This window comes from Phocoena sinus, chromosome 12 (genome assembly GCF_008692025.1).
Source record: "Phocoena sinus isolate mPhoSin1 chromosome 12, mPhoSin1.pri, whole genome shotgun sequence".
NCBI lineage: Eukaryota > Metazoa > Chordata > Mammalia > Artiodactyla > Phocoenidae > Phocoena > Phocoena sinus.
In genome coordinates, this window is record NC_045774.1 from 30,507,337 (window position 1) to 30,651,515 (window position 144,179).

Consider the following 144,179-nt stretch of genomic DNA (forward strand, 5'->3'; position numbering starts at 1 on the left):
GTGGGTACGTTTGGCCATGCTTACAGAGATTCATTTAAATCTTAGCATTGGTAGATTAGAAAACTTATTTTAAGTGGTTTATAATTTTGGGGATATTTGTTGGTATTATTTTCTTAAATATATGTATGTTTAAAAAGTAAGCTTATATAGGATAAATGGAATAAGCTTGACACAGAATTAATACATATTTTAGTTTCACATGTAATAACATGCTTTTTCTCTAAAGCAGAACCCCAAACATTAAATGATGTGCTTATTTATTCCTAGTAAAAACACCCTCAGAATTATATCGTTTTTTTAATTTTGTAGGCCACATTATTTGATATCTAATTTGATTCAGTTGATGATGTGTAAAGAAGAGATTTCACAGGAAAAAAAATCAGTTAACTAGTCCAAGAAATAATATATCTAAATATTGAAACGCGTACTTTAAACCAATAAATGACAGAGTTGAGACGTTTAACCTTTAAAGAAGAATAGAAATAATAAGATATTTTTTGTTTGCAGCCTTAGATTTTGTTTAAAATAATATTGTACAGTGTTGATTACTACACCATTTGGCTCCATTTGAAGAAAGAACATGATTGTAAGAGCAACTTTTGACATTTGAAAACCAACATTGTTTACATTTGAGAAAATCACTATAGGTTGTTTTTAATACATTTAAAGAGATTTACAAACACTCATATAAACTTTATTCTATGTTCATATTACTTCAGTTATATTTTTCATAAAGTTTAATAACTGTAAACACTCTAAATGAAGCCATATGTCCAGAACAGGCACTGATTATAATTCTTTTATATTATACTTGAGTTCAAGACATTTCCCCGGTTACAAATGATTTAAAAGCGAACAGGGCTTCCCTGGTGGCGCAGAGGTTGAGAATCTGCCTGCCAGTGCAGGGGACACGGGTTCGTGCCCTGGTCTGGGAAGATCCCACATGCCGCAGAGCAACTAGGCCTGTGAGCCACAATTACTGACCCTGTGCTCCACAACAAGAGAGGCCGCGATAGTGAGAGGCCCGCGCACCGCGATTAAGAGTGGACCCCGCTCGCCGCAACTGGAGAAAGCCCTCGCACAGCAACGAAGACCCAACACAGCCAAAAATCAATCAATCAATAAATAAATTTAAAAGCTAACAGGTGAGGGCTTCCCTGGTGGCGCAGTGGTTGAGAGTCCGCCTGCCGATGCAGGGGACACGGGTTCGTGCCCCGGTCTGGGAGGATCCCGCATGCCGCGGAGCGGCTGGGCCCGTGAGCCATGGCCGCTGAGCCTGCGCGTCCGGAGCCTGTCCTCCGCAACGGGAGAGGCCACAACAGTGAGAGGCCCGCGTAACGCATAAAAAAAAAAAAAAAAAAAAAAAGCTAACAGGTGAAAGAGTTGGTAGGTTCATAATTGGAAAACAAGTTATGAATAGAGAAACTAATGATTGTGAATTTGTATCCAGAGCATACAAAAAGAAAGAAACACAAAAAAAAGTTTACCCAGTTATCTGTTGGCTTTCTGATACAGAATATGGTATTAAATCCTGTACACAACAGCATACATTATGGATATAGATGTTTTACCAGTCAAAAACATTTGGAATTTTAAAAATTCCAAACAGAATGAGTTTGTTCAGTTAGGGATTGAGTTTCATGTTTGTATTTTTATCCTTCACCCTTTACTCTTCATCCCCAAAACATTTATTGAGTGACCAGTATGTAGTCAGTTGATACATATTTATCATTTTCAGGTTGAAGATAGCAGCTGAGTGAGTATAATTAGCAAAGAAGGGTTTTCAACGGGCACTCATGTTCTAGGACTCCCAGTTTAAAAGGGGAGACAGAGCTAGGAGAAAGATTTGTTGGACGCAAATATGAGTAGGAGTAAGGGACTCTACCCCTTGGATCAGGAAATTAACCCCTTTCTCTTGTGTGTCAAAAGATACCCTAAGAGGGCTTCCCTGGTGGCGCAGTGGTTGAGAGTCCGCCTGCCGATGCAGGGGACACGGGACGATCCCACATGCCATGGAGCGGCTAGGCCTGTGAGCCATGGCCGCTGAGCCTGTGCGTCCGGAGCCTGTGCTCCGCAATGGAAGAGGCCACAACAGTGAGAGGCCCGCGTACCGCAAAAAAAAAAAAAAAAAAAAGATACCCTAAGAAAAAAACATCTTGCGATGCCCTCAGGCTTATGATTGGTGGAGGCAGGAGCCCAGGGACCTAAGTGTTCAGATATCTCAGTAAAAGGGTTTACAGTCCTATTGTATCCCTGGCCTTGTCTTATGACCTTTTTCCCTTTTCAGCTGCAATAATCCATTCCTTCAATAACCTTGCTATCTCTCATTATATACTATACGTACATATGTATAGTATATATAAAATGAATAAGTAAAGAAAACCAACCCAAGTTCATCTTCCTCCTTCAAGTTTAGGGATTCTCTAAAGATCAACACAGACTTTCCCTCCTCAACTTCCACTGAGACCTGGAAGTCTCTGTCTTCTCAGTGGCTGTTGACCCTACTGGCCCGCAAAACATTGCTGATTGCTCTAGTTTCTGTATAAGTCTTACATTAGCTCATCTAAAATTAATTTAGTTCATATTTCCTGGAGGACAGTAGCCTGAAAACCTACTGGAATGGCATCTGCAGGCACAGGTACACTGGGGAACTTTCCTCCAGGAAAATTACATGCACTTAGGTTTTGTACCAACTTAGTGAAAGCTCTTCCATGTGCTGAAAAGATACACGCATGACAGCTTGATCTCTGGGCAGCAGGTAGACGGAGGAATGAAAGGTGTGCTGATCTACTCTCCCTTCCTCCCCCTTCCCTCCATGTATGTTTACATACCTGTTTCCATTTGCCCCTGTGTGTACCTGAAAAATCTCTCTAGTGAACTGAAAACTGTTTAAACTCATTTCAGAAGAGGTGAGTTGGTTTTAATAAAACAACGTATGACTATCTCCAGGAAAGGAGAATTTTGGATATTTTATATGTAATTATGAATTATATTAACTGTTCAACTGAAAGTGACAATAACAATAATAGTATCCTCATCATTAGAATATACTGTGGGCAGTGGGTTCATATTTTCTTTTTATATTTTCTGTATTATGAAAAAAAACCCTGGAGAACTAAACATTTATTCTATTTTGGTAGGCATACTGTTGATTCTAAGTGACTTTTGATTCTCTGTTGTATCTCTCCACCACCCTGACAGCTGAATTAATCTAAAACCGGCAAACATTTTCTAGTGCAATTGGCTTGGTGCATTTGTCATGTGGAGATCTGACTTTAGTCAGCCAAATAGCAGTCTCATGACATATTTAAAACATCCCTATGCTCCAGGGATAGAAATAACCTTCTTCTCCATACTCTGTTCAAGTAAATATTTCCTGGTAGCATTTCTCAGGGCAATATTGCTTACGTGAAAAGCCAACTGTTCCTTGCATTCTTTTTTTTTTTTTTTTTTTTTTTTTTTATGCGTTACGCGGGCCTCTCACCGCTGTGGCCTCCCCCGCTGCGGAGGACAGGCTCCGGACGCGCAGGCCCAGCGGCCATGGCCCACGGGCCCAGCCGCTCCGCGGCATGTGGGATCCTCCCAGACCGGGGCACGAACCCGTGTCCCCTGCATCGGCAGGCGGACTCTCAACCACTGCGCCACCAGGGAAGCCCCTCCTTGCATTCTTTTTAATACAATAAATGGACATGCTTTAATTGGTGTTCTCTGGCACAACAAAAATCTGTAAGACGAAAGCAAGGAATAAGTCTAATTAGGTCACATTCTTGCTTTTGGAAATGAGCATTCTTCACTTTAATACTTAAAATAAAAAACACAACTTTTTTTTAATGAAGAATAGCCAAATAAACATAATCTTTTTGTGGAACTTTAACATTAAAAGACCATTTTGGCTAAATATGCAAGGAGGAATAAAACTTTTAAAGCCTTGTATTTAGTTTTCTTTTTGGAGTTTTCTAATGTTACTAGGTGTAGGAGTCTGTATTTTCAAATTTAACTTTATAAGGAACAGGGTTTACAATGCCTAAGTTTAAAAATTAGGTGAGGTGATGGAGGAGATGCTGAGCCCAAATAAATGGGTGAAGTGAAATTTATACCCCTTTTCTGGTTTCAGAGACCTGAAAAGTGTTAGTTCCAATATGGAGGATTTTTTTCTATCAAAATAAGATTTAAGAAGTAAATAAGAGATCAAACTTGGGCCAAAACAAACTATTTCTAGAAAAATGGGAAACTCAGGGAATTTCACTAGCCAAAAATTTTAATGATAAAGAGTTAGAATAGTGCTATAGACGTTAAGAAGAATAGAAATGAACTGGAGGGAGAGCATGGCACACTTCACCTCCAAATATGGAGAACTGAGGCTTCATACTACTGGGAATTACGAAAGCTTTGGGGAGATAGAGTGTAACAGAGGAAGATCTTATCAAGATAATGTGACTGAAACTCAGGCTAAAATTTCATCTACTCCGTTATGAATTCTACAAATATTTCTTGGACATTAAGTGTTTGCCAGGACATGAACTGCTGTCTTTGGGTCACAGCAGTGAGCTAGTCAGAACAAATTCCTAGCTCTTAGTAGAATATATGTTCTAGTTGGAATATAGACAGTTTTTTAAACTGAGGGCTTCCCTGGTGGCGCAGTGGTTGAGAGTCCGCCTGCCGATGCAGGGGACACGGGTTCGTGCCCCGGTCCGCGAAGATCCCACATGCCGCGGAGCGGCTGGGCCCGTATGCCATGGCCGCTGAGCCTGTGCGTCCGGAGCCTGTGCTCCGCAACGGGAGAGGCCACAACAGTGAGAGGCAAGCGTACCGCAAAAAAAAAAAAAAAAAAAATCCTCTCCCTAAAAGCAACCATAAACCTGGACAAAACACCATATGGTCATTTCAATAGTTACAGAAAAAATATTTGGCAAAATTAATACCATTTATGAAAAAAATATCTCAACAAATTAGAAATAGAAGGAAACTTCCTTAACTTGATAAAGGGCATCTGTGAAAAACCTATAGCTAACATGGTACTTAATGATGAAAGACTGAATGTTCCTTCCTTGTGATCAGGAACAAGGGCAAGGATATCCACTCTTATTACTTCTATTCAACATTGCATTGGAGGTTCTAGCAAGAAAATGAAAGGCATCCAGTTTGAAAAGAAAGAAGTAAAATTTTATTTATTCAGGTGACATGACTCTGTATTCAGAAAACCCAAGGATTCCATTAGAACTAATAAGCATGTCCAGCAATGTTGGATACAACATCAATACATAAAAATTGATTTTATTTTTATATACTACCAACAATTTGCAAATAAAATTAAGAACACAATTTCATTCATAATTTCATTAAAAAGAATTAAATACTTAGGAATAAACTTAATGAAAGAAGAGCAAGATAGGTAGAAGAAAAAATATAAAACTTGGCTGAGAAAATTTACAAAAGATCTAAATAAATGGAAAGACATTTCATGTTTATGGATTGAAAGACTTAATATTAAGATGGCAATTCTCTCCCAATTCTCCCTAGCAGAAGATTTGCAAAAATTGATGAACCAATCCTAAAATATATATGGAAATGCAAAAGACCAGGATAGCTAGAACAATTTAGAAAAAGAAAAGAAAGTTGGAGAATTTAGAATTCTTGATTTCAAAAGGTAGTATCAGCCTGCAGTAATCAAGATAATGTAGTATCCTTTACACATATGGTGAATTGATTTTCAACAAAGGTGCCAAGGCAATTCTTTGGGGAGAAAGGCTAGGCCTTTCAATAAACAATACTGGGACAATTGAATATCTATCTGCATGCAAGAAGAGGAGTTTTAGGACTTCCCTGGTGGTCCAGTGGTAAAGAATCTGCCTTCCAGTGCAGGGGACACAGTTTCGATCCCTGGTTAGGGAAATAAGATCCCACATGCCTCAGGGCAACTAAGCCCACGCACCACAACTACTAAGCCCGGGCGCCTCAACTAGAGAGGCTGCGTGCAGCAAACTACAGAGCCCACTCTCTCTGGAGCCCGTGCGCCACAACAACATAAAAAAAAAGATCCCACATGCCTCACAGACGATCCCGCGTGCCGCAACTAAGACCCAACACAGCCAAAACACTAAAAATAAATAATTTTAAAAAAGAATTTAGATCCTAATCTCACACCATACACAAAAATTAATTCAGATCAATCACAGACCTAACTGTAAAAGCTAAAATTCTTAACTTTTGCTTTATGTGTGTTATTTGTTTAGTTTTCTATGTGTGCGGCACATATCTACCTTTAAACTCTCAGAAGTCTAAATTTTCTCTCAAAACCTCCAACACAACAGGTACCGCATCAGTTTCAGAGTTTTGGAAGTTCTCCTGGAGTCTTCTGTTCCATGCCCATGTGGACTGATTCCTTTCTATGACAGAGTCATCATCTCTGAATCTCTCCCCATCCAACTCTTGGAGGGCTCTCCCTTTGTCTCTCCCATATCTGAGACCCTGATTCATGGCTCTTGCTTTATTTCCTCCAGAATATTTTTGAGAAAAGATGCATAGGAGATAAGGTTTTGAGATTTTGCAAATCTGGAAATTCTTTATTGGTCACCTTATCCTTAATTGGTCATTTGGCTGGGTATAAATTTTTTGGTTGGAAATAATTTTCCTTAAGAAATTTGATGGCTTTGCTCTAATGACTTCATGCCAGTGAGCTACTGGGAAATTTGACTCAATCCAATTCTCACTTTTTTTACACAATTTTTTCCCTTCTCAGGCAATTTTCAGATTGTTTTCATCCCATGTTTTAGTGATTTCATGATGATGTTCTTTGGTATAATTTTATTTTCATCCTGGACCCAGTGGACCCATTTCTACAGTTCTGGGAGATTTTCTTGGATAATTTGATAACTCTCCCCTCCTCTCCAGTCAAGTTACTCTGCTTTCTTTTTCTGGAACTTCTGTTATTTGGATAGAAGCTTCTTTGCTAATTTGGTGTTATTAAAAATAGTTATTTTGCATCTTATTTTCATCTCTCTTTTTTTTGCTTTGCTTTCTTGTGTGTTTTTTGTTGTTTTTTGTTTTGGGTTTTTTTTTTAACATTATTCTCTATGCCTTCTTTTGAGCTTTTCATTTACTGTATTTTATTCTTAATCTCTCAGCTTCCTTTTATTATCTGATTGTTTCTTATGGCATCTTGCCAGTTTTCACAGATGCTATATTATTTCTTAGCTCTCTGAGGATATTAAAGACAAATTTTTATTTTATTTTGTTTTCTGAGGATAGCTTCCATTTCCTCAAGTTGCATTTTTTTGATGATTTGTTTTCTTTTTTTCTCCCTCTCTGACTTTCATTTTAGAACAGTAGAGAATTTCCTCAAATACCTTGTGATCTTTTGCAGTTCATTCATACTGAAAGTTGGGGAGTGAATGGGAAGTTCTAGGGTCTAGTGGGACATGTATACTGTGGGGTGACCTGACTCGGCAGTTTTATTGGGAAGCGCCCAACATCAACATCCACATCCTTAGGCTGAGTAGATTCTCCAGTGAATGATCTTCTGTCTGGTGAGTTTAAGTCAGCTCTCAGGGTTCTAGAAGCTAGTGGAGACAAAACTGTAATCTGACAGTCTGTACTTTATGTATTCCCCCTCTTCTCTTCCAGGGCTGTTGCCCTCAGTGCTGCCTGGTCCCCTCACCTCCTTCCCCGATTCGAGTTGCTCTGTTACCCTTTCTGGAGGATAAGCCTTCAGTTTGGGGCTGCAACAGATGAGGGTCATTGATGCAGGTGAGTAGAAGAGAGGGGATTTTTTTATCCAACTACTTCCTAAATTTTCAGAATCTTGCTATTTTCACTGTACTCCCCAGCCCATCACCTTCACTTTCAGAGGTATATGGAATTCACTGTGCTTGGTCATTTGGAGATGCTTGGATTTAAGTCACTTTTCTCCTTTCAATAGAGAAATAGACTTTCTCTATTGCCAGGTTAAGATTTAGTTTTCTCAGATTTGCTAAGTTGGTTACCATCGATCCATATGCTTTATGGTTTCCAAAAGTATGCTGTTCTTTTCTCTTTTTCTTTGTACGTTTAAGGCTTTGAAAAACCATGTTAGTGCATTTCAGGAGAGAGAGAGGCCAGGCAAATCAAGTGTTCAGTTAACCATCTTTACTTAAATGTGTTATATTATTCTTTATGTCTTTTTGTGCCAGAAAGTTTTCATAATTTAAATTAATTAGAAGGATTTTCTGCTCTGAAATAGGTACATTCAGAATAAAGCTGGTGGTTGATTATAGCTAAGGGGATTGATCCCAAGAATGCCAGGCACTGTATTGTCAGCAGAACCTATGGAACCAGCTTTCTCCACGACACAGAGAAATTAGATTTCTCCTGACCTCAAAGGAAATTGCTTTCCCTTTCTTGGTAAATGTAAATAAAAAAAATACTTCTGGCTTGTTTCTTGCTACACATTGTCCTTTTTTTTTTTTTAGCATAGATTTGAATAGTGATTTAGTAAATTGGGAATTAAGGAACAATAAAAATATAACCCCCAAAACTCACATTTAAAATTTCCAGAATTAATGACTGGTTCAAAACGATTTCCTAGGCCCACAGATTTGTATTTTAACTTTCCTACAAATGAATAGCTATCTCAGAACACTTTCAGGCACTAGATCTTTCCATCAGGTCAGAGGGCAACATGACACAGCTCATAGAAAGCGAGTGCTTGTGGGGTGATGTCAAAAGCCTCAGGGGGAGTCTGCAAGTCTGAGAGGGGCTTTATTCATCCCAGTCAAACTCAAGGGTCCCAAGCAGTCACCACTCAAGAGACAAGGGAATGCAAGGTCTAATTTCAGTGTGCTCCTTGATCTTCAAGAGTAACTGCCGGTAACTCCGCTTAGAGGCTTATCTGCCAGAGTTGGTGAAAATTTGCACTTAACGGTCAAAGCTGCTGGTTTGGTTAGTCTGCTGGACGACGTTAAACCCAGCCCGTCCTGGGAGGTTGGGTGGGGCCCCTTCGCACCAGCTCATTCCCTTTGCCTTTGATGTGATTTGCCCTGGAGCTCTTCACCTCTGTATTTATGGTTAAGAGCAGACCACTTCTCTTGGAACCGTGTTTTTGGAGTCAGCCAAGGGCAACAGGACTCTTTGCATGCTTTTAATTATAGGCTTTTTTAAATGTTTTCTTCTGCACTCCTATATTTCACTGTTAGTCAGTTTTGCTATACTTTTCTCTCTTTCCCCTCTGCTGCTCTAAAGTCATTTAATTTCAGAAGGAATCCTGCCTTATATTAATGACCAGTGGAGTGAAAACAATAACTTCTGGAGTTTTTATTTACAAATGTGAATTAAATGGACAAGAAGGAATCAATTTCAGTTGCTTGAAATAGAATATATTTGTTGGGCAAGGTTGGTGCGATGGAGGAGGTAAACAAAAACTGGGTGGCTTGACTAACTTTCCATAGTTTTCTTCTAGAGAAGTTACTTCTAAGTGAAGAGCAGTTTTGTCTTTAGGCTTATTTATTTTATTTAACATGTACTTAAATAAGACCTCCTAGTGCCAAGCTTTAAGGAATTTATAAGTATGAGCTCATTTAATCCTAACAATCTTATGAGATAACTTTAATTTTATCCACATTTTATAAAGGATAAAAAATGAGGCACAGAGAAGTTAACTAACTTCCTTAAGGTTGCACAGCTGGCAAGTGGCAGGGCTGAGATTTAGCTCCAGGTGGTCCTCTGCTCCAAAGTCTATGCTCCTCTTTTTCTAAAATACTGAAACCATACCTTGTTACCTACGGGTGTGTTCTGCTTGTAGAAATTAAACAAGGAAGGAAGAAAGGAAGGGAGAGAGAGAGGGGGAGACAAAAGGTGTGGAGAAGGAGGAAGGACAGAGTGAAAAAGAATCATAAATGACAATGATTAGTCACTTTCATCACTACATCACAAGCTGGGTTTATTTAATTCAGTACCATACATTTAGAGTACATGCCATTTGAAAATGCTTCCAAGGTAATCTTCTATATGCTGTGAAGCCAAGTGTACCTGTACTTGAAAACACTGAAATAGTGCATTCAAATCTGAATCTGCTTTAAATCAAACGTTTCAATTTTCTAAGTAGACAAGCTTTGTAGGGGAATAAAGAGATTATTTCATCATACTTTTCAGAGTATTCAGAAGATTCACAATAACTGGCTAGGGAGAATATGGGTATCAAAAGGAAGATTTCAATTTCTACTGTGCCTAAAAATTGTATTTTCAAATGTAGATTCAATAACAGTTTTAACTTTTGCATAAATTGATTAGATAGATATTAGAAAGATGTATGTTTTCTGGGCAAATACAGCTCTCCCACGGCATACAGATATTCTTAAACATGTAGTTATGAAATATATGACGAAATTGGAGATTATTTTAATTGCGCGTGTGTGTGTGCGTGTGTGTTGCAGGGGCAGAAGTCTAGAGGGTGATGTCAGGACATAGAGGAAATAAGACTTCAGAAGTGAGCTGAAAGAGTGGGATCCAAAGAGTGATTGTGTGTCAAGCAGTTTGAGGAAATATAAGACAGGAGGAGATAAAAATATTTACATCACACAGTTAATGATTCAAAATGTCATACCTAAACATTCATTTGGTTGACTGAATTTGCTTCCTAATAAATTAATTTGATGAGTTGAAACAGCTCTGCTTTGGAGCATCACATAATGAAATGCATTGGCATTTCACCCTCTCTCTGCTCTAGTCCTGCTCAGAATGGCACATCTCCATTTGTTTCTTTAGAGCCTGGATGCATTATTTCTTTACGGTGGTTTAAACTTTGTGTCTTGGCTCCACTAAGAGTATCTTGATGCAGTTCTCTCTTATATAAATACTCTTCCCCCCAATTTTTGCTTTGTTTTAGTTACTCTCCATGTTCCGATAATTCTTACCACATGGAGCAAAACATTTCAACACTATTTATTCAGAATGGAGGCCCTCATTTTGTTCTTTCTGTTGTTGGAGCTCAAAATAAGAAAGTGACAATATTTCAAAAATGGTTTTATATTAAAGAAAAATGTGTGCTGTATCCAGCTCAAAAGAGGAAATCTTGTCAGGTTTTTGACTAACTGTAATTTGATTCTTCTTCTAATGCTCCCTGAGTTACTTAAATCACTAAAATGCAAGCTCCATGAGGGAATGGATTTTTTTTTTTTAAATGGGGCTTTTTCAGCAATATCTCCAGCATCTAGAAGTATAGGCACACAATAGGTTCTCAAAAGTATAATGAATAAATGAATAAAATAACATCCTGGAATGCAATCTAAATAAAAAATTCACAAATTTCAAATAAAAAAATATATTTAAAGGGATTAATCCCAACAAACTAAGGACATATTCTTTCATAGGGTTGTGTAACCATGATGATTTCTTAGAAAGGTTTTGTTTCACAATACATGTGAAAACTTTATGTGTGCTTGTTTAGAAGTTCTCATGAACACCAGCTGCTCTGATAATTTTTAACCATTGGTAAAAATCCAGAAACTTGTAAATTCTAGTGGCTATTGACAAAAGGCTGAGTAAAAAAAAAACAAACTTCTCCATTAGAGAATGTATGCTGTGAACATTTCTCTCTATTAAATATTTGAGTAGCATTTCTTAATTTTAAAATGCTCCTTCCGTAAAAATCACAATATTCTTTTTTTTTTTTTTTTTTTTTGCGGTACGCGGGCCTCTCACTGTTGTGGCCTCTCCCGTTGCAGAGCACAGGCTCCGGATGCGCAGGCTCAGCAGCCATGGCTCACGGGCCTAGCCGCTCCGCAGCATGTTAGGTTCTTTTTTTTTTTTTTTAAATCACAATATTCTTAAATGTTCTGATTTTTCTGGTGCTCCCCAACCTAAAATTTCTCCTATAGATGGAAATCTTTCTTCTAACCAAAACTTCATAGAAGACTCTTCACAAGTCTGATGTCATATATCATATATACCTTAAATTTTGTCTTAATCTTTAACTTTCCTTTTCAGGCCGGGTCTTTAAATAAACTCAACTCCTACAATCATCTCTTTGCACCAGCTCATGTTAGCTGGGCAGAGCTGTCTTGGATCATCTAGTTAAGTTTCTGTTTTCTGTTGGAACATTCCAAGCTTCGGCTCTCCTGGTTTAGAAGCTCTGTTGTGAAATACCGCCAACTAGCAAAGTCGGGGAAATGGCTCTAATTGATGGAGAGTTACCTTAAAATGGGTGATCCAACAGAGGTGGCGATCATGTGGGCTGAAGCCATGAGACTGATGTTGGCAGGACTCTGGTATGCCCCTTGTCCCCCTTGTCCTTTTTTACACATTTCTCACTCTTCTGACTCACTCAGTGGGATTCGGTCTGTTGCTTTTTCTAATCTTTTTGCATTCTTGGCCACCAAAGAAACATACAGCATTCACACCACCTTAGACAAACACTTTTCAGGTAATTCCTTCATATAAAAGGTAATTCAGAATTGGCAATAAATATGCTTTAAGTAGTGGCTACCGTATAGTTTAACAGTTTGCCTAACTTTGCACCCCTCAGATAACATGCATTTTATCACATGGTGTTTGCTGTTGTTCACAGTGAATCAAAGAATTAAAATTAATGTTCTTTACTTGGGAGTACTTATTATTTCCTTGGGGAATATATTGTTACAGGAATATCTGCAAGACTGAATTAAAACATCATTTTTAAAGAGGAATGGGAACTTCCCTGGTGGTCCAGTGGTTAAGACTTTGCCTTCCAATGCAGGGGGTGCGGGTTCGATCCCTGGTCGGGGAGTTAAGATCCCACATGCCTCACGGCCAAAAAACCAAAACATAAAACAGAAGCAGTATTGTGACAAATTCAATAAAAACTTTAAAAATGGTCCACATCAAAAAAAAAAACTTAAAAAAAAAAAAAGAGGAAGAGGAAGGAAGAATAGAGCAGGAGATGGTCTGTCTGGATGATATTTGGCCTCTTCTCTGTAGGAGGCGGATCAAATTGATCCCACAGGTCAGGTTAAACCCCTTTCCGGGAATATTTAGGCCTCCTAAATATTCTTCACACAAATAAACCTACCTTACAAAGGTATATTTTAAAAATATTTTCAAATTAAAACATTGGTTATGCTAGTCAAAAAAGATTTTTAACAATATTGGAGGTATAGAAATGACACTTTGATTTCTCTGGTTTATATCCCAAATCATGATTTTTTAAAAACTCCCTTAGGTTTTTTTCCCCTGACTTAACAGTCCTACAGTATAAGTAGCAATAATAAAACATTATTTGTCAGTTCTTCTTTAAAAAGAAAATAAATTTTCTTTTTAAAATTAGATTTTCAAACTATTTTACACCCACTAACTGGTTAGTTTGTATCATGGTCTAAATTACCTAAAAGCCTTCACTCCCTAATGTCACTAGGGGTCATAGAATTAACCTACAATTTGAAAAACAAAATGTGATCATGGCAATTTTCTCTATAACTTTTTGCTGCTGTGAATTCTAAACACTGATTATATACTTGAGGAAGAGAGCAGATTACTCATTTTTTTCTAAGTTATTCCTTACAAGACACCAACTCTCATTTTATATCACATGAAGTTTAAATTTTCAACATGTTTAGTTTTCCTCTCCTAACATCTGAAAAGTGGAGGAAAAAATGGATTGACAATTACCATTCTGCCTAACAAGATTAACTGAGCGACTTTAAGTTGTGTCTGAGTGTACGTGTGGAGAGAGAGAGAGGAGAGAGTATAAAAGAGAAATACTATTTTAAAAAGATGACTTACTTTCTTCAATTTCATTCAGAATTTCACTTCCCCTTTTCACCCTCACCGTGACTTTTTAACATTAAATTTTTATATGTTCCATTGCCATTGAACCAATCTTAGTATATAGACACTCCTCAAGGAATTCAGTAACCACATACAGTTTTAGAAACTTGTGTCAAGAAAAGCTCCAAAAATTTGTAGGAAATTGATTTCCTGTGGGTTTTTGTTTATTTTATTTATATTCAATAAAAGTACTACCAGTAGAGTTGTTTGATAAGAGATGTAAAAAAAATACATACCTGGCAGGGGAGGTACCATGATCTCGAAGGTAGTTTTCCCAGGGGGAGGTTTATCCATTGCCCTTTGGATGTGTTGACCCATGCGATTTCCCCAAGTGTGGGAAACTTGACTGCATAATTTGTAGCATTTGGGGGACTGTGTTTATGGTTTCCCCAGAAAAACAAAGAGGTGTAAAGAAGTTTCTAAGACATGTAACAGTTTATGGTTATTAATAAATATTTAATATTATAAGAAATTTCTTCCTTTACAGTTGAGAGAAGGTCCTGTTGTCTTTGCTTTTATAGAGGTTGAAAAACGTTTTTCCCCCAGTTTCCTTCAAATAGGGAGAAAAAAAACACTGACTTCATAAAGTTACTCTAAAGATTAAATGTGACATTCATGTAACACGCCTGCGTCACTTTAATAAACGTATTGGTATTATTGTGATGATCGTTATCATTATTATGATTTTACTTCTAAGGCTATCAATACTTGGCTCTCCCCATATCCTCATTTTAACAGTTATTCTTTATTCTTTTGGTGTCTCAAGCTCACTGTTGGCATTAGTTTTACCAAATATTAACTTCCATAAACACATGGGAAGGTGAAGAGTAGAGATGAAGAGGTCGTGAATACAGGGAAATTCACCTCAAGTGTAGGGCTCCCTAGAAATTACCCTCTGGTCATGCTCCTGTGTTCTCATTATTATTAATGGTTTTACTCCTAAGGCTAATTTTGTAATGGCCTGGGGTTTTGATAAACTCTTTTTGGGCAAACTCTGCTGTAAGTGAGGTGATTGACCAGCAGTTATCTAGTCAATTAACAGTGACAGTCAACCTGATTATTTGTTTTATTTGTTTAATTACCTAAAGAAAAAAAAAGCTGCCTTTTGAAGACCAAATTGTGTTTATGTAAGGCTAAGTCGATTAATCTTTAATTTCTAAGTTAATTAATCTTTAATTTCTTTAACTTCTAATTTGGATACTTAAATGTGGAAATTTCCAAAGAACTGAGACTAGAGCTTAGATTTAAAAATGAAAAGAAATAAAATCTTGCAGCATAGGAAATAAACACACACATTTTTCCTTTTTTATTCAAGAATTGATTAGAGAGCTTCAAAACCTAGTTTAACACTCATTCCCAGACTATGTCTTATATTTGCCAGTTTCCACATGGAAAAATAATTGCTAATTATTCCAGTTTTGCATTTAAGGGAACCTCTTTTCATTATTTATTATGCTTAGTAATGATTGTAATGACTTTCATTATTTTTTTATTTATTGTGTTTTAGGCTGCTTTGGGTCTTATTTGCAGCACGCGGGGTCCTCATTGAGGCATGCAGGATCTTTCGTTGCGGTGGCACCCAGGCTTCTCTTTAGCTGTGGCTTGCGGGCTCCAGGGCACGTGAGCTCAGTAGTTGTGGTGCGGGGCTTGGGATCTTAGTTCCCCTACCAGGGATGGAACCCGAGTCCCCTGCATTGGAAGGTGGATTCTTTACCACTGGACCACCAGGGAAGTCCCCCAATATGTTTTTTAATAATTACATTTTTATATTTCTAGTCTTTATGTTTTTTCATTCTAGTATAGATTTCTTTAATTTTTTCCAAAAACCTCATATGGAGTTTTGGAATCAAGTAGTACTGAATCATCTCATTCATATTCAGTTTTTGAACTTGATGCTGGTTGCTCATTTCGACTAAGTACGTAGACTTTTCTTGAAATTGATGGTTATAGAAGCATAAACCCATAGAAGCACAAGCATTTAAAATACCAAATCTACTGTACAACCAGAAGGGTAATATCTAAGGAGAATATTACTGTACTCACAATGACTTCTTTCTCCCAGCATGTTCACAGAAGTTAAAATTTGGTAAACCAATACCAGTGGTGGGCATGAGACATCCAAAAGAGTAACTGTTAAGACCAGGATGTGGGAAGAGCCAAACATTGTTAATTTTGTCAGGCAACCACCTTTCCTGCTTGTATCTATTTTTAAAAATGTAACTTTGAATAACAATTCACTTCTCTCTAGGACTTGCTAGCTTTGGCTGCAAGATGAGAGTATGGACTGCAGGGTCCTTGAGGTTCCTTTCAAGGCAAGTCCTAGGATATTCCTAGGACTAACTCAGCACATTTTATCACCCCTCACTTCTCCTCCCATAATCACTGACAGCTTCAGTTGCTTCACTGCCATAGAAACTAAATTTAGAGAACATGGTTATTTTTCTTCATCTAAAGATCACTCTGATAAAGAGCACAATTCCTGGGTCTATTGCTCTCATCAACGCCCAAACAACGTTTTAAAAAGGCTTTACAATGCTATAGGCTGAGTGCTGGTATAAATCAATTTCTTCCCTACCACGGTATTGATACACATCATAGTTACTTGTAAATGGAAATTCTAACAGATGGTCACTAGTGATAAAAAAAAAAAAACAGTGTTATTATTTTTTTCCTCTAAGAAAATTTTATTACTTTTTCTAGTTGAAACAGTTTGATTACAGAGCGTGGTTTATAGATAACACCGAAGTGCAGGTTTTGCACAGAGAAAGTGGTTTGCTTGTTGTTATCTTCATATGGAGGGATTTTCAAGGCCAACTAGCACATATTTTCAAAGTAACCTCAAGAACTCAGTTAAGCCCATTTCAGTTTTTTAATAATAAAAATAAATGCACTTCTTCGTCCGTGCCACCATCATCATTGGTATCATCCATTATTAAAATAAGGAGTATAATATTGGGCTAATAGCGGATCACGGCATCTGGCTCGTGTGAAAAATAACAGCCCAGCTGAAAGTTTCATGATGATGACCTGGTAGCTTTAAAAATTACTTTTTTTGTTTTAGTGGATATGAGGTGAGAGCTAAGGAAAGTATGTAGTAAAAAAAAAAAAAAAAAAAAAAAGAAAGAAACCAAAGTTCTATTTTTGGCTTTTTCTGCCACTGACTCACAGTATTAACTTGAACCAGTGGCCAACTTTCGTCTACTAACTAAGCCTATCCACACAAGAGGCTTAGTTAACAGATGAAATGAGAAATGCTTCAGCTTCCCTCTTTGAATGCTGGAGAACTGCTGAGATAACTTATATAAATATTTTTCTTTGAGCTCCCTAGAAGACAGGAACTTTATAAATATTTAGTTTTATTGTTGCACCTCAGGTACAAGTAGACGGGAAATTATACTCCCATACTTAAGTAAGAAATAACCTATTTCAGATAATCCTGGTTCATACCAAGGACTTTGCATTGGCTTGTTAGGGTCTCTTGAGCTTTCTTTTTTTCCATCCTCCTCCGCCCTTGCAGTTGACAAACGTGGAAATATAAATAAACCTTCCACAGCAGCGAGGGTTCCAAGGTAAGGAAGCCCAGCATGGATGCAGACACGCTGGCTGATGGCAAGCTGTGTATCAGAATGGGTAAGGATTCAAAATACACATCACATTTAGAATTCCTGATTGAAAAGTGTGAAAAAATGATTCATTTTTAAAGAATGAGTAATTTGGTTGAATGTTCTGAACTCAAGAAGGACCTCACTGAATCTCTAGTTTTGTATTTTGTTTCTTTTTTAGATACATGTGTAGAGAAGAAACCTAAAAAATGTGATTGTAACCACCAGGTTTAGAGTCACCCTGTTTATTTCAAGAGGAGTTTTACAAAAGTAATTCGCCTGTTTCTTTGCAAATTCTTATTCAACAGGCTCTTCCTTCAAGGTTTTAATGGCACTAGGTTCTGGAATGATGTTCTCGGAATTCATACAAGTGTTATTTTTGGATGGTGGGATTTCAGGTGATTTTTTCAGTTTACTTTCTTATTCATATTTTTTGCATTTCCTGACCTTTTGCTTTAAATAAGGAGCAACTATCATTTTTACAAAAACAATAGTTAAGAAAGTAAATTTGAAAGCTCTTGCCACTGATTTCATTCTCTTCTCGGCTCTGTACCCTGAGTTTTTAATGGACCTGTGATTTCTTCCTGCTTTCCTTACAGATTTAAGACGAGCAGTTGTACAGTAATTAATTTCCCAGCTGGGAAACTGTGACTTTATGCAACTGAGCGGGGAGATGGTATTGATCTAGGGAGCTCAGGCAGCTTATAAAGCACACTTAGATAAAATTGTCTCTTTTGTCTTCATTTACTGGGGTAATTCAAGCCAAGGCAGAATGGGTCTCTTGAGGATGAATTATGCTAATGGTGTTCTGTTTGTTGACCTAATCTCAACACGATTAAATTAGTTTTAATAGTTCTTAAGGGGCTTCCCTGGTGGTGCAGTGGTTGAGAGTCCGCCTGCCGATGCAGGGGACACTGGTTCGTGCCCCACTCCGGGAGGATCCCATATGCCACGGAGCGGCTGGGCCCGTGGGCCATGGCCACTGGGCCTGCGCGTCCGTACGCGGCGGAGGAGGCCACAACAGTGAGAGGCCCGCGTACCACAAAAAAAAAAAAAAAAACCAAACAAACAAAAAAAAATAGTTCTTAAGCACTCAGGGTGTTTTGGATGCAATGTCAGTTACAGACAAGCAAAGGGCAGTAACTTCACCCTCAACATTCTGACTTTATGAAAGAATAAAGACCATTTAAGACTTTCTCTTTTGTGTATTCATATATGGTCTCCTTTTCTATTTTTGCCTCAATACCAGGGCAGAGCAGAACATTCAATCATATCTGGGGGCCAAGCTTTCCCTCCACAGCCCATCTTTGTTAAGAGGATGCTTCCGGGAGGATCTGAAAATGCATCTGTTTATTCTTCCTACAAGTATTTATTAAGCACTATTGCATGTTCATCCATATTCTAGGCAATGTGCTAGAACAAGGAACCAGAATCTGTTCCTGACTTAAAAGGCTCCTGGAGGAAAACAAGCATATGGACGGACACTGAAATGTTAGGGGTGCCATCATGAGGTCTGGACAGAACATTCCATGGGCATGGGTACCACTGTGGAGGGGTCAATGCAATCTGATGGACATGTGGGAAGAAGGTTCAGAAAATACTTCGAAGAATGGAGGGAAGAAAAGGCAAGTGTGGCAGAGTGTGAGCAATCTGAAAAGGCACAGTGATGGGAAACAGCAGGGCTCTCTTTTGAGGATTCTAGAGGCAGCTTTTATGTGTCCGGTTGGAAGTGGGTGAGTGACATGGCAGTGATGGAAGGTAAAGCTAGAACAGTAAACAGGGGTCAGATTCCAGATGTGAATTTGGGATTTATATAACAAACCCCAGGAAGCAGATGTAACCATGTATTCCAGGCTCCTCTATGCTAGGGATAAAAGTGGGGTCACAAAACAGGAAGTTTGCCTTTGAACACGCTGCAGTAATATAACTCCCCTGAAATGCCTGTGCCTCACATGGTACCAAGACCCACTCTTCTTGGCCTCCATGTCCACCATTTTGTTCCTCTCTCTCCACATTCCCTTTCTCTTCCTGGCCAGAGCAACAGCAGTAGCCATGCCCCTGTGCTTGTATAAATGCAGTTCTAAGGATGCGATTCTTAGTTTGCTGAAGTTGATGTCTGCCCAGGGAGCCCTGTGGCAGCTGGTAGTTCATACTCTCAATGCCTCAGTTCTTTAAAGGCTTCACAGGCTCTTTTATTTCTTGTCTTATCCCAAGGTTTCAACATTGCTCTACTCTGATGGTGGTCTGTTGTCATTGACTAAACCTGTAGACTTCAGTCCCCTCTCTGCTTGGGATGAGTCCCTTCTCAAGCAACTCCCTGAACTCCCTGGTAAACAGATCCGGTGGAAGGTTGCTTTCCAGAATTAGTCAGATATGCCCGAATCTTTGGGAGAGCACAGTTTTGATGCATGGTGGCAACTCTGGAAAAGTTATGGGGAAAGGAATGGCAAGAGAAAATAGGAGCAGGAAAAAACAGGCTGAAACATGACTCGAAGAGAGAGAATTAATATAAGCAGCTTGTGTGGAGCCTCCGAATCCAAAGTAAATAGTACATATTTGTAGTATTCTTCTTACCCATATTTTTTAAATCTGATATCTTATTTTTAAATTTTGTATTATTTGTATTTTATAAGCCACCTTAGAACTTTTTTGAAACATGACAGAATATAAATAAATGAATAAATAAAGAAGGTAATTTGCAGTTGCCACACGGAGTAATTAGCATTCTGAAGACAGGAGTGATGTGGTCAAAGGTAGAGACAAAAACACTTTTTGATAAACATGACTATGGCCAGAACTTGAAAGAGCAGGAAACGAGGATATCAAATTAAAATCTAACTCCCAAATGATGCTTCAACCCTGACCTATTTGCTGATGGCAGAGTGGTTTGGCAGAATTTTGTCCCCTCAAGACCAAACCAAATCAAACAAAAACCAGGCAGAAGGAGGCAAGCCTGAAGGTGCTGACTCCTGACGTCAGGAACCAGATCTCCCCAGACTCGATGAAAGGGTGAGAGAGATGCGCTGGACGAGGTGAACCGTGTTCCCAGCGGGGTAGAGGTATCGCTGTGTACAATGGTTTCGGAAAATCGACAGCAGCGAATACCGAAATATTAAGCGGTTAACCCTGGACGGGACTTTCTCTTACTTGCCCTCCAGCAAACCCAGTATTATCCCTTTGATTACTCGGGTCCTCCCCTCCTCGGTTAAGCTAAATTTACCCTCTCTCGGCAATTCCTTATTCTTTCCCCTGGGATCCCCACCCCCTGGTCCCCAAGACGTGCTCACCCTCCCCGCTCCTTTTCCCTCTGCCCCCGACCCCCTTGTCTCGGCTTCCACCTCCTCCTTTCTCCTTCCAGGACGTCCGTCGCTCCGCTCCCCACTGAATCCCACCTCGGGGACCAAAGCAGGGGCGCGGGGTGGCAGATGGATGGGCGGCAAGGGCGGGACGCCGCTGGAATCGGCGGGACCCGGGCCGACGGGCTGGCGGGCCGCCCGGGCCTGGGAGGGAGAGCGGGACGGTCCGGCCCCTCCCGGCGGGCGGGACGGGGGGCGGTGCCCAGCCGCCGGCTCTCGGCCGCCGCTCCGCGTGCGCCCACCGCGTTCCAGGCGGCGGGAGCCCAGGTGCCGCCAGGCGGGACGCGCCCGAGGATGTGCCGCTGGCCGCTGCTCCTACTGTGCGGCCTGCTGCCCGGCGCGGCGGCGGGGGGCTCGGGCCGCCCCTTGCCGCACCGCACCCTCCTCGACTCGGAGGGCAAGTACTGGCTGAGCTGGGGCCCGCGGGGCGGCCGGCTAGCCTTCCGCCTCGAGGTGCGCACCGCCGGCTACGTGGGCTTCGGCTTCTCGCCCACCGGGACCATGGCCGCGGCCGACATCGTCGTGGGCGGCGTGCTCCGCGGGCGGCCCTACCTCCAGGTAAGCGCGTCCCCTCTCGGAGCCGCCCCGCCGCGCCCCGGCCGGTCCCGACCCCGGACCACCCGGCTTTCCCTCCGGCCGAGACTGGAAGCCGTCGCGCCCCGCCGCCCCGCCGCCCCTGCCCGGCACCCGTTTGCCTTCTCCGTCCGCTTCTGTAGCCTCCGGCGCCCAGGTTTCACGCTGAGCACGGTGACCCCAGGCAGCTTTTCGTCTCTGAGCACTTTCCTGTCCCCAGCGCCCCATTTAATACATCCCCCAGGTACACACCTGCCACGCACCCCCCCTTCATCCCTCACAGGAAAGGAGAGGGACCCCGGCTTTGGGGGCCTAACGAGACAGCTCTCAGGGTTGAAGGGACCAGAGAGCTGTAGCATTTGCTGTCTTGCTATCGAGGGTCGGGGATCTCAGAACTTCCCACATCTCGGCTATTCTGAAGCCTCCTGGCTCGCGGGCTGGGTCAGCCACCTTACCCGAGAGATGAATGAAAGGTCCCCAAGAATCGCTAGGAGCTTGCTATTCTGAGAGACGTTTAGGAAGCCGCAAAACCTACAAAACCTGGAGTACCCAGGCAAAACCCCCTATTAAGTGGCAAAACTTTTCACTTACTTTAATAGCAAACAAAATCAATTCGACAGCTACAGTTTTGCTTTGAAGGAGCCCGAGTAGAGTCGTTGCCTGTTCACAGATGTTTTTATGAATAGGAAAAAAATTTTTTTTAAATTATGAGATGACCAGAATGATTAGGTAGGTAGGTTTTCTGGACATCTTTGTTCGATCTTGACCGACATTTGGACACTTCTCCACGACGACATAACATCGTGGTAAATATAGTGTTGCTTATCAAAGTTCATCCAAAAATGCTGACCATTGCCGAAAGTCTCTTGATGCAGATGAAAACTAGTTGCTCTGGCATTGTGTTAAGGCTTTGATGATGTTAAAATCGATGTGCACGATGGATTTCAAAGAGCATTTCTCAATAATTTTATTTCTGACTTCTAAGTTTGATTTCCACAACATTCTGCAATTGATTTTTAACGCTAATTTTGGCATTGGCCTTTTAACTCCGGCTAGAAATTTAAAAAAATGACAGCAATAAAAACTTTAAAACCATTCTGTTGTCTATATTTTCATAAATTAGTCCTTTCTTCCCCAAAATAAGGACAACTCCAAGAAAGTAAAGTTATATGAGGATTACACTTTGTTGAAGTCATTGATGTATAAATTTTCTCCTGCTGGAGCATCTCAGACATTAAATTTGTAAACCAAGAATTTGACCCCAAACACTGGCCTCACTAGCTGAATAACTTAGCTCTCTTCTGATATGAAGTAGACAATACCTTATTTAAACACCTGTTGAGCCACATCTTTTTGTTCGTTTGTCTGTTTGTTTTTTTAGGGTGGGGAGAGTCAAATGCCCCTTAACTATCCTTGCAAGTTTTGTTGAAGGGCGCAAGTCTTACTATAGTGGTATCATAAAACAGAGCATGTATACTCTAAAAGATAAGTCGATATTGATTTCCCCAGAAGAGTAGCAGTTCTAGAAAGCCCATCCAATTTGATATCAAATGAAAGACTAAGAGTAGAATTCTGTTTCAACATGCCATAATGGGCACACCACAAACACAGGGTTTGTTAAACTACAGTATTTTCACACTGCTGGTGGTTCTTCATAAAGATCACATAAGAATTAATTAAGTGCACTTTAGATGGGTTTTGAAACATAGAACTTTTCTTAAAGTGATTACTGAACACATATCACTATGAAATAAGTCTTGGAAATGGATCCTTTCCCAATATATTTAATGAGCACGAAGTAGGACTTTCCCCTCTGTTTTTATTCCTAAGGAAATGAAATCTTTATTTTCATGTATAAAGGATCACCATTTTCTTAGTTGACTGACATCCTTTACTATTCCATGTTTTTAAGCATCCCATTCATTTTAGGACATATAATATACAATAAAAATTATGCTTATCAGTTGAGAAAGAAAATTTATTAAAAACTTCTTTAATAAAATGAAAGACCCCAGACACTAAAAATAAAAAGAAATGTATCAGTTCCAGCTGGATCATCCAGGGTGGGTGATTCCATTTCCCAACTCTTGAAATTGTATCTTCCCCCTAGAAACTATTGATTTGAGATTCTTCATGCAATGGTGTGATAAGGGTATCCTCAGCAACTGTACCAAAAAGGTAAATAGGGTTGTTAAACATTGTGTATGTGATTCCACTAGTAGACTGAATTTTGTGTAATTTTACTCCCAATAAGAACAAATTTTGGGGCTTCCCTGGTGGCGCAGTGGTTGAGAGTCCGCCTGCCGATGCAGGGGACACGGGTTCGTGCCCCGGTCCGGGAAGATCCCGCATGCCGCAGAGCGGCTGGGCCCGTGAGCCATGGCCGCTGAGCCTGCGCGTCCGGAGCCTGTGCTCTGCAACGGGGGAGGCCACAACAGTGAGAGGCCCGCGTACCCCAAAAAAAAAAAAAAAAAAAAAAAAAGAACAAATTTTGCATGAAACAATACAACAAAAAGCATTGGCTTCTGGGGCACAATGTAGGATGGCATCTGAGTGTATGATAACAACCTAAGTTGACATCCTAGTCACCTCCCCTTGTGGCTATTTTCCATATATTTTATTTCATCCTTTCTTATTTAATTAAAAAAAACTTGACCTTTACATATTTTTTATTCTTTTATTATGACTTTTAATAATGATTATTAAACTCAGTTTATTATTAAACTGATGACCTTAAACTCTTCTTTTCAGTAGAATATTAACTCCTGGATAATTATATAAGAATAAATCCTAACCAGCCAGGCAGAGAATTGTCGTTGAAACAGATGTCATAAACCCAAATTCATGTCGAGGTCAAGCAGCAAATGTAAAAGAGTGGCAAGTCTTGAGTGGAACAGGCAGGATTGTAATGCAGCAGAGTAGAGGGGAGAGAAGAAACCCGAGTTTTTGCATGTGAATTACTGTTATGTAGAAATGCACATCGAGTCTTGCCAGATCTTCCGTTTGTTTTTGTTTTTTTGAGAGAAGAAACTTTTTTTAAAAATGTATTTATTTAACTTATTTATTCTTGGCTGCGGTCTTCATTGCTGCCCGTGGACTTTCTCTAGTTGCGGTGAGCGGGGGCTGCTCTTCCTTGAGGTGCGCAGGCTTCTTATTGCGGTGGCTTCTCTTGTTGCGGAACACGGGCTCTAGGCGCGCGGGCTTCAGTAGTTGTAGCATGCAGGCTCAGTTGTTGTGGCTCACGGGCTCTAGAGCGCAGGCTCAGTAGTTGTGGCGCACGGGCTTAGCTGCTCCGCGGCACGTGGGATCTTCCCGGACCACGGCTCGAACCTGTGTCCCCTGCATTGGCAGGCAGATTCTTAACCCCTGCACCACCAGGGAAGTCCCAAGAGAAGAAAGATTTTTAATTTGTGTGTGTGTGTAAGTAAAACCTTCTGATTAGTAAATAGCAGCCACAATTCAGAGTTGTACAAAGCACCCTGTAGTGCGCACATACATACACAATTTCAGTTGAGATATATCCCACGGACAGCTTCATCTGGGACCAAGAGGAAAAGAAGCTAAAGTTAATAAAGAATCAACCCAAATTATGAAAATCCAGAAAAGACAGAGAGGCAAGTCCCATTTCTCTTCAGGCCAGATTTATTCTGTGTCAAGAAACGTCCAGTGTCAGCGGGGACCTTGCCCCTTCTTTTGGTTGTCTGTCATTGTGTAACGAAGCACCCCGTACCGCAGTGGCTTATTTGGCTCACAAAGCTGCAATCTGAGCAGGACTTGGTGGTGACAGGTCTTCTTTGCTCCACGTGGTGTCAGCCCCAAGGTGAGTGCTTGAGTCACCTGGAGGCTCTCTCACTGGTTTGTCTGACTATTGGCTGGACCTCCGCTGGTACTGTGTCGGGAACGTGGCCTTTCCATGTAGCTGCCTGGCTTCCTCCCAGCAGAGTGGCTGGGTCCCAAGAGTGAACATCTTGAGAGGCCCAGGTGGAAACTGGATGGCCCTTTATAATTTAGCTGTGGAATCACGGACTGTGTCTTCTGCTGTAGTCACAGCCCCACTGGATTGAAGAGAGAATGTAGACGCCACCTCAACATCACGCTGGGAGGAGGTCACACGGGAGGGGAAGATATTAGTGTGGCCATCTTCGGAAAATCCATGCAACCACACCCATCGTCACCAACTTGCCAGTTCCATTCCACCACCGCTTCTGAGTACCTGTCACCATGTAGTCACCCTCTCTTGACACTGCTCGGTTTGGGAGGCAAGTGCTTACTTTTTCACCTCTTTCCTTACCCCCCCCCTTCTCACACACACACACACACACACACACACACACACACACACACGCACCCACGTTACTCACAAGAAGTTAGTGAACAGTTAGCCTCCCAGTCCCCATTCCTTCCACCCCTCCCCCCAGAAAAAGAGTTCTAAACCTCCACAAACCCACATTTTTCAGTGGTTGCCCATCACTAATTCAGGGCTGGACCCAATGAGACTGTCTCTGGAGGGCAGCGCGACATTTGCTTGTAGAGTTGTGGAGTGAAAAATCAGATTTTGATTTCCTTGCCTCAAGGCAGTATACTGGCTTGGACATCCTTAAAACCACACCCAGAGATGAGGTATTGTGGAAATTTGCCCTGCCCGTTTTGTAACCCTCCGACCCCGTCTGGAGGTATTTCTTCAAATGGTGTATAACCAGGTACCATCAAAATGGTAAAGAAAAGAGAGAAACGCGGTTGTGAAGTAAAGCCCGTCCCAGTGTGCCCTGTTGGGTAAGTTGCTCTGGATCGGGTTACACTTGGGGACACGTTACCCCTCGGATGCTGCTGAGGTCAGTTTTGAGACGGTGCGTTTCACAGAACAGCCAGGGGTGGGGGTGGGAAGCGGTCTTTCCTCTTGCCTCGGCTTTGTCTCAATGAATTAACTCAACTCTCACTTCCCTGATGCACTCAGATTCATGTCCTTTCCTTGTACTTTGCCCCTTTTTGACACAGAGTGATCCCACCCCGACCCAAGCCACTTAGCAACTGTGAGTCCCCATTTGGGGGAAGTAATCCGGGTTGATGAATGCCTAGCTTGTGTGAGTTGGAGAAGAGGGCAGCATTGTCAGATGTGCCTGTTGAATTTGCACAAAAATGGATTCACTCTTCCTTTGGGGGTGTAAATCGCTGGGGAATGGAGGCTGAAACCTATGTCATCATTTGCTACAGCCTTGCTGGTTGGCCGTCGCTAGGACTGAAACTTTTCTGTGATGAGAAGGAAGTCTTCAGCAGCGGGGTAATTGCTGCAGGGCTTCTCCCTGAGGAAATGCTCGGAAATTATGCTGTGATTTGAAATCACAGAAAACAGTGAGCATTCTTTGTGGTTAACGATGTGCTTCTTTTAAGTGCACCGGGGCCAACGGCAACAAAGAAATGTTTGGAAAGCAAATTGAAAAGCTGTAAGGGAAAGGCGAAGAGAGTGTGCAACCCTGACACAGCTCAGCTGGGGCTTTGTTAAGAGATATTTATAAATCTTCAAATTATGTCCTCTCCCCACCCCCCCCACCATCAATTTCCAGATGATGAAGGGACCTCTCCAAGCTTCATGCTTTGTGCATTAGTAATAAGTACACATGCACCAATGTAAGCTGGAACAGGAACACACCAGGATACTCTTCAGCTGTGTGGTTCTCCCTGGAAGAGCAGATGATTTCATAGCGCCAGCCTGAGGAAAGGGCAGAGTAAGAGCGAAGAGAACCGTGCACCTGAATTGACCATCAAGGTTTAAGACTTCAGGCAACCAACAGCCTATTTCTGGATTCTTGGAAGGAGAGGCAAGAATCCACTTCAAAGAAAGTGAACGGTGGTTTATTAATTCATCATTTGTAATAGAGCCTTATTAAAATAAAGTTGCTGGCAAAAGGAATGAATTCATTATATATCATGTTTCTGGAAATGTTTGATCCATATGTAAAAACAAAAAACAAACAAAAAAACACCTCTGTCTATGGATGCCTCACAATGCTGCTTATTGTAACTTTAAAAAAATAATTAGTACAGAACTTTTTTTGTGTGGTAAATATTTTTTGTTTATTGAACAAATAAACAAATAGTTGATTTACAATATTGTTAGTTTCAGGTGTAAAGGGATGCAGTTATATATACATTCTTTTTTATATTCTTTTCCATTATGGTTTATCACAGAATATTGAATATGGTTCCCTGTGCTCTACAGTAGGACCTTGTTGTTTATCCATCCTGTCTATAATGGTTTACACCTGCTGACCCCAGCCTCCCACTCCATCCCTCCCCGCAACCCCCCCCCACCTTGGCAACCATAAGTCTGTTCTCTGTGTCCATGAGTCTGTTTCTGTTTTGTAGGTAAGTTCATTTGTGTCATATTTTAGATGCCACATAAAAGTGGTATCATATGGTATTTGTCTTTGTCTGACTTACTTTACTTAGTATGATAATCTCTGGGTTCATCCATGTTGCTGCAGATGGCATTATTTCATTCATTTTTAAGGCCGAGTAATATTCCATTGTATCTATATATACCACATTTTCTTTATCCATTCATCTGTCAGTGGATATTTAGGTTGCTTCCATGTCTTGGCTATTGTAAATGGTGCTGCTATGAACACAGGGGCGCATGTATCTTTTCAAGTTATAGTTTTGTCCGGGTATATGCTCAGGAGTGGGATTGCTGGATCATATGGTAGTTCTATTTTTAGTTGTATAAGGATCCTCCGTACTGTTCTCCATAATGGCTGCACCAACTTACATCCCCACCAACAGTGTAGAAGGGTTCCCTTTTCTCCACACCCTCTCCAGCATTTGTTATTTGTAGACGTTTTAACGATGGCCATCCTGACGGGTGTGAGGTGGTAGCTCATTGTAGTTTTGATTTGCATTTCTCTAGGAATTAGTGACGTTGAGCATCTTTTCACGTGCCTGTTGGCCATCTGTATGTCTTCTTTGGAGAAATGTCTATTTAGGTCTTCTGCCCATTTTTTGATTGGGATGTTTGTTTTGTTGTTGGTGGCAGTATGATAAATATTGAGCTGTAACCCAAGTGAACTCTTTGGGGTCCTCAAAAAAATGTTCAGATTGTACAGGGGTCCCGAGATGGAGATGCTGGCATGTCACTGGTGTCTGTCAGTCAGGCAAGGGATGTGTCATGAGTCGAGTGGTTCATCCAGTGAAAGTGCCCCACGCACAGTTCAGTTCAACCTCTTTTTCCCCTATTGTTATTTTTTTCCTTTGTGTGGGTTCCCGGGAGTGGAGTTTCCAGATTAAGAAGCAAAAAGGCTTTGGAAGCTCCCCACTCCAACTTATAATTACATATTTAAACATTTTTAAATTTTATTTTAATTTTTTTCTGGCCATGCTGCAGAGCTTATGGGATCTTAGTTCCCCAATCAGGGATTGAACCCGGGCCCTCAGCAGTGAAAGCACCGAGTCCTAACCACTGGACCGCCAGGGAATTCCCTAAACATTTTTTTTTTAAACTGTGGTAAATTATATGTAACATAAAATTTACTGTCTTAACCATTTTTAATCGTATCTTCCCAAACTGAAACTCTGTCCCCATTAACCACTCAGCCGCCCATCCCCCTCCCCAGCCCCAGGCAACCACGAACCCATGCTCTGTGTCTGTGGATCTGCCAGTTCTGGACGTTTCCCATCAATGGAATCACACACTCTGTGTCTGGCTTCTCTCGCTGAGCATCGTGTTCTCAGGGTCCATCCATGTGGTAGCGAGGGTCAGGGCTTCACCCTTTTCGTGGCTGAGGGACGTCCCCGTGTGTGGAGGGACACGGTGTGTTTCTCCATCATCTGGTGATGGACACTCAGGCTGTTTCCACCTTCTGTGCTGCTGTGCACACACGTACAGGTTCGCTTTGGAAGTTTGTAGGTTTGTGTTGCTAAGCCCCTTCCCCTGCCGGGTCCCCACTGGCATGCTCTTCAGCAAAACTGCCTCATCGGTCCCGGGTCCCGAGGACGATCCGGTTGCTGAACGAGGGGGAAGGGCTGCGTGTGTTTGGGTTCCTGCAGGTTCTCTCCCTTCTGCTCCCGCTGACCATTTACTCTTCCAGGGCCACGGCGGTGAAGACTAGGTCCTCGGCGGGCGCCCCCCGCACGTCTTCCAGGATCTGCTCCACCGTGGGGGGCGCCGGGCGGGTGGGCAGCACCGCCCACTTCTTGGCCTTGGAGCCCATCCCTGGCGGCAAGCCTTCAGCCGCAACCGCGGCCCAGTGGCCACTAGTACAGAACTTCTAAACACAGAATATTTCTCCAGGAAACCTCTTCCCAATCTATGTCTTTTTAACTTGTTAAATTTTAAAATAGACTGGGAAAAAAAAGCTTCACATTAGGACAACATACAGCACACACATAAGCAGAGAATTCTACAAAAATAAAAATAACTTCAAATATATCACTTTTTGTTAACTGTAAAAATGGGATTATATATGAGTGCTGTGCAAATAATGTATAGACCAAATTTAATTTACTACTGAGGTCTTTTGTAGTCATCTAATGTAGCCAAAATTATGAGAAAATCTTTAAACAATGCTTGCTTTTACAAGTTAAACGTTGATGTTTGGGTATTTACTTGCTGCTCGTAAGAGCTCATAGTTCAGTTGATTCCCCTTAAATTTCCTAAACCACCCCCGCCCCAATTTTACGGTTAAGAAACTAGGCCTTAGGTACCTATTAAACGACTTGTTGGAGGCCATACAGATCAGTAGCCTGGATTCATTTCCTCTCAGTCCTGGTTTGGTGGTCTTTCTTCTCCTACAAGCAACTGGTAGCTTACATAAAAACATATTAACAGTTTTCTTCCTCATTAGTGAAAAAACATGTTAATAAAATGCATTTTTAAAAAGTGATAAAATCATAGTATCTCTCTCACTACTTTTGTTGTACTATGAATGTCATAGATATACATTTCTATGATGTGATTTTTCATTCATGGAGTTCTTGGGTTGTTTTTTGGCTGTGTAGGGTCTTAGTTGCGGCATGCGGGGTCTTCGTTGAGGTGTGTGGGATCTTTCGTTGTGGTAGCGGGCTTCTCTCTAGTTGTGACGTGCGGGTTTTCTCTTCTCTAGTTGTGGCGCACAGGCTCCAGGGCGCGTGGGCTCTGTAGTTGGTGGCATGTGGGCTCTAGTTGAGGTGCACGGGCTTAGTTGGCCCGCAGCGTGTGGGATATTACTTCCCTGACCAGGGATGGAACCCTTGCCCCCTGCACTGGAAGGCGGATTCTTTACCACTGGACCACCAGGGAAGTCCCTCGTGGAGTTCTTAATATATGCCATACATTATGATAAGTCCTTAAAGTGTGTTATCTCATGTAATTCTCACAATAGCCCTATAAGTTCAATATCTTATTTCTCCCATTTTGTAGATGTATAAACCTGAGGCTCCAGGCCACACAGCATGAGAATCATTTGGGACTTGCATATGACTGTTTTAGTAAAGTACTCACCGATAGGCAGAGAATGTTAGAATGTCATTCATTCACTTGACCAATATTTATGGAAGGTTTATTGAACAGTTCTAGATGCTGGGGATATAGCATTTAGTGGGAGGAAATCAGTGGTATCAGGGGGCTCACATTTTGATGGGGGATAAACAAATAAACCAGCAACAACAATATCAGAAAGTGGTAGCTGCTGTGCAGAGAATTAAAATAGGGTGATGTGATAAGGAACAGCAGTGTGGCTGTTTTAGACTGGGATGCTTAGAATCAAAACACGAAGGAAAACGAATATCCCAAGTTTCAAGGTTGTCTTTCAAGATTAACCATAATGTTTACAATTCAAAATATCATATACTATGAAGAAGATTATCTGGCACGGGCATCAAAGGACTCAGTAGACCTTGAATATAGGAGACTGCCTACCTGGAGGAAATACAATTAATGTGTCTGAACCGTATGAGCTCTCTTTTCTATTTCTGTGGCATTGTTACACAGATGTTTAGTAAGCTCAACTAGAGTCTTTCAGGCTTTGATCTAGAGACTCGGTGATTTTATTTTATTTTAATTTTTTTTGCGGTACGCAGGCCTCTCACTGCCGTGGCCTCTCCCGTTGCGGAGCACAGGCTCCGGACGCGCAGACTCAGCAGCCATGGCTCACGGGCCCAGCCGCTCCGCGGCATGTGGGATCTTCCCGGACCGGGGCACGAACCCGTGTCCCCTGCATCGGCAGGCGGTCTCTCAACCACTGCGTCACCAGGGAAGCCCAGACTCAGTGATTTTATAGGAGTTTCTTTCTTAATACCAGGTATGAATGTTTTTCTCTTATACTCTGTGTTCTTTCTCATCTTCAATAATATGAGAGAGCTAAAGGACTTTGAGAAGCTACAGCAACAAAACCACATGCATCTGGGGAAGACTTCCATCTTTCAGGCAATTTTTAGACTAAAACTTGGAAGTCTCAGTTTCTTAGCTACAACTAAATTGCTACCATTTTCCCCCTGCAAACTTCATGCACAGAAACCCACTCATACAAGGAAGTTCTTGGTAGATGAAACCATGTAGAAGCAAGGCCTCTGGTACTTTGGACATCCAGATCCCTTTGGGCAGGGCCAAGGTGGATCTGTGCTACGGTGGATTGGAATCCAGTGGTGAGCAGGCAGAGCTAATGGAAGACTGAGAACTGGGAAAGATACTTCCTTCATCAGAAATTCCCAAATTTGCGCATTAGAATCACCAGGGCATCTTTTAAAACTTTCACCGTCCAGGCAACCCCCATCCCTCCTTAATACCCATTAAATCACAATCTCTGGGGGTGGTGGACACAGGCATTAATATATCTTAAAGTTTCTTAATTGACTCTGTGAAGGCAATTCTGAAATGTGCAGACAAGTTCGGGAACTACTGACCTTATGTGGTTAGGCTCTTCAATCAGAATCGGGTGACTCCTGTGTGGTCCACCTACAGAAGCTTGGAAGATTCCAGGCACCGGGCATGGGGACGCATAGCAGGATTCTGGACAAAGCAATTCAGAGTGACCACTTGATGTTTGAAGCAAGGGCAAACATACGCTTAGATATTTAAGATTATTTTGTAAAGTAGAAAAATAAAGTGGGTTTTTCTAAAATTGAAACACTTCTGAAATGTTCAACAGATTTGGTGATACTTCTAAGTATTTTCTCGAAAGTACATGCTGCAACGAGAGCAGCAATGGGAGAACTGTGGGTAGTGGTGTATTTTAAAACATGCTGAGCCAGAAATCTTCCTCCTCCTCATAGCCCTCTACCATTCCTACACACCTTTTGTCAGTCGGTACTAGCAGCTGTATTTCTAAGCAACAGGAATATCTGCCCACACAGAGTCTAAAATTCATAAGTTATATATGGCCACAGGGCATTAAAGGAATATTAATAAATGAAAGTCTTAGATAATTTCTCAGCCTGTTCAAGAGGCGTGTTCTGCTCTAAAATCTTTTTTTAGAATTACCAGTGACAAAATGGACTCCCTTTGTATTTGGAAAAATTCTGAAGTGTCTTTCTAGTTACGTAAATAGATATTCTTTTCCTTCCCTCCTTCATTTTCCAAGGTTGCTAATAAGTGAAATGCCCTAAAGCTATAGTTGCAGTAGGGAGAAGGAGGAAAAGAAGCAGGAGTGGTGGATGATTAGTGTTTTATTAGGGTGGGGATGCAACATTTACAGGTCGATGAGTGTGTCAGTGCTGCCACAGTCTTCCTGAGGGACCAGGAAAGAGTCCATGTGCCTGGCGGGTCCTCAAGAAATACCTGCTGAGCAGCTAAAAGCAGGAAGCCCTGCTCTGAATCCCAGCACTGCTCGCTACTTACTCCTTGTGTGGCCCTTGGCAAACTCCTTAACGTCTCTAAAGTGACAGTTCCCTTTATGAAGAAGGGAATTACATCTAACGCATGGGGCTTTTGTGAGGATTAAATGAAATAGGCGTGTAAAGCTCTTAGCAGAGTATGTGGCACGTTACAAGTACTCAATAAGTACAAGGTATTATAATGAGTCGCTCAGTGAAATATCAGAATTGTCAGATGATTACATGGAGAGAAACGTCCGAGATTTTCAACTTGGGGGAAAATATCTACTGAAGGAGTAGATGGGGGAGATTCATAGTAATTTTTTTTTTTGTGGTACACGGGCCTCTCACTGTTGTGGCCTCTCCCGTTGCGGAGCACAGGCTCTGGACGCGCAGGCTCAACGGCCATGGCTCACGGGCCCAGCCGCTTCGCAGCATGTGGGATCTATCCGGACCGGGACATGAACCCGTGTCCCCTGCATCGGCAGGCGGACTCTCAACCACTGCGTCACCAGGGAAGCCCGATAGTAATTTTTGAGGAAATTCAAGGACAAACTTTAAGCAACTGGTTTGTGAATGCTTGGCCCTAAGCAATTGGTTTGTGACTAGAGGTCAGCATGGTTTCAATAAACACAAGTTATACTCACAAGACTGCATTTGCTTTTGCATTTGATTTGCTGAACCAACCTGTAGTTGTGGTAATAAATCAATGGTGTGTCTGAATGATTCTAAAGTAATTGGCAGGTCTCTTAGGATGTCACAACATGTTGATAACAGACTGCCTACATTAGTCCACAGAATAAGGACTCAAAAGATAGTGATATATGGGGAGGGGGAAGGGTGAGCTGTGACAGGGCGAGAGAGAGGCATGGACATATATACACTAACAAACATAAGGTAGATAGCTAGTGGGAAGCAGCCGCATAACACAGGGAGATCAGCTCCGTTCTTTGTGACCACCTGGAGGGGTGGGATAGGGAGGGTGGGAGGGAGGGAGACGCAAGAGGGAAGAGATATGGGAACATATGTATATGTATAACTGATTCACTTTGTTATAATGCAGAAACTAACACACCATTGTAAAGCAATTATACTCCAATAAAGTTGTAAAAAAAAGGATAGTGGTATATTAAAATAACGGAAGGAAACTAAAAGTTAAAAACTCACTGAGAATACAAATAAAGTTAAATGCTTGGTTTAAAGATTAATTGTGTATGTACAAAATGTGTAAAATTGGACTTAATTGGAATTCATATGAAAAAGGTCTAAATATTAGTTCTTCTTAAGCTCAAAAGATGTGCTTGTTGAACACAAATATGCAATATTAGCCTATAAACTCTACGTTTACATCAAGGGAAGTAATACTGACATTGTAATCTGTACTAGGCTAACCGTAACAGAAGATACCTTCTTGAATAACTTCTTTAAAGGATGTGTGGGTGAACTGGATCATTCTAAAGGAGAATTCCAAGGATGATTGAAATCTCTGGAAATTGGGGTACTTGAGTAATGGGAGACCACTGGCAATGTTTGCTTGGAAAAAGAACAATTAGAAAAAACATGATCATTGCCCGTGAAATAGTGGACAGTCTTCCTCAAGAAATATGGATTAGATGCTACCTATTAGGTTCCAGAAGGAAGAAAAAAGACCCAATTAGTATACTTTATTTTAGGTTAGTATAAGAAATACATTTCTGACCATCAGAGGTGTTAAAATGGAATGAGTTGCCTTGTGAGATTGTAAACTCATGAGCTTTGTCACTGGAGATGTTGAATACTGTGTGATCCTCTCTTAAAAACATTTTTGAGAGAAATCCTCTTGATAGGAGCTAGGATTAGGTATCCTTCAGGCTGTCTTCCAACTTGAGTGTGATGCTGAAAAGAAATTTACTCCACAATCTTGCTTTTAGGTTATTCTAGAAATTAACAGAAGGGAAGACATTAGCAACTATGAAACTGTCTATGTTGTTTTTTAACCTGCCTCAAGAAGGTCTGCTGTCTCTGTGGATAGCTATGCATTGAATCTTTACATTAGTTGTGAGAGTATTTCATTTCTTTCCCTACTATATATTTCAGTATATTTGAATTATATTAGTGAATATATGTTAATCATATATAGTGAATATGTATTAGTTTTGAAACCGAAAAAATGAAAAAAGGAATGTCTTATGACTTGTATATACTCAAAAGAATTTGGAGGGCTTCAGGAGCCTTTATATTCAAGGCTGAATAAAAGTTGGTAAGTTTCAGAAGCTTGGTTGATGCATTATTTTGATCTAAGAGCAGTCTACATATTCTCTGCCTCCTGACCTTCTCACCTGGATGTCTAGGTAGCATCTTAAATCTGCTTCTTCCCCAGCCTTCCCCATCTCAGTAAACGGCACCTCTGGGTACCTCCAGTCAAAAATTAGGGGTCATCTTTGTTTCTTCTCCTTCCTTCTTCCCACATATAAAACCCACCTCTTCAGATTCTATTGATTCTTCCTCCAAACTAAATCTAAAACCTGCCCACATCCCTTCAGTTTTACTACTACCACTCAAGCTTGAACCCCTGGGACCACTGTGTGACTCCTGTCTTCTGATCATGGCTCTTCTTTTTTCTTCTTTTCATTCTCCACACGGTAGACACAGTAATACACACACACACACACACGCGTATATATATATTTTCATATCAATCAGAATATGTCACTTTCTGCTTCAAGCTCAAATAACTTCTATATAAGTTTAGTATTAAATCTGAACTCCCTATACTGACCCATAAGGCGTTCACAGCATCTGGGGCCTCATGTGATCTCTGTTGACCTCATTTTTCTGTTCCGGGCACTACAGTTCAGTCACCCTGGTTTTTATTTGCTTCACCAAACTGGATAAACCTCGCCTTGCCCCCTTCTAGGTCCTTTCCAATAGCTGCCCTCTCTTCCTGGACCTACTTCCTCCTCACTTTCCATGGCTGGCTCCTAGCTGTAGTTTATTTCTCAAAGTAAGTCTCAGTGTCTCAGTGGTGACTTTTCTGATCCCTCAACCCAAAGGCTTTCCAATCTGTGTCTAGAATCTCTGTTTTATTTTCCTATAAGCACTTATCAAAATATTTTTGGTTATATTTTTATTTAAATTTTAAAAATTGTCTGCTTATCCTGCAACTCCACTATCAGTTTGATTATAATAAGGACTTTGTCTTATACTGTCTATACTGTACAATCGTGTGCTCTCAGCCCTACATCAGAGATGAGGAATAGTAGCCATGCAATGAAATATGTGTTGGAAAAAAGGAGAGGAAGAAGGAAGGGAGGATGGGATGGAGGAGTGAAGGCAGGAAGGAAGGGGCCTTCTCTTCAAAATTTATTCCTTTCATAAACCGGTCATGGAAAATTAAGAGAAGTCATCTAAATTTTTTTTTAAATTAAAATGATGGAATACGGTGAAAGTAAAGTAACATCTTATGTCAATGGTAAGATTTGGAATTGTTTTTTCCATTGAAGCCTATTGTTAGAGATCAAGTCAAAGTTTTCATTTTACACTTTATCTGATAATTCTGTAATTATAGCAAAGTCTTAAATGACCTATATGAAAACTAAAATGAGATGATTGGCTGTGGGAGAAAATTCAGGATGTGTATTTCCAGAAGGTGGCACTTAAAGGACAGATTGCTCAGGTGGGCCCCTCATGGAACGCAAGCCAATAGGGCTCGCATTTAGGCGTGCTGGCAGCATTTAACAGATCCCTTCTTAGAGCTAGAGAGCTTCAGTTGTATCTGAAGTGGTTTCTGGAAGGCAAGCCCCTTCTGTTTTGACACTCCTCTCAAATTTCCAAGATTAGCGAAGAAATAACATTAAAATCAGCTTATACTGAAATCTGAAGATTATGTTTATATAGTTTGTTTATATGGTTTTATGGTTTTTTAGGATCAAGGATTCTCTTGAACACAAAAATATCTATTATTATACTATCGGTATTATTAAACTACCATAACACTTATTATAGAAATGGATATTACAAACAGGAATGTTGGAAGTAACAAGGCTTTTGTGATTTAGAAAAAGAAGAAAAACTACAAGCACCTGTTGAAGAAAATGATGACGGATGGTAACATTTTTCTCAAGGGTCCCTCTGCAGCTGTGCTTACATTCAGTTCCCCAGGCTGAACCGGGGTTTATTCATATCTTTTATTACACCCATAAAGAGTTTTCACTTCATCCTGTTTAACACAGCACCGGTCAAAGCTCTTCTCTGTTTACAGAGATTTTATTCAAGAGAGGAAAAAAAAGACTGACAATGAGTGAGAACCAGTTTCACATCTGTGTAATCATGTTTTTTAACGAGAGGTCGTAGCAATCTTGTGGATTATCAAAGCTAGTGTTTTTGGTTTGTTATCTTAGTTTGAAGGTGGCAGTCCGTACTCTGGCTACCATGCGAAATGCTAATGCCAACTTCTGCTGATGCTGTCTTTACTATTGCCACACAGCATTTTGAAACCTCAGTAATACAGTTCATCATTTATTTCAAAGCATAACATGTTCAAAAGGAAAAATATCCTGTGAGAATATGCTTCAGAAGTAATATTTTATTTATTTTGAATTTTATTTAGTTATTTATTTATACAGCAGGTTCTTATTAGTTATCCATTTTATACACATCAGTGTATACATGTCAATCCCAATCTCCCACTTCATCCCACCCCCACCCACCACCCCAACTTTCCCCCCTCGTGTCCATACGTTTGTTCTCTACATCTGTGTCTCTATTTCTGCTTTGCAAACCGGTTCATCTAGAAATAATATTTTTATGACACAACTGCAGGTTAATTTTATTACCAGAGTCTAATTATCAACTCAATTTTCAAAGGTAACAGCTAATATTTTACCTTTAAAAAGTATAAACAGTATAAAAAGTATAAAAGTTAATACATGATTAATATAATAATCCGCAATAAAAACAAAAAATAATACCTCGATGACAATTCGTATTGAAGCTGATATTTATGCAGATATTTGAGTTAGAATATGATTGAAATCCGCATAAAACCATTTATCTAGGGAGATGTTACTTCACATTTCACTTTATAGAACATTAAAAATGAATAAGTACAAAGAAGAATGACTTCTGCATACCAGCTTTTATATTTACACAATTAAAGCATCCACATACTTTTATTCTTAAGTGCTTACAAAACCTCTATAGGATCATGATTCTCTGAATCCTCCTCAACCCTCTTGCCCTCATAAAGTCAACTTTTAATGGTACTTAATCGGAACCTACTTTTATTTATCAGCATTTCATGTTACATTTATAATTTATAAATATATTTAATACATATACAATGAGATTTTTATAATGGCGAGACCATGACAATGAGAGTACACTGTGATCAATATTTCTATTTTTATTTATTTTTATTTTATTATTTTTTTGCTGTATGCGGGCCTCTCACTGTTGTGGCCTCTCCCGTTGCGGGGCACAGGCTCCAGACGCGCAGGCTCAGTGGCCATGGCTGACGGGCCCAGCCGCTCTGCAGCATGTGGGATCTTCCCGGACCGGGACACGAACCCGTGTCCGCTGCATCGGCAGGCGGACTCTCAACCACTGCGCCACCAGGGAAGCCCTCTATTTTTATTTTATAAGTCCTGGAATATCAAACACTACAGCAAGGTGGCTGAGGAATGGCCTTCACCACGGATGTACACTGAAGCTGCATCTGGCCCCACTTGCTAAATGGGATGTGGAGTGGGATAGAGGGGCACCATTTTGTTCGAATTCTAAAGGTGAAAATCTGATAGTAAAACTGATCTGGAAAATTTCCTTAAATAGCCCATAAGTACTATACTGTATGGTTTTGTGAATATAAATTTCTAGGTGATGTTATCAGTATTCAAATTCTTAATTGGTCAATGTTTTGCTGTTAATTTCATTCTCCATTTTTTTTTTTCCCCTGGAAGATGATAGTAACAAAATAAGTATTCCATTTAATTATCCCCTTGTATAACATTTATCTCTTTGTCAGACTGTCAGGAAACCCTTAAACTCGCTAAATATACTTTTTTTTGGTTTGGCCAATCCGCAGGATAAATTCTCAAGATTGTTCTCTGAGTGACTCGCTTTCTTTTCCTCCTTCCTTCTTCCTTTTTTCCTCCCTCCCGTCTCTCCTTCCTCCCAGGGAGAATAATTGAATGATAAGAAATTTGAGACCCAGGTTTTTTTTGCCTTTTTCTTTCCTCTTGCCTCATTTAATTGTGCTTTTAAGGTTTGCCAATATGCCATTTCTTACGGTATAATATTGACACCATCAATCCTGTGTTTGATTATAGTTCATGTATCTTCTTAATACAGGCTGAAGGAAGAAAGTAGGTGCTACTGCGGGATATTTTGCTCCCACCAAGTTAAACTGTTCCTTTACCACAAAGATGTGAATATCGGAGGATAGGTTATGGGTCCTTATCTTTTAGTTTCAAGATTATCCCCGCATTTAGATTTAGCAAAAGGAAAGGCAGGATTCTTCTTTCAAAATTGCACATATTTAATGAGGCTCTGCAATGTGCAAGTCCCTCCATTAGGCACTGAGGATATAAATTAACATCAGAAAACATTCTAAAATAGGGTTTCTCTTTCTCAGATATGTTTTTTAAAAAAATTTCTTTAAAATAGGTAGGGAATACCATCCTAGTGTAAAAGGATTTCAAAGAGCTGTGGCATGTATAAACTCTTTTTCTAAATGTTGATGTCAGTTTCGTAAGATTCATGTCCATTTAGGGGCTAAAAGGTCATAACAGCGTTCCCAAATTTCAGTGCCAGATGTGTCTGCATCACACGTCATGCAGACCCAAACTCATTCTAGCATCTGGTTAAACACCTTCCACACCAGGTCTTAACCATATGTAAATATAATTGAGAGCAAATGGGAAAATAATCTATTGTTCCCTTTTTTGTTCCATTTACAATGTAAACAACTTTTCTAAAGGTATAAATTTATAACTGGATTAACAGGACTTGCTGTCTATTTCTAGGCAATTACCACTGGTTGAGAAGATAATGTTGTGTGTAGAATATATTGCATGCAACACGGGAATGGAAATAGAGGAATAAAAATTCAGAGAGGGAATGATCACTTCCAGTTGGAATGCTCAAAGAAAACTTCGTAGAGGAGATAGAATCATGAGTCTTGGAGAGAAGGAAGCATTTCAGTGGAGTTGTTTCAGTGGGTGGAGGTAGTGGAGTGGATATCTCAGTGGGGTGAAGAGAGTGGGGAGATAAAGAGGAAGAATGAACAAAAGCAAAGGGCTTGAAAAAGGTAGATTATTTGAGGGGAATAATAAATAGATAATAGAGATCACGTGGTGAGATTTTTTTTAAAAGTCTTTATTGAATTTGTTACAATATATCTTCTGTTTTTATGTTTTTGGTTTTTTGGCCACGAGGCATATGGGATCTTAGCTCCCCAACCAGGGATCAAACCTGCATCCCCTGCACTGGAAGGTGAGGTCTTAACCACTGGACCGCCAGGGAAGTCCCATGTGATGAGATTAACGATAGACTGGAAAACCAGGTTAGGCTAAATTCTAGAGAAACTTGAATCTAAATTATAGAACTTTTCACTCTATACTGTTGAATAAAATGTAATGACACATTGAGAGTGATTTTCAAGGAAGACCTTGACAAAAGTATGAGGTGATAGAATCTGAACTGAGATAGGAGAAGCTGAATGGAGCAGAAGTAAAAGCTGGGTTATTTTTTTAAAGGAGGAACTGATAGGAGCAGAGATTATATGTGGAGGTGTGAGTAGTAAAGGAAGAAGTTAATAAAACTGTGGTTTTGAATTTGGATGGTTGGGAGAATGGCAGTACCAGGAAATAAAAATCCTTATAGATAAAGGGTGAATACAATTTTGGATACATTGCACGTGAAAAGACCGTAAGACTTCCAAGTGAAGGTATCCAATGGACTTTTGGGTATGTAATCCTGAATAAAGGTGATGATTGGAAACTCCTGGAGTAGATGAGATTCCCAAAGGATGAAAGATGAAGACAGTGTAGTATAATGTCAAGGACAGAAGTTCCAGGACCATAGTTAGGGAATGGAAATAACAGAGACAAACTGTCACAGGTGGACAACCAACCATGGAACCTTCTGGAAGTGGGGAGTAGGGACATCCTTGCCTTATTCCCAGGACTTACCTGTTCCCAAACAGTGGGGAAGAATTCAGCCTTTCATCGTTAAGTGTGATATTAGCTATAGGTTTTTATAGATTCCTTTTATAAGGTTAAGGAAGTACCTTCTGTTGCTAGTTTACTGACAGATTTTGCCATGAATAAATGTTTTAAATGGATTTTCTACATTTTTGAGATGATTGTATGATTTTTTTCCTTTTTAGACTTTGGTATAATGACTTTGGTATAATTTAGACTTTGGTATAATGAATTGCATTGATTGATTTTCTAACGCATGCATTTCTAATGCATGGTCATAATATCTTTATTTCTTTTTTTTTTTAACATCATTGGGTTCTATTTGCTACTACGTATTTTTAAGAAAATTTGCAGTTAGGCCCAGGAGAGATATTGATCTTTTTTGTAGTGTCTTTGATTTTGGTATCAGATTAATGCTGGCATCAAAAAATGAGTTAGGAAGTATTCCCTCCTCTTTTATCTTCTGGAAGTTTGTGAAGAATTGATATTACCTCTTCCTTAAATATTTGGTGAAATTCCAAGTGAAAACACTTTGACTTAGAATTTTCTTTGTAGGAAGATTTTTACCCGTAGGTAGACTATAGGGCTATTCAAAGTATCTGTTTCACTAAGTTTTGCTGGTTTGTGTCCTTCAGGTATTTTGCCCATTTTTCATCTAATTTATTCAAGCTTTTTACATCAAAGTGTACATAAAATTATTAACCTCTTAATGTTTGTAGGATCTATTGTAATATTTCTTGTTCATTTCAATTACATCTATTTGTTTTCTGCTGGTCCCATTTACTCTTTGTTTTATAGTTCTCTTTTCCTGCCTTATTTTGATTGATTTTTTAATGATTCCATTAAGTAATATTATTTAGACTAGAAAGAAGGCAAGATGTGAGCTCTCATGTATCATAACTGAAATTCTCTCATGTATCAATTTTCTGAACATTGAAGACTCAGTGGTTTACATGAGGCAGATGAGCTCAAGGGATTTTCAGTAAGTCCTGAATGAAGTTTCTCCTGCTTTGTCATAGCTAAGTTATCTGAAAAGCCAGAAAAAGGTGGAATAGCTGAAAGGAATTGGTTTTGGTGAGTGGAAATAAAACAAATGGAAAATTGGCAAGCCAGCTGGATATTTTGTGGGACTAAGGTTTTGGAAACATATTTGCAAGACTAGGATAATTATTCTGCTCTTTGAACTGATTACATTTTGTACTGTATTCCTTTTGTTTGCAGAAACTGTGACTACTTGAATCACGTAATGAAATGTGAGCTTGGTGTAAAGGCACAGTTTATCTAAATCCCTTGTTGTCCACACGCGTTGTTATTTCATTTACATACTGAAATCTATGTGATCAAAAGTGGGAAAACCATAGTATCATAGGAATATTTCATTTGAATTGCTTCCACAATTACAGCTGGTTCTCAGGAAAAAATGTTGGACAAACCCTGACTTCAGCAGTAGAAGAAGTAACATTTTATGTGAAAAAAAACTTGATAAGATGATTTTGTAGCCAGAAAGATAGAAACTAACCCGTCCTTTTCCAGCAGTGGTCACTATGATGCAGAACAGTAAAGAAGGATAACCTAGGATCTGACTGCCTAGGTTTCAATACTGGCTTTACCACTTAACCAGCTGTGTGACCCTGGGCAAGATGCTAACCTCTTTGTGCTTCATTTTATCTCATACACTTGATCTGAAGATTAAATGAGTTAATACGTGTAACATGATTAAACTATAGAATGTACACAGTAAGTTGTAGTTGTTACCAGAGTGAAAGAGGTTAGTTAGGCTCTGTGCATTACCGATAATGTGGGGTCTGAATAGTATCTAGATCTGGTACCCTGGGTATCAAATTTACACACACTTGATAGCTAATTTAAAAAGGTTCTAGGAGGGAATTCTCTGGTGGTCCAGCGGTTAGGATTCTGCGCTTCCACTGCAGGGGGCACGGGTATGATCCCTGGTTGGGGAACTAAGATCCCACATGCCGCACGGCCAAAAAGAAGAAAATAGATGCTAGGAATAGAAATGCCAAATACCATCCATTTGAGTATGACAGTTATAGACAATTTAAAGTTCTTCTCTTGTACACTGTATTTTCTCTGTCAAGCATGCAATCGTTTCTTCAAATGTTAATTTTAGTGTTAGAAAAACTAATTATAATTATGTCTCAACATGTTTATTCTAAATCAAGTCTTTGTGATCATCAAAAATAAAATATCCTTATGTACTGAAAAAACAGTATAATTATGGCAAATTTTGTGTCTTCTGTTAGTGATAAAAATTAACAACGTGATTTTTATAACTCTAAACATAGAAAGCTAATGGTAAAAAGCATGGAGAATATTTTCGGGAAAAGCCAAACTCTAATTGCAGAAGAGGGAAGGAGATTGGCATTGAATGGGCTCTAACCATGGTTGGCAGTTTTTTCCTTCATATACTATTTCACTTATTTATCTTTCAAAATCCACAAAATAAGTATGTGTCATCTCAATTTTATTAATGTTAGAACAGAAGTTCAGAGTTTGACTTCAACAATTCATCAAAGACATTTCAGAGTAGAGCTGTGGGTCAGATCCTAGTCGTTTGATCTCAAAGCCCACGCCCTCTCCATTGCATCTGTCTGCCTCCCAGAAGTGGTCTTACACCACTGAGCAAGCTTATTATGAAAATTATAGCTGAACCACCAAAACAAAACGTCCCTAGCTTTTCAATATCTTGTAATTCAACTAGTGTCATTTCTTTCCATATTTTCCCATTGCATTTCATTTTAATAAACATATGCCATTAAAGCTCCTACTATAACAACCTATAATCTCAGGATGGGTCTCCTTGCTTTTACGAGTGCAGAAGGGAAACACCACAAGGTATAACAATGGAAAAGTGCTGACCCTGGCCCTGGTCCTGGTGTTGCCATGAACTAGTTATTTCATTTGGAGCAAGCCATTTCACAGTGTTGAAGTTCTTTTCACTTGCAGAATGAGGAAAAAGTACTCAGCAATTGTGAATATTCATTCATTCCATCTCTTTCAATGCTCTGTGATACTATAAATCCATTACTGCCTTTTCCTGAAGGGCCAGAAGTTCAAAATATGGACCAGTTTCCTAGGGAACTGTCCCTAGTCCCAACTATGGAGTATCCCATACTCCAGCCCCTTGGAAATTCCCAGGACTTAAAAAATGACTATAAATACAGGGTTTTGTAATAAGCAAACTGAGAATTAAAATTTTAAGGTGATATATGTATACTCTTAATCTAAATTATTTTCACCCTGAATTTAGGACATCCTAATTTTTCTTTTTCATATTTTCCACAGGATTATTTTACAAATGCAAATAGAGAATTGAAAAAAGATGTTCAGCAAGATTACCACCTAGAATATGCCATGGAAAATAGTACACACACAATAATTGAATTTACCAGAGAACTGCATACATGTGACATAAATGACAAGAGCATAACGGTAAGGAGTCTATCAGTGAATGCAGGCATGAATAGAGTGTACATTTACAATTGGGAAACACTTTACAGAATAAAAAGAAACAAATATTTTAAAATAACTGTTAACAACAAAGTCACATAGTCTTCTTTGGAATATTTTTGACTTCTCTTTAGAAGCCACAAAAAAATCTAAGGCTATAAATTTCAATGAAGGCAATTTTTGTGTGAATCTAAAATTTTGAAGAGCTGTTTAAAGTGTGTGAGATTTTTACCTATAAAAGGTTTTAGCTTCTTTATAAAGTTTTAAAATAGGTAATAGATAAAGGTTGGAAAAATTGTATTACACAAGAGAGAATTATGATACTGAATATTAGGCTGTAATTCATCTGAATTGTAACTGATTCGTTTTTGTAAATTTCTAAAGTCAAGATGAATAGTAGACTGTTGAAAATTGCCTGTCAACATATTATACAAGATTTCTTATTGTCAGACATCATGCAAAAATTAACATCTTTGTGCATATGCAAATTAGGTATTTAGAGGATCTAAAATTCATGTGGTACTTTGAAGGTTTCCATGAATTTCTTGAATCAATTTCATTTTGTATAGACCAACAAAATTATCGTTTTTATTTGCTAAGTCAAAGCTTTAAAAATGGGAATGTAAAAATCTGAAGCAAATTTGATTAACATTCAGCATAAAGGGTAAAAGAGGAAGAAAAAAAACACATGCAAAGACATGGGCCACTTTTTTATGTACTATACAGTGCAATTATACTTTAATTGGAGTAACAATTATAGTTGTTTGACTTAAGAAAGAATATAGCTTTTAAAATAAATAGCTTTTGTCTTATTATTTATTTTCAGAGTTCTTATTACAAAGATCTGGCAAAGTCATCTTTATCTGTGGGGGCACTGAACTGTTTATACCCCAGCAAACCCTCCCCACTGCCCCGCTGCCCTTTGGGCAATCTCTCATTTACTAAATGGAAACCGATTTCACTTGACAGTGCTTTCCCTAGTTGGGATACCCCAGTCCCTAGGAAATTCCCAAGATTCATAAAATGACCATAGATAGATTCTAGGATAATAAACAAACCTAAAATCAGAAGTTCCTGCTATATTTCCACTTTCTGTAAACTCATACATGTGAGTGGGCTAGTGTCTGGGAAAAATCTATTGTGAAAATAAAAATCCTGACCTGGGAAGTCATTTTAATTTTCATTTTATTTATTTGTTTTCCCTAAAATGTTCCATTGCATAAAAATAGGTTGTAATTTTCCCAAACCCCTGCTGCTTAACAAGAGTATTTGCTTGGTAACTACTAGTTTGCTAGTTTGGAGGTTTAGTGTGACAATGATTTACCGTTGCCGTAAGCATGAAAGCATAACTACTAAATCAGTTGTCCTTCATTCTGTTTTGGAACACATAATCTTGCATGGGGGAGATGATTTCTTCCAAAAAGGAACTCACCTATTTGGATTGTTAATGACTTAATCAGATTTACACAGTTCCTGTGAGAGACCATATTGATAACTCCAAATGTCATTATTCTCTTTTTTGAGCTTCTATATCCTGCTTTGAATAGAGTTCTTTAAACTCAATTCAATGGTAAGGAAAGTGCTCTCATGAGACATAATCATGCCCCTGTCTGATCACCAGGAGAGCACGGTGAGGGTGATCTGGGCCTACCACCACGAAGATGTGGGAGAAGCAGGTCCTAAGTACCACGAATCCAGTCGTGGTACCAAGAGTCTGCGGTTATTGAATCCTGAGAAAACCAATGTGTTGTCTACAGCCGTACCATACTTTGACCTGGTAAATCAGGACGTAAGTATTTTTTCAGGTTTTTATGGTTCTAGGGGTGGGTTTATTGAAAATGCATAATGGTTTTTAAATTATTGTTTTTAATAGAATGTCAAGAGAATGTGACTTTTGTCCACCTCTCCTTTTTTTTTAAGACAGGTCCCCATCCCAAACAAAGGTACAACATATTGGTGCCAAATGTTTAAGATTCCTATGCTCCAGGAAAAGCATCATGTAGTAAAGGTATGTGACTCACTCACAGGCTAAACTTAGTTTGTATGAACAGAGGAGAAATTGTTGTTCTTAAAACAAAAATAATATCAAATTTATAGAAGTGATTTTCAGTTATTTAAAAGTTACCTAGAGAACAAGGAACTGGCTTATCTGACCCACACACTGCCCTAAAAGTCACTGAATTTAGTGAGAAACTTGGATTGTAGCTAGTATTTTGTGTTTTGTCTCCTAATTTTATATGTTTAAAGGTTAAAGTTTTGGGATGCATTTGTACACCTCTGGTTATTTCGTAGGCAACAATTCAACATTTGGAATTGCAAGTTAAAATAATATATTTATGTATCAATAAATTCTATCTGGGAAGTTCACATTCCCCAATATTGTTTGAGAATATCTGCTTCATTGAAAATACTGGATATTGTCATAAAAATAACTGTTACAGTATATTTTTGAAAACAGGAAAACAAGAAAATTGTAGTGAATTTCTACAGAGTTGTAAAACACAGAATGGGGTAATAAATAAAGCCTAATTTGCCTGTGGCATCTAATTCCCTCCCACCTCCTCTAGGGATAGGTCTCCCAAAACTTTTGCGTCTAGTTAGTGACTGAACAAGTATTTTTAAAAATTTACAAGTCCTTGGCTCTGTGCTAGGAATTGTTTGGGCAGTTCCACGGAGGCTGAATATATGTTTCATACTTTCAAAGAACCTACAGTGAGATTGTAGGAGACGTGACCAAGACACAAGAAAGAATAAGATAGAATTAAATAGTGCACACAAAATACATCGCCGACTTTTTGTCCTCCCCCAGACTATGTAATGAAGTAGTGTGGATGTGAGAAAGGGAGAAACTTCTAGATTCTGAAATCTAGAGGGAAATATGAGGGTTCAAATAGCAAGTTGGCTCTTTAACTATGTGGTCTCAGATAAGTCACTCTGGGGTAGCGCTGCAGGCCCCATTTCCTCATCTGTAAAAGAGGGTTATTTGTCCCACTTTTCCTACCAACCTCAAACCATTCTGGCAAAGATGGAAACACTGAGCACATTCTATAAAGTGATTTAAATTTGTTAATTTCTAATGTATTTCTCCAGTGGCACAGATCTATCTGCCTTTTGTTTACAGAATGATTCATAACTACTTAGAGAAAGCAAAAGGGGTAGGTTGAGGAAATGTTTATTGAATTAATAAGTAGTCCTAAATATTTGTAGGATATTTTTACAATCAGAAGACTTACCAACAGTGTGACTGTGGATGAGTCAATTCACCTCCATGCAATGTTAGTTTCTATTTCTTGCATGTGAAAGGGGAATGCAAATTCTATTCTTACATACTTAATACAGTGCGTGAGTCCTTCCCTTAAACCAATGAAAAGTCTTTCTCAGAAAAGAGAATGGTATATTTATACATACTGTGTGTCATACATTACTATGTGTCATTTGCAGTAAATTTAACTGGAACCTGGCTTAAGGGTCAAATGTAAAACTATAGGTTAAGCAAATGTTTCACAAACCAGGTCCTTGATTCATTTTTCAGCAAATGTTAATTGATAGGATGTAAAGTCCTTAACCACTTACATGAATGCATTTTTATTCTTGTTTTTATTAATGCTAATAATTAAGTTGAATGAAATAAAAACAGTTGTCTACACTTAAGGGATGGCAGTATATGTTCTGACCCTCTATGTAGGGTATTTGCTTAGTACCTCATCCAAGAAGTCTTAGCTAGCCTTCCCGTCACAAGCATATCATAGTAAAACTCAGATATGTGTGCATCTATTATCTAAGGGTGTGCTTGGAATTAAGTACTTTCGGGTTCACATTGCTGTCTTCATAGGTATCAAGAGGGATCTCAGTGACTGGAAAGGCTTTGGAGCAGTTTTTTTTGTTTTGTTTTGCTTTGGGTTTTTTTGCAGTGGTTGGAGATCTGTAAGATGACAAAAATTCTTTACCCTGAACAAGAGGGGATTTGAGGGAGGGGCGGCAGGTTGGAGAGCAAGGCTTATACAGACTTTCGTTGTTGCAGGGCAGAGGGTTGGTAGCTAAAATTTTAAATTCTTATTACTCATGAATACCACTTATAGACTAGATTCCTGAGCTTGTTGGTAATCCCTAAAATATTTTAAGTCATTAAGTATTATGAAACATTTAAGTCGCAAATGAGCTCAAATAGGATAATATACAAAAAACAACAAACACAAAAACGAGAGGGCTCTATTGGGAAAATAAATTGAAAATATTTAGGTTGTATAAATTTTGAGATAGTCTTTCAAAAACGGTTTTAATTTGCAGTTTACAATGAAATTTTAATAAATATTTAAAGTAGAATTCATAGATTTCTAATTTACCTTAAGAAGTTATCTAATTTCCATTCTCTTTTCCTTAGCAGAGATGATTTCTAATAATTTAAGAAAAGTGTATCTTCTTTTCATAGAACCAAAGACTCCTATATTTCAAAAATCCATTGGCTAACTGCTTCTCCTTAGTTCCTTATTTTATATCCCACACATTGGCTGCATGAAAAGCCTCAGTCCTTCTCTGATACAAACAAAAAGTGCTTTCTCAGAAAAAGAACATTGCCTTTATATTGTATTATGTTGTGTGTCATTTGCAATGAGTTATTAAGAACATATTGATTACACTAGTATTATGAGAAATCAGTTGTATTCTCTGGACTCTATTTCAAAGCAAATGTTATAATTGAAGTTTAAACATTGATAGTATTGCCTAGTATACATTAGTAGTTGTAATAACTATAAAACTAAGCAGGTAAATAAAATATATTGGTGATTTGATCAATGAATACATTTAATAGAAATGACTAAAATTCAAAATACTAATTACAGGCTTAAATTTTAATCATATAATGATAAAAATGATTTACTACTAAAGTACAAAATAATAAGGTAAATAATTTCTAAAATTATAACAAAGATAAATAATTTTATTCCATAGGAAAGGGTGGGATTATGATATAAATTATTGGTCGTTCCAATTTACTTGTGACTCCAGTTTATTGATTTGTATTTTGATGCTTGCAAAAAATGTCTAAAATTATGACTTGAAAATGTTGATGTTGTCAGATGACAGATATGGAGATTGTGAAAAAGAAAACTCTTGGTAGATTATATTAAAAACCACACTTCTCATATGGAGATCATCTCTGTGAGTCGCTCTTGAGACCCACCCTCCAGCCCATCTCATATTTAAGCATGACCCTATTTGAGCTTTGCCAAATACGTGATATTACCCCAAATTTAAAATTTTTAGAGAAAGTGATTCTTTCCACTCTCTTTAGTCAATATAATAGCATTATCCCAACTTATAGTAATGCTTGGATATACTCTGCTAGAAGCTGGGGCTGTCAGTTGGTTTAACACACTTTTATTTTTCTTGAGGAGCTTTTAGTGTCAGGGGATTTTCCCCATAGATGAACTAAACTTCTAATTCATCTGTTTAAATCTGATGTGTCTTAATCAATTTAATCAATAGTTGTTGATGGCTTATTATGTTAAAGAGGAGGAAAAAGAAAAACAGCCAGGTTGAATCACCATCCTTAGTCATCTCCCCTTAAAAGAGATGACTCCCTAATAGGGAGGCAGTAGGTGGGTTCTAGGCTTTGATGGGCCAGGGTTGAACCCCTTCTTTCTATTAGTCACTGAACAGCAGGAAAGTTATTAATCACGTACAACTCAGTTTTACATGGGAATGATACTTTCCTGATGGGATTGTTTAGACTAAAGATTAAATAGCAGGTTTAAAAAAAATTTTATTAGCACTTAGTACAGTATCTAACACAGAAGAGTCTTAATAAATTCAGCTACTCTTATCAGTCCATTTATTTTCAGTTTTGCTCTCTGAATGACTTTTCACCGAAAACTACTATTTTGTGTGAAGGCCCAGAAAAGGGCAAACATCTTGCTAGAAGGTTGACTATTGCTGAGTTTTAAGAGAGGATTACTTTTACTAGTTGTGTGATCATGGGCAAAGAATTTACTGTCCTGTACTTCAGTTTCCTCATCTGGAAAAATGGGTGTAATAGTTCTCACCTAATAGGGTTGTTATGACCATTAATGAATCAAAGCATTTAATATTTGTAATTTAGAACAGGGCCTGGCACATAGTATTTGTTAAATAAAGTAACTAAATAAATTATGTTGATCACTAGTGATACACAGTTGCTAATCTGTTAAACATCTTGTAGGTTTCTGGGTTTCTGAGGGATTCCAAAACAGCCAACCCTTTCTACACAGTCAGAGTTCCAAATAAAACAGAGATTGTTGCTCATTTCATTTAGGAAGGCCACCTTGAGAACTCTCTGCTCAGGAGAAAGGTGAAGTTGCGTGAAAAAAACACTCATTGTTCTCCTCTTCAGCAATCTACACAAGAAGTGAAATGCTGTGCTTTATACTTGTTACTGGACAGAACATCTTTCTTGCCATGAAATTAGATGCCGCTGTTCTTTTCCATTGCTGGCATTCATAAATCTGAGTGATTTAATTTGGGGAATGTTTCCTAGAATAAGAAAATCTAAGCACAATTGACACTGAATAACCATGAAATGTCCTTGAAGCCAGAGTACTGTATAGCCATGAAATAGTCACTCAAAAATTGATTTTCCTATGCTAGACACACGGCATGAACCTTTGACTTTAGATACTAAATTAAATGAACACTGCCGTCCAGTTTCCCCATTATGTTCATTCCTTCTTCTTTTTGAAATAGAAAGACGCCATCAACTGGAGAAATTTAGCATTAACACATTCTGACACGTCAAGTGTGATAGTGGGTTTCTATTTCTGAAAATGTGTAAGACTTCAGGATTAAATTTAGTAAAACTTGGAAATTCTCAGTGTCAAACTACATGATTTGACAACTATTAGAATGATCTCTTCTCAGTCAGTGTATCTTCCTTTTTTCCCTGAAATGATATTTCAAAATATATTTTCGTTCATGTGATCTTTTGCCCCCTGATGGAAATAGCATTTTGGTTTGTCATCACGATGCATTTTCACAGACTCCATGCTTTAGTTCTCATTCTTTCATTGTGTGTTTCACTTTACTCTGTGGCAGACTAGTAGGTGTTTGTTATTGACTGTTGACTGAACAGTTGTTTGTACTTTCACCCATTTTCAGTCCAACTCTATAGTACTTTTTTGGGTTTCCTGATTTCCCTTTTATCTTTTCCTAATTCAACCATATTTCCTAAAGGCAAACTTTAGCTCTTCAGATAGATCTATTTAGTATGTTGAAAGAAATTAGCTTTCAAAGTATGCTTCACGTTAAAATACTTTCCATTCCTTTTAAATACTTTGCAACACTATATGTGGTTATTAAATTCTTAATACCAATGCATGACCACTGGCACCTGTGGATTTCATCACTGATTGACAAAACAGATGATTTTTGACCTTCTAGAAAAAAATCATGCTGTAAAAACATAAGAATCTTCTTCTTTGGGAATTTGTCATCCAAAATTTGTAAATACCAAAATACCAAAATAATTTTACCCTTATGTCCAAGTATATCTAAGAATATCTGAAATGTTGTACAGCTTTTATCTACCAGAGAAGAGACGAAATTACTTGGGCGTTTACTGTGGCTAAAACTATAACTTTGAACAGAAGAGAAGTTGGTAAGAGCACCGCCCCTAGCAATAATGAGTTGACTCAAATTAGCACATTTAAAAAATTGCTGACTTAGATTGTTCAGTACTGCCAAGTTCTTTCTAGATCCTCGTGGGTTATACTGACTTCACGGAAACATTGGAGATTGTCGAGCTACATGGGTGTTCTTAATAGCCACTTGAAAGTGGAGGTAATTGAATTCACTTTGAAAGCATGTCTTTTCATGGAAGTGATTTATTGCTAACTCTGTCTCTAATTAGCTTTCTGACCCTAGAGAAAGTGCTTAACCTCACCATGATCCTCAAATTCCTTGTCTGTAAGATAAATGGATTGGACCAGATGATTTCAATTGCTGAAAACTAAAAGTGAAATCTGTGCTGGGGTTTGGATGCCCTGTGGTGTGACTTCCTGATACACTTCATTCTCACTATCCCTGGGCATGCCAGGGTGACAGTGCTTAGGACCCCACTGCCTCCCTTAAAGTTAAAAGCCCTCCTTCTTGAAGTTAAAAGTCTCCTTCAGTCCCTCGGTCATAGGCTCTCTTAGCATACATTCTGAGGCTTAGGTTTCCATCTGTAAATGGGGATAATAATAGTACTCGTCTCAAATGGTAACTGTCGTTATCAAATGAGATAATATCTGTAGAGTTCTTATATGTTTGGCATATATTAGATAGCTCAATAAGTACTAGCTATATTCCCAATTTACATTGGTTTTCAGGTACCTCTAAATCTTGGATATAATCCAAATAAAATAACTCTAAATAAACAAACAACTAAATAACTCTAAATCTTGGGAATAATGTCCTTTTAAAATAAGGATAGAATCAAGAGTGCCAGGGTGAGGAAGGCTTATAGGTTGGCACAGCGTACAGGATGGACTCTAGAGACAGGTAGGGGTTGTGTTCTAATTCTGCTTTTCATTAGCTGGATGACCCTGGGCAAACTAAACTCTCAGTGTGCATCTTCCCTTGTGAGGTAGGGAAAACAATTTCCAGTGAAGATGAACTGGTTACAAGTGAAGACACCTGTTGCATGATTGGCTCATAATTGCTTGTTTTCTTCTCTTGATGGGAATTATAGAGATGGATGACTATAAATTCATCTAGTATTTTCTCATACTTAAAGTCAGGACCGCACTGAAACCACGGTAGGCAGTAAGTCTCTATTTTATTTTGACAAAAAGATTCCCTGGGAATTAGATTTCATAGCTTGTTTCCATTATTCTAAACCGAAGGAAATTTAAGCTAATTTCCTCCTGTTCTGGCTAAGTAAGGATAAAAACCAGCTGGTGACTAACCTCTGGGAAATATTCTTTCACATTCTTAGGTCACCCATTAGCCTTCCACTCTATGGCCTTAAGTAATCTTCAGCCGACATTAAAAGATAGTTATTCTTCTATGTTGCTCTTCTACCACCCAACTCTGCCCCCAGTCTAGTACATCTATTTTTTTTAAGTAGTTCAAAAGGTTGGATGACAAAATTGAAAAGCATTAGCCCATCTGTTGATAATTATTGGCTATAAAAATTGGTAAATAATTAACAGCACTTCTATTGAAAGAGTACTAAGATGTTTAGGTTGGATTCTAGATGTTGATGGCACTATAGGATTAAGAAGTATGGTAATATTAAGATATGAATGACTTTTACTTACATAAAGGTAAGTATGTAAGCAAAATACTTACCTATGTTTTTGCTACTTTAAATACATTATCTTGTTGAATTTTTCACAGCGTCCCTTGAGGTAAGTTGAATTACCACCACTTTCCAGATGAACGCAGTGAGGCATGGCAGGCATAAGTAACTTGCTTAACATTGCACAAATTCTGTGAAGCAGAGCCAAGATTGAACACAGATCTTCATAGCAAAACTAGTGGATCTTTCTCTCTACAATACTACTAGCCCAGGACTTAGGATTTTTCTAGGTGATATATATCAAGGAAACATAATGTGAATAAGTTACTCAGTACCCAGGCTACTTTTATGTCCTATAGCATCAGTGCATAGACAGAGGGCTACATGAGCAGATCCCACTGGAACCTTCCAGAAATATCAGTATAAAGATCCTGGGAACTGACTTAGACCTGGTTGGATGGCATTTGAGTACACAGAGGCCTACTATTTTCACTCTTGGGCATTGGAAATGCTCACGAACAAGAGATGACACCTATAAAGTTTCATTTGTGATTTAGGAAGTCATTTAAATACAATTCGATTTAGGCTGATTAGGTGAAAGATTATGCATATGGATACAAAAGGGCACGGAACATTAGATCTCAGAGATGATGTTAGGGAGACAGGAACTTCAGTGGAAAGAAGGTAGCTTGCTAATCTGATTGGGCATGTCTTGTAGCATAAGGATCATTGGAAACAAGCCCGTAGCCTTCTCTATAAGCTGAGTTACAGTCCTCTTTGGAGTTAAGTGAAAATAATGGCAATGACCTATTTTATTGCCCTTCACTGGCAATGTGAGAAAAAATACTAACATTTCCATTTGGAAGTTAAATGTATGGCAAAGTGCCTAGAGAAAAGTACCCTAAAAACGAGAAGAGCCATGTTGTTGGAGAGAGGTCTTGAAGTGTTGATATCTCCGAGTGGCCTAAGAACCAGACTGAGTGTGTGTTCTAATCCTGCGGTAACCATTGGTCGGCTGATCATTCATGTGGCTGCACCACAGTGCTTCTCAAGAGATTGAATTCATGTTAAAAACACAGTTCAAAGACTATAAATCTGTATAACCAAGAGGTTGTTCTAAGTGATCTTTAACCCTTAAAATTCTAAGACTTTAGTGAAATATTGAAATTGAAAAAAACTGGAAATGTATAAAATAAATCGACACATTCATACAATATATAAAATAAACTGTAATAAAAAGTTATACTAAAAATTATAAAAGGAATGAAGATAATTTGTGTGTGTGTGTGTGTGTGTGTGTGTGTGTGTGTTCTCATGGGATATAACATGCCAATTTTATTTTAATGTCTATTTTCAAGGTAAAAAATTCTATACTTTTCAAAACAGGATGACATCCATTATTTCCTTTTTAATGCAACACTGAAATTTCTTATAGTTTTTATGAACGGAGCTTTTAGTAATTAGTAGAGAAAAGTATATATGTGGTAGAAACTTAGTTTAAATAAATCAGTTATTTACTATTCAAGTTTATAAGGCTGCACGGTTGTGTTCTTTAAAATATCAAGCCTCTCAGTGCATTTAAAAATGAATGTATTTCTACATCAAAAATTCAGATTATACCTAAGAGTTTAAAAATATATCTATTTTATGAAGAAGAATATTACATTCACAGATCAAAAAAGTTATGGCTGAGTCTTGCTTCATTGAATAATTATATCTTTCTTGACTCCTAACCTAGGGTACACATTAGAACCATGTGGATAGAATCTTTAGGATGAAGTCCAGGCCCTTATGTTAGTGGTAGTTGTTGCTGTCATTTGGAAAAGTTCCTTAAGTGATCTTGATATGAACTCTGTGGTTGAGAATCACTGTTTTATATATATTAAAATTTCCCAGGAGACCATACTTAAATTATATTTTATAGTACCTAGTAAAATGCTCTTCATGTTGCATAGCATCGGTGCATATTTTCATAGTAATACACTGTCTTATTCAACAAATGTTGTAAAAATTGAACACACGTCAAACATCTACTTTTGAAACGCACTGTTCGTTGTCTGCACATGAAGATTGGAGCAATTTATGGTTTTGAGATAGTTTATTCCTGATGCAGTGCACATTTTTTGTGGAAGTGGAGAGGCGAAAACACCAGCTGTTTCCTGGAGCCACAGCTGACATTCATTATAAAATTTCAACATGAACTAATTCAGATATATGGGATACTTCTACGAAGGAAAAAAGACTTATGTTCTAGGGAAATGTACACCTTGAAGTTAACTCTATACATTAATGCTTATAATGTAACGGATCCATTTTAGAAACTGTATACGGAAGACCACCTTCCTGACTTTTGAATGCATTCCATTACCAACAAAGAGACATCTTTTCATCACTGAAATCCCACTGAATTGCTCTATGTGGAATCTTAAATATTGATTAATGGTCAGACCATGTAAATAACTGTTGTTGAGTACATAAGAGCTAGAGCCTTTCAGCCTTTTAGCTTGGCGTGAGAAGTCCTGAGGATGTAGGAGAGCCACTTTGTGATATGTTTCAGAAATCAGACGTGTACTTAATACACAATATGCTTAACCAGCTGGAAATATACCTTCATACTATCCTCTAAATCGCAAAGAAGAATCAATGAGTGTCTAATGAGTGTCCACTTCAGAAAATTCTATGTCTTTTGTCAGATACAAGGCAATATAAGACATAACCTTTCACCCCAATGACCTTCCAATCTAGATGGGGAGAAGAGATGCACACACGCATAACAGAGAAACTGCAGAGCCGGCAAGCGAACATGGTGTCAAACTACAAAGTACAGGCAGCTGAGGCAAAAAGAAGGGAGAGAGCAGTAAAGTTTTGGGCACAGTCCCATGCTGTATGGAAAGAATCACTTGGGGGAAAGTACAACCAGATGGATCTTAGGTAAGGATCCAGGTGTGGTGAGGATGACCAGGAGGCAACCTCCCTGTTTATGTGCTTCTGCGCCAACATAAAACGAGATGAAAGACAACATTTACTGAGAACACTGTACATTCTGTGAGTCATCAATCCTCATAAAAAAACTCTAGGAAAGTAGGTAGTAGTATTATCCTCATTTTAGGAAACTGAAGCCTAGAGAAGTTACATAACTTACTCATGGCTGATAATTCACCTGTTCATATACTTTTCCCTGAGGAAGAAATGTCTCAAAGAATCCTTGATGCTCCGGCCAACATCTGCCTGTGCTAGAGCTAACCAGCAGCGGCTGGCTGAACTTTAAATTCATAGTCATGTCAGATCAGAATGCAGAATCCCTGCAGTTACTTGTTGTCAGGGTAACTGCATTTTTTGATCAGAGAATGCCTTGGGCATACTACGCCAAAGCCCCTAGTGTCAAATATTGAAAGGGACTGTAGACTGTGGCCTTCACTACCTAAATGGGGTCACTGATTTTATCTTGAATGATACCATTGTGTAGTTTTATCCCCAGTCATGAACTTATAGTTTTACTTAATGTTAGAACTCTGGCAAGTTGCATCATACACTCTAAAATAGAAACCAAGGCTACCTCTTAATTGCATACATATGCATATAACCCTTTAATTCTTTAAAGAAAAGCTGCAGACAGTTCCTCAGAAGAGAGTGATGGCCTTTCCAGTTCTTATGGAAGTGAGAGGTCTTCCCCTAGAGCTCCAGTCACTGTAGGGTGACTTGACTATTGAGTTTGTTGGACATCCATTCGCATTGTCACCATCAGGTCGAGTTCTCTCAGTAGTTTACAAGTATGTAATGTGTGAGGGGCTTCTTTATACCAAGAGGTTTGATATCACTTAGGCTGTTCATTTCGTTGAATCATGGACCTAGAAGATCTCAAGAGATAGTTTATATTTATTGCCTGAGCTTTGAAAAAATATTTCTTTAAAACCACCCTCCAAAGATGAATGTTTCTCATAATTATTAAAATATTCCATAGACTTTCCAAATTTATCTTTATTAATGAAATTGGATATTTTCTCCATAATAGCCGATTTTAACTTCATGACTTCAAGGCAAATTAGTCCTTTTGAATGGAAACTGAACACAGTTTCATCACAGCAGTAAATACCATGGTCTGTTATTGAATATGCCCCTCTTACCTTTTATGATCTTGGTATCAGTATATACCCATCTGCAAAATGGAAGTAATAATTCCTGTCTTCTCAAGATTACTCTGAAAGTGCTTTAAGAATATTGAGTTTTCAAAAACAAATGTTTGTTGATTGTTCTTTAGGTACCAGGCACTGTGCTTTACTTACTACTTATGTCATTTTGCAGATGAGGAAACTGAGGCTCAGAAAAATTAAATGACTTTCCGAATGTCACAGAGGATTTAATATTATAAAACATATTCCTATAGTCTAGCAGTGGGAGCTTACCCAATTTATTGAACTTATATGAACCTAAGTATCGAGGACCTTGTTTTCATGGTCACTTAGAGCTGGTTTCAAATCCTGGCTCTCCCATTTGCCACTTGTGTGACCTTGGGTAACTTAAACATCTCTGGATGTCACTTTCCTCATTGGCAAAATGGAGACACTACCTATTCACAGATTAATTATTTGAAAATGCTTGTAGAGCATCTGCTCTAAAGGCATATGATATACTTATATTTTACTCTGACACTTTAAACCTTCTGTTTGCTTTTGTCATCATTTATTTCATGGTTGCAGAAAATGAAGTCTCATGAAAAACAAAACTGCCTTCCTCATCCAATTAATTAATTGAAACTGTGATTCAAATTTAGGTCATAAATCCCAAATTGCTGTTATTTATTTGTGTCTTCAGTATATGAAATACAAAACAATTTTAAGGTAAAAAATATACCCAAGAGTTATATCCCTTTCTACTCGGTCATCTTTTAATAATCTCTAATGAAAGAATTTTTAGAGCTTTTGGAAAAGCTCTAAATTACTTAAATGTAACTATCCAGTAATTTAGAGCAGTTGTGAAACTCACTTTGATTTCATTGACTTTTCTGAGACATTAAAAAGAGGGAAACATTGAAATATATTTATATCCAACTGGATTTCATATGGTATATTAGCTCTTTATAATTTGCCGTTCACTCTTTCTACTATCTTTGCTTTTTGTTTCTATATTCACTTTTTAGATAAAGCTTGGTTCCTCTAAGAACTAGCCTGCCAAACGTATCTTATTTGTTATGTAAGGCAAGCTCTCATTGCAAGAAGTTGTAGGATTCACAACTGAATTAGATTTACAAGGTTAGAGAACTAAGTTCTTTTTTTAAATGATAAACAGGAAATGTCAGTACTCTGAGTAATATTTTCCACTCATATAGCAAATAATTCCAATGGAGTTTTGGGTTGGTCACTTTATTTCAAAGTGTATTTGTTCCAAGTGCTAAAAGATATTTTAAAGACTACTTTATTTCTTCTTCAGCTTGAATTAATAATCATATGAAATTTGTATATGATATGATGTCCTCCTGGCTGGCCTTTAACAATCTTGAAAAGAGATCACAACTGTTGAAATTTTATCCCTCATTAGTTGAAAGATTAAGGAGTTTGTTCTGTGCACTGTTTCTCAAGAGAATGCTTTAGTTTTCTTTTTTGGGGTCTATTTTGTATAATGTTTGTGTCTACCTGTGCTGATTGGATATAAAATTTGAAAACTGCATTTAATGAAGTGACTAGATGTTCTTATTTTTAATTTAAATACTGGGAGTTTTTTAAAAAAGTATTTTCTAACGTGTGTACATATTTCATTTGCAATGTAATGAAAACTTGTTACAACAAGAAAAAAGTGAACTGTATAAAAGAAACAATAGCGGTGTCCCCCTTCTTGCAAATTCCACTTCTCTGGGGTAACCAATGTTAACAGACTTATTTGTTAATTTCTGTAACTTTATGCTCAAGGAAAAAATTACAGAATTATATACGGTTTTATTGAGTTAATATCCCTTCTTTTTTGAAACATAAGTAGGATCACTATACATATATATATATATATATTACTTTGAAATTTTCTTTTTCAAATTACCACCCTTAATCACTGCAGGTCAAACTATAATAATACATACACTTTAATATTTATATAATTAAGTTCCCTATTACGTATAAACCACAATTCTTGCAGCAATCCACAATTGATGTGCATTCAAGGTGATTAAAATTTTTTTTGCTGCTATGAACAGTGCTTCAATAAATATTCTTGTAAGTATATGCTTATGTATTAGTGATTTCATTTCTATAGGATAGATTCATAAATGAATGAGTTTGTATATTAAATAGTTTATAGATTAAATAGTTATAGATTTTAACTACTTTATAGATTAGTTTATAGATTAAATAAATGAGTTTATAGATGCATAAACTTTAACCTGGAGTAAAGGTTATCTGCATTACAAATTTTAATTTTTTCATTAGATTACTTTCTAAAGTTTTCACACTAGCAATGTGCCGATATTTCCTCATTCCCTCTCAAGTACTGAATATATTTCAGTCTTTTAAGTTCATTGCCTACTAATGGATGAAAACTAGTATTTATGAGTGCTTTAACTTGCTTTTTTCAGTGAGAGACTGATGCTCTTTTTATTTATATTACCTCTTTGGTGAATTTGCTGTTCAATTCCTTACTGATTCCTTTTTAAAAAATCCTTTTAATGAATTAGATATATAAAAGTGTACAAACACTAGTATATGACTCACTGGATTTTCAGAAGGTGAACTGACTCATGGAATCAGAGTCAAGATCCAGAAATCAGAACATGACCACTCCCCTGGAAGTGGCCCTTGAGATCCCTTCCAGGTACTGTTTCTCTCCAGACATAACCACTATTCTGACTTCAGTCATTGTTTATTAACTTTGCCTGTTTTGAACTTCATGCAGAGAGAATCAGATATTCAGACTCTTTTGTGTCTGCCTTCTTTTCCTCAACATGCTGTGTGAGTAGCCACACTTTTGCGTGTAGAAAATCATGTGTTCATTTTCATCTTTGTGTGATACAGCGTTTGTCTGTACATTCCAGATTTTTTATTTGTTTGTCTCAGTAAGCTATTGCTGTGTCCCAAACCACCCCGAAATTCAAAGGCTTTAAATAAATACACATTTATTATGGTTTACAGATCAGCTGGCAGGTGTTCTTCTGTTTATTGCTTTGCTTACTCATAAGTCTGTAACCAGCTTGGGTTGTGTAGGCGGTTCTTTAATGGTGGCTGGGCTGTCACATGTGGTTGGGAGTCAGCTCTTTGTAGGCTGGTCTAGGCGTCCTCAGCTGGGAAGTGGGCTCTCCTTTATAGTAGCATGTTCTCCAGACGTCTAGATTGAGCTTGTTCAAAGATGGTGGCAATGTTCCAAACAAGAAGGTAGAAACTATAAGGCCATTTGATGTCTGCCCTTGGGATTGGCATACCATTACTCTTGCCCCAAGAATACAGTTTCAACCTAGATACAGGACAGTTTTTCAAAGTGTGCAATGGTTCTAGCTGCTTTGTATCCTTGTAAATACTTGATATTACCAGTGCTTTCCATTTTTAGCCATTCTAGAGGGAGTATAGCGGTGTTGTATGGTGTGATTTTTAACAGGTTTGCTGAGGTATAATTGATGTCCAGTGTCTTGAGACACTGCTCAACATCGTTACTCATTAAGGAAGTGCAAATTAAAACCACACTGGGATTAGCTATCACATATAAAGCTACTATGAACACTCTTTTACAAGTCTTCGTATGGACATATGTTTTTATTACTCTTGGATACATATCTAGTAGTGGAATAGCTGGACTACATGGTGTGTATGTTTAATTATTTAGGAAGTAGCCAAATAGCTTTTCAAGATAGTGGTACCATTTTATATTCCCATCAGCAGTGTATTAGAATTCCAGTTACTTCACATCTTGCCAACCCTTTAATTTTAAGCTATTCATATAGATGTGTGATAGAAAACTGATAAACAACAGAAATTTATTTCTCATAGCTCTGGAGGCTAGGAAATCCAAGATCAAGGTGCCAGTAATGTGGGTTTCATTCCCAGACTTCTTCTTTTCGCTTGTAGGCAGCTGCCATCTCACTGTGTGCCCATATACCTCTTCTTTGTGCAAGCACAGGAAGAAAGAAAGAGAGAAAGCAAACTCTCTGGTGTTTCTTCTTATAAGCCTTTAATTCCAATATGAGGGTCCTACTTTGATTTCAAACATACATACATATAAATTTACCTTTGAGAAATTTCCCTTAATTTCTTACCGAGCTTATCAGTACATTTGAAGGTATGTTTAAGTTTTGAGAATCCAGAAGTTTTCCAACTGAGGGGTGTTTAAAACAGCTAGCTATCCTACTGAAAGCTCAAGCTGTGATGGATACATTTCAGTTTTGCCAGATTCGGGATTGAGGAGGCTGGAATGCCATGACCACAGGCGCAGAGAACAGATCTTCCTAGTAATGTTTGAGGGTCTTGTGACATGATCCTATGGGGCATGGGTAGGAGGTTGAAAAGTGAGTTTCTCTTGAGGCAAAGCGGAACTATTGCATTCTGACTAGAGGAATGGCATGATTTGTTGTTGAGATTTTAGAATACAGAAGATTAGAGGTAGGAGTTTAGCCTCTAATCTAGGACAAGTATACGTGAGAGGAAAAGACAGCCTCCACTGGGAGTGGCTTGGGAAATAAGGAGAGAATACACACAAGTGTTGTTGTAGGGGTGGAAGTTGAAACACTTGGCAGCTCACTTGATATTAGGGGTTAAGACTTTAATAAAAATCCAAAGGAAGAGATGGTTCATGGGGAAGAGAAGATGACGAGTTCTTTCTTGGAACCATTATCAAAACTCGATTTATCAGATCATTTTTAGGTTTCGCCTTTCAACTGCCAAGAAAGGAGATTGGCCACATTTCTGAAACTGCACATTTCTCTCGTAATATGAATACCTATGAAGGTTGTGAATAATGACGTTTAGACTGAGTGTGGCTTTTATCTGATTGAGAAGAATATGGAATAAATCACCCATGCTTTTTATGTTTCTCTCATAAATAGAACCATTTTTTGTGTAATTACTATAACAGCAGACCTAAGAATATTTAAGCTCTGATAAAAAGTATTGATTGCAAAGGTTATTTGAGATTTAATTTAAAGAAGATGGAGACCATGTTTAGGAAAAAGAAGATCAGACCTCTTAAGACTAATGACCCGTGAGTTATTCCTTGAGACTCTGAATGCCTGAGTTTGCCCTTCAGGTCACCATTGAGTGCCTGGTGAGAAGACAGAAATGTGCTGGATTTAGTGGGGGCAAAGAAGAGCAACAAAGTAAAAAGGACAATATGCTAATTAATTCTGGGTGGTTGCTATTATAAACGATGTTATTTTCTATAGGTATAAACTTTTTAAAATCAGAAACAAACAAATAACTTAAGAGATTAATGCGATACTTGCTTTGCTTTCCAGAATCCTACATCTAGAGGAGAAGACTTATTTATTCAAATAGCTAGAAGGCAGCAGGAGACTGAAGGGCTTTGAAAAGGTGAATTCAGTGTGATCCTGTTTATTAAGCTAAGCAAAGGCTTCGTGGAGGAGGGGTTATCCATCTAGAGTGGAGGTTCACCCACAGAAGAGCAGTGTTAACTCAGCCGTAGCCTGAGTGAGACACTCTTCGTTTTGTTGTTTTCCCCTTTTCATGGAATTGCCCTATAAATGAGGACTTCTTTTTATGGAGGCCTCATGTTTAAACATGTAGAGAATAAGAAAGAAACAAAGAGGGGAGCCAGAATTATAAAAGCCATTCGCTGGTATTTGTTTAATTTTCCTGAAATGTAAAGACTATACGTACGTATTTCTTTTAATCTTTAAAAAAATTTTTTATTTAAAAATTAAAAAAAAATTTTTGGACCGCATGGCATGCGGGATCTTAGTTCCCTGACCAGGGATGGAACCCGTGCCCCTGCAGTGGAAGCACGGAGTCTCAACCACTGGACCTCCAGGGAAGTCCCCATATGTATTTCTTAATTGTAGTAATGGCTAGTCACAAATTCTGTGAGATCACCTTCTTTTTTATTATTTTTATCATCCCTTTTCCAACCAGAGGGCAAAGTTCCATAAATAAAATCAAATGACTCTTTGAAACAGTACTGTAGTGTTAAAGTACAAAATTCTTTCTGAGCCTTATTCCAATTCTTTTTCTAACCATAGCTCCCCCTTCAGATCCCCACTGCAGTCTGTGTGGATAAGAAAGGGAGACAAGAACTGTCCCGCAGAGAATGGGACTTAAGCTAGTCAGCCCCGGGTGCAAATTCAAGCCTGCTACTCAGCAGCTCTGTGAGTTTGTTCCATTGACTTAACTGTGCCTCAATTTCCTTGTCTATAAAATGAGGCAATAATACCTGTCTCTGGATGGTATGAAGATGAAATGAAATTAAATGTGGTAGTATGTGTAATGTGCTTGGTACACATAAATACAATTGATAGCTATTACTGATGCTATGGCACCTATATATTTCCTATGGGATGCATCTTTTTACCTAACCTTAGAAGTTAAGCCCCAGGACAGTTGTGCCATGCTCATCCTTAGACCTTCAGTTCTGGGTACAGTTCCTGACAATGGTGCTTAGTGAATGCTTGTTGGATGAATGACTCAAATCTAAATTCAAGTCAGTGATGGTGAATTATAAACAATGTTCAGTAAAGTATCTCTTATCCCTGAAACAAGTGAACTTTGAATGTGTGGCACTGTGGATTATGTATCTAATTTCTGGGCTGAACTGAACAGTTCTGCTCTGTTACTTGTAGACACTTCATAGAAAGGGCCAAAATTCAATGAAGTGAATTATGATTTGGAAACCTGCATTTACTACCAGCTCTAAAGCGACATTATTTCGTATCTTAGAGAAAAATACTTAACATCAGTTTCTCCTACTTTCATTACAGGATAAAAACATAGACTATGCCTTAAACTTAAATTTAATTTAAATTTAAAGGGTAGTGAATTCTACACCACTGGATAAAAGCCAACATAGAATTCTGCATGAGGCAGTGTTATTCATTTGTATTGCTTACAATTACATCTAATCTTTAAACTATGCGTGAAGGAATAAAAAATGCCATATAATGATTATTTCCGTACTCCTAGAGGAAAAAAAAAAGTTAGCCCATCTATTAAATTTCTCCAGGAAAAACAATCCTTAAATTATGATGAATCAGTGCTAAAATAATACACTTTACTTAAATGTGCCAAAATTATTATGATAAATTATATATAAACACGGGTACTAAAAGTTTCAGGATGTGGAAACAAGTCTTGAAGAGTTAGTTTTAAAATATGCAGAATTAAATCAGTTATTTTTACATGTAAGTTGTATTGAGCTAAATGAAAAACTAAATTTTTTCTTTCCCCTAATTTGGGGCTATGGCATTTTATCATGTGGATCATCTGTTAGTAATTGAGTTCTGTCCTTTCATGGATGGAATTATTAGGCCTTTAAACCATTAAAAAAAAAACAAAACACACACACAACAACAACATAAACAAAAAGCAGATCAGCAACTGTAGCTTCAAAGGAGACCAAGAAGCAAAAGCAATCCAGGGAGACAGAAAATGTTTGATGCAGAACCAAGGAAAGGTCTCGGTGTCTTTGCCGGGACCCTCCCAGCAGGAGCTGTGTCTGTTCAGAGGTGAAGCCAACTCAGTGACATCTGCCAGTGGGCTGGAAAGTCTTGACAACAGGTTTGGGGAAGAAAACTCTTTTATTCTAAGGGCTTAAAAATTTGGATGCTATAATTGGGTTTTCAGAGGAACAGAATGTTGTTTCATCCTGGTCAATTATTACTGTAAATAACTAATTTTAAATTAAAAAATCATGAGAGGAAACAGACTATTGTTGCATTGACTCAAGATTAGGGAAATAAACATTTTTTACATTTTTGGGGACTGTATTATATATTCAAGTGTAATAGCATAACACAAATGTGATATATATGTAACATTCAAGGAAGTATCCTAGATAGATTATGGATAGGAAATATGAGAACTAATATTTGATGATGTTTGTATATACCATGCACTGTTGTAGGAGTTTCTAATACCTCATGCGATTCTCACAATCACCTTATGAGGTAGGAAAAAAAGACTCAGTTAATTACCTTGTCAGGGGCCATTCAGCTAATAAGTGATGAACCCAGAATTCTTAAAATATATTATAAAATTAATATTTCTTCAGGTAAACAACTCAGATACAGAAGGCCATACAATGAAAAGCAAAAAGTTCTAATTTCTACCATTCAAGTTCTGCTTCTCATAAGCCAACATTAATGTTTTCTTGTATTTTTCTGAAATTTCCTATACATATGCAATCGTACACCTTTATGTCTATTTCTGTTTACATTTTAAGTCCTCTCTCTTTACATATATATTTCTTCTTGTTTTTATATTTAGACTTCAAAGGAATTAAACTATATATTTTGACACTTGCTTTTTACATTTAACTATCTCTTGGAAAATGTTTCACTTCGGTATGTACAGATCTATTTAATTCTTTTATGACTGTGTAGTAGTCCATTGTCTGAATTTAATATAACTTAATTGATAACATTAAATATTTTCAGTTTTCTGCTATTACATACTTCCTGTCTGTATTAGTTTGCTCAGGCTGCCATAACAAAATATCAGACTAGGGTGGCTTAAACAGCAGATATTTATTTCCCACAGTTCTAGAGGCTACGAGGTCCAAGATCAAGATGCTAGCAAGGTAAGTTTCACTCTGAGGCCTCTTCTCTTGAGTTGTAGATGGCTCTTTTCTCATTGCGTCCTCCCATGGCAGAGAGAGAAAGAAAGAGAAAGAGAGCACTCTCCTGTCTCTTCTTATAAAGACACTAATCCTATTGGATTAGGGCCCCACACTTATGACCTCATTTAACCTTAATTACCTCCATAAAGGCTCTCTCTCCAAATATAGTCACTTTGGGGATGGGGACTTCAATGGATGAATTTTGGGGGGATATAGCATTCAGTCCACTCTCTGACATTGCCTTTTAACAAACTCTAACATGTTGCCAATCTGATAGGTGAAAGAGTACGTTGTTTTCATTTCCATTTATGTAGTTGTGAATGACTTTTAACAACTTTTTCTCTATTTGTAACCACTTGTATCTCTTTGCTATATACTTTTCACTCATGTAACTTTGCCTGTTTCTACTATTGTCTTTGTTTGTTTATCAGAGCTTTTTTATATCAAGGGAATTGGTGCTTTGCTTGACATAAATGTGAATATTTTCCTCATTATTTTGGTAATTTAATGTTTAGTTATCTTTGCTCAGCTGAGTGTTGCTTCCAGTTCTTTCCTCTATTAGCCTATAGTCCACTTCTCCACAGTAGGAGGATGGGTCACTTTAGATAAAGTTGGAGTGTCCATGCATTTTTATTGCACTGTTCTGTCTCCCCTGTTATTCTGTGATGTTGAGCTATGTTCCTATCAGATATCCCCCATTTCTGCAGTTTTTATCCTTCATAAAACATGTTGGTCCACGTGTGTCTCTCTACCCTGCATAGGATTGGCAAAAATCCAGTTACACTCATACCTTTGATATATGTATCGCTGCATTGAATAGCATGCACTGACTAATAGCACTGTTGGATAAGTTCTCTGAACCACTTTTCTGCAATATGAAACAGCAAATCATGTCTATTTTATATAAACAATATGTACTTTTGATTACATGAATTGCCAGAATCTAAATGCAAGTTTACCTAAAACTTCAATTCATTGTTTAAAAACAGCTCACACTTACAAGTAAGTTAGAAATTGCATGTCAGAGAATAACTAGCAATAACTAGTCTTGATGTTCTGTTTTCTTAATTAAAGCACAGAAATAATAAAGACTTTGAAGAAGTCTGCTCCATGTAATGAATTGTCAACCAGTGGTAAGACAATGAGTTGCTACTCCAAGTAGGGAGAAAAAAACTCATGTATGAAATTATTGCATCCAATAAGGAAAAAATGATAGATGTGCTAAGTTATACAGAACTGAGTAGAGTTTTCAACCTCTTACTATGAATTATTATGTGCTAGACACATTTTCTTTTACTTTTTTTTTTTAACATCTTTATTGGGGTATAATTGCTTTACAATGGTGTGTTAGTTTCTGCTTTATAACAAAATGAATCAGTTATACATATACATATGTTCCCATATCTCTTCCCTCTTGCGTGTCCCTCCCTCCCACCCTCCCTAACCCACCCTCCCTAACCCACCCCTCTAGGTGATCACAAACCACCTAGCTGATCTCCCTGTGCTATGTGGCTGCTTCCCACTAGCTATCTGTTTTACGTTTGGTAGTGTATATATGTCCATGCCACTCTGTCACTTTGTCACAGCTTATCCTTCCCCCTCCCCATATCCTCAAGTCCATGTCTGTGTCTTTATTCCCGTCTTACCCCTAGGTACTTCATGACCTTTTTTTTTTTCTTAGATTCCATCTATATGGGTTAGCATACGGTATTTGTTTTTCTCTTTCTGACTTACTTCACTCTGTATGACAAACTCTAGGTCCATCCACCTCACTGCAAATAACTCAATTTTGTTTCTTTTATGGCTGAGTAATATTCCATTGTATATACGTGCCACATCTTCTTTATCCATGCATCTGTTGATGGACACTTAGGTTGCTTCCATGTCCTGGCTATTGTAAATAGAGCTGCAATGACCATTTTGGTACATGACTCTTTTTGAATTATGGTTTTCTCAGGGTATATGCCCAGTAGTGGGATTGCTGGGTCGTATAGTAGTTCTCTTTGTAGTTTTTTAAGGAAACTCCATACTGTTCTCCATAGTGGCTGTATCAATTTACATTCCCACCAACAGTGCAAGAGTGTTCCCTTTTCTCCACACCCTCTCCAGCATTTATTGTTTCTAGACATTGGCTTCTAAACCAAGTCTTTGGCTTCAGGCTACCACAGAGTATTGCCTCCCCAAAGAAGTTCAGAGAAACAAGGCAAATGTGAGCCAAAATAATCAGAGAAGGAATCCAGGGAAAACAAAAGTTGGGCTTTCAAGAATGAGTAAGATTTTAGCAAGCAAAGTTGAGTAAGGGGACTGTATTGGGTGGAGAAAACAGTGCTAATGAAATCATGGAGGTAAGAACGAACATGATGCATAAAGAGAAGTGATTCTTATGGATGGAAATTCATGCATATAGGGCTCTGTAACTAACACGCAGCCAATGACAGAGCGCCCCGGATGTCAGAAAAATAAGTGTGGACTTGATCAGCTACCAGATGGGTGGTATGGAGCCATTGAATATTATTCAGATTCACAATGTGAAAAGTGGTAATCTGTGAAGATGGTTTGGCTGGGATATGGAGTGTGGTCCAGAAAGCAAGCTCCTAGACATTTAAGAAGATAAGTATGTGATTGGTATAATTCAGGTAGCATGTGTAGGAGGTGTAGAGTAGGATGAATGCTGTGACTGGAAAGTAGCTTGAAGGATATTTTGAAGATGAGAAATATGAAATGGGATGAGCCATATTGCTTTGGCATGTTCTAAATATTCAGTGTTCTCATGAAAAAAAATCGGCTTTCAAATATGTTATAGAACCAGAGACGCAGCCATTAGCTAATATTTGGGGAACTCTTTTTTTTTTTTTTTTCCAGAAGTCTTAATTAACAAAGCTTCTAACTTCATCCAGATTTGGGTGCTCATCTCAGTTTGCATTGTTTGTCTAAAGAGAGGGAAGAAACAAATGAAGGGTAACTGAAGAAAATAATTGTCATTGATAATTACTGTCAGCGTCCAACCCATTTTTATTTCAACTGAGCGTTGCTTACATTTCTTTCAGGCAAATCTGTGAGTCTGGTGGTTTGTGATGTTTCAAGAGCTGCAGCTTCATTTTGAGTTTGGCCTTTACCACTGTGTTGTCTTCATGCTTAGGCTGTTTTCCCTCATGGTAGGGAAATGGCAGCCTCAATTCCTGATGTAGCACTTTCTCTTTCACATCTTGGGGAAGGGAGAGGACAGCTCTTCTGTCAGCCACCATGGAAAAGTCCCTGTGATTTGACCAATTTAAGTTCATGTCAAGGATGGGATCACATAAATGAGTTTAGGCCATTCAGGGGAAGTAGGAATCATTCTTAGCCCAACGGTGTAGTTAAACAGTTCAGGATTCTGGTAGGAAAATCAGTGCTGGAAGGCAACCAAAAATAATCATTCTCTGGCCTTTGCTTCTCTACCGTTCTAGAATATGAGCCATATGACTGTCAGATTCATGTACGATGCATCTTTGTTTCGCCCCTTGGCACCTAACAAAGAGCAAACAGTAGAGTAGATATAGGTGTGGGGGGGGGGTTTTTTGTTGTTTTTTTGTTGTTTTTTAGTTGATTAGTTGAGTGCATGAATGGAGGGCATTTAAGAGAAAATATTTTCAGAGCAAAATGATAAGGAACATTTATATTCAAAATTATACATCAACACACGTAAGTGTCAATGTAGCTAAGTTTCTTTTGGAGAAAGGAGGGTGGTCGTAATTCAGAAAAAGATCTCTGTCAAGAAAATACGGCTCATAAGACATGTCTACAAATTTGAAACTCAAATCCTAAATAAATTGACAAGGCACACATAAATTTGTATTTCATATGATGACATATTTTGCAATAAAACATTTGACCCTGGTGATATTTTTTTGATTGAATATTTATAACATAAAGCCTTAAAATTTGATTTGGAAATACTGGCGTTTGTGAATAAATTATTTGCATAGTTTTGTTTGTTATCTATGTGGGCACAGTGTTAAAAATGTATTTAAAAACCCAGAACCCAATTTATAATAATACATCACTTTTTGAGCACCTACAAGGTGTCTGTTGCTTTATATGTACCAGCCATTTGATTCTCAAGTAATCTTGTGAGTAACTCTCATTATCACTGATTTTCTGATAAAGAAACTGAGATAGAGAAGCAGAGCAACGAGGAAACAGAGATAGAAAGTCACGTAATTATCAATTCCTTTTTTTGTGGTGGGAATAATTAAAATCTAGTCTTTAACAAGTTTGATGCAATTATATTACAGTGTATAAATGTATCAAATCAGCATGTTGTACGCCTTAAATTTACACAATGTTATATGTCAAATATATTTCAAGGAAAATAAATAAATATGAAAGTAATGGAGCAAGATTCAAACCCAAGAAAATGTGGTCCAAAAATGCTCTCCCATTATGCTACTTGCTTTAGGTTGAGTTCCCAGATTCAGTCCTTTAAGACAAGGTTTTAGGTACAAGGATTGATTAAGGAAGTACCAGGAGAAAACAGTAGGGGGCAGAGTAAGGCTAGGGAAAGGGAAGAAGCCAAGCAAGTGTGTGACTGCCTTGTAGTTCCAGGTTTAATTTAATCCCATTGTCTTAGCCCGTTTGGTCTCCTCTAACAGAATACCATAGACTAGGTGGCTTCTAAACAACAGAAATTTATTTCTCACAGTTCTGGAGGCTGGGAAGGCAGAGATCAAGGTGCTGGCAGCTTTGCTATCTGATGAGAACCTTTTCCTCAGAGATAGCTGTCTTTTCACTGTGACCTCACATGGAAGAAGGGGCAAGGGAGCTCTCTGGGGTCTCTTATAAGGGCACTAATTCCATTCATGAGGATCTGCCCTCATGACCTGATCACCTCCCAAAGGTCTCACATATAATACCATCAGCTTGGGGGTTGGGATTTTAATATATCCATTTGGGGGGGCAGGGACACCAATATTCAGTCCATAGCACCCATGAAGAATATAAAGTATGTTTAGGGTTGTCCTATTTAACACAAGATTACCAGGCATTCATATTCTCTTACCTTTCACCTTCCCTAGAGGAATGTACATTTTCTGGTATTTCTTGCTGTTTGCAAAGTGAATCCAGAATCATGCCTCTGGTGCCTAGAAATTAGGAACCAGAACCTGGGTGATGGGTACACAGTAAAGGCTACAGGGAACTGAAGTGATCTTGGTGGAGTAGACGCTGCCCCATCTACTACCCTGCCAGTAAAGAAGCCTGTACATCAGTGTGGTGGTTAGGAACACGGACTCCCAGTCCAGGCCGCCGGAGGTCAAACCAGGGCTCTGACACTTGGGCAAGTTTCTTAACTTATATATGTTTTACTTTCCATTTCTATAAAATGTGTGAAAATTCTATTACCTAAGCTCATCAGGTTGTTTTGAGGATTAATGAATATAATATTTATGTTTATATGTCTAGTCTGTATATAAACTAGAGCCTTAGAGCCTGATGGAAAGTAAGAACTAGTGTGATGGGACTTGCTCAAGGTCATGTCGCACAGCCGGTTAGTGGCACAGCAGGAAGTGACCTTGGTCTCCAAACCTCCAGGTCATTCCACTACTCCTTGCTGGCCATATAGGTGTTAATTTAAATTTTCTTAGAGTAGGTAGGTGATCTCTAGCTTATTAAATATCTCAGTTAACCAAAAATTAATATATAAATATAGGACCAGAAGCTATCTTAGAGTTCATGAATAGTCTATTAAAAATTCAAAAAACAATACATACACTGAGCATGCTGTGTTATGAACTTTCTTAAAGGTAATTTTCTGTTTTATTTTGTTTTTTTTTTTAATATGCTTGAAGTGTTTGGCAAAAATACCTCATTAATTCACATGCAGAAATTAATGACTGTAAATCATAATGTTTTACCTTTCTCAAGGGTATTTGCATGTTCACCAAGTAAAACAGCCTTAGTACTAAGTGCCTATGTGGAATTTCAGAAATCAATAAGCAAGGGAGAGAGACATTTATGTGTGTTAGAGGGGGTGATTTTTTTCCCCCATATTGCCTATTAAGGGTATTTTATTGAAGTAACTTTGTTATTAACTTACCCAGATCCAATTAGGAATAATAATTAAGATAAAAGAGTAAAACAAAAGCAAAGCAGTTTTATATGGCAAGTTTCCTAAGAGAAAAAAAGATATTTTCGGATAGCACATACATAAATGCACACACATATTGATAAGTTGATGATATATAGTTGTGTGATTATTAATCAGGGCTCTTGGTTGCAAGTAACAGAAACCCAACTTGAACTAGCTTAGGAAATAGAAAGGAATGTACTGATTCATGAAATAAGAGGAAAGGTTGAATAAATAAGCCACAGAATGGCAGAGCTGCAGCTGGTTTCAGGAACAGCTTAAGTTAGGTATTCAAAGACTGTCTTGGCTTTGGCACTTTTCTGTGTGCTGACTTTATTGTATCTCACCACATGTTGGCTTCTTCCACAATCTCCACCTTCTAGAAGGCAGTGGGTTCTTTTTCATAGTTTGAAAATCCCCAGAAAGGATTGATGCATTGGGCACCCATCCCTGAACTGGTCAATTGTGGTTGCACGGGCATGGTCATGCACGAAGATGGTAGTTCCTAGGAGAATTCAGGATTGCAGTACGGAGTGAATTATTTCCCAGAGATCTCCTTTCCCTCAGTTTTTCCCTTTTCTTCATTTCTTTTAGTCATCTCCATCTGATTTGAGCATGATTTCCTGGGCTTTAGCTGCCACGTCCGTTCAAGCTGTGACCTCTTGATGCCATATCAATAAGTCAGGTTTTGCTTTGAACCCTGAACTTTTTCAGAGTGGATTACCTGTGGGACAGTGACATCATTCTCTTGCTCAATTTGGTTGCCTCTTAAAAGTCAGATATATTGTCATTCTCAAAGAGTTCTCCCCATCAGGGATGGAGATGAAGAGGGAGAAAGGGAGAGAGGGAAGCAAATAGTCACATGACCGTATAATCATCTATCTATACTACTAGTTCTGGCTGAAATGTTCTCATAGGCTGCATCACTTTACGAGCCAGGTGCCCTTTGGATAACCTTTGTCAGAGCTGGTTTACCTGCTATTACACGGACAGCAACCTGTGCTTCGGGTGCGTATGTAAAGAGGGATGCCAGGAACAAGGACGGGCAGGAGGAAAAGTGGTGATGGGGATTTACAAAATTTCCAGCTCATTACAGATTCCACCCATCACCTCTTTCCTTTTGTTTTAATTTTTAATTTATTAGACTGCAAGTTGGTTTTGGAGAGCTATGTTCCACTCATGTTCCAGCAAGTCACATCTTAAATGGGTAGACTTGGAAGAATAAGTATAGGAAAATTGTTCATAAGAGCTCTAATCACCTCCTGTTTTTCTCACTGAGCTCAGTATACTTAGACCAGTCAAGAAGGGCATTTTATCCCCCTCTTTTTTACCCGCCAAAAATAAAAACAAAAGCCAGATAACACATATATTTAGCTATAGATAATGAATCTTATTTGTTTTTACTTTTTACACTTTTTATTTTGAAATAATATCAGACTTACAAAAAGAGTTGTAAAAATAATAGAGTTCCCTAAATGCTAGCATCTTACATTTACTTAGTTTGACTATCAAAACCAGGAAATTACCCTTGATACAATATTATTAACTAATCTACAGATCTATTCAAATAAGAGGAAACAATGTACATTTGTGATAAGTTCACATCACAAACAAATGCAGAGACAACCATGGCCTGGGTACAGGTGTAAAAATCTGAGAATTGTTAGTTTTTTATTTTAAAAAATTGAGATTGGGGGCTGTATTAGATTCCTAGAGCTTCCATAATAAATGACCACAAGCTGGGTAACTTGAAACAGCAGAAATTGATTCTCTCAGAGCTCTGGCAGCCGGAAGTCCAAAATCAAGGTGTTGACCGGGCCATGCTTTCTCAGAAGGCTCTAAGGGAGAAACCTTCCTTGGCCCTTCCAGCTTCTGCTGCCTTCTGGGGTTACTTGGCTTGTGGCAACTTGACTTCAGTCTCTGCCTCTGTCTTCACGTGGCCATCTCCGTGTGTGTGTGTGTGTGTGTGTGTGTGTGTGTGAGTCTGAATCTCCTTCTCCTCTCTCTTCTATTAAGACACTAGTCATTGGATTTAGGACCCATCCTAAGCCAGTGGAAAGTCATCTTAACTAATTACATCTGCAAAGACCCTGTTTCCAAACAAGGTTACATTCTGAGGTTCCAGGTGGACATGAATTTTGGAGGAACATTGCTCAACCCAGTGTAGGGGAATTAAGCAAAAAATAGGTTTCTTTCTGCAAGTGTTAGTACTAAGGTAATTGATATTTGAAAGTTGAGAAAACATGGTTACATTCAGGCTACCTTTTTTTTAAAATAAATATATTTTATTTATTTATTTTGGCTGTGTTGGGTCTTCGTTGCTGTGCGCGGGCTCTCTCTAGTTGTGGCGAGCAGGGGCTACTCTTCGTTGTGGTGTGTGGGCTTCTCATTGCAGTGGTTTCTCTCGTTGCGGAGCACGGGCTCTAGGCACGTGGGCTTCAGAAGTTGTGGCATGTGGGCTCCAGTAGTTGTGGCACGTGGGCTCAGTAGTTGTGGCTCGCGGGCTCTACAGCGCAGGCTCGGTAGTTGTGGCGCACAGGCTTTGTTTCTCCTTGGCATCAGGTTACCTTTTAAAGGTAGCACTCACTGGACTTGTTGATCGACTGCATCTCTGGGAGATGGTGAGGGAAGTGGGATGCAGCATAAGTCACTGGAGTTGAGATGGTCAGGAAGTTAGGAGGCATTGCATTTGATGACTCAGCCTCCTTAATGTTGGCTTCATGAAAAAGGGAGTAGTCACTTCATTTCCATTCAATAAGTAGTTATTAAGTAGTCTGGGTGTTGCAGGGACTCTGCTTTGACCTGACTAAAGAGGTCAAGAAAAGATGGGGTCATGAGAAACAGTATAAATATCTGGGGCTTTTCAATGTCTAGGTCATTTTACCATCGATGTTAATTTTCATCTTTGTCTTGCCTATGCTTAGCAGCTTTTATTTCTTCTTCTTCTTCTCTTTTTTACCGCTAAGTCCTCTCAAGAGTATCCCAAAGTTCCAGTTTCTTGAACTAACTGAAGGGGTTGTTTTACCTGCTAAAATCCTTCAGGTTGAAGACTTCCCTCTCTTTTTCATCTGCGTTTTTGCTCTCCGGCTGTGTTTTAGTTTGCACCCATGCTAACAGATAATCCGCGGCTGCCAGGCTGTCCTTCCCTGGCTTCTGTTGCATACGAAGGTGGGCGCACCGGCCTTCCATCTGCTCTAGGTCTGTAAATTCCAGCTATGGGCAAGAACACAGTGATCAGTCACACAGTTTAATATGTCATGAGGTGGGTGTCATTGCCACCCACTTCCACAGGCACTTTTAAAAAATATTTCTTTTTATTTATGTCTTCTGCAGGCATATAGCCAACTAAAAGCAAAATTCAATTAAATGTTCATTACAGTCTCAGGAATGCCAGTTTATTTATATTTGTGTACTTTATCTTGCCATGACCTTCTGTGACAATTTCTATCATTGTAATACTTTTCTGGATAGAGGCCACTTTTGGCATTCCCATTTTGATTGTGATAATGATGTGACACCTCTGAAGTAGTAATCAAAACAGGAAGTCCTTTGTAAGTGCTGCCCCTTACAGCACTGATAGACAAATAAGCCTTACAGCCTTCTTTGTCTCGGAAGTATTTAAATACAAAAGTATAGCACTCCACCGTTGTTTCAAACAAGGCAGTGATGCAAAAGGAAAATTCTTTCCTGTGGACTGTTACCAAGAGCACAAGAAAGAGTAGTGTCGAGTGCTTGCATTCAGCCAACAAGCAGTGTGAGTCATGGACCCCTTGTGCACCTCACTCTCCTTCCTCAGATGTACTCGCTGGTCTCTGCCTCAGCCTTACTTGGGAGAAGAGAAGGATATCACAGCAGGGGATAAAACTCGAGTGCTATGACTGCTTCAGATGTTTGTGGAACTGGTTGCGGCAGCAGAAGATAACGTGCAGCCGTCATTTGGTGATTGGTAGCCATGCACTGGCGTCACTAGGCTCTTAAGCGTGACAGGAAGCTTTGTGGGAAATTCCTGTGCTGGGCACCATAAGCCAATGGCCCCGTCCCGCTCTCATCAAGGAGCTCACATTCCCTGGAACTTGGACCCTGCACTGTCGGGTTATTCGCATCCATGGGGATATTCTTGGTGTCTCACTTAATTATCCCCCATAGTCAACTTAAAATTCTCTATCAAGAAATTCTCCTCTTTTCAGGAGTTTCATAACTCGTATTTTTCCTCCCACGTCTATGGCCTCTTCATTCAGTAGTTATCCTTACGTATCATTCTCAGGCTTCTTCTCTTTCTTTGTCTCTTTCGTCTCACAGTAGAAAAAAATTCTGTTTTTCCAAGGGCTTCACTTCTTCCAAGGCTTCCTATATTTTCTTATGATCAGTACCTAGGTTTGCCTGCAGTAAGTTTCCTTCTTGTTTTATGAGTGTATTTTTCTTAGGAAATCCTCATTTTCTAGGCTGTACTATCCATTTGGGGCTTGGATTGCAATTTAATTCTCCCTAAAGCCTTCACTGAGTTTTGAGGAGAGACCTTGTTATTTGCTCTCCTTAGGAGAGAGCACAGTTAAAGGTCACAGTCTGTCTCCTCTCCCTAGAGGCTAAGGGTACTTGGACTGGGTGGCAAGGAGGGCAGGAGACTCCCCAGGCATGACGCTCCCTCCCAGTCTGGCACTGCTTCCCTGATGGCAGTACTGCATGGGGATTTTCATAGTGGCTCTGAAAGCACCTCCTGGCATTGACATCTGCCTGACAGCTGTCGGCAACTTCCCTTATGTGAAACCCTTCATCCGCCCGCTCACTGGGAGCAACCGCCAAGGTCATTGGTGCATCTCCAACGTATCTTCCTTCAACAGCGTGTTGCAGCAGAAGAGTACTGACCTTGGGGTCAGACCAGCCTAGTTTCAAATCCCCATCCACCACTTCCTAGCCATGGTACTTTGAACTTGCTGCCTAAACCTCTGAGTCTTAGTTTTCTCGTCTGTAAAATGGAGACAATAACATTTACCTTGTAGATTTGTTATAAATAGTAAATGAAATATGTGAAATGACTCAATAGTGGCTGGTAGTTAGTAGGTGCTAAATAAAAGACAGATGTTACTATTATTGTTCCTAGAATGCATTGTTAGCTTGGCAACTTGGTGTTGGCTTCAGCACTTCCTTTGTACATACAAAGGCACTTGTTCTTAAAGAATTTTTTTTTTTTAAGAAGTTTATTTGAAGCTCCTCTAAGACAGGCACCACCCAGCCTCACATACTCTGCCCCCACCGTCTCTTAGCGCCCTCTTGCTGTGCCATTATGAAGGCCTCTAGTTTATGTAGCTGCCTTGGCATCAGCCAGCCCTCATTTGCCCTAAGGGCTCCTATCCAGGACCTACCTTGTAGAGCTCAGTACAGCCTACAGGTTCTGCCTGAACTTAGAAGGCACACAGCAAAAATATTTTACTATGGCCATATTATCAGTTTCCGGTCCCCCTGGAGTACTGAGGTGCCCAAATAAGTACTCGCAAAAAAGCTCAAACTAAATGTGCAAGCTACCATCTCGTAGAAATCCTGGGCTGTCCTTCTGTGTACTTGTTATATATTACACAATCATGCTTGAACAATAGCTGTCATTTTCAGGCAAAATTGAAAATAGTTTCTGTCTTCAGGGCACACGATCCTCTAGAGATGAGGCGAGTGCAAACCCAGCCATGTGCAGCGTCATTTTCCGTGAATGTGATGTTAAAAATGTACGTGTGGGTTAGGTGTGGCAGGACTCTGCAACACAAAGGAAAAGCTGGATTTAAAAACTTGAACCTCTGACTGCCCATTCAGATCTCTACTCACTGACTACTGCTTCTCTCTTTGGCTGCTGAGATTTTCATATATATATATAAACATATATATAAAAACATATATATAAACATATATATACATATATATAAACATGTATAAACATATATATAAAAACATATATATATGTAAACACATATATATAAAGAAAACTAGAAAATCAAAATGGAGAGACTTAGGAGAAAGTAGCTGAAAACACTTCACCTTTATGACTGTCTAAAGCAAGGAGTTTAAAATGAATTTTTTGCATTTGAGTAGTTAGGGCTAAAAGCACAAATGTGGATGAGCTCTAAGACAGCTAAACTCTTGGAAATTTAGGAACACACCAGGCCTTCTTTGGCGGATGAACAGAAGGTTCAAAGAACCCTGTAACTAATGGCAACACCTATAGCCCAGCTAAGCTAAGTACAGGGCTCGTCCACTTCCTCTGGATATAAGGCTCTTTGGGTTGTTAGGATGTGCTTTTATCTCATTCTGGGTTCCTGGACAATGTTCTGAAGGGACTTAACAGAAGGGACAATGGAAGGAGCATAGTCACCTAAATCACGCTTTCAGGACCAACTTTACCACTCATTCTATTTTCACCAGTTTTCTTCTTCTAATCTGAGCAGTGTCACAGGAGTGCATCGCTACAGTGACTTTTTCTCTCCTAAGTTCTAATGGTAAAATTCTTGTTAGAATTTGATTTAATCACTAAAATAAAAATATCCTTTATTGAGCCCTCCTTTGTGCCTAGCACTATGCTCTGTACCATATAGATAGGTGATAGATGATAGAAAGATAGATAGATAGGTGATACATGATCTATTACTGCCAGTAGGGTTGGGTAAAGATAACATTTTGAGGGGGTAGAGAGGGAGACTGAAGACGTTTATGCCTGTGTGATTTTTTTTTTTCTATGTGAAAAGAGACAGAGAGACAGAGACAGAGAGATGGAGAGAGAGACAGAGAGAGACAGAGAGTGCCAGGGCAAAGTAAAACCCTGGAAGAGAGCAAGCAAGTTTTGAAACAGCTGCTATGCAGAAGGTTAAGGGAAACAACAGTGAGTTAAAAGGCAAACAACAGATTAGTAAAGTCCTAGGATTCTCGGAGGAGTAAATGGTTATCGCATCTTTGCTGTTGCCATTGTCTTTGCCACTGCCATCACTGTCAGCACCATCATCATCATCACTGTCATCGTCTCCAGAACAAATTATGCTTCAGCCACATAACCATTACATAGATGAGAAAACTATTCTTTGAAAAACTAATGATCATTTATGCTCATTTCATGCTTATCGTAGGGTGTTGTAGGGTGTTTTTTATTCATTGCATTCACCTGTGCTTGCTTAGGTTAAGCCCGTGATACAGAGAGGCCACGAGAGTCTGGTCCATCACATCCTGCTCTATCAGTGCAGCAGCAACTTCAGCGACAGCGTCCTGGACCACGGCCACGAGTGCTACCACCCTAACATGCCCGATGCCTTCCTCACGTGCGAGACTGTCATTTTTGCGTGGGCCATTGGTGGAGAGGTGGGCCAATGATTACTGAGATGTAACGAAGTTAATTGATCATTTTTCCCCCTACGAGCCTAACACTTACATGTAAAACTCTATATACTTTTTTTTTAATGTATTTATATATTTTAGGCTGCGTTGGGTCTTCATCGCTGTGCGTGGGCTTTCTCTGGTTGCTGCGAGCAGGGGGCTACTCTTCATTGCGGTGCACGGGCTTTCTCATTGTGGTGGCTTCTCTTGTCGCGGAGCATGGGCTCTAAGTGCCCGGGCTTCATTAGTTGTGGCACGTGGGCTCAGTAGTTGTGGCTCATGGGCTCTAGAGCACAGGCTTAGTAGTTGTGGTGCACGGGCTTAGTTGCTCCGTGGCATGTGGGATCTTCCCGGACCAGGGCTCGAACCCGTGTCCACTGCATTAGCAGGTGGATTCTTAACCACTGCACCACCAGGGAGGCCCTATGTAGTATTTTTGATATGAGGGTGGTTTATTTTTCTTTCCATAGGAAGTAATTCTTTCCTTAAGCCATTTTATTTGATCAACTATAGATTAATGGAGTTGAAAAATATTGAAATATCGTTGAGAATGGCTGGCTTTTGGGTGGAACAGAGCTCTGGGGGACATTCACAGGACAGTATGTCATGGAATTTTGCTTGTTTAGGGTTTTTCCTATCCACCTCATGTTGGATTATCCCTCGGTACTCCATTAGACCCTCATTATGTGCTCCTGGAAGTCCATTATGACAATCCAACATATAAGGAAGGTGAGTGTATTCTTTATACATTCTACCTATGATTTTAAAAGTTTTGAAACTTTTTATTTTAACAGAGTTAAACAGACTTAAAATAGCATCCAGTGGTAGAAAGAATTAACCTATACATTTGTCATCCAATTAAGATACTTTTATTAGAATGAAAAAGGGCACTATTAATAGTTACACTGGGACAACAGTCATTAACCAGCGATGAACCAGGCAAATGGGCGCATGTGATCACTAATTTTAAAAAGCAATTTGCATATTACTTACCAGGAAGTAGAATAATAGACTTTCCCCTTTATGATATGATAAAATATTTTCTTTCTAAAAGCATATATAAAAAACTATCATACATCACACTAGAAAATATTAAGCATTTTTGTTGTGTGATAGGCAAACCATAAATATACTCAAAAATATTTATGCAGTGACACTGTGTAATATGATGTTGAAATGAAGAGAGGCATTTACACCTGAATTTACTATGTAATATTCCAAAGCCAAAAAATTGAAGGATTTAATAGGAAATTATCAACAGAAGAAACTTAAAGTTATTATTTTACACTGATTCGTGCAATTTTTCAGCAAATACTGAGCACCAGTGATGTGCTGGATCTGTGTTTAACAACATAATGTCCTCACCCTCATGGACATTATAGTATAGGGGAAAAGAGAAACAATAAAATAATCACAACAATTAATACAAATTATATATATGTTAATTGATCCAAAGGTCAGTTCAGTAGTCACAGGTAGGTAAGTCACCACTGCAGAGACGAAGCAATTAATTTTATAGTGGAACGGATTTATAATTGTTGGGGCTCATACCGTCCGTCCTTATGATAACTTATGTCACAGGAAGAGATGTGTCTTATTCATCTTTCCTCCCCACTGTGCCTGTTGTTGTGCTGTTCACATGATAGATTCTTAATAACTGTTTGTTGATCGAATGACTGATGAATTATTAAAAGGCTGGTAATAAACTATAAAGAAAGTTAACCATTAGTACTTTTCTTCATCACCAGGTGGTTTCTAGACCAAGGGGTTTTCACCTCTATGTAAATGTTCCTGAACTTCACCTCAAAACAGTATAAAATGAAACTCCTGTTGAGTTACTCTATATTCTAATGAATGACTTTAGAATTTTCGTTCTGTCTTCATGTTAGGTAATTGTGGAATATATCAGCTGGTCAACACAAATGTGTCTCCTATGGTATGCTGTGTAAGTCAAGAATGGTTGCAGACCATATGGCGACTCGTCTTTTAATACCTCTTTGTGAAGCTGAATGTTGCCATCCATTAATCTTTGCTTGTACTCCTTTCCCTTGAGAGATTTTTAAGAAAAGCCAATGAACCCATTTCAACTGAATCTGGAAAACTTTTTCTTTTTTAAGAACTTAAACTCACTTTTAATTATTCTTGTTTAAATGCTCGTTCCAGGCTTATTAGATAATTCTGGATTGAGGTTATTTCACACGACAGATATAAGGAAATACGACGCTGGGGTGATTGAGGCTGGCCTCTGGGTAAGCTCTTCCACACAATCCCTCCAGGCCTGCCTGATTTCCGCTCTGAGGGTCACTGCACCCTGGAATGCCTGGAAGAGGTATGCTGTGTCTGAGTTTATGAGCTGCTGTTTCCAGATTAATCTATGCTCTTAGAAACTATGTTTGGAAAATTCCAAGTTAGTTTATTATTAATCTTTTTCTTGTTGTCATGCTGTAAAACAATTATTTACAATTTTAGCAAGACCTTTATTGCTTTTTTAAATCTTGAAGACTACAGGTTGTAGAATTCTTAAAGACAGGAATAATTTTCAGGGTGTTTTCCTTCCTTTCCCCTCCTTTGATTGTTTCATAGTGGATACTTCACTTTCTCTTTTTACAATTTTGACCTTTGTTTGTGTAGTCCCGTTTTCCTTTCTCAACTTTATCTTTTATCCATATTTGTTTTTCCCATGATCATTTTCATTTTTTTTCTCATTTTCTCTGATTTATAGTGCCTTCCCTTCTTTAACCAAAGAGCAAGAATAACTAATATAAAAATACATATTGGATAAGAGAAAACCATATATAAGTATTTCAGAATGGCTGCTTCCACTTATAGTTCTTTTTTCTTGAATTAAAGTATTTCGACATGGTTAGTATTCCTTATGAATTATAGGATATTGTGGTTTGTAGACAGTATGGCAGACTGGTGGAGTGGAAAGATTGTGCTCTTCTGAGTTATTTAAGCCATTTAGACCATGAATTAAATTGCCATGACATCAACCACTAGCTGTAGGACCATGAGCATTTCATTTAATTTCACTCTCCCAGTTCAGTTTTCTTATCTGGAAAAGTGGAGTAGATTCTCCTTTAAGAGTTTCAATGTGCAAGCTACCGACATACTGGAATCTTTCTGCCAGGAGCTTTGACTGCTTTCTTACCTACTAAAAGAAGAAAGAATAAAGATAATATTTAGAAGTGGTCCAGTTGGTCCTCAGCAAGCATTAGTTTCCTTTTCTTTTCTCCCAGCCAGTATTGCTTCACAAAGATAACACTGCTAGGTATAAGTCAGGAAAAATCCAAATTCAAAATGTCTGGCAGCTCATGCATTCACTCAAATTGTGTAAGCGTTTCTTCTCAGTTGTCTCTACAAGTCTGTTTTAAGGTGAACTGTCTGAGCTTCTTTGGCTAATAGGCCTCCCCTGTGTCCCCTGTAGGCTTTGGAAGTTGAAAAGCCAAGTGGCATCCACGTGTTTGCTGTTCTGCTCCACGCTCACCTGGCAGGCAGAGGCATCAGGCTGCGTCATTTTCGCAAAGGGGAAGAAATGAGATTACTCGCTTATGATGATGATTTTGACTTCAATTTCCAGGAGTTTCAGTACCTAAAGGAAGAACGAACAATCTTACCAGTATGATTGTTTTGTTCTTTTTCACTGAATGTCATCAAAGTCCTGAGACGTAGGTCTGCTGAGAATTAGCCGGGTTTCTACTGGTGAAATAGCTCGCTCATCCACATCCTCAAAGCCACCCACGTGGCTGTCGCACAAGCCACATGGAATGTGTTTGCTCTGTTTTCCCAAACTGAAACTCATTTTCCTTACTATTCCCAGGGGCAACTCAAGTTGTTGATTTACAAAGCAAATAAAAACTTGGGTTTTGTGCTGTAAGCATCTTTTTTTTTTTACTCGACTCCCCGGTTAACGGTCCTTTGTCTCACAGTTCAGGTAGCGGTAAGATCAGAAGTCTGCTTTCACCGTAAGATAGTTTTTGGAAGTTTCATTTCAGTAAAAATGAATATAAGGTAATTCTTTCATTTGACAAAGATATTTGGACATAGCTAATTATTCTGTTGTGTGTAAACCAGCTTGCAACAGTACTTGGGGTTCTAGTGGAACGACACAGAAGAGAATTTAGTGTTTTATAATAATGAAGAATTTAAAAAATTTTATGATGCTTCATTTTGTCAAATTTTTTGTTTAATGGCCATCAAGCTCAATAGTTATATAAATTCCTACCCTTATTCTCTTCTTAAACGTCAGACACTTATACTAGTTATGAAGTGAGGGTAATAGCAATATCTTTTCTACATGCAGAAATTCCCTGATCCACCCTGAGAGTAGGAAGATGAAATTTGAGAAACAGTGATCTCAAGATTCTTAAGGACTACCCTCCATTTTATGGTGTTGTCTTGTCTTGGGACTCTCTTGGGTTATCTCAGAACTCCTTGTGACACATAACTGGTGTGCCATAAGTAGGGTGTAAATATGTTGAGATACTGATCTCTGGGCTCTCTGAATATCTAGGCAGGGAGGACAAATCTGGGGGCCATTACCCAGAGCTCACTCCCTCTGATGAATAGCCTGTCCACTCACCTGACTGGGGAGCCATAAAAAAGTATATTCATTATGTGCAGAACTGTTCAAAAGGTTGGAAAGTACGGGAAAAATAAATTACTAGTAATTTGCCTCATAAATCTGTTTTAAGAAAATGAATACCTAAGGACCTTTAAAGAAAATAATGTAAATGAGGAGATAATCACAGTAACTAGTATCTGTGGCTAAATTTTATGAAGTGTTTTATCTGTACTAAGAGCTAAATGTGTGATCTGTCATGTAATCTCCCAACAGCTGTGCAAGATAAGTGCTATTTTTATCATTATTTTTTAGATGAACAAATTGTGCCCAGTTGAGTCATTTCCTTACCTAGGTCATGCAGCTAGAACATGGTGGAGTCTGGCTTGAACAAAGAGAGTCTTATTTGTTTCTTTGTTTGCTTATTATACGAGCAAACCTAGAACTTGATATATCAAAGGTCTTATGAATCAAAGTACTTAATGCATGCATTCATATAGAAAATTAAACTGTTGGTCTACAAATGTATTAGATAAATAGAACAACATGAAACTCCAATCTGAAAGCTTCTACTTTTATGTTTTAGGGAGATCATCTAATTACTGAGTGTCGCTACAACACAAAAGATAGAGCCCGGATGACTTGGGTAAGAAGAATTTTTTTATTATTAAAATTTATTTGTGGAGGAGGAGGAATAAACTTTGATCTTAGAAGAGAAATAAGTGAAAAGCATTCACATTTGGAAGCAAAATTCCTGAATATCTTGAACATGAAACCTCATAAAAGTAAAATCAGAGCTGTTTTAGCATTTTATCAGATTAACTAATGATGCTTTGGTAATATTTGCAGTATAATTTAGTGACCCCTTCAGGAAAAGCTATCCTTAGTCTTTCAGTTTTTCCTCACCAAATATTATTATAAAGACCTGTGGTCGCTAATGACCATGCGCGTGAGTCTGGACTTAGATGAACCGAGACTTCAAAAGGAAGAATAAATTCCATGACCTTAGCGCTTCTGACCCAAAGAGAAATCTGGTCCCAACAGATTTACTGGGGAGTTCTGCCACACATTCAAGAAATAAATCACTCACGCCTTCCTCGGTCTCTTCCAGGGAGCACAAAAAAAGGGGGAACACCTTCTACCAACTCATTTTAGGAAGTTAGCATAAGCTTAATACTGAAACTTGATATGGGCAATACGAGAAAGGTCCACAACATGCACCAGAGGGAAGTAACTTTGACAAAGTATTGACAAACCAAATCCAGCATTATATAAAACTGTAACGTTAGGACTGATTTGGGCTTAACTAAGGAATGTAAAATTGGTTCAAATTAGAAAATACACTAATGCCATTATACATTAAGAGATCGAAGGAAAAAGACTTATGATCACTTCAATAGGGGCAGAAAAAGCATTCATAAAATTTGTCAGTCATGGGGGGAATAAAGGACATTTAGCAAACTAGGAATAGGAGAGAATTACCTTAACCAGATAAACATTTGCTGTGAAAAATCTATAGCAAATATCAAACTAAGTGAAATGCTAGAAGTAATTCTTTAAAGTCAGGAAGAAGACAACGATGTTTATTATCACTGGTTTTATTCACTATCGTAGTAGAAAAGAAAAAAATGAGATATAAAGATCAGAAAGGAAGAAGCGAAGAAATAAAACATTATTTACAGATATTGTAATTTTCCACATCAAAACCTCCCCCAAACTGATAAATCTAAAGTTAATTGTATTTTAGTGTGTGATAAATTATCTCAAGAAAATTCAGTTTAAGGCTATAAATCCTATAGAAATAAAATAACATTAGATGTGTTTGATCTCTATGGAGAAAATTATTAGTCATTATGTAAGACATTAAAGATCACCTAAAGAAATTAAGAGATACTGTGTTCATGGATAGAAAAGCTCCGTGAAACAAAGATAATCTTTTTATTTTTAAATTGGTTTATAAATTTGATATAATTCCAGTAAAGAAAGATCAGAGAGATTTTATGATTTGGGGTTTTGGTGTCTAACTAAGAAATCTTCACCTAGCCAAAGGTTTTCTCCTATTTTTTTAAAAAAAAATTTCTAAAAATGTTACAGTTTTAGCTTTTACACCGAGCAAGTTGATTGTAAAATCTACATAAAAGAGCAAAGCATTAAGAATTGGCAAGACACTACTAAAAAGAACGAGATGGGAAACAAGCTACTAGATTTGATGACTTATTTTAAAGCTATGGTGATTAATAGTGTGGTTTGGGTCCAGAGTTGGAAGAGTGGACCGGAATAGGGATCCTGGAAACAGACCTACAAACCCCCTGTATGGAAACTTGGTTTAAGATAGAAATGGCATTCAGATAAGTGGCAAAGGATGGACTTTTTCATTAAAGAATTACTGGCACAGTTGGGTATCCAGATGACAAAAATAAAATTACATCTTTATCTCCCACAATGCACAAAAAAATAATTTCTAGGTAGATTAAACATTAAAATGTGAAAAACAAAATATTAAAACCACTAGGAGAAATATATATAAATATAACTTTAGTACTTTGGGGTAAGAACTTATTAAACGGAACATAAAAAGTGCAAACTATAAATTAGAAGATTGATGAACTTGATTACCTTAACACTTTTGGTTACCCAAAAAACACTATTAAGTGAAAAGATAAGTTCTAAACTGAAAAAAAAATTGCAATACACAAAGTATTAGTATCCAGCATATAAAATAAATTCTATAAATCCATAACATAAGACAAACATACACTAGGAAAAAAGCAGAAGTGTGTCCCTCACTGGACATTGCCATCGGTGTCAAGGAATGACCCACTTAAAGTTATACTCTCTTCAGTGGGGCAGCCAGCAGCCAATGACTGGTTGATGTGAGAATACAAAAGCCCAATTCCCTTCCTACAATTTGGTATAACTCTGAATAGCCAACCCAGCTCGGGAACAAATTAAATATATTTACTGAGGTGTCAGCTGCACTGAGGAGATCAGCTTCTCCTTTTGCCCAGTCCTGCATCAAGTGCAAAGCATTCTGTTTTGCAGTTTGTAAAATCATTGCATATTAACCACTACATTAATGTATAACTATGAACAACACTACTATGTTTTTCACCTTCACTTTTGTAAGATAGATGATTTGCTGGATACGGAATTCTTGATTAATTTCTTTTTCCCTGGAGCACTTGAAAATGTGATTCCAATATCGTTTTATTACTTCCATCATTTATGATGAAATGTCAGTTGTTCACTGTATTACTGTTCCCCTACGTGCAATGTATCATTTTTCTTTGCCGCTTTCAAGATTTTGTCTTTGAGCAATATGACTATGATGTGTCTAGGTATGGCTGTCTTCATAATTATCTTTGGCATTTATTGAGCTTCTTGGGTCTGTAAGTTAATGTTTTTCACTAAATTTGGGAGGATTTCCACCATTTTTTTCAAATATTTTTTTCTATTCTTTTTTTCTCTTCCCTCTCATTCTGGAATTCAAATTACATACATGGAACATTTAATATTATCCTACAGATCTCTGAGGTGTTTTCACTTTCTTTAGTCTTTTTTCCTCTGTTCTTTGGGTTGGGAAATTGCTATTGGTTGATCTTCAAGTTCACGGCTTCCTTCCTCTGCCATGTCAAGTTGCTCTTGAGCTCATCCTGTGAATTTTTAATTTAGTTATAGTACCTTTCAACTCTAGAATTTCTATTCGGTTCTTTTTTCTAATGTTTTCCTTTGTCTGATGTCATTCCTTATTTGTTCACTCATTTTTCACATATTTACCTTTAATTATTTGAACATCTTTCTTTAGCTCTTTAAATATATTTATGTCTGTTTTCAAGTCTTTGCTGAATCCAGCATCCATGTCCTCTCACAATTTATTTCTACTAACTTTTTGTCCTGAATACAGATCATAGTTCCTGTTTCTTTTCACGTTTAATAACTTTTGGTTGAAAATTGGACATTGTTGTAGCAACTCCAGATGCCGTTCTTCTTTTTAAATTAGTACCTAATTTACTACTTAGATTCAAACTGTGAACTGTGCCTCCCCTGTGGTATGCAGCTGCTGATGTTTCTACACATGACAGCAAGATTATGGAAAACTCAGTGCAATCAGGCAAAGATTCCATCACACTGACCGATCGGTATCTTGTTACTGAACATCCTCTGAAATGTTCACTGTGGTGAGAAGTTTACATCGCATACCCTGAACTTTGAGGACATTATTAAGTTATTTAAGAAAGGCAGCTTTGAAAGAGATGGAAATAACTTTATTAATTTTGAAATGTGCCACTATCTTTTGAAAAACCAAATTGGCCTTTAAGTGATGATTTTTCAGCTTTAAGGTTTATGACGTTTCAATACGGGAAGAAACCGCGTAACATTTGCAGCTTGTGTTCTATAAGTATCAGAGTTGGTGGAACATATACATTTCTAAATAAAGTATCTCCATTTTCAGGGAGGATTAAGCACCAGGAACGAAATGTGTCTCTCATACCTTCTTTATTACCCACGAATTAACCTTACTCGATGTGCGAGTATCCCAGACATTATGGAGCAACTTCAGTTCATTGGTGTTAAGGAGATCTACAGGCCAGTCACGTAAGTAGTAAACAGATTTCATGGTAGGGGTGAGGATGGGCTTTATTTTCATAGTAGATTCATCACCATGGTATGGGATTCCTTAATGTGCTGTTCTATTTGATTATTTTCAATTGGGGAGTCCAAGGGACCTTCTTGCTTGTTATGTCCAGGGTCCTTGAGACTACTCTTAGGTTCAGTAGTTTTCTAGGAAGACCTAAAGGATTCAGCTTATAGTTGTACTCATGACTAATATGTATTACAGTGAAAGAATATAAAGAAAAATGAACAAAAGGAAAAGGCACATGAGGTAAAGTCCACAGGAAACCAAAAGCAAGCTTCCAAGAGACCTCTCCTAGTGGAGTCACACAGAGTGTGCTTAATTCCACCCACGTCAAATTATGACAACATATATGAAGTGTTGTCAACTGGAGAAGCTCATTAGAGACTCAGTGCTGAGAGTTTCTACTGGGGAGCTGGTCACATAGGTGCTCTCTGCTTAGCAAATAGCAAAATTCCAGACTCCCAGAAGGAAAGCAAGTGTCAACATAAACAGCATCATCCGTACAGACAGTCTAGGCACAGTAAGTTACTCTCATCATTTGGAGAAAGTTTTATGTCCTATAGGAAATTGTTTGCTATTTAAGTTCCCTGATGCCAGCCAAAGGTCAGCCTTCCAAGCAGGTGTTCCTAAGGATGGCAGTCTCACGCCTTCTGTGTTAACTCTTTGTGTACAATTGCAGATAATAGAAATGACTTAGGATAAAATTATAAACAAGAGAAATATTATTCCTGCTCCCTTGAGATTGTGTGCTAGAGTGGGGAGGAGGTAATAAGCAAATAAACAACATAATATAAAATTTCAGATATTAAAAGATGTTATGAAAATAATCAAAACAGTGAAGGAAGTATATAGTTGTTCTCAGTAGGGTGGTGAGAGCTTCTCTTGGGAGGTGTCTTAGTCCATTTGGACTCATTACTGCCATAGACAGGGCAGCTTATAAACAACAGAAAATGTATCTGTCACTGTTCCAGAGGCTGAGAAGTCCAAGATCAAGATTCTGGCAGATTCAGCATCTGGTGAGGACCCACTTCCTCACAGACAGCCATCTTCTCACAGTGACCTCATGTGGCAGAGGGTCAAGGGAGCTTTCTCAAGCTGCTTCTATAAGGGCACTAATCCCATTTATGAGGACAGAGCCTCCCAAAGGCCCCACCTCCTAATAATGTCACCCTGGACATTAAGATTTCAACATGTGAATTTCTGAGGGTGGCGGAACACAGATATTCAGACCATAGCAGGAGGTGATGTTTGAGCAGAGACCTCAGCGATCCGGAGCCAATCAAAGGAAGATATGCAAGTATACTCTTCAGGGAGAAAAGCCAGTATAATGGATGGCAGGTATGAGGCTAGCATGTTCAAAGAACAGCAAGAAGGTGGGTTTGGCTGAAGCAGAGTGAAATTTGGCAGAGAGTAGGTGACGAGGTCTAAGAGCAAGTGGGACCCTATAGTGTAGAACTTTTCAGGCAACATAAGGACTTTGGGTTTTAAGTGTGAAGAGAAGCTATTATAGGGTATAGGGTATTAAGAATGTTAATTTAGCTACTGCATTGAGAAAGGACTCTAGGAGGGCAAGATTGGAAAGAATCATATCTACCTGGAGACTTGTGATTGTCCAGTTGAGAGGTGAGGGTGCCTTGGACCAGGATGGTGCCAATAGTGTTTATGAGAAATGGTTCCAGTCAGGTTAGCTTTTGGAGGTAGCACTCTCTGGACTTGTTGATTGACTGCATCTCTGGGAGATGGTGAGGGAAAGAGAAGAGTAAAGGGAAGGGAAGGATATGTGAATGGTGCAGGGAAACATGTTTGAAGAAGTAATTGAGAACTATTATTAATTAATTATTATTATTAATATTAAGGTTGATGTAGAATAAAAGGATTTTATCCATTCTTAGTAGTGCCACAAAGAATTAGGGTGGCTGGTAGAAATTTTGAAGTGTAGATTTTATTTTAATATAAGGAAGAATTTTCTAATGATTAGGATTTTCCAAATGAAAAGGACTGATGTAATTAGGCAAAAGATACACATAGAGTTTTGAGGGGGTGTATTTAAGGAGAGGTTAAATAAACTCTTAATGAGGATGTGGTAAAATGCAGATCTGAAGGAGAATATAATTATGGTCTCCTTTTTTTTTTTTTTTTTTTTGTGGTACGCGGGCCTCTCACTGTTGTGGCCTCTCCCGTTGCGGAGCACGGGCTCCGGACGCACAGGCTCAGCGGCGATGGCTCAGGGGCCCAGCCGCTCCGCGGCATGTGGGATCTTCCCAGACCGGGGCACGAACCCGTGTCCCCTGCATCGGCAGGTGGACTCTCAACCACTGTGCCACCAGGGAAGCCCTGGTCTCCTTTTGTTCCAAAATTTTATAGGGATTATAAATTAGGAACTAAAAACACTCTTCTTTTTAAATTAAACCTGCTATTCATAGATATGTTCTACTGAGTTCTTATCCAGACAACCCAATGACCACTAGACAATAAGTCTGTATCTACTAAAATACAAATAACAAAATGCTGGTGTAAATTAAGTTTAGGTTATGAAGTATTTTCACATACATGATTTCATTTAATTTATTTTCACGCAATTCCAATAGGTAGAGCAGTATTTGCAATCCCAGTTTAGAGAAGGAAATGGAAGCTATGAGATTAAAAATCTGTTCAACCTCATAGAATACATACTAAACGGGGGAGCTGGGGTTTGTATTGTGGTTGCTGATATATGTGCCTTTTTGTTCACAATCAATAACTACATTGCAAATAAGTAAATAAAATATCAATAAAAATCAAAACAGCACATAAAACATCATTCTAAAAACAATAGGATGTAGTCTTGTCTTTAAAATATTGAGATTATATTGTTTCTTACTAAGACTTAAGTAGTTTTCTTTTCCCTTTAGAATATTTTTAACGTATTGACTAGAAACTTTTCCTAATCAAGAGAATGTTGGAGTGAATGTTGGATGAATATTCAGAACCGTGTATTTACAAGATGAATGAAGCGTGTTCTGTGGTCCAGTTATTTTCTTTTGTGTTCAACTTGTGTGAAGTCTCTGAAACATTCAGCTCCTGTGTCCCAACGAGCTCTGTCAGTGTCCGCACGTTTGGTCTCCTTCAGGAAGTATTGAAGTTGGGGTTTTCATCACTTCTCAAGACAGGGAGGGTTGCTTCAAAGAACAGGCCAGTTTTGAGATGTTATTGACCACATAAAACCATTTAACTACATGGTTAAATATAGTTATTCTTCAAAAATATGAGTGAAAAAGAGCCTCTGTTATAGAATACATGTTTGGACTTTAAATCAGACTTTCAAGTCTAGTTTGTCATCACACTGACATAAATATCATTAAAGGCCAAACCAACAAGGCTCTGGTGAAAAGATCAGAAAGAGAGAAATGGTTTGAGTGCTTTTTTTCTGTTTTGCTTATAAGAATATCGCTAATTTGGTTTTAGGACACAATACTAAACAGGAATATCATATAACATATAACCTGGAATCTCCTATTTTTGCTTTTAATATAAGGACTATTTAGGTGTCCAGTTTTTTTAAAACATTCTGTAGCAATTCTAGGATTAAAGGATGCATTGGCGGAAAGATAGAGACAAGTACATCCTGTCTCAGGAATTGTCTGTTTTGGGGGATGCAGTTTTTCTGTGCCTCCTACAGATCTGGCAAGGCTTAAGGAAAAACAAAAAACTCCCAAAGATCAGATAACAGAGTAGACAATGAGCTCAGATAAATTTGTATTCTCTGCTGCACCACACATCACCACTGTCTGTGTGGTTCCAGTGAGGTTTATGTGATGGAAAGTTCCTGCCTTATTTGTTCTATTTCTTAAAAAAAAAAAAATCAAGAGAGGTGTTTGTATTTTTCTTTGCAGGAAAAAAATTACTTTATGTTGATAAGGTGTAAAAGTCACACAGGCTTTATTATCGAGTTTAGGCAATGCGGGAAAAGGTTTTAAAAAGGAGGACGTGGCTTCCCTGGTGGCGCAGTGGTTGAGAATCCACCTGCCAGGGCAGGGGACAGGGGTTCGAGCCCTGGTCCGGGAAGATCCCACATGCTGCGGAGCAACTAAGCCCATGCACCACAACTACTGAGCCAGCACTCTAGAGCCCACGAGCCACAACCAGTGAGCCCACATGCCACAACTACTGAAGCCCACGCGCCTAGAGCCCATGCTGCACAGCAACAGAAGCCACCGCAGTGAGAAACCCGCGCACCTCAATGAAGAGTAGACCTCGCTCACCGCAACTAGAGAAAGCCCATGCACAGCAAAGACCCAACGCAGCCAAAAATAAATAAATTAAAAAAAAAAAAGAGGACGAAAGCAATCACCCCAAATTCTGTTAGACATAAGCAACACTAACATTAATGGAATGTCATTACAGACATTTTTCTATGTAGGTATTGATATGAAGATGAATAGAGTAGCATTAGAAAGATTATAATTTGTGCACTGCTTTAAACAAAAATATTAAAATTTAATTTTGTTTTAATTTATCAGAAGAAAAAGAAACTAAATCAAAATTGAATAACTGTTGAACAAATAAACATTGCTATTGTTTTTAACTACAAGAGATAATATTGTATAAAGGAGCTCTCAAATGTTGAGAAAATAGATCATAAAAGATAGTAACACATTTTTTTAAAAAACATGTTTCAGCTTTAGATCATAAAGATGAGGACATTCACACTTTCACATTTTCTCCCAACCTCCCTTTTGTACCTCCAAATATGTATTATTTATATTAGAATTTTTGTATTCTCAAGATTTTAAATTTTCACATTTATTTCTAAAACATAATTTCCACAATATTTAATGCAACTTTTATAGATTCAGTGATAATCCCTAATCTTTATATGATTTCTGCATTTCTGAGTTCTTTAATTTGATTCCTCGGGGTTTTGTCCTCAAGTTGCTTAATCAAGAAGGGCTTCCATGTGCCCTGAGTTCTTTTATATTTGAAATTTTCTGCATTTACATTTGGGCAGCATATAATATTTTGGGGTCTTAGGGTATTTTTTCCCCCTTTGGAGATGTCTTTGGATGAATGGGCTCATTCTTCCTCTACCTGGAGAATTCATAAGTTAAATTGAACATATTTCAGTGTTGAGCATATGAATCAAATTTTCCCGAAACACAAAGTGTTCTTTCAGTACATATATTCACTTCTTTTTTTTTCATTTCAAGGGCATTTTATCTTATATCTACAAACTTTTTTCTAATCTATTTGGGATTTTTCTCAAGCATCTTCCCATAATTTTTCAGAAGTGCTCTTCTGCTTCCTGTTTTTTCTCACTTATTTGGTACTAATTTTTTTGTCTTAAGTTTATTTCCTGTAGTCTGCTATCCCTCTTTTCATCTCATTGTGTTGTTTTTTCATCTTGTATTTGAGCTCTTGTTTAATTGAATTCATGTTCTTATTAAATAAACTTACAGCGTGAAACACTTGAGGGAATTCTCTCCAGTACAATTGATTTATATCTTCCTCTAGAGTTGATTTTTTTCTGTCTCCTTATATGAAATGTGATATAATTTCCTTTCACCCTAAGTTTGCATGGTTGTTTGTCATTTCTTGCTTACGCTGAGCCAGTTCTGTTTAAAACTTCTCTTTGCTCTGGTAAAATATAGGTGAATTTTTACTACCTTCTAAGCAAATCTGAGAGAGCTTTCTTTCTCTCCACACCACAGTTTGAAGTTTGGGTGATGTGTTTTTATGTACTTCCTTTTCTGTATTTTGAGGGTAAAGGGCTGTGTGTGTAGAGGTGGGACTCTATATCACAATGCATGGATTATTCCTTCCTCAGATTTTATTAAAAATCTATTAGAGGATGTTTACTAAGTGGTTAGGGCTGAATGCCTTTCCATAAGGGAATGTCCCAGGCCTTATATCATTCTGTCAAATCTGTTGCAGCTCTCAAGCTTTTGCTTCCATCAGGGAGATTCAGCTTTACTGGGTGCTTCCCAACATTCACTGGCTCAGGGAGTACCCAGAGGATTAGGAGTTGTGCCTCGTTAAGTCAGATTTCCTGGTTTCCTTCTTTAGCAATTTGATTGGTAAAGTATATACTGTGTCTTTTTTGTTGGTTTGTTATGTTTTTATTTTTTTTTAAGTCAAATTGCTTGAGGTAGAACATACATACAATAAAATGCCCCTATGGTTAAGTATACTGTTCTAAAGTTTTCTCAGATGTGTACCCCTGTTGAACCACATCACAAGTGAGATATAGAGCATTTTCATCACCGCCAGAACTTCTCTCACACCTCTGGAGACAATGCCCCCTCCACACAAAGCTCCAGGAAACCATGAAACTGCTTTGTCACTATCTATTGGCTTTGATCTTTTCTAGATTTTATGAAAATAGGGTAAGATGGTATATACTATTTTGTGCCTGGCTTCTTTAACTTACAATGTTTCTGAGATTCATCTACACTGATGAATGTATACTGAGATTCAGATATATACATGAATATACACGTATGTGTGTATCAGCAGTCCTTTCCTTTTTATTGCTGAGTAGTATTCTCCAGTGTGTATGTATATACCCAAATTCATTTATCGATTCACCAGTTGAAAGACATTTGGATTCTTTCCAGTTTGTGGCTATTATGAAGAAAGTTGCTATGAACATGATTGTGTTCATCCTTGGATGGACATATGTTTTCAATTTCTGGGTTAACACCTAGTGGTGGAATCCCTGGATTGTACACTAAGTTTATGTTTACTGCATAAGACTCTCAAAATGTTCTCCAGAATAGCGGACCTTCTTACATTCTCACCAGATTAATAAGATCTCCTACTGCTTAACAATCTTCCCAATGTATTTTGTATTTTCCAGATTTTAAATTTTATCTATTTTAATGTGTATGCAGTGGTATCTTATTGTAGTTTTATTTTCCATTTCCCCGTGACGCATGATATAGAGCCTCTTTTCACATGGTTATTAGTCATTTATACCTGTTCCTTCATAATGGTTCAAATTCTTGTCCATTTAATTGGGTTACTTTTTAAAAAATTATTGAGTTGTAAGAGTCCTTCATAATTTTAAAGAGTTCTTTATACTTTGGATATAAATCTTTGTCAGGTATACGTTTGCAAATAATTTTTCCCAGTCTGGCTTGATTTTACTTTTTCAACTGTATTTTTTGAAGTCTGCTTTATCATTTTTGGTTTGTTTTATGCTTTTGATGTCCCACGTAAGGAATTGCTGCCTGCCCAAGGTTGTGAAGATTTTCTCCTGTTTTTTTTCCTAAAAACTTTATAGTTTTAGCTTTAGGTTGATGATCCATTTTGAATAATTTTTTTGTGTGTTGTATATGCTGAGGTTCCTTGTATTTCACACAGATATCAAGTTGTACAAGAACCATTTGATGAAAAAAACTACCCTTTTCCTATATAATTACTCTGGAAGGTTTGCTGAAAATCATTTCACCATATACTGACAATTTCTGGACTCTGAGTTCTGTTTCATTGTGGCACATGTTTAGCTTTGCTATAATACCACACTCAAGTATTATTATAGTTTTATAGTAAATCTTGAAATAAGAGTGTGTAACGTGTAAGTCTCCAAACTTGTCATTTTTTTTCTTCTTCCAAAATTATTTTGGATAGTCTAAGTTTATTCCATATTTGTGTATTTTTAAATCAATTAGTCAATTAAATTAAGCTTACAAAGGAAAATTACTCATCAATATTAAATCCTTCCTTTTTATCAACTATAGTGATATATAAATAATACCCTTCTATTTATATGTATATCTGGGTAGTCATTTGGACACTGCCCAGATATGCAGAAATGTAACTGTTGTACTTTCTAGAACATTCCTAATGTTTCTAATAACTAAATCCCAGTCCCAGTGAGAACAGAAGAACTTGCTACTTCAACATTACCTGTTTCTGGTTTACAGCTTAGTCTTTTAAGGAAAAATACTCAGGATAAATCTTTACTTTTTCAGGATTTCTCCTCATTCTATCTTTTCCTTCTCTTTTCTCCAGTGGTAATCTGGAAGTGTGGTGTAGGACAGTCTGGAAACGTTAGGAAATTAGTTGGTGTGATGTTACAGAGTAGGAGCCTGAACAAATTTAGTAGGAAGGGAAAGGAGACAATAAAAGTGAGACAAGATGCCAGGTCAGGGAGGTTTTGACGTGATTCTCCTCACCCAGCCTGTCATGCTGGCTCCAACATAGGATTCATTGGGTCTACCCTTTCCTACATCCTTTTCCATATATTTATAGTAAGTAAATAAATGTGTTTATACCTCTTCTGTCATTTTACACTGTGGAATCTCAAACATATACTAGTTTACTAATTTGTTTTAGCAGTAAAACTTTTTAAGATTTCATCTACGTATGTAATACAGTATTCACTCTTACCAACAAGGCTGCGGAAAATTTAGGGCCCTTCGTCCACCTTAGTGCTTTAGCAGAGATTCCATTGCCACCTTGTGGTGTTTTAGGTGATTACAGGCTGATGATCTCCACACCCCCCCAACTCCCACCCCGCTAACCCCCAGCATTTCCCTGGTGATGAAGTTGATTTTCCTTTTTTCAAGACAAATATCTTAGCTCTTTGAAATGTAAATTTGATTTTTAATATGATTTAAAGTTATTTTATTTTAATGAAATATAAAGTTTTTAGTGTATTTAAAAGGACATTGTATGTAAATATAATGGTCAAATTTTTACTTTCAAGTCAAATTTTTACTTTATGCAAGTTTTTACATGTACAAGTTTTATTTTATACTAATTCTGGATTGTATCTCTGCAAGTCTTCACAGTGTATTTAATTTACAATGTTATAGATCTAAGGTCATTGCTAGATATGTTTAATGTAGTATGATGGTGATTGCTCTCTATGGTACTTTAAGGTCTCTGTGCAAAATAGTACATTTAAAACTCAACAAAGATATATTGACTTTAATTAAAGGAAAAAGAAGGTTAGGAATAAAGAATATAAAGATTCTCATATGTGACCTATTATTCATTGTCTTATTAGAGTACAGAGGAAATGATTTTGTTTTAAACATTAAAAATTTATCTTCGTAACTGTAAAAGATTAATAAAGGATGTTTAATTTAATTAAAAAGATAATATTCAATGTGCCTGAGTAGGTTATGTGTGTAAGAGAGAGAGTCGGTAGTGACATAATTAAATGAAGAAATTGTGAAGATCAAATATTAAAGATATAGATTCCTCAGCTGGATGTTAATTCATTGTTAATTACTGAAAATCACTGGAACTTCCTCTTGGGGTGTCAAGGGAGCCACATACCTACTGGTTACCCATGATAATCTCCTGGAAGGTCCGTGGAGTAGTTTGTGTAAATTTCTAAGCTATGTCAACACTTACACTTTTCCTTTTTTCAAGAATCAATAATATCAAACTTATATTTAATGAAAGGCATCACCTGAAGAGTACCTCTTGAAGCTCGTCATGTCATTCTTCTGTGATTTCGTCCTTCTTTCTTGGACATTTAACATATATTTTTTTAGAGCAGCAAGTAGAAGCAGAATGTATCATCTGTAGAGTATTTTTTTCTCAATGGAATATTAAAAACACTGGTTCAATTGCAAATTTTTCAAAACTTTTTGTCACTTAGGCAAGCTAAAACAGGGCAGCCAGCAGCGGTCAGGCTTTTCAACAGCATGGAATTGAAATTTCCAACGTTGTTCAGTACCTTTTGAGATTCTATACGTTTCTTCATTACACTATTAGCATTATACTCGTCAGAACTGAATGCTTACCAGTTATACTGTTAACTAGAGCCAAAACAAGTACGTGAGGAATTACGAGGCTCTGGGGAAGCTTTCTAAGCCAAAACGATGTGTTTAAAAGTAATACCCATCTGTTACTAAACCGAGGAATTTTGTTTTTTTTAAAAGACTCCTTATTTTATATATATTTCTTCTAGCAACTGCTTAAGAGTTCATCAGTGCCTTGCATTAGGTTATGTGTGTGTGTAAAAATGAACAAGTATGAAGTCTATTTTAGAATGTTGAGAAGTGATGGAAACATGTAATGCTTTTGTTCTGAATATGACTAATTATGGTTATTTATTTTAAATTCAGGACCTGGCCTTTCATTATTAAAAGCCCCAAGCAGTATAAAAACCTTTCTTTCATGGATGCAATGAATAAGTTTAAATGGACTAAAAAGGAAGGTCTTGCCTTCAATAAGATTGTCCTTAGCCTGCCGGTGAACGTGAGGTGTTCCAAGACAGACAACGCAGAGTGGTCGGTAAGCCCCACTTTGTTTTAATCTTCGGGGAAACCAGATGTTACATCTTACCTGAATCCGCAACAGGTACAATCAAAGGAACAGACAGATATCCGTAAACCCAGTGGTCCAGCTCTTGTCACCTTTTTTGGTTCTCTTGGTATAGTATAGATTAGCCAAATCTTGTCTTTTGATATGTCTGCGAATTTATTCAGTGATTACTTAGATTGGCCCCAAACTCCTGATTCCACTTCCTTTGAAGAAGGCAATCTATTCTAAAACTAAAGTTGGGGTGAAGAAGGAATGAAATGGGATGAGAGCTTCAAAAAAAGACAGAGCGTGTTTTCTATCTCTTCTTTCCCAAGGGCGTGTCCGGCCCTCTTCGCCCCCTCGCTGGGAATCCTTAAGGTTCTGACACCGGGACGGTGCACAGCTTCAGCATCCATACCGCCACCCCTTTAAGCCCTGCAGAAGCGCAAAGGCTGAGCAAGCTTGGCCGCAGTCCTGCTCTTAAATCACACACTCAGTGGCAATGTCTGCTCTTTCCTTTGCAGATTCAAGGGATGACAGCATTACCTCCGGATATAGAAAGACCCTATAAAGCGGAGCCTTTGATGTGTGGAGCTTCTTCCACTTCTCTGCGTGGAAATGTGTCTCTCGAGCTGCTCCTGGGCTTCATGGTTCTGGGCGGCACGCTAAGCACCGCGAGCTTGTAATTACGTGCACCACGAAGCACGTAATCCTGTCGTGCTCCCTCACCGTGGTTTTCTGAGATCCGAACCTGACATTTAACGTGCAGGTTAAAGACACTTTGGGCGTGAAGGGTGAGGGTGAAGCTCTTGGAGACTTTCCTTTCACATGTTCCCTTCCTCCCCTCCCCCTCTTCCCGGGCTGCCTGAGAGATGTCAGTCGGGTTCTCGTCTTTTCCTCAGAAACATCTGATAAAATGTATCGACCCCCAAATAGAGCAAAGCTGGCCTGACTTAATATAACCTCTTAAAAACTATGGATAAAGTCAAGTGGAAGTAAAAGAATTCTTTATATCCTTCTGTATTTCATTTTATTGAAATACTCCTTGTTATTTTACTTTTTAAAATTGTTGATTTGGTTTCTATATTCCTTTTTTTTTTTTTTAATGTTTTCATCTTAAAGGTGTAAAAGGAAGTACTCTCCCTTCCAGCTGTCTTCCTTTTTATTGCTCTCTGGTGTGACTTCCCAGATGTAACAGTGGTCCTTCCTACCTTTCCGCGTTACCTGGTTCTGTCCTTTTCTGTGCATTACCCACGGACCTCATTGCTTTCTGATGGTGCCCATTCTGAGTCTGAGTCCCAAACTACCCTGAATCCATCTCAAAGTACTTTTTTTCCCAACCCTTCCTTGCTCAGCACTGGCCAGGTGAGTTTTTTCCTTGAGCTCTGTCACTATCTAAAAAGAAAGAGGCTATGGGAAACGTAGAAATGGTACATAACTGATTGTAGGCTGAGGAGAAAATGTAATTGGCCGCAAACTCTGTGCTGTGAGGGTTGTTTTGTGGGGCTCCAGGGCAAAGGCCAGATAGTGTGAACCAGCTGAGGAGGGTGTGAGGTCCCTCCCTGACCATGGTGGGTGTCACACGTGTTGCATACTGGCTCGATCTGAGTCACAGTTGCTATTGTAGATGTATTTTCATATTAGATAATAAACTAACTTTCCATCGTAAAATTGTCACCAACTGAAAATCTTGTCACCTTATTTGGTTCTCTTGGTATAGTATAGATTAGCCAAATCTTGTTTTGTGTCTTTTGCTCATTTCTTAAACTAAGTCTGTTTGGATCATATTAATAAACTAAATAAAATTAAATTTTTGTGTGGTATCTTGCATACTCCTTGAGAGAATCAAGTGGTCCAATACCGCTTGCTTTGCCAGTCCAATCAATTAAGAATGTTGCATTTTTCCATTCCATTTTTAGGCCATTTCTCCCTAGCAAACAATGTCTTCAACACAAACTGTATTGTCTTTTACATAAATATTATGTTTCGGAGTTTTTCCTTCTTGATTCTCAGAATTTGTCCATCTAATGAAATACTTGTACTGTTTTTGAGGAATATTTTATTGTTAACTTCAATTCTTTTTATTTCATAAGTGTTATATCAGATTCTATGATTTTCCTTCTAAATATTTATGTAAGAAATATGATCATCTCAAACACTCCCTATTTGAAATTTCATGTTTATTTTTACTTCAGAATTTCTGAATCTGAGATATCAAAGTAAAATGATTTCCTTTGGAAATTGTGTAATATTATATTTGTTTTCATTGTTCTTAGTAAGGAAGGTGCACATACTGGCTAGAAAAGGATACACAGCTTTTGGAAACTCAAATCTTTGGAGCCAGGGGAATCTATTTTTCTACTTAATGTTGCTAAGAATAAAGCTACATTCTTCTGGTAGGAATTCTCATGAATATATATAATTTTGAGGCACTGACTCTTTCTTTGAAATTGGGATAGGTTATCTGTTGAATATTTGGTAGGATTCTGATTATATTCTAAGTTAGTTTGCTCTTTAGTTGAGCAGACCTTCCTGAACAGCCCAGGCTTTTTACTGCTGCCCTGGATCAGGTCACAGTACCTGTTTCCTAGGCTGTCAGGGAGGAGTGCCTGAGACTCAAGGGAGGACAGAGTCTCCATGTACAATGGTCCCTGGTTTGAGCCTCCGTGTGGGGTGGGTCAGAGAAGCATCCATGATAAAACCAAAATTCACCAAAGCCACGTGAGGTTGAAAGTATCTTGGGTGATCATTTTCTCTGGAGTGGTCTCAGGCGGGGTCAAGGGTGATAAGAGTGATTAGGGTGATGCAGTCAACAGAGGCAGATGAATGAAGAGCTCTGGACTTTATCTTAACGGCTACGGAGGCCAATGATGAATAGCAAATAGGACATTTGGAAGCAGGATATAACTGCACTGTACGATTTGCTCAACTAAACTCTTATTGTTGGACGTACAGGCCATTTCCCATTTTTCAGTATGATAAACATTGCTGTGATTAACGTTCTTATAATTAAAACTCGCATTTCTATAAGTATTGCCTTATAAGTTACTATAAGTGGAATTACATACTAATAATTGCATATTTTTGAGAATTTTGATGAATAGTGCCAGATGCCTTCAACTTACTGTTCAAATTATTCTCAAACGGTTCAAAGAAGAATCCTATCTATCTATCTACTCAGCCAGCTAACAGAGAAAGACCTGAACTAGAGTGACACAAATGACCACTTTCCACTTTGCTGATTAAAATTAGTCACGTGGCTTCACTGGAATGTGAAAGGGGCTGGGAACGTAATGTCTGTTTGGAATAGCTGCCTCCTAATGATAGCACTACAGAAGAGAAGCTCTGATGCAATAGATATTTTTAGCAAAATTGACTTCCCATCTAATCAGTAATTCCAAGAGTTTTGAGTTTTAGAGACAATTATCAGACCAGTATAGTGTTGTCAACTATATATATATTTGTCAAGTAGGTCACTAAACAGGATAATTAGTATTTATTTAACAATTTTTTGAAAGCCTACTTGGAGCCAGGCCTCTTGCTAGAATGTTGAGCTTATGATTGGGAGTAAAAAACAGATATTGTCTCTGCCATGATGGAGATTATAGCCGCATGGTAAAGCTCATAGCTGAGCCAAACAAAATCTCCTATCTTTATTTATTTATTTTTTAAATGGAAGGATTCAGAATAAGTGTCAGTCCTTCAACTGAATAAATTTAGCTTTATGAAATGCTTATTCACCATCCTGAACCATCCCTTTTCCATAGATTATTTGGACCACAAACATAGTTTATATAGTTTTATCTATTTTGGGTCATCTTAGTCTTACAAGATCTTGATTGACAGTTGTATCCAAATCCAGCATAGTCAAACTGGTAGTTTATGAGAAGAAAATGGTCAACTGAATAGACTTATGGCAGCATTCCCTACCCCCTTTGGTGAGAGGTGTGTTCCATGGAAAATATGAATAGCGGTGGAAATTGATACAAAGTTAAAGAGGGTTACTGTTCCACTTTTCAGAGTTTCGAATATATGAATGTACATTTGAAAGTCCAAGCCTATATAGTATGAAACATTTCCCCGAACTCATTGACCACTCTACCACGTTGTAGTGGAGCAATGTTCCCTAAGGAACAAACTTTGGGGCACACACTTTTCCCCGCAGAGCATGTCCAGGTTTATGGAACAATTTTTCTGAAGATTGCAACGTGTTCATGGCTAGCTGCAAAGCATAGCCCAACAGACACGGGCCTTCCACGTGTGTTCATTGGTCTATTCCTTATTTGCTGTTCTTTTTGCCAACAAACACTATTTTTTATTAATCTAGAGTTAGTACAATTTACGGAGAATAAAGAAAAGGGAATTTACTTTTTTTAATTAAAAAAATACACTAAAATGAATTACATGGCATGAATAAGGTATCTGAGAAGTGTTGACAAGACTATATTTTTGGAAAGTTTCAGACCTATAGACACAGGCTAATGGTGTGGAATTGATGTAATGAAAAAAAATTAAAATTGGGAATAACCATCTACAAATGTAGAATGCAATCCTGAATTGAACCAATTTCTCCCTTAATATTTTTAAATAAGCCTATTAAATCTTGACAACCAAAATAATTCCATATATTTATACAACGCTTTGGAATTTGCAAAGTGCTTTCACATTTCTCAGTGTTTAAAACTGCTTTTACAAGGAGAATTTGTATTCAGAAAAGCTAAGCAGACAGCGCGTTGTACTGCAGTAATCATAGCAGACCTAAGTTTCAATCACTTTACAAACTACACGTGTGTAAATTAGAGCCAAATTACTTGGATTTACTAAGCTTCTGTTTCCCATTGGTAAGTAGGGATAATAATTTTCTAACCTAATAAATTGCTTGTGGATTAAATGTGATATGAAAGTAGAGCACCTGGCACAATGAGTTGTCAATATTAGTTTTTGTCCTCGCTTTGCAAGATCTCACATTTCAGGTGCACAGTATCTGATAACAAATGCAGATTTTCTCTCCTACCTTACAGACATAATCAACTGAAAGTTGACTTTAACCAAACCACTTTTGCTGAGTGAATGATACGTAATCAATGAACATTAGTCTGGGTGAATTTGGCAATCACGCCCTCAAAAAGAAAAACCTTTAATGACTGTCTACTTGTTATGTTTTATGTTTCCAAAGAGGTAAAATACTGTTTTGCCTCTTTTATTTCCTCTTGAAATAATCTGTTCTCATTGAAACTAATGATATTTCAGAGTTCAAAATGAACTGTTTCTTGTCTTTTATGTGATTAGTTTTTATATGTGAATAGCTTTAAAGTTCTCTATTTTTTATTGCTTCATGAGACTTTTTCTTCCATATTTGATTACAGTAACTTCACCTCACCTTGAGAAATTATTTTATAAATTGTCTTCTCTTATTAAGGTATTTCTGGAAAAATGGGCTCTTCTAAATAATCCTACTAAATATAATGATACTCTGTTAACCAAAAATAAGGAAAGATGGGGGAAATAAAAGTGTGGGGTGAGAGAGATCCATAGTAAACAAGGAACGTGTTTCTATTCGCCACTAGAGGGCGCTTTGTGTATCTCTCGTCAATCCTGTCAGCTCTGGAGCAGGATTTGAACATGCTGGCTTCGTCCGGCTGCTCTGAGGATTCACATGCTGGACTCTTCCTACTTCCTTCCATATTACCTTTATTCTTGCTAATTCTAAATTCAGTTACCTAAAGTTTAAGCTTTCTTTTTGAGGGTTTAGCTCGAAGGTCAATCTTAAGTTTCTTAACCTTTTACTGTGATGATTCTAAGCCTCTTTCTAAAATTTCCAAATTGTCATTTTACTGTAGCTTGTGTTTTATACTTTCACCTTCGATTTTGGGTTTATTTAGATCTTTAACTTTCTGTTCTCTTATCTCTCACTGTTTTCTTTTCGTTTTTAAAATTTAATTCCCAGTTTCAGTTCTGACCTAACCATCTTAATCATTTCTTCCCAATCTCTTTATTATTAAGTCCATTAGTTCTCCATCAAAAAAAACTATATATATAGACTTCTTTAATAATAGCTTGATGCCCTTAAGTGGGATTGTGAGCAGTAGTGAGAACACATTGTGTAAACAAGGAAAAGTGGAGGAAATTTTGCCCCAAACTCTCTGCATCTACATCACTGGCTCCCTGTACAGGGTTTCCCAGGGCAGTTGAGGCTGTCTTCAGTGCTTGAAGTCATTGGTTAATCTTTCTAGAGTCATAAACCCTATGGCTCAGATGGCACACTGGATTTGCAAGGATAGTGTTACTTTTTACGGACCATTTAGTGCTCAAATGAAATACTCTGTTCTTTACAACTCCATAGTCTCCAAATTATAAAAGCACAGGATTTGGGGTAAACTATGACACTTTCATTCCCCTAGCCAGGAGCCGTATATGGGCAGTGCACTTGGAGAAATGAGGGAATATGGTAACTAGGCCTACTCCCGGGGTTGCCTGTTTTTTTCTGTCACTTTTTGTGATTGCTAATGAGCTGGAGAAATTTTCTTTTTTTCTTTATTAAAATCGTCCATTTTTACAATTAACAAAGATTTCCTGCAGTCTGTCCTTTGCATAATTGAGATGTGGTTGTACATATGAGCTCTGCAGGAAGTCCGTGTGCAGCCTTTAAACAATTTTAACTTTTCATCCATCACTTACCCTTCAGCCAGACATGCTGCTACAGACTTGAAATACACTGGTGAACAAGAAAGCTCAAGTTCAAATCTCAGGAGAAAAAGATTGTAGGTACAGCTTTAAACAAATCTTTTATTTTTAACTTTTCTTTGCATAGTTAATACAGCATCAATTCTGATAGCCACGGGACATAGTTTTTTTTTACATATACTTTACAGCTTTACTTATCGTAATGTTTGACCTATATATTGCTTACAATTAAGTGTTGTATTTACCCTCAATGTTAGTGATATTTTTAGGACTGTTAACTTGTTTTCTGTATTATTTACAGATGAGTTTATTTAACAGTTAAAAGGGCTTCCTTTAAGTGAGATATGCCTGCATCTCTAATAAGAATATTATTTTTCATGTGATGTGGATCCATTCAGCTTTAATTTATAAATTATACTTGTGAGCACTCTGCTTACAAGAGTAAGAAGGGTAGGAGGAGCGAGCATAGAGCTCTCTGAGGAGGAGAGCTCGGGTTGTGTTCTGTGGCTCATATTCCATATCTACAGAAAAACACTTTCGCTTGGAACTGTTACGCAATGCTTAGTCTCCGGGTCATAGCAGCTTTTAGTACTTATTCTGATGTGATGACTTGACATTAAATCATTGCCTTACTTCATTACAATGAACATAAGATTGATTTAAAGTTGACCCATAGTACAATGAAGAAGCTAGAATAAGATTAAACTTTCTAAAATCCTCTTTAAATCATCGTTTTAAATTCATGTCCGTTAGACTGTCTAATGGGATTTAACTGAAAATTTTTCATCATTTTCCTTTGTAACCCCTATACAGTTTAGCACAGTGAACTGCCTATAGTAATTTCATTATAAGTATTAGTTAAAGAATTCTGAAATAGTTTTAGAGTATCTCCAATTATGCTTTTAAAGTTTTTTAAAAGTAGGTTGGGCTTCCCTGGTGGCGCAGTGGTTGAGAATCTGCCTACCGATGCAGGGGACACGGGTTTTAGCCCTGGTCTGGGAAGATCCCACATGCCACGGAGCAACTGGGCCCGTGAGCCATGGCCGATGAGCCTGTGCGTCCGGAGCCTGTTCTCCGCAACAAGAGAGGCCACGACAGTGAGAGGCCTGCGCACCGCGATGAAGAGTGGCCCCCACTCGCCGCAACTAGAGAAAGCCCTTGCACAGAAACGAAGACCCAAAACAGCCAAAAATAAATAAATAAATAAAATTTTTTTAAAAAGTAGGTTGCTAATCTCCAGTAGGCTAAATATGTTTAGTATTTAAAACTTAAAAAATTTTGAATTTGTTTTGTACCAAAAGTGACATAAAGCACATAATGTCAGACTAAGTAAATCAAACTTTTTCCTATAAAGTTCTTTTATGGGATATCTTACTGTTGGTAGAAAAACACAGTAACCAGAACTATGAGACTAGTTTAAGGGCTTGCTTTGTAAATAGGCAAAAGGATAACCGTCATGTGAGCTAGCTTTATGAATTCAGATAGTTAGAGGATGAATAGAAAAACTCTGCCTAGCTGGCTATTGCCTAAAATTTCAAAAAGAGAACATTATTGTTTGGTCACTGGAAAGCTAATACATTAAATATTATTCCTTCCTAGGAAAGAAGGAATTTTTTTTTTTTTTTTTTGCCTCTCACTGTTGTGTCCTCTCCCGTTGCGGAGCACAGGCTCGGGACGCGCAGGCTCAGCGGCCATGGCTCACGGGCCCAGCCGCTCCGCGGCACGTGGGATCTTCCCGGACTGGGGCATGAAGCCGTGTCCCCTGCATCGGCAGGCGGACTCTCAACCACTGCGCCACCAGGGAAGCCCAGAAGGAAGGAACTTAATGGAATGTGGTGGACGTAAGAAGGTTGGAGGAGATGAAGTGGGTCGAGTATTCAGATGAAAGAATGAACAAGACTACCTGCAAAAAAAGTAATGGACACTAAACAGAATCTAAGACAACCTTCTCTCCAATTTCTGTAGTTAGCACTATATGTGTGCCTAAGCCACACAACCAGGATTTGTCAAGGTAATTTGCATTTAATGCATTCTCTCCTGTCATCCGTAAAAGCAGCAAGATATTTACTTCAGTATAAAATAGGAGCCTGTGGTTTAACATGAGGAAAAGTCTAATGCAAAGTTTAAAATGGGTCCCTATATACAACAGCTACATTTTCTTTCAGTCTTCTGTGAGTAGAAATGGCCTTAATTAATCAAGAATAAAGGTTATGGGGTGAAACATCAAAGGATAACAGTGTTCCTTCTCCCCTTTTTGTGGTAGGTGTGACCTTCCCAAAGATTAGAAGGAATAACACGTCGTTGAAGTTCCCATTTTTTTTTAAAGGACATGGGTGCCACTGTGGGGACAGATGCCCAGGCAGCTACAGAAATATTCTCGATCCTGGAGGGTCCAGCAGTCCGCTCTTGCAGACAGAACAATAGTCTGGGGTTTGAGCAGACACTGTGGTCCCACAGATTTCTCATCTTTCTTCTTCCTTTCTTCCATGTTCTCTCCCCACCCTCCCTTCCACCTTCCATTTCTCCCCTCCTGTCTTCATTCTGTCTTGCAAACTCTCAGCTAGACAGCACACATTTACTGAGCACCAAACTTGGCCGGGTTATCAACAAGACAAATTTCCTGATTTTGCAGAATTGACAGCCTCAAGGGAAAGCAGTACCATGAACAACCATCACGCAAATACCACTGTTCGTATATTAGAATGGCTAAAATCAAAAACACAGAAAAAAATGCTGATGAGGGTCTGAAACAAAAATATATAAACTTACACATTGCTGGTGGGAATGTAAAGTGGTACAGCCACTTTGATCAAAGGTCAGTTTCTTATAAAGAAAAGCATTCATTTAGCCTACAAGTCATTCATTTAGCCATCACATTCCTGGGTGTTTACACTAGAGAAAGGAAACCTCATGTTCACATAAAGCCCTACATGAATGCTTGTAGAAGCTTTATTTATAATAACTAAAAACTGGAAACAAACCAAATGTTCTTAAATGGGCGAATGGAAAAATAAACTGGGTACATGCAACTTATGAATTACCACTCAGCAGTAAAAAGGAGTGAACTATTGCTACAAGGACTTGGATACTTCTCAATGTCATATGCCAAGTGAAAAAGAAAATCTCAAAAGATTACATAATGTATGATTCCATTTATATAATATTATCAAAATGACACAATTATAGCGATGGAGGACCAGTGGTTGCTGGAAATTAGGGCTGGGTGTAGGATTTGACTGTAAAGGGGTAAAACGAGGAAGTTTCTTTGTGGTGATGGAATAGTTCTGTCCCTTAATTGTGACAGTTGAACAAATACGTACCAGTAATAAGACTTCATAGAACTATGCACCCCTCTCCTTAAAAAAAAAAAGTACATGCAAATACTGGTGAAATGTAAACATTGTCTATCGTTGAGTTAATTGTATTGTAACAATATTGATTTACCACTTTTGACAATATACTATGATTATATAAGATGTCATCATTGGGGGATTTATTGTTCCTTATATATTTTTCTATGTCCTCTGGCCTGTGAATTCCATGAAGACAAGAATTATAACTTTGTTGTCTCACTTGTTCCTAACATACTACCAGGTACGGAGAAAATGCTCAATAAACATTTGTTGCATAAATGCATTCTATCATAAATTATCAGATGAAAAGTCAGGTTGCTTCTGAGATCAATCTCATCTAATGTCTCTGCTGTATTTAACACAGTGATCTCCTTCCATCTTCTTCATATTCCCGCCCCCCTTGGCTGGGCATTACAATTCTCTCTTGTTCTTTCCTGGACTTTGATCTTTTCTTAAACCCTACACAGTCCTTGAATCGAGGAGGGAAATGCCATAACGATGGTGACAAAGCGGGTAACTTAAATAAGGATTTTACTTGATGATCGTAAGAAAATGTGGAATGAAGAGGTCTGGGTCCAAATCGGAGAACACAAAACTCAACTGAAGGTTTTGATTTTTTTTTTAATTAAAAAAGTGTTGAGCAGACCTTCCACATGCATTTATGTGATTTAGCACCTTCCTGCTCTTTAGGGTTCTGTCTTCCCTGGTGTTCACGAGTGTTTGTATTATAATAATTCCTGGCCTCAAACATATTGGACTAGACATAGCAACAGAAATATACATACACAATTATGTTATACAATTATAATTATATATAATATCTACATATCATCTATATGATAATTATATATAATATACATTAAGGTATATGTAATTATATATTTCTAATTTCAAATCTCAAATTTATTATACCCCAGATAGAACTCCTCTTGCCCCAAAACGTCTATGTTCTTATCTATTTCCTTTTTTGTGAATTGGCCACACAGTCCTCTCATTCACCTGAACTGGAATTTGAACTCATCATCAATTTTACCCATTTCTTCAATCCTCACGGTCTGTCTGTCCCTATGTCTTGTAGACCCTTGAATGCTCTCTGCCATTCTCACTGTTAGGAGTTTAACTCAAGTCCTTATTATCTCTCATTTGATCTTTTTGCCATAGTCTCCTTGTCAGTGATTCCAAAAACCTGGATGTGTGTCAGAGTCACCTGCGGAATTTTGTAAAAATAAAGATCCCTAGTCCCAGTCACCACATCATACCTACTGAAGCATAATCTCAGGGATGGGCCTAGAACATTCACAGTTGGTTCATTAAAGCAATGCAGTGACTTAAAAATGCTCATCAATATTCTTACTGTTATATCATCAGTCTATACTTCTTACTGAAACCATTGGCAGCCATGCTGCTCTCTTTATTCCTCTTCCTAAAGAGCAGGCAGCACCCTAATGCGACAAAGAGGAACCATAGTCCCAGGTGCTGCTGTAGAGCCCAGAAGTGCCTCAGGCTTGAGAACTTTAATAATGGACCCTGCAAGTCAAAAGGCACAGTGAAGGCAGACATTCCAGCTAGAAAATTATCCAGCTAAACTCAGAAGAATTGAAAACCTAATTGTAACACTAAATAATGAAATCATTTTCCTCAAAAAATAATTTACCTTTTTCATGGATGAATTGCTATTGTTTAAACAAAGTATTTCTGTTGGTTTTGGTGAGAGGGTTTTAACCTTGTACTGGAAGCTAAGGACCATGTGAAACCCAGCATTACCTGTATTAAATGAGGCTGTGCTCAGGGGCTGGAGAAAATCCCTCAAGTAGAGTGAAAATATCTCTTCATTTCATTGTTCTAACATTTAATCATCTTTGACAGAAACCCATCCTTGAAAAATAGAAAATTTTCATAAGTAGATGAAAAAAAATTCTAAAGTTTCTTAATTAAGCTTCTACTTACAAGAAATATTCTTTCTTCAAAATGACAGCGCTGATTGCCAACCCAGAGTTTTGAAAAAGAAACTGACTGGCTCAGGGCTGGCAGCACAGCTGTGATGGGGGAAGAGGTGGTGCCCTCTTGTAGCATGAATAAAAATGACCAGAAGTGCTGACAAACCAACAGTTCTCATTCCACTTCTTTTCTTGCCTTTGGAACTATTGAGCTAATAGTGACTTCTCTCTTTTATCTCCATTCAAATACAATAGACACATGCAAGTGTTTCTTTTGCAACAGCTGAAACCTTCTCCGGTAAGCTAGGACACAGTGCTGTTTCGAATTTTAGCTTCTTTTAGATTGAATTAGAAGGACACTGCCCTCTTGTGGTAGATATGTCACTTTGCAAAGAGAGTGATAAATTTCTCTGGACGGACTCCCAACGTAAGAATTTAAATATTGCCAAAAGGGCGGGTGGGCATTTGAGGAAATGCATAGATACCTTGAATGCAATCCTAATAGAATTTCACATTTCCTATTAGCATTACGTAAGAAGAACAAGAAAGTTCATCTTAATACAGCCTGTTAAAAAACATTTGTTATAAAGTATTGGTTTTGAACTCAATGTTTCCTTCCCTTGTCTTCTCTCATCTGATGTTCATTAAAAATAGTGACATGGCTAAGTGTTTCTAGCTACTTCAAATAGAAACAAACAATAAAACTTCCCCAAATTTATTGTCAATATTTATTTGTGAGAAATGCTACTAAATTAAAATTTTCTATCTCAAGAACCTGAATGTTTAGCAGGGGTCTGGCATAATAAAAACATACTGGTTTCATTGAATTTTGTTTAATGAATAAATAGAAAGCTTCACCTTATATTACCTGTCTGCTAGAATTCAGATACCATCTTTCTCATGAAATAGATGGGTTAGGCAAAGAAAGCTGTGTAAATTCACTTTTATATTTTAAATGCACTTGAAAGGAGTTTATTGTGTTAAACATGTATTTAGTGCCTGCTACGTGTCAGAATTATACTGCATACAAATTGTACAAAGAGAAAAGTATAGAGCGTATAGAGAGTATAGAGAGAAAAGAAAAAGTCTTTACTTTTTAAGGAGTGCACTGACCAATGAAGCAAATATCTACCCACTCTGTTTTACTTTTTAAAAAATGAATGTTTGTTTTTAAATAACAGATTTGTTTAAAAATAAGCTATATATTAATTTAGTTTCTCCCCCCAAAAAGTATACTTTTATGGCTGATTTTTCTATTTTTTAAACTTCCAAAATAGAGTGAAAATAAAATTTTAATATGAAACTGTTTGCACAATATGGCCATCCTATGAGGCCTGTATAAGTCAAGGTTCTCCAGAATAACAGAACGAATAAGATATATATAGATATTTATAAGAGGAAATTTATCATAGGAAATGGTTCACAGGGTTATGGGAGTGGAGAGGACTGTCTGCAGGCTAGAGAAGCCGGAAAGCTGCTGGTGTAATTCAGTCTGAGTCTGAAGGCCTGAGAATTGGAGGTTGGTGTAAGTCCCTATCTGAATCCAAGGCCCAAGAACCAGAAACATCGATGGCCCAAGGGCAGAAGAACATGGAGGTCTTAGCTGAGAGAGAGGTAGAGATAGAGAGAGAGAGAGAGAGGAACAGAGAGAGACAGACATAAAGAGAGACAGAGACATAGACAGAGTTCAAGTTCACCCTTCCTTTGCCTTTTTGTTCTATTCAGGCCCTCAGTGGATTGGATGACCTGCAGCATTGGTGAAGAAAACTTGCTTTACTCAGTTCACCAATTCAAATGCTAATCTCCTCCCTACACACCCTCACGGACACGCCCAGAAATACAAAATGTTTTACCAGCTGTCTGGATATCCCTTAGCCCAGTCACGTTGACACATAAAATGAACAGGGCCCATTCTTGCCTTTTGAATAGTTATAGAACACAGAAACTTGAGATCACAAGACATTCAGATAGAAGAGTTTCCCTTTTCCATATAATTACCTTAGCACAAACCCTTCAGAACAAAGTAGGGGCCACTGACTCCACCCTAGGGGTAACCATTCTGCAGCTTTCTGGAAGCTGCAGAGGGCCTGGAAATTAGCAGACTAGTTCTGGGAAGATAGGATTCTGCGGAATAGAATGCTTGTCAGATTTTTTTTCTCTCAACTTGGGGACTCTGCGGCTGAACTTAAGGCATATCCAACATAATGATACTTTAATTCAGGAAGAATAAAGTACACCAAGAGTTATGTTTGCTCTTTTCCACAGGAGAGGTGATGCCGGTTCACTTTGGAACACAAAACTAGAAAAGGTATTTTCTCCTTGGTTTTGATTTGCAGTGTTCTAAAAAGATGGTACTTTGAAAAATTCTTCCACACTGGTCTGGTTTAATGCCTGACATTCCATTATTCCTTTCACACAGAGAATCACAGACACTTTCCTATATGCTTAGCACATTCTAAGCACTTAGAAAAGAGTAGAGTGACGGGAGAGAATTCACAATTTGCTTTTCAGGATCTATAGTCTGGTCCAAAAAAAAAAAAAGTCTCAATATAAGAAAAAATGTGGGGCTTCCCTGGTGGCGCAGTGGTTGAGAGTCCGCCTGCCGATGCAGGGGACACAGGTTCGTGCCCCGGTCCGGGAGGATCCCACATGCCGCGGAGCGACTAGGCCCGTGAGCCATGGCTGCTGAGCCTGCGCGTCCGGAGCCTGTGCTCAGCAACGGGAAAGGCCACAACAGCGAGAGGCCCGAGTACCGCAAAAAAAAAAAAAAAAAAAAAAGAAACAATGGAGACCAGCAGAAAATGAAAATCAGTGTCACAGGAAGGTACAGGCAGGGGGAAGGATCAGAGTTATAGTCAGTACTTTCCCAGTGCCACCTCTTTATGCACATTTTCTCACTTAACCCTCAAAAGTCAACACATAAAAGTGTTATAGAAAGGGGGACCAAGAGAGTGGGCTCTTGTCTAACACCTGGAAATGAAATGTCTGAGGAGACACACATACTGACAAAGCAAAACTTTATTGGGAAGGGGTGCCCATGGCGGAGAGCAGCAAAGTCAGGGAACCCAGGAGAGCTGCTCTGCCTCGTGGCTTGCAGTCTCAGGTTTTATGGTGATGAGGTTAGTTTCTGGGTTGTCTCTGGCCAGTCATCCTGCTTGGCCCATATTTGGTCTGACTTAGGGTCCTTCTCAGTGGCACATGCATCTCTCAGACAAGATGGGTTCCAGTGCGAAGGGTTCTGGGAGGTTGGTAGGACATATTATGGGCTGGTGTCTCCTCTCTCCTTTTGGCCCCTCCCGAAATCTCCTGATTAGTTTTCGGCAGCACCATGTTCCTTCTCAGGACCTCCTGCTGTGAGACAACTCAGGCAAGTCATCATCATCATGCCTGGCCGAGGCAGGCAGTTTCGGTGAATGGTTCCCTAACAAAAATATTTCATGCCAAAGGTCATACACTAGCTCTGTAGAGAACCTGGGGTACAAATAACAAAGATAAAAATAATACAATTTTTATAACAAGAAGATATAGTTGTGTTTTTTTAATACATTTATTTATTCTATTTTATTTATTTTTGGCTGCATTGGGTCTTTGTTGCTGAGCCCAGGCTTTCTCTAGTTGTGGCGAGCGGGGCTCCTCTTCATTGTGGTGCACGGGCTTCTCATTGCGGTGGCTTCTCTTGTTGCAGAGCACGGGCTCTAGGCATGCAAGCTTCAGTAGTTGGGGCACACGGGCTCAGTAGTTGTGGCTCGTGGGCTTAGTTGCTCTGCAGCATGTGGAATTTTCCCCGACCAGGGCTTGAACCCGTGTCCCCTGCATTGGCAGGCGGATTCTTAACCACTGCACCACCAGGGAAGCTGAAGATATAGTTTTTTTGAGGTTCAGTTATATATCATTTATTATACTAGATAACAGGTCTGTGAAGTAGGCACAATCATTCTTATTTTGCAGGTGAGAAAACTGAAGTTTAGGGAGATTAAGTAATTCCCCTTTATTACCCCCAAAAGAATAAAAAATGGCTCACTGAGGATTTAGAGTCAGTTCCAGCTGAATCATAGGCTCATGCTCCTGGCGCTCTGCTGGGATGCTCTCACATCTGGGCTCTGAAGCTCATAATTTTGCCACTACTGTGCCCTCTTCAACATTTCTCCTTCTGCAGCATGAACCATCCATGCCAAGAAGAGTTCAGTGAATATTACTGTAGCCTGAAAGGTTCTTTGGGTCCAGAGGTTCTTGTTGAAAACCACACATCTCTAAAGGGTTCAGTTCTTTAGCCTGTGTTTTCTACTTGTCACCAGAAAGAAGATCCATGTGGTCAAGTAAGTTTGGGAAACACTTGGTTCAACAACATATACAAGTTGTTTTGTTTTTTTTTTAACTTGAGGAATTCTCAGTATCATTAAATAGTTGTAGTAATAGCACATATGATTTGTCAAGTATTTTGCTAAATGTTTAATATATGGCCCCTGATTTCATGCTAACAAAATAATAGGAAGAAGAGACTATTACTGGCCCCATTTTATGGAAGCAGAGCAGTTAAGAAACTTATCCAGGCTCCTCTGTGGAAGAACTGACTCTGAAATTTACAAATCTCCCTTGACCTTGGGTAAGTTTCATTTCATACCATTTCCCAGGCATATTTGAACTTGGAACATGTTTTGGTGTGGCAATCACAAGACTGCTTTCTTTAGGAGATGCATTGGTAAATACCCCTGTAATAATAAAAACTAATACGGAGAGGCACCACGTACCAAGCCAGGACTCGAGGCTTTGAAGAGATTGTTTAATTCATCCTTGCCTGTTAGTAGGGTCACGTTTTTAGGATGTAAAAGCCAAGCCGCAGAGCAGGTAAGAGACCTGCATACGGTTGGGAGCCAAGGAGTTCATGCTCTCCAGGCCGTGCTCATTACCCAGCACCATACTCCTCCCTGGCCCCTCACCCCACAAGCAGCCATTCTTCTGGGCTCTGTCCCAACTTCCTGCTTTCTGGGAAGCAGAATCTTGATTTGAAGGTTCCAGACAGACACTAGAGACCTGGAGAGAAAGGGCCCTGGAACAGAGGTCTATCTTGTTAGCAGGAAGGCAGGACTGTAGGTCTGTGAGGGACACAGAAGAGAAGCTAGTCATGGCGAGGTGAGGGCACCAAGCAGGCTGGAGCAGAGGGTGGGAAGTCACGTCAGGCCGAAGTGAGAGCTAGAGTGGGTGGGGTGAGCAATCCAACAAGTGTTTGTGTTGGGGTGTGGAGTCAGCCTGGGATAGGTAGGGGAAGCCCTCAGCTGTCTCCCTTGGCCTGGACCACCTCTGTGAGGCTATAATAGGAAACAGCAAATCTGACTCCATATTAGATCTGTTGCTTTGACTTCAGCCTTTGTTTTCTATTGCCTTTGCTGCAAGTGAATCCCTGAAGAAAGTTTGCCTGTAGCTTAAAACATACGTAATGATCCATCTCCGGGAACCCTGCCCACCATGCCTGAATGTTAAGCTAAAATGCCTTTGTTTAGCTCACAGGAAACATCCTGACCAGGTCCACCAGCGAAGAGCTGCAGGAAAGAAGAATTTTAACACATTCCCTCTGGAGTCTGGCCGGAACCAGGAAATAGCTGCAGCAACTTATGGCCTTTTTTACTTTACCTCCTTACTTCCGTCTTTCTGTATCATAAAAGAAAGTAGTATCCAAACCCAGGCAAGATGGTTCTTTAGGACATTAGTCCACCATCTTCTAGGTCTGCTGGCTTTCTGAATAAAGTTGCCATTCCTTGCCTCCACACCTTGTCTCTCCATTGATTGGCCTGCTGTGGGGTAAGGGCTTAGACTCAGTAACAAGGAGACTAGGTGACATTCACTTGGAGGGCTTGGGGGCTGGCACAAGCATGGCTGCTCTCACAGGGAGCAGGCTCCCTGCCTCAGCTGCATGAGGCCATGTTGTGTGTGATGCCTCTGACTTGGTCTTAGAGGAGCAGGCCCCCTCACCCCTCACCCCCAGATGGTTTACTAGAAAGAATGGCACCTTTGTCCCAAAGAGACAATACTAAAGGGGTGGCCCAATAGATAACACATGTGACCATCAGGAGCTTTTATTTCATGAGGTTTCCTTGGACTCAGGCTTCAAACGCCAGGTAGGGCCTGTGGAGGAAAAATCCACAAACAGACTCCAGCAGCTCATGCCTGGAATTCATATAGTCAAAAATTGTGTTCACTGAAATTTCCACTATTTGGTCATTACTGGAGAGTTCCACGTTTAAGACCAACAATGATAAATCCTCCAAAATGCCAAAGGTAACTTGCTCCAGAAATAGCAAGGAAAACAGTGCTAAAGAGGAGAAGGGAGTGATGCTGATTGTGTGGCATCCTCTGAGCCAGGACTTGAGGAACTTCGGGATAATTTTAGCACATTTCTTAGCTGGAAACACCGTGTGTCGGGGCACCTCTCCAGTCCACGCTGGAACGCAGTTGCAGAGATGAGGGGAGCCCTGCTCTAGTTTAATCTGGCTGATCAAGGAAAGGAACAGAATGTGCTCCTTCCACAGCTGCAGGACCCTCCTGTCATGGCACTTGCTGCTCCAGGAGAAGGTCTTGTCTAGCATTATTAATATTCTGGAAAGTTCTCTGACTTGTAACACTGGAGAGGTCAGAAACCCTTTTCTATCCATTACAGTACTGTAGAAAAGCTGTAGGTAATCATAATATGACCATATTTCTCAAATTGGCCATGAGGAATGCCCAGAGTGATCGTAATAGATAAGAAACCACAGTGACAGGCAGACCTTGGAGACATCATGGGTTTGGTTCCAGATCACCGCAATAAAGCAGATATCACAGTAAAGTGAGTCACATCAATTCTTTTGTGGTTTATTTATATTTTTTGCTTTTTATTTTATTTGAAAATTTTAATTTTATGTTAGAGTATAGCTGATTAGCAATGTTGGGTTAGTTTCAGGTGTAGAGCAAAGTGATTCAGTTATACATATGCAAGTATTTATTCTTATTAAAATTCTTTTCCCATTTAGGTTATTACAGAATATTAAGCAGAGCTCCCTAAGCTATAGAGTAGGTCTTTGTTGGTTACATATTTAAATATAGTAGGAGTCACACCAAATTTTTGGCTTCCCAATGTATATAAAGGCTCTGTTGACACTATACTGTAGTCTGTTAAGTGTGTGATAGTATTATTAACAAATAACATCATTAACAAAATGATGCATACACTTTAATTAAAAAATAATGCTGTTGGGAAATCTCTTGCATTCCTGTACACTAATGATGAAAAATCTGAAAGACAAATTAAAGAAATACTCTCATTTACCACTGCAACAAAAAGAATAAAATACCTAGGAATAAACGTACCTAAGGAGACAAAAGACTCCTTATGCAGAAAACTATAAGACACTGATGAAAGAAATTAAAGATGATACAAACAGACGGAGAGATATACCATGTTCTGGGATTGGAAGAATCAACATTGTGAAGATGACTATACTACCCAAAGCTATCTACAGATTCAATGCAATCCCTATCAAGCTACCAATGGCATTTTTCACAGAACTAGAACAATTTGCACAAAATTGCAAAATACAAATTGAACAAAACGAAACAAAACAAAAAACAAATTGAACAAAATACAAATTTGCACAATTTGTATGGAAACATAAAAGATCCCGAATAGCCAAAGCAGTCTTGGGAAAGAAAAATGGAGCCGGAGGAATCAGGCTCCCAGAATTCAGACTATACTACAAAGCTACAGTAATCAAGACAGTATGGTACTGGCACAAAAACAGAAATATAGATCAATGGAATAGGATAGAAAGCCCAGAGATAAACCCACGCACATATGGTCACCTTATTTTTGATAAATGAGGCAAGAATATACAGTGGAGAAAAGACAGCCTCTTCATTAAGTGGTGCTGGGTAAACTGGACAGATACATGTAAGAGAATGAAATTAGAACACTCCCTAACACCATACAGAAAAATAAACTCAAAATGGATTAAAGACCTAAATGTAAGGCCAGACACTATCAAACTCTTAGAGGAAAACATAGGCAGAACACTCTATGACATAAATCACAGCAAGATACTTTTTGACCCACCTCCTAGAGAAATAAAAATAAACAAATGGGACCTAATGAAACTGAAATCTTTTGCACAGCAAAGGAAACCATAAACATGATGAAAAGACAACCCTCAGGATGGGAGAAAATATTTGTAAATGAAGCAACTGGCAAAGGATTAATCTCCAAAATTTACAAGCAGCTCATGCAGGTCAATATAAATAAAACAAAAAACCCAATCCAAAAATGGGCAGAAGACCTAAACAGACATTTCTCCAAAGAAGATATACAGATTGCCAACAAACACCTGAAAGGATGCTCAATGTCACTAATCATTAGAGAAATGCAAATCAAAACTACAGTGAGGTATCACCTCATACCAGTCAGAATGGCCATCATCAAAACATCTACAAACAACAAATGCTGGAGAGGGTGTGGAGAAAAGGGAACCCTCCTGCACTCTTGGTGGGAATGTAAATTGATACAGTCACTGTGGAGAACAGTATGGAGGTTCCTTAAAATACTAAAAATAGAATTATCATATGACCCAGCAATCCCACTACTGGGCATATACCCTGAGAAAACCATAATTCAAAAAGAGTCATGTACCACAATGTTCATTGCAGCACTATTTACAATAGCCAGGACATGGAAGCAACCTAAGTGTCCATCTACAGATGAATGGATAAAGAAGATGTGGCACATATATACAATGGAATATTACTCATCCATAAAAAGAAATGAAATTGAGTTATTTGTACTGAGGTGGATGGACCTAGAGTCTGTCATACAGAATGAAGTAAGTCAGAAAGAGAAAAACAAATACCGTGTGCTAACACATATATATGGAATCTAGAAAAAAAAATGGTTCTGAAAAACGTAGGCACAGGACAGGGATAAAGATGCAGACCTACTAGAGAATGGACTTGAGGACATGGGGAGGCGGAAGGGTGAGCCTGGACGAAGTGAGAGAGTGGCATGGACATATATATACTACCAAATGTAAAATAGCTAGTGGGAAGTAGCCACCTAGCACATGGAGATCAGGTCACTGCTTGTGACCACCTAGAGGGGTGAGATAGGGGGAGTGGGAGGGAGATACAAGAGGGAGGAGATATGGGGATATATGTATATGTATAGCTGATTCACTTTGTTATAAAGCAGAAACTAACACACCATTGTAAAGCAGTTATACTCCAGTAAAGATGTTAAAAATAAATTAATTAATTAAAAGAAAAGAAAATAGAGTATAGACATGTGCCATTTGCCATCTAGCAACATCATGTAATGGGGTCATAAAGATCTCAAGCATATATTGCCATGTGATTCTCAATCTCTTTTATGTGGGATATATGATATTCTATTTCAGTAATACAGCACCACTGAATTCAACATCAACATTCAAAAATATAAATTGATGTGGAAACCCATCCTGCTTAGCTTAATGTACTTAGACTTTAAGTATTCAAAATCTTATGTGCGTGTACAAACTGTGAAAAAATTAATTTTATTAGATTTCAATACTTTAATCTTGGGTTTCTTATTTCTTCTTTGATTTTCTGAAGTATTCAGATCTGCTCACAGTGTGGAAATATAAATATATGATCGTGTACATACACGAGTCATAATAAAGAGCTTGTCTCATCTCAATGGAAATAAATAAATAATGCTGGAAAATGGTGCCGAATAGCTTTGCAGTGTTGCCACAAACCTTCAATTTGTAAAAAATGCAGTATCTGTGAAGTGGAATAAAACAAAATATGCTTGTATAAGGCATTAAGAAGGAATTTAGAGAATCAAACTGACCTCCTCCAGCTCTATAACCAGTCCAGAGGCTAGGTTTCCTTAGCTGTCTGAGCTCTGTATTTGGCAGGGTTGAGTCTCATCTGTACTCCGCAGGAGAAAGTAGCTTCCTTAATTAATGATGTCTCCTACCAGTCGAGTGATGTCAACTGTATTGTATGACAAACCTAGTTTTATACCAGCTTGTTGAAAAGAAGCCTCTCCCTCTGCTTAGGTAGGCTTTGAGCTCATAGAAATGCATTCTTAAAGCTCAAAAGACGCATTCAGAAAATTTCTAAGAAGAAATAAGAACAGCGGAGGACAAAGATGAAGAGATTTTTGAAATGTATTTCCCATATGATATCTGAAAAAGAAAAGACAAAGCTAATAAAGTTTTTTAGCAGGGGATATAATACGGATTTTTTTCACAAGCATTTACATCTTCACGTTTTATTCACAGCTAGATATACAGTGACTATTACAGGTACTATAGTTTACAGATTTGTTCAAAATGGAAAAATAGTTTTAATCAACGGTATTGTGCCTACAACATTAGATTCACTTCTGAACATCATGTAAACTTCTTCGGCTAGTCAGTTACTTATCATCAGCTGTTGACAAAATCTTATATCCAAAGTCGAATTATTCTAATATAACATTGCTTCTTAAATGTTTGCAGTAGCAGAAGCAGCTTACCTTCATTTCTGACTGACCTCCTTAAACTACAAATTTATCTTTTAGGAAAAAATGACCTATATCCAAAGTTCTGACTGATACAGTATGATTTTTGAAAGCTGATGCACCAGATTTTTTTTTTAACCTTAAAAGAATGTATTCTAAAAAACAAAGCAACTTCCTTTCCTCACCTCCTCCTTCTGTTTCAAAAGCAAACAACAGAGAAACAAAGAAATAAACAAAACACATTTCCTGCAGCACTTGTATCTTCATTAGAAGAATAACAGGAACTGACGATTCCCATTAACTATTCAATGGCAAACAATGTATAAGCTTGTGAGCCAGAACTTTGACAAACGTCAAAGGAGTAATATTATTCTACAAACAATATTTTCTACCTGTTTTTAGAGGTCTGGAAAGGTATGAGCCTACCATCCCACTCTACAAGGTATTTTTTAAAAAGGCCCAGGTAAGAGCTTCAGGTAGGCAGCTGGACCCTACACTGGGAAAGACAGAGGAGGGTTGAGGAAGGAAGTAGGGCTGGTAGCTACTGATGAGCTGTGTTTATCCACACTGAGCTAGCAAATACGAACTAGGCAATACCTCCTGACTTTGGGGAATTGCCAGGTGCACGTGGATAAAGGGAGAACTCAGGGACACAGGAAGGAGAAAGGCCAATATTTGTTCTCAGTATCTGGCTGCTAAAACAATTGACGCAGATCACACTGGCTAAGAAGAGGCCAGTAGGCTGAGCTGAGGGGAGGGGAATTGTCTCAAGACATGGAGGGAGTTTTCACATCCTGTTAGACTTGTGTTATTTTTTGCAGTAAAGCTATGGAAAACACTGGAAGGTTTGGGCAGGCAGTTTGAAAACAAAAATTGTGCTCCTTGTAACTGTATGCTTGCCCCTTCGCCAGCCAGTGTGTGCAGAAGAGAAATGGCCCAGCTGAAGATCATTTCCTCTTGCTCCGATGCTCGTTTGCAATGATTGATTCATAAAGGTCACTGGATGGCTCGCCAGCACATTTTTGTACAAGGAGTCCAGCTTTCTGTTTTGACGTTAGTCAGATACACATGTGGCACCTGAGGAACAAAGAGGAGACGGGAAAGAATCAGATTTTCTTTTGGCTCAGTCACTGTCAACTTGGAATCTCTTACATGTCTGAGAGCCTTATTTGGCCTAGACACCCCCAACCTGGCAAAAAAAACTGTACTACAGTTTTAAGGGTTCACTCTTTGTCTTTTTTTTTTCCCACCCTTTTAAACTTTTCCTTTTTCTTTCTTCCCTTTCCTTCTTCCTTTCTCAAACTTTTCTAGACCCTTATTATATATGTCAGGTACTGTGCTGCTGGGGATGTATACAGGTATATAAAACAGTCTTGGCATCAACAGGGTTTAGTCTAGTGAAAGATTTGAAAACAATTAGTAGCAATACAACCTTCTAAATACTACAAGGAACTCGTGTACAAAGTGACCTGTGTCCTAGACAATGACCTGCCAAACATTAGAGGTCCACACTAATTGGTACTTTAATACAATGAAAGTACCAATACAATACAATACAATTTTGGTCTCTCTCTCTCTCTCTCTTTTTAAGCTAATTTATCTCTCTATCTGATCAATAAGTGGGTTTTTTTTGTTTTGTTTTGTTTGTTTTTTTTGTTTTTGCAGTACGCGGGCCTCTCACTGTTGTGGCCTCTCCCATTGCAGAGCACAGGCTCCAGACGTGCAGGCTCAGCGGCCATGGCTCACGGGCCCAGCCGCTCCGCAGCATGTGGGATCTTCCCGGACCAGGGCACGAACCCGTGTCCCCTGCATCGGCAGGCAGACTCTCAACCACTGCGCCACCAGGGAAGCCCAATAAGTGGTTTTTGAAGATTTTTATTTTTTACCTTTTCTTTCTTTTTAAAAAGTTCACTTGTAGAAGATTGCCACGATGTGTTGAATGGTTATTATGTGCCAGCCAGGCATAGTGCTAGGATTTCAGGGTTACACAGATGACTAGAAAGGGCCCCTGACTTAAAATAGTTCATGGTATTATGGATGAGACAGATTTTCAAAGCAATACCATATAATTCAGGTAGGTAAGTTCTAGAAGTTATGGATGAGGTACTATGAGAACACAGAGCAAGAAAAGGTTACTTTTCAGAGAAAACTCTAATTCAAAAAGATACATGCACTCCAATGTTCACAGCAGGCCTATTTACAGTAGCCAGGACATAGAAGCAACCTAAGTGTCCAGCAACAGAGGAATGGATAAAGAAGATGTGGCACCTATATACAAAGGAATATTACTCAGCCATAAAAAGGAAAGAATAATGCCATTTGCAGCAACGTGGATGGACTTAGAGATTTGTCATACTAAGTGAAGTAAGTCAGCCAGAGAAAGACAAGTATCATATGATATCTCTTATATGTGGAATCTAAAAAATGATACCAAAGAACGTATCTACAAAACAGAAATAGACTCACAAACATAGAAACAAACTTGTGGTTACCAAAGGGGAAAGGGGGTGAGGGAGGGATAAATTAGGAGTTTGGGACTAAAATATAAACACTGCTACATATAAAATAGATAAAATAGATAAGCAACAAGGACCTACTGTATAGCACAGGGAACCATACTCAATATCTTATAATAACCTATAATGGAAAAGAACCTAACAAAGAATATATATAACTGAATCACTTTGCTGTACACCTGAAACTAAACACAACATTGTAAATGAACTATATTTCAATGAACATTGATAAAAAAAGGCAAACAGTTAATTTTCTCTGATGGACTTCCCAGGAGATGGGTGGGTCAGGTGAAGTCACAAAGAGAGGATGACATTTGAGCTAAGGCTTGAAAATGATTGCGTTCACCAGACTGGTGGCACTGTGTTTAGCTCAGATTGTACCCAAGTTTATGTACGACACAGTGACTGACTTTTTTACCGCTGTGGAATGCATGTAACTCAAAATTAATTATTGCCCATCCCTGTTCTTAAGTCTTCTGGTTGCCTTTACTACTGTAGTCATGGTACTCAGATCCATCCCTTTCTTAAGGCCTCCCCTACTACACTCTACTCCTTTTTTTTTGGCCCAACACCTTATAGTGTCTTTCAAGTTAACCCTCCATGATCCACTCACCTCTGAGCCTCCTCTTACCTCCAAAGGACTCACTGATACACAGCAATCAACAAAGATCCACCTAACCACATCCTCATACAGTGGAGGCTTTAAAACGTTCCCCCACTCCCCCGCCCATGCCCCTGCAACAGCTTCTGTACGTGGAAGGGAACAGAATAGAAATTTATTCTTTCACTATTAATTATCCAAACAACTACTCTACCCCCTAGAAAGTAGAAATCACCACAGTTTTCATTTTTAATCATTTTCATTCCTATGAATTATACTTGACACCCGACCTCATACTTTTCTAGGTATTTTTATACTAGTATCACCTGTTCTTGTTTATTTGTAACTCATTATAGCACATACCACGTTCTATCACATCTCTATATCATTATATCACATCCCTACAATAAGACAAAAATTCTATTACTGCGTACCCTGCCTGGTCATCACATGCTAGTCAGATATGCTTATACTGCCAAGCTCCCAATTTTCTTAAACAGAAAAACTAAAAAGGCAGTGGAGCCTTTTGGGCTAAAATGTTGTAGACTATCAAGACCAGTCTTGACTGTCAGAATCGGTGACAATAAGGTAAGTCAGCTAACAGTAGGGGACATAAGTGGTTTGAAGGTATTGAAGTCTAAGTTTAATAGATTATCGTTGGTCAAGTTAGTTACAACAAATTCTACTGTTGCCTTTGTTCTTTAGAGAGGCTGAACTGAAGAGACCCAATTGTTTTTCATTTCTAAGAAGAAGCAGGCCAAGTACATTTTTAAGGCGTCAGCATTTTCTGAACTTCTGAATTTTTCTTGTTGAATGGAGAAAATATTGCTCTCTGAGAAAAGGTATGTTCTTGGAACAACTGCCGAAAGCTAAAAATAGTGGGAATTGAACATAAGAATGCCTGGAGGGAAGAAAGCCAAACTGTAGATTTTGGTTACTATATTTGACTTAAAACATCCACTCCAAAAGGAAGAAAACAAAATTCTCATAAGTTTTATTAAAATTCCAACTGATATTATTTGAAAAGCAGCTATCTTATATGATTGAGATTTATTTCCCTTAAAATAACTCATTTCGTTTCATTTATTTTTCTGAGAACTCAGTATTAATTCAATTGGCATAGCATACTAGACATTATTGGAGGGTTAACTAAATTTAGTTTTGTACAGGTAATCATAAAAGAAAAATCAGAATGTTCTCTTTCAAAGTATAGGTTAAATTTCTCCACAATTTTTAAGAATGCCAGGTTTCCTTTCAGTTTATAGATGTCATTCTTTTCATAAAGCACATAAACTTCAAATGAAAAATTAAGACTTGCCTGCTGAAAATGGCTAATGATTTATCTGAATCCAGTGCCTTGCCCCTTTGGAACTTACTATTTGGGTATTAAAGAGAGAATAATAACACTTTTATGTATCTGCTGGGAGACAACATCTGTGAAACCATATATTTATTGATGAACCCAGAGCAAGCTTTTGTTTTTAGTCTTTTATCTAAGCCCATATACTTTAATTTTGACAGTAAGTGACACTGTGACAACATTCTAGCCCCGAATTTATTTTCAGGCTAATCCAGCGGATGCCATTCATCTTTGTACAGTAGCAATAACATTGGCAGTTCTTCTCCCTTTCCTTGTTGATAGCTTCTGAGCTCAACGATGCATTTTCTTTGCTGTGGAAACAAATAGCATGAGGGTCCAAGGAAATGAAGCATGATAATTGTCCCAGGAGTTCAAAATTTATTGCATGTTGCTTTGTTGATGGACCTTTTATCTATGTCATTGACTGAGATAATTCAGTGAAGTCCTCGTTCATGCTCTTAATCCTTTCCTACCCAGCACCCACTCAATCATTTCGGCTGTTTTATTTTTTGAAAACATAACATTTCAAGTTTGGAAGAGACATCAAAGTTGCCGCTAAATATAATATTAGGTAAGACCATTACACTGGTAAAAAGCCACGTGAGAAATTCTTGGTGTAGCAGGGATTGATAACGTACTCAAAACGCTGGGCCTCAGGTAGAGTAAAAAGTCCATTTGTAAAGTATCCAATAAACTAGCTTGGCGGTTGTGGGTATTTAAAGTATGGCTTCATACACAGAATAAATGCTTTTGGGCAATCTCTAAATAATGTGGATATAAATATTGTCAAAGGCCTAATTAATTTTCTTGAGCAATCTCAATTTCAGTGGTAGAGTTGTACCTTGAAACACACCATACTCCTCATTTATTAAAATAACTCTTGTGATCGTAAATCAGGTGCAGTGTCTATTATCTAAGGAGATAAAAAAATATCTCATTCTCATTACATTCCTGTGAAAGAGGCAGATGACACACACCATTACCCTATTTTAACTAAAAGATTAACGTTGCCATTAATTCATTGAATACACATTAATTGAGCACCTAACAGGTGTCAGAGAAATTCCAGATGTTGGAGATATGCATTTACAGCCCCTGTTTTGAGAAGAGCTGAAAATCTGTGCAGAGTCTAGTGTGGAAATTATAACATGATAAACCAGGGTTAGATAGAGCCAGCAAAAATGTTTGTTTTGATCTGTATAGATTTAAAAAATTATATTGATATAGTTAAAATAGATACTTTTCTCTCCAAATATGGATTTTTAGGCTTTTATTTAAAACCTAACATTGGGCTACTGCCTAGGGGAGACATCTGTTCTTTAGTTCCTACCACTTCCTGGCAAATACACGAGGCCACTTCCTTAATTTGTATGTAGTAGTAACGCAAGGAAGTGAATGTGGGAATCTGTAACGCTTGACAATTCAAAGTGAGAAGTTATAGGGAGTATAGTAAGCAGAATTTCAGGATGGCCTTCACAACCCTCACCCCCTGATACTGTTCCTGTGATTATGTCTTGCTGTATGACAAAGGGGAGATTGTCCAGATAGGGCTAGTCTAATCACATAGCCCTTGAAAACCAGTTTTCTCTGCCTGGGAGCAGAGGAGAAAGTCAGAAAGATTTAAAGAATGAGAAGCACTCAAGTCACCCATGAGAAGGACTGGATGACTGGTCACTGCTGGTTGATGATGGAATGGCAGAGCTGAGACTGCCTCTAGAAGCTGCAAGTGACTCCCAGCTATCAGCCAGCAAGAGAATGATGACCTCTATCCTGCAACTGTAAGCAAATAAATTCAGCCAACAACTTGAATGGGTTTGGATGGCGATTCTTCACCCAGAACCTCCAAAAAGAGCCAGCCCAGCGAGTACCTTGATTTCAGCCTTTTGAGACCCTGAGCTGAGAATTCAGATGAGCTCACTGGGACTTTTGACCTACAGAACAGTGGAATAATAGATGGGTTTTGTTATAAGCCAATAAGTTTGTGGTCAAGTGTTGTAACAGTAATGGGAAAACCAATCCAGGTGAGGAAATAGCTAAAGTCAACTTGTGTGACTGGAAACGTACGACGATCTTTAAGTGAGACAGTGAACATAAGAGACGGAATCAGATAAAAAGAAAAAAAAGCATGGTTGATTTTAGTTTTGGAATCAGATCCTTGAATGGGCCATGCAGTTTTTTTCACTCATTCTTTTATTCATTCAGAAGTATTTACAGTGCATATACTAGGCATTAGGCTTGGTTTTAGAGATATTGCTAAAATTGACCTGCATCCAAGTTCTGGCACATACTAAACACTCAATATTATATTGAATTGAGTTGAATTGCATTAAATGCCTTTGAGAAGACTGAGTTTGGTGTCTTAAAATTCTTAAGTTATATAGTGAATAAATGTCTGTATCTTCACAGCCCCTACCCCCACTCCCACCATGCTGCTTTTATCACTTCTTATTATCCTTGTTGTACATTTTTTACCTTGTTTATTCCTGAACACAGAAACACCATAGTTTAATTTTTTACCGTCAATTTAGGCACTATATTGTATGTATGTTTGAAAATTGCAAACAGAATTCTTAGAATTTGCCATTGAATCAGTGGACTGGACAGACGGGGTTCTCTCGTCTGCAGGTTGTTCCTCTGCCTGAAATACACAGCAGAGAGCAGCCCACGGATTCTGTCCCCTAACGTGCCATCATGATGCATCCACCGAGGCGCATCAAGCTGGTCAGGAGACGATCCCATGCATGCTACAATTTGTTTTGTTTTGTGTTATTTTCATTGCAAAAATCTTCAACAACTGTAAAGTTACAGGCTCTTTGTAAGACTTTCCTTGGGGTTCTATTTCAGATTTACTATAAATTTAGTCTTGTTGTGGTGAAAGATGCCAGATCTCTTGAGCTTTGCTTGAATCATGAATTTCACTAACCATTATTTACATCAAAACTAATAACGAGGGGCTTCCCTGGTGGCACAGTGGTTGGGAGTCCGCCTGCCGATGCAGGGCACACGGGTTCGTGCCCCGGTCCGGGAAGGTCCCACATGCCGCGGAGCGGCTGAGCCCGTGAGCCATGGCCGCTGAGCCTGCGTGTCCGGAGCCTGTGCTCCGCAACGGGAGAGGCCACAGCAGTGAGAGGCCCGCGTACCGCAAAAAAAACCCCAAAAAACAAACAAAAAAAAACTAATAAAGAGTATCCAATCAAAATCTTTGAAAAAAGGCACAGTCATTTGTTCCTGCCTTCCTGATCTTATCTTACTCCAGCTGGTCTTAAATCGTTTGGTACCAATATTTTTATCAGACTGTTTTGATCCGAATGGAATTTTTTAAAAAGGAGAAAAGGAAAATTTTAGTTCCTATAATTTGACTTAATCCAATTAGAGCAAGAAATAGAAAGAGACAAAAGAGATTTTAAAATATATGCATAAACAATCTCACTGTAAAATATAATTATTAAGTAGCTTTAAAAGTACTGAGAATTAGCAGTGCTTTAAAAATTAATATAGAATGCTTATAAGTAATAATAATAAGGTATGAAGATTTTATACATTAATAGGCTTCTGTAATCATGTTGAATAATATATGAAGAAGTATATAAATACAGATATCTTAAAGCCATTTACAAACGAAGGTTTATTGAAAGAAAAACTAATACTCTTTCGCAACATCTTCACAACAGCCTTCTTCCCATTCGCCTCTTCAGAAAAGACTTCTCAATTAACTGTGCAAAACATTAACCTTCCCCAACCCCGTGTCCTTTATTCTAGACTCTATCATATTATTCCATTTTATCTTCTCCATAAATTAGCAATAATGGAAAAGGTTACATTTATGCTTCTGTTGTAGTGTTTCCCGTCAGTGCTCTGCAACTCCCAAATAGAATATGAACTCGTTGAAGAAGTTCTTCCTTTCTACATTTATATCACCAATATCTAATACTTAGTAGGTACTGATAATTATTTGTGCACGGATTAACTTGCTTTTCAAATATGGTAAATAATTTTGCCATAAACTTATAAAAAGATGTTAAAATTAGAAATAGATACAAGCACTAAGATATAGTTCTTTAATCTCTTTGTTTTGATGTAGTAGAAAAAGCAGTAGGTTTAGAATATGTATAACTGGCTTTGTTATGGTGAAAGATGTATTCCACCCATCCAAGAAACATGTATTGAGAGCTAGTCATGTGCGGACACTCTTCCCTTTCTTTCATTTACTCATTTAATTTACAATCTGGTTGAACATTTTTTATTTTCTGTAAAATAATGACAATGATCCCCATCTACTTCTCCCATGAAGTCTATGTGAGAGTGCTTGGAAAACTGTTGAGTTACCCTACAATAGTAAGATATTATGACTAACATATTATCGCTAGAAATGAACATATTCATATAAATGAGGGCCAGAAATTCACGGACTTGTATTCAAATCTTTCTACAGCTCTCATATATGCTCAGACAAATGGAGGGTAAAGATAAATTTCTACACAATTTTTTCATGAAAGAACAAATCATATACTATGTGATGGATAACAATACATTTGTTCATTCATTTTAAAATTCATTTATTTGACAAACAATTATTGTACCAATACTACATGCAAAACACTATGCTAGGCACCTGATGTGAAATGAGCTCTGTAAAGAAGGCAATTTAAGGATAAGCCAGTGCTATTCCAAATCTTTAAAAGATCATGATCAAATGATTTCAAATATTTTCATATTCCTAATCATTTAAATAAAGTCTGGATTGTCTTGTTCCCACTTTCAGCCCAGGCTTCTAGCATCATGTAATGGTGATGGTAGGTAACATTTTTAGAACACCGCACCTGTACTGCTATACTTGCATTATACCATTTAATACTTGCAACAAATCCAAAGGATAAATGTTCTATTTCATATGTCAGCAACAATGCGTCTGAGGTCACATACTTAGCCACTATTTTGTACTACTTATGCTTTGTTCTCTGAATGCCTAGTTACCCCATTTCATATACCAATTAGTGACTCAGTAATGTGATATGTCAGTGGTAATTGCTCTCCTGATTGAGCCCAGGTCCTAACTTGTGTGTGTAGATCACAGAAACATACAGTAATTAGAATTCTGTAAACATAGGCAACTTTCCATCTTGTCTTTCCCAGATACCACATTTTGGCAGCATAAAAAAGTGGATCCATTATGTGTGGAGAATATAATAATACCTCCGAAAAGCTGGGGAATGTTTCAAAGCTTGTCAAGCCAAAGCCTGCAGCAAACGCTTCTTTGACTTCACACGATTGAGGATGTCCCAGCATGTCTGCCTCTAATGTGTTCAACAAGAGTGCCATTGAGCACAGTACCTTCTATGCTGGGGAAGCATGCTGGATTCCAGACAGCCATGGGTCTTCCTCCTCGCTTACTCCTCAAGTGCAGATGCAAAAGTCATTTGAAAAATAGTAACAGTGTCCTAGTTTTAATGAGAGAACCATTACAAGAAGGAAATTCTCCTTAGCTCAATATGATAAAGATCAGATGTGATGTTTTCCTATCTACAGAAGTAGAACTTTCATCGAAATCCTTGCCTGAGAGAGATTAGAACAGACAACGGTTACACAGAAGTTTGGCTTTGCTGGAACTGAGATATGCAAGAGGGATGTTACCCATCAGCTGCCTCATTTGAAGCCTGCACCAGAGGTTCCTTGTGCAAACTGGAGGACCATGTCTGCAGCTGCTACACGTCCAAGAGTAAAACAGCTTCAGAATTCACCTAATTAACGTTTAGCGTAACAACCTGCTGAAATCTGTTTCTGTGATTGGCAAGAAATCCAAAAGTAGCCCTTGTTTCTTTTTTTTTAATTGAAGTATAGTTGATTTACAGTATTGTGTTAGTTTCAGATATACAGCAAAGTGATTCGGTTGTATATATATATATACATTATTTGCAGATTATTTTCTATTATAGGTTATTATACAATATTGAATACTATTCCCTGTATTATACAGTAAATCCTTGTTGCTTGTCCATTTTATATACAGTAATGTGTATCCGTTAATCCTATACCCCTAATTTATCCTCCCCTTTCCCTTTTGGTCACCATAAGTTTGTTTTCTATGTCTGTGAGTCTGTTTCTGTTTTGTAAATAGATTCATTTGTATTATTTTTTTAGATTCCACATATAAGTGATATCATACAATATTTGTCTTTATCTGACTTACTTCACTTAGTAGGATAATCTCTAGGTCCATCCTGTTGCTGCAAATGGCAATATTTCATTCTTTTTTATGGCTGAGTAATATTCCATTGCGTATATATATCAAACTTTAAGAAGAAGATATAAAAGGCCTTGTCTCTTTATTCATGGAGTTATCCAAAACTGTGGGCAAGGCGGTTTGATGTACATCCAATTATGATTAGATCTTCCCCTTCTTCTACATAGAATTCTATATATTGCATGCAGCCTAGAACAATGCATCCAGATAAGTCTAGATTTAGAGGGGGACCACTGCTGTCACTGTCCTGTTTAACTTCACTGGCATTATTTCAACATGGCCCGAATCTCCTTCTCTGTTGTAGGAAGGTCCAATGAGCTGGAGATCAGAGATTCTTGGCTCTTGTCCCACACAGCTACCAATAAGCCATGTATGACCTTGGTTATGTCTCTTTATTTCTCCAGCCAATGAATGAGAGTTTGGAAGTTTCTTTCTAAATCTAAAACCCTCTTTTTTGTTACTTTCTTTTAAGTCGACATTTCTTTTCATCCATGGACACCTCCATGACTTTAGCTATTTGTTCACATCCGTTCTATCTTGAACAATCCAAACACTCTAATGAGGTTTCTTCAAATTCAACCATTCTCTTGTATGGAAGCTTTAGTCTTTAAGTAGGACACACCATATATTTTCCAAGTTACTGAACTTTGGGAACAAAGGAGAGTCTGAAAGATATCAATAATTTGTAGAGATTGTATTGGAAGGGAGGGGAATAATAGCAGTCTATGGTTGTTGTAGACGATTTGAGGAGGGCTTTGCTTAGGAAAGCAGAAGTGCAGCCAATTATCTCATGCTTCTCAGTGACATCTGAGAATGAAGTTCTGAAACCCTAAACAGAGCTCACCAAGACCAGAATACGATTCTGTCCCTACATCCTTCCTGACATTAAAATTTTATTTATTATTTTTATTTCATATTACTATTGCTTCATTGTTTCAGTGGTAGTTCTGCTTTTTTTCAACTGAAAAAAGAAGCTTACATCATAGAAGTTCATTACTAATCAGTAGCACAAAACTAAGAATAGTTTTGTGAAACAGATAAGAATGGTGATAAAGGATCCTTAACAACAACTTATGCTACTAGAGTACAGAATAGTATATGTTACACTATTTGATAATACAAAACCAATTTCTAGTTATCTTAAATGTTTTTTTCTTTTTTAAAGCTTATTTAATTAGGAAAGGAAGAGCTAAGTGAAACCTTTGGGAATACTTCTGAGTAAAAGAAACAAAAACACACCCTTTTAAAACGTTTCTAGGTGTTGCCAGAAGGTGGTGTAAAGAGTCCAGTCTAGCCTGGTTGTCTTGCAGCAAGGAGAGGCTAAGGGAGGTTAAAGGGGGAAAGAGTCCCCCTTAGAAGAGGTAAAGCAGGGCAGCTGGAACTGGGGGTGCTGGTGTTGGAGTGGGCGGGGGGAAGTGGTGGTAAGTTTATTTGCAAATCAGGAAACTTGGGTCCTGCCTGTAGTACTTTCTCCCGAGGCCGAGATCCCCCCTCTCCTCAGGACAGTCATGCTTCTCTTCAGGTCACCTCCTAACTAACATGAATCTCTCTTTTTCTTTCTAAACCTCCCTCAAAGACGATTTTTGTCTTTAGAAGTGACCACACAATATATATACCCTATGGAGTGCAACTTTTCTTCTTCAGTCATAACACATTTTTGAGTGGAGTCCATGAATATTTTCATAGACTGTGAACTGCCCGGTACTGCAACCTATGACCAATGATCCAAAGAGACTAGTTACCACTGATCAGGTGTTATGCCTTTAATCCACATTCCTCCCTCTTCACTTAAGGGAACTGGGAGAGTATGTGAAAGGGTAGTTATATCAGAGAGATGTTCCGCAGGCTTCAGCTTGACATTGTTGGAAGAGCATCCAGGTGTTTCAACATGTTCCATCTGGGCTGTCCACTCACATTGGCAGAGCAGGGCAACCCCGGAGGAAGTCAACCTGGAGGATCCCCTGTGGGGTATTGGTTTTCCTTTTCCCAGCAAAAGGTCTGGGCATGAGAGGAAAGTCCTGTTGCTATTACTGAATCACATTCTTTGAGGTGGTTGGTTTTTCTACTGATGTGCATAGCTGAGATTTAGCAGCCCAAAAAAGCACTTGGAAAATTTTATTTTTCTGGTAAACATTACTCACCCTCAAGGCAAGTGTTCCTCTGTGGGAATATTATTAATTGGGGATATTCCTCAAGAAGTAATTGATATATGACTGTTGAGTGAAAGAGCTGCCTGATATATAAATATATGTCTCTTGTCAGTTCAAAACTAGTATTTGATCGGCCTTGGGTGCTTTAGGTCCTGGTGATCAATACAGTGGCTCTTGCTCTCTTCTGAGCTTTCTTCCATAACTGCAATGGTAGGTACAGCAAGATAAGCACCAAAAGAAAAGCAGATCAAAGCTCCCCTGGTATTTTAAAGACAGGGTCTGTTACATTTGGAAAATGTCTTTGCAGGAAGTAGAATTAAAGATGGATCATGTATATGGAACACCTGTAGTGACTCAATGAAACACCAAGTATCTACTGTTCCGGTTTGCCCTAACAATGTTAATAAAAGCCAACATTCACTGAATGCTTACTATGTACCAAGCATGGCGCTACGGATGCCTCGTATTTATTCTTCACAATAGCCCCTTAGTTAGGCACTTTCATTACCTTTATTTTATAAGAAGACAATCATGGCACAGAAAAGTTAAACAACCTGCCTAAAGTCACACAGCTGATGAGTGGTTGAGAAAGGATATGCGAGCTGCCAGGCCAGGTTACAGAGCCCAGTCTCTTACCCACCACATGGTACAAGCTCTGTTTTGAACTCTACAGATGAACATAATAGTACAGGAATGAGAGAAATGAGCTCACTGCTTTAGTACCTGGTCTGTTAAGGAACCCATCGACTTGTCAATCTTATATATTTGGAGTATAATTGCAAACCAGGAATAAAAAAAATACAGCAGCTGCGAGCTGCTGAAAACACACTCAATCAAGGCACTAAGGCACAGTTACCGTATCCTTGGGTGGGCATAGCTGGCCCTCACTTCAACTGTATTTACTATCATCACACATACATCACAATTATTACCATATCACACAACTTATTTATGGTTACTATAGATGTAAATTGTTTCCAAATCCAAGGCAATTCAGATCTGCAGTCGTTGACTTCTATATTCACAGAAGAGAGTGAGTCCACAGGAAATGATGAGAAAAGAGCTAAATGGAAAAAAAACCCCGTGTTTATAAGTTTAGTGCAAGGGTCCAAATCCTTATCAATTTTAATAAACCCCAGAACCATCATATCCTTGCAACAGAGCTCATTAAGAAATGTCCATGTGGGTGATACTAAGTGATGAAGAAAATCTCAAGTGACATTTGATTACTGGTTCAAGAAGAAGAAAACATAAAAAGCTGTTGAGAAAGACTTCTATTCAAATTAGTTACTTTTGAAACTGACATATAACACTTCAGGGAGTAAATACCCTGCTAGAACCAAAGCACATCTGTCCACTGCAACGTTCCCTGCAGGGTCCGTGTGGTTAAGGTTGATTGCATTTTTCACTTCTGTAAGATAGCAAACCTCCTGAAACAAAGGTCCTGAGCATCACGACCTTGCACGGGTAGAGTTGGTGCCTGCTGGGCACGGAGGGCCGTCTCACAGCGTGGGGCTGCCAGCAGGAAGAGACCTTTTAGGGTAAGACCAGCTTTGAAGATCCAGTCAGGAGGCGGGGCTGATGGGAGGTGGCATTTCTGTCTACAGGACTTCAAAGTAGTTTATTTACCATGATAGATGTAAAAAAGAAAGTGAACGTGATTCACATATTAGCAAACAAATGTGCATAACTTATTCTTTGGTTTAAGGCTCAGAGTTCAGACCTGTCTTGCCAACACCTGATAAAGTTTTCATTAAAATGCTGACTGTCTTAATAATGGACTAGAGGTCTCAGCCTGAGAAGCAAAAATATACAAGCACCTTTCTCTTCATTACTTTAAAAACCACTATCCTAGTATAGAACTGATGATTTTAGTAGTGTATCTACTATGACATAGGAAGCAAACATGTGAAAAACATTCTCTTAATGTTCAGCTTTATTTCACATACTCTGAACACTCAGGTTTTGGAAAATGAGCACTTCTTTATAAACAGCATCAACTGCATCAAAATACCCATCAAAAATCTGTTTTCTCCTGCTTTTTTCTATCATAACTCTCCAGTTAAAAAAAAAGAAACACAACAGTTAAATGATGTCACCCTGGGGAGCTTATGTGGTAAAATTAGAATTAGGAAGAAACTTCTAATTAATATATTTGTTTTTAATGTGACAACCAAAAAGCTTTGCTGTTAAGCTGAGTATTAAGTCTAGAATACATAAAAGGTTTTTCTTCTCTGGAGAAGGGAAAGATGTCAACAAACACTAAGGCCCTACTGTAGATCCTACTATATATACAACCCTACACCATGCACAGAGAATACACTAGTGAGGAAAAGAGAAAAGGTGTAGGTTCAGAGTCCAGTGAGTCAGCTACGCGTTCAACTGCCTAACAACACAGGAAGTATCTACAGGTACCCCACTGCCAGGAAAGAAGGAGCTCAGGTACATGGAGAGGAAGCAAGTAGCTCTCTGGGCAGGAAGTGGGGAGGGAGGGGAACAAGGGGACAATGGGAGGGGAGGGTGATATAGAAGTTAAGATCCCCAGTTCTGAATTCAGCCAACAGACCTGGATTGTAAACCTAGCCTTACGACTTCCTAGTGAGGGAACCTTAAGCAAATTGTTTATCTTCAATGTGCCTTTCCTGTAACATGGGAATAATAACAGGACCTTCCTCCTTGGGTTGTTTTGAGCATTAAATGAGACCATGCATAGAAAATGAGAGCTCAGTACCAGCATAGAGTTGCCTCTAATAAATGTCAGTCAAAAATAAAGAAGAGGGCTATTCCAGTCGAGGAAGAGACACTTGAGTTTGGTTGAAGAATGGCTAGGTGGACAAGGGTGACGACAGAGGAGCACGAAGTAGAAAATTACACGGGAGGGAATTGTTTGGAAAAATGCAAAGAGTATATAGCGATCGGAGTAGATCTTCCAGGAGGTGAGGAGTGATAGGGTGGGAGTGAGTGAATAATACAAATGAAAGTGAAAGTTTGGTTCATTGCCACCCCCAGTCACAATTAAGAGGGGGAAAAATATCAAATAAAAGTTATGGTCTTCATTAGGTGCCTGAGTGCCTAGCACTCTCTGGGCATAAAGCAGATGTTTATATTAATTATGAATTGGCTTTATTTAAATATAGCAGCTATAAATCTCAGGCTACCACTCAGGCTGCATCCTATCGGACCTATCACCAGCATTTGACATGAATGATCATCCCTTTAGACTTCCTTCAGTTGGGTTCCAGGATACTGCACATTCTTGGTCTTCTTATTATTGCACTGTTACCTGTGTCTGATTCTCGTTACATTCAACAAGCTAGTGACAAAGAAATACTGGCATCTCTCCCTTTGGGAAGAATCTACCATACAAATCACCATGGAATTTGGACACTTTCTCCTCTTCTCTGCAGAACCTCTCTAATGAACCACCTACACACAGCTCTCTCCTGTCCTGCTGGCTACTCTACCTGCCCTACTCCATCCACTCGTTGACTGACTTTCTTGCCTCTTATCCCATGTACTCTGGACCATTGTGTCTCTTCTTTCTTGCAGTCTTCTGTGATACCAAAACAAGCCGTATAAGATGCAATTTAATAAAATCAAAAGGATTACAGGATGAAGACGGCCCATGGAGTGTAGGCGCAGAATGACTTCCCGTGGTGTTGGCGTCTCATGCTCCGTCAATGTACTTGGGAAACAAGTACTTGTCTGTAGCAGGGACCTAGTCTCAGCAATCTGCCACAACTCTGGCTGGTCTTTCTCTCCCCTCATGAAGTCAGTTCCTGGAATATCAGAAGGTTTATAAATCTATGTTTTTTAAGTCTGTGGTATTCTGCGATAGCAGCCTGGACTTCCACCTTCCGAGGTCACTCCAACCTATGCATCTGCCTCCCTTCTCTCTCTCTAACTTTGACCCTCTTGCTCCCTTTTATGAGTCTCGTGATTACATTGGGTCCACCAGGATAATCTCCCCATCTCAAGATCTTTAACTTAGTCATACCCACAAAGTCCTTTTTTTTGGTCATATAAAGTAACATATCCAAATTCTGGGGATTGGAACATGGACATCTTTTTTAGGGGGAGTTATTCTATCTACCACAGTGTCTTAGTGTGAGACACTAAAGTTTAATTGTTCAGTAGACCCAGACTATCTGACCCTGAAACCATGAGGAAGCTTCAGCTTTCCATAGTTAACATTTTCCTGAGCAGTAACTATGTTCCAAGCTCTACAGGATCTGTTGGGAACGTAAAACAATAGCAACAGCAAAACAGTAATAATAACAAATATCACAACTACCCATATGTGAAGTACTTTATGTATGAAGCAGTTGAGACAAATTATCTCTAAATTTCACAAGAATTCTGAAAGATTTTATTTCCATTTTACCTACAATTGCAGAAAACAAGCCTGCAAATGGGTGAGACATCAAGAACTGGAATTTGAACATGGATTTTCTCACTACAAAATGTAAGCCTTTGAACTAAAATACATTGCCTTTCCCCGCAACTTTTTCCATCAGGATACCTTGGGGCTTTTCCTATGTCCATATCAATAAAGAACTACTTTCATTCATTCATTTATCAACTCGCTGTGTATGAAGAGGTGCGTTCAATAGGTCTGACCCCTGCTCTCAGGTGAGTTACAGTCCAGTCTAGCCTGAATGTGAACTTTATTACAGAAACATAATTCTCTTTTCTTTGTCCCTTTTAAAAAATTTTTTAGAAGATTAAAACATTTTTTTTTTTACTTTCTTGTGAGATTTGAATATTAAAATCTTTTTGTCCTGAAGGAAAGAATAGATTCTAATTGCCGATGAGTCAGTTTCTGATTATACTGTGGCATAAAATCTAGTTTTCAAATAATATTTGAGGTCAGAGGTAGTGATTTGGAAAAGAAGGAGATAAGGAGAAGTTTTCTTTGGAACTGTAAAGAGTTATACCTGGAGAGATGAGATGGGGATAGTTCAGCAAGATGTGTCTGTGCAAAGCAATTAGAATCTCATTACGATGGGATTTCCTCCTGACCCATTGGGTGGGGACTTTGTAAGGGAATTAGTTTGCTTTGTAGACAATGGAGAAATAAATTATTTCTTGAGCCTAGGATTTATAATTGCTATATATATATATATATATATTTTTTTTTTTTTTTTTTTTTTAGCGGTACGCGGGCCTCTCACTGCTGTGGCCTCTCCCGTTGCGGAGCACAGGCTCCGGACGCGCAGGCTCAGCGGCCATGGCTCACGGGCCCAGCCGCTCCGCGGCATGTGGGATCTTCCCGGACCGGGGCACGAACCCGTGTCGACTGCATCGGCAGGCGGACTCTCAACCACTGCCCCACCAGGGAAGCCCATAACTGCTATATTTAAAGAAAGTTAACCGATATTTATTAAGGATCTTATATGTGCTCAGAACAGTCCTAGGCATTTTGACATAATTAAGCTCACAATTCGGTTTCTTTTACTTGATGTTTGAAATTCTAGATGGAAGTTGAGAGTGGTAATGCACCCAGCTCTGATCTCACTTCACTTGGAATTTTACTTCTTGCTTATGTTAAAAAAAAATTGTGTCTGAAGGTCTGAAATATACAATTGAGAAAAACTATTTTCCAATGAACCAAGTTCATTGGAGTGTTATTTATTTCTCAGTGGCTAATATGTGTCATTGAAAGAGAGTGTACGTTCTGGGGAAGAGAGCCAAATACGTTAGAAGAGGTTTGTTAAAGTTGGGGTTTGGGTATTAACAGCTGTTATGGGTTGAATTATGTCTCCCTCAAAATGAACTCTTAACCCCCAGTACCTCAGAATGTGACCCTTATTTGGAAATAGGGTCCTTTACAGAAGTATGCAAGGTCATTAGGGTGAGTCCTAATCCAATATAACTGATGTCCTTATAAGAAGAGGAAGTTTGGAGACAGACAGACACACACACATACACACACACACACGCGCGCGCGCACACACACACACAGAGAACTCCACGTGAATATCAATGCAGAGAGATTGAAGTGATGTGTTTACAAGAAAGGAATGCCAAAGATTCCTGACAAACCACCAGAAGAGGAGGGAGACAAGGAACAGATTTTTTCTTATAGCCCTCAGAAGGAACCAACCCATCTGTCACCTTGATCTTGGACTTCCAGCTCCAGAACTGTGACACACTAAAGTTCTGTTGTTTAGGGCATTCAGTCTGTGGTACTATGTTAACAGCAACCCTCAGAGACTAATATAATAGCTGAACTTTTTAAGGAAGAAGTGTTTGATTTAATAAAATCCCAATAAATCTCCACAACCCAGCTCCAAATCATTTTATTCAGATATCTAAAAACTCTCTCCTTTTCTGTCAATTTTATTTTTTATTATTACCATCCCACTCAGTGGCAAAACTCTAGACCTTTGATTTTCTGACGTAAGTCAATGGTGGTATACGAAGCCACTGATTGTTCTCTGTGTAATACCAAAATCACTTTAGAATGCTGTAATGGTTTTGGTGATATAATCCTTGGGGCTTAGGCAATCTATAGCAACTGAAAAACATTAACACATGTAAGTAGATTGTATCTTTAAAAAGGCTACTGGCAAGACAAATGGCTGTTAAAATTCAGAGCAACTAAAATTTTATACTTAATTCGTAGATTAATATAATGATGCCACTATTTCCTTTACAAAGCAAATTTACTGTTCCATTGAAGTAGCCACAGCCTTATGACCTTAAGAAAGGAAATATGGATTAGAGCAATTCATTTTTTTGGCATGAGAGGATTCTGTTCATCCATGAATAAACTATTAATGGTATATAAATAAGATTTTCTAAATCTTGCTTGTAGAAACTGTTTGTGCCATTCTACTTAATTTCTGAAGATAATTTGACTTTTTGGATGGTATCCAAGATATATGGTTTGGAGGACAAAGGAGCTTCTAAAATGCAAAGGTTAAACTTAAAATAGGTTTTTCATTTCTGATTTATGTAACATAATCAGACTGAAGGTAGGTGCAAGAAAAATATAAAGATGAATAAGACACTCCCTAGTTTTAGAAACTTGTGGTTTATTGGAAGAGATAAATAATTGTGACCAGAATTACAACTCAGAAATCAGTGCTACAGTGGGGCTGCAAATAGATGTGTGAGGGTCTCCGAAATCATTGTTCAGCTCATGACAAACTCAGTGGTCTTTCTTTTAGGTTGGAGCATGCCCTGTGAATGATAACAGCCTGTAGACAACTGTCCGTGTCCCTAGTCCGAGGAAATTTGAGTAGGATCTACAGTTCTCATAAAGTGTGTCAAAGACTGAATTACGTGTTTCCTTCTAATTCTGCTCTTGCAATGGTTTCTCTTAGTCTCACTGATTCTTCTTAGAAGGCCAGAAGGACAGGCAGGTCAAGATATCCAAGCTGGTGATTGGTTCAAACTTGGCAAAAGTTCTGAATTTCTTCCAGAAGGACTATACTGGTGAAGGAGATTCTTTACTACAGTATTGAGAAGAGAAATTTAAACTCTGTATGAACTTAGAGGTTAACTGTTGTCACATATGATTGTGATACTGAAGACTCTTTTGTGTCATGCTCTTTACCATTTCAGCTTTGATACATACGTGAAACCAAACTTCTCCTCCTGTTCCTACAATTTCTTCACCTGTTGTTCATGCCACAGAACCGGAAGTCATTCTAATTTCTTCTTTTTCTTGGGTGTTTCTGTTGTGAAACAGTTCTCTGTGGGTGTCTTGCATTTCTGCAAATCTTGCAAGCCAGACACTGTTCAAGATTGTCTTTACAAGAACGTGTGTAGAATGAAGAGTCTTGAAAGACAGAAGTAGTGTCTCTCTCTGGCACAGCATGCAGATTTGCTCATAGTCTTAGAAGATATAGATAGTATCTTCCTCTAGAGAAAAAGGCATGCATGCTTAATGCTCATGATAAAAATTTTAGGCTCTCTAAATGCAGGGTTCTTTTCCAGTAATGTAATCTGTTGTGTGTGCAAGTGACATCTGGTCCTTCTTTATGTCACCCTATGGACATGGAGGCTCAGGGTACTGGCACAAAAATGCAGATACTCTGACTACTGCTATTGCTATGAGGATTAAACTCTCCTTTGTCTCTGACACAGGAGACTGTGTCTGCTCTCAGCATCCATGAAACTATGGCAGGTTAAATTGTTAGCTTGGAAGTAGTGTAAAATGTTTGACCTTTTACAATTCTTGACATTTCCCTCACTCAGGTACCCACCCTTTCCCCAAATTGGGCACTGGACTTTATAGCATATTCCCCTTCAAGGCTGTAGAGTTCTTCCTTTTATTTGAAACCCAATTTTGTAGCTACTTAATATCCTCCCTGAGTCTTCTCTTGCCCCTCTCTTCTTAATCAGTCCTCAATATTACAGCCAGAATGATCTTTCTAAAATGATAACTGTAGATCATTCTTCTGATAAAACCTTGCATCGGCTTCCCAAGGAAGGTGATGATGTCAGGATACTTGCAAATCCCATAGAATGGCATCAAAGAGTTTTCATGAATCATGAAAAATGAGTACACTTTTCCACCTTAACTCTGGGTGTCCCCAAAGTAATACTATACTCCAATCTTAGCACACTATGGGTTCTGCAAATTCCTAATACTCTTTTACATGTATGCATGCCTTTGCACATGTTAGAACAACCCACCACACTCCTTACCCCATGCTGGCCTGGGAAATCTTATCCATCAGTTGGGAGTAAACCAAAGTTTTCTTCTACAGAGAAACTTTTTCGCAGACCCTACTTCCCAATACAACATAGATATATATACCTCTTATTTCTATAGCACCTTAAGCACATCTCCAAATTTATATTTATAGCATCGTATCATAATTGTTGGTTTGCTCACCTGTATTATCTACTAAGGAAGAAAGCCATATCTTGTATCCCTTGAGTGGCACACAGTTCCCAGAAAATGTAGGTGCCCGTTAATCCTTTTTAGATACACAACTGAGTATACAATTGATGAGTGAAGCAGAATATAGGTTTGTTCTGGAAAGAGACACACACCCAAGTTACTAATATGAAGGTGATGGATGAAGTTCTCTTTCGTATATGCAGATCAACCTTCCACTACTTGTTGTTTCTGATGATACTGCACGTTATCCACAGACAAGAGTTATAAATATCATCAATGAATTGGCCATTCAATAATTTCTTGGCCTCTGTTGACACAGCTGCCCTTGGTCTGTGT

At 38.4% G+C, this 144,179-nt stretch overlaps 1 protein-coding gene and 1 non-coding gene across 2 annotated transcripts; both read left to right on the plus strand.

Moving 5' to 3' along the window:
• Positions 1 to 14,001: 14,001 nt before the first annotated feature.
• Positions 14,002 to 14,166, plus strand: LOC116763820. The gene has a single exon (XR_004352635.1). It is a non-coding gene; the product is annotated as a U1 spliceosomal RNA (small nuclear RNA).
• Positions 14,167 to 20,971: 6,805 nt separating this feature from the next.
• MOXD1 (monooxygenase DBH like 1) lies at positions 20,972 to 101,779 on the plus strand. The gene is given in 13 exon segments (XM_032651896.1): positions 20,972 to 21,289; positions 44,572 to 44,718; positions 46,358 to 46,525; positions 46,661 to 46,744; positions 79,998 to 80,177; positions 80,819 to 80,921; positions 82,356 to 82,442; positions 82,445 to 82,521; positions 83,620 to 83,811; positions 85,340 to 85,399; positions 89,207 to 89,349; positions 99,457 to 99,625; positions 100,159 to 101,779. Coding segments are annotated over 13 exon segments (1,836 nt in total). The 5' UTR covers positions 20,972 to 21,025; the 3' UTR covers positions 100,321 to 101,779.
• Positions 101,780 to 144,179: the final 42,400 nt, after the last annotated feature.